Here is a 144179-nt window from a genome sequence, read left to right on the forward strand (position 1 = left end):
GCAGTGCAGTACTGATTAAGAGGCAAATTAATTTTTCCTTGGTGTAGAAAAGGTATTTATATTCAAGTAATCTAAGCATAGAGATAACCTTTCTCTGTGTGTGTACATATGTATACACAGAGTAATAGTTACTGTGTTTGCATATTGCTATCATTGCTATTTCTTTGTCTTCTGTCTGAAAAATACAAAGGGAAGATCTATTGCTTCTGTAGAAAATGCCTCTCTCGTTCTCCTGAAAGAGATAAAGGTATGAGTGGCAGAAGTATTTTCTTTTTCACAGACGAAAAGGTTCACTAAAGAAGAGACAAGCACCCAACTCTAAAAGGATCCCCATGGTAAAGGTTCAAAGGGCAAAAAAGAAAAAAACTGAGGAGTCCTCCATTGCTCTCAAAGAAGATGACTGAGAAAGGAATAACTTGACTTATTTTCTCCTGTTCCCACTTAGTATGTAGCAAATTGACCTTTCCCAACCTTGTCAGCACTGGAAGCAAAGGGGTCTGCTGTATGAGCTCTTACATGTCATATGTCAAAACCTTGAAGCTGTTAGGGGAAAAGCATCCTAAAGGGGCAACAAAGAGGCCAACATCTGAAGCTCTGGTCAGGAATGCCTGTGCCAGTTCTGACATGAAGGTCTCCATAAGTGTAGGGTGGAAGAAAAAGAGGATTCAGTAAGACAAGGTATTAAAGGTCAGTAACTTCCTCTAAGAGTGCTCAGTTTCAGGTTCCTCCTTTGTCTTTTTCCCTTCATTCATTCAAGAGTCACCGAAAGACTTGAGTCTCAGTCCTTCTCATGATGCAATCATCTGTCTTTGTAAAGAAAAAAATAAATGCTTTGAAAGAACAGGTGTCTTCTGATATAAAATGGGGGGAAGGAACAGAAGATGTCTACCTCCTTTTGAACCGTGAAATCTCTGGACAAAGTCAGGATCTACAAGAATATCAGACATGAAGGGGATACTCTCTGAAGGCTGTTGAGCAAGAATGAGGTTCCAAAACAAGACATTTCTTAACAGAAGTTGGGAAAGGACTTTCCTAACTGGGCATAAGCTGAGTATTTCTGAATGTATTCTATGAAACTGTAATTGTTTCAATGTGAGCTAAAGAACTTCAAAAGAATGCTCTAAGAATGTCTGGCTGAGTCAGACCAAAAGCCTTTCATTATATCTTTTTACACTGGCTTAAAATGAATGCTTAATACAAGAATGGGGCAAGTAGACAACAATATGTCCCCGGAGTATCCTCCAAAGTCAATTCCAAGTCAAGGATAAATGTGAAAGGACTTAGAGACAGAATTATGATTCTGTATTTTATAGCTTTCAAAATATTTTTTGTCAATTTGCATATTCCTTTGCTGAATAACTGAATGTCTGTATTATAATAGTTTGGTTTCAGCATATGTAGTAATTAATATCTTTCATTTATAGTTTTCTTGGACCTGTGGCAGTCAGAACCTGAAAGTGATGTATAAGGAGCTAAGCTTCCTGGTTTTCTTTCATTGCTAATTACAGAGCTATAGTCTCAAATATTGGTAGGTTTATTTTAAAATGATTGCATTGGGGTCTAAGAATGTTTCATTGTAGCTAGTCAATTTTTAGGCCTTTTTTTGTAAGGTAATAAATCCTTTCCTGTAATATAATTTTTTAAGCCCCAAAACCTGAGCTGGAATTTTATTTGTAGATGCAGCATATTATGTGGAGGCATTTTATAAAATACTTATTTTCATTCCTTAAAAAAAGCTCTGACACATGTTTGATGATGCATGTGTTTGTTCAGCAGTTTGGACTGTAATTTATATTTTCAGAAGTTGCTTTTTGAAGGGACTGTTTTGTAGATTTGCAATCCATGTTGCTGTAGATTAACCCAGGATTCCCATGAATTTAGTGTCACATTGAGATTGTAGGTATAGATGGACAAGTGTTCATATCATTAGCTGTGCCGCACTAGTTGTTTGGGAGGCTGCAAGTAAGTGTTATGTAGGAGTTGCATATTCTTACACTGGTCATCTGAGCAATAAATATTTGATATAAGACTCAGCAGGTGTGGTACATCTATGATACATCTGAAGACAGAGGCTTCAACTTTGTCTTCCCAGCATTTCTAACTGCTGGTTCGTGCTCACAAGCAACGCAGGTACCACAGTATGAAGCATGAATTCTGGGCTCAGAAATTGAAGGTATTTCATATTTTCATCTACATCTGTTTCTCATAAAGCCAATTCAGACTATTTCACTACAAAGGGTTAAATGAATGGATTCTCAGCATCAGATGAGTTGATAGTAACAAAGGACCATAACTGCAGATATACAGTGAAACACTGAAAATCTTATTTCAGATTGATTAAAAATGTTGGTATAATTATAAATGATATTCCAACATCAAAGAATAAAAAGGCCTGGTCACTTGAAACTGAGCGAAAAGGCAAACCAGAAAACCACAGATTCCCAGTCCTGTATTGGTTTCAGTGCCAAAAAAAAGGCAATCAAAAAATGAAGATATATCTTAAGCTTCTTTCAAAAAATATTTTTCTTGTATATACTGTAGTCATGTTATATATATATTAAACCATAATATCAACTGTTCCACCCAGCTATTAAACTGAGTATGACAGAGATTATAATCTCTGTATGTGCTCTATATAGTTGTTTTTCATAAAACAAAACCAAACAAGAGGTCCTGTCTAGAATGTATTTGGTGTTCCCATTAAATGGTTCTGAAAGATTATAGCATTTAGGAAATTAGAAGATGTTGCAAGGCTTCACGCTAAAAGGAAGAACTCCAGGCAGAAAGAAGAAAATATTGTGATCTGTTTCCTAGCTGATTAAAATTAAGAGATGTGTTTAGGAATGAAAAAAACCCTGTTGTATCCTTGCCATCAGTGACATTTTCTATCCCAACCTTTTCCATATATGAGGAATGAGAGGAAGGGAGGAAGAACAGAAGCATGTCTGGAACATGCCTATCATGATTTGAGCATTTAAGAGGAAATCAAAACGGGAACATAAGGACAGGAAGGCTGATGAATTTTTAGGAGGAAGCACTGGCCTATTTAGCAAGTTTTAATGCAATGTTTCAGGAAATAAACAAGGAATCTGGACAGTTATGTCATGAAAAAATCACTTAATGGCTACTACACTCATAATTCAGAGGAAATTGAGCACCTGGACCTGACCCTTGATGGGCTAGAGAAGAAAACAATTATCCTTGGAGATCTGTTGCATCAGCATGAAATATAGCTGTTCTCTGTTTTCCTTATACCATATAATACCAAGGCTGAAAGAGCAGAGTCTAGGCTCTATGTTTCTTTTAGTTTTCTGCTTTCCTCTTTCCTGCAGTGATATTAAGGATTCAAGTGAAGTTTATGTAAAGCCTCCAGCAGCTTGCAAAAAGGGACTTTTGGGAGTTATCAAGCAGAACTAGAATGAGGTAGAGTCAGATGGAAAAGAGAAGATGGTCTTAACACAATGGGCAGTAGAGCTGTGAAACTCATTGCCAGAAAATGTATTGTAGGTGGTGAAAGACTACCTGGACCCAGAAGTTACTGGACAAAAGCATGAAAGTTAAGGCCATTTAAGGTTACTAACTATGAATCGATACTGTGTATTTCATAGAAATACTAAATATACATTCTACTGAATAAAGGTACTCTATAGAAACTACCTGGAGCCTGGCAGAGCACATGAGTAAATGGGAAATGTCCTTCACTAGTTCTGGTTTTATTATTTTTTAATCATGTACTTGTGACCAGTGTTTGAGACAGAATACCAGGCTATCTAAACCTCTGTCTGATTTAGTAATTTCTTACCTTCTTTTGATTTTAACACACCAAATTAGATCTGTGGATGAGCATATAAAGATCTGTCGCTGCCTGCAATATTCTCAGCTGTGCAAAGATGATAATACAAGGCTTTTGTAGGCTCAAGTGAAATAAGAAGGACCCAGAGCCCTTATATTTGCAGCTAGCGTTCAAGTTTTTCAAGGTGGTGTTTTGTTTGGCTTGTTTTGTTTTGGTTTAGTTTGGTTTGTTTTTTTTCCAGAGGGGTGTTACTTGTGAATTCTGAAGAATAGGATGACAGCATGATCTTGTTGGTAACTTGCAGTTATTTTGTGTTTACTATAAAACTTGTAAAATACATAGAAATGAAAGAAGCTACTCATCAAGTATTCACAGAGCACAGTATGGCCTGTGGGAGAGTTGCATTTCTGATGAGGTATGTGAATTTACATTTGTATGTCCACTTTTGGAAAGTATTAATAACACTTCAGAGATGTGTATGCTAGCTCAATAAGAATGACTGAAAGAAAGATCTGCAGTATTGTTAGTTGTCTGTAAAATGTGGGAGCATCTCATGTATGTCTAAGTAGAAGTAGGAAGTGTCAACAGAGGATATTGATTAAAACACTTGCTTGGGTTGAGTAAACCCTGACAGCATGTATCTGCTGCCTCGATCCATGAAGATTGCTCAGGACTGGGAGCAGGGAAAAAAATGCAGAGCATCTTATCAGTATGAAAGGTGATGAATGTGATGCAGCAAAAATGTATTTTCAGAAACAAGGAGTTTGAATGACTCAGAGAGCAACCAGAGAGGGGGGAACTCAGAGGATGACACAGCCACTTAAAAAGACTCTTTGCAGATGTACTTATAAATGCAAGATTACTGGCAAAACTAGGACAGAGTACTTTCAGAAAATCAGAATGGACATAAGGCAATTATGTCTATGATTTTGAATCCCTATGAATGTGAACACAGCTGTGAAAGGCAGCCTCCCATTGATACCATGGAATATCACAGTACTGCAGTCTTTGCTAGTGAGCTTCCTAGATGCAAAGGGTTCCACTTCATAAAGAAATAGATATATATTCTTTTCTTCAAAATCTTGACTTCATGCAGAAGTGAAGAATGTAAGTCCAGTGTTTCTAGTGGTACACTGAATTTTATCTACAGCGTAGTGGATTTTCCAGTCAGCAAAGAGCAAGCATATTCCAAAGATCATATATTTAACGAAAAGGGCAAAAACACCCAGAGCTTTATAATAACACTCCCACTCAGAAAGCTAATGACTTTACCTACATGGGTACTGTGGGCTTCTAAGGAGCAGAAGCAGAGTGAGGACTGCAGATGCTTCACTGTATGTCCATGGACCTTGCATTATGGAGGGTTGATGAGAGAGAGAGTAAACCACATATGTCTTTTCTCAAACCTTATAGGAACACATCAGCATGTTCATGTATGGGTCCAAAGAGAGAGGAAAAGGACACATTAATGATGTGATCTTCACAGGGTCTGTTGCTCAGAGGCTTGCTGTGCTTCAATCTGATTGTGTGAAGGGTTTTGCCTTTGCATGTATCGCCACAACCACTTCTTTCTTTCACTTTACTAAACTGCCTTTGTTTTGGTCCACAAATTTTCTTGATTTTTCTCTTCCTCTTCTCTCCTCTGTCCTGCTGAAGGTAACAGGATAATAAGGAAGTAGCTGTGTGTGTGCCTAGTTGCTGACTGGGGTCAACCCACTGTGATACTGCAAAGTTATTTAGTATTATATGAATGAGCGCTGTAGCTAAATATATCTCTATGGCTATATATATTCAGGTGGAGACAGTATTCATGCCACAGATAATGCCAAGACTGTTAGATTTTAGCTTATTCTGTAATAGCTCCTGGCTGTTTTATTCTTAACACCCATCAAGGTTCATTTAAGTATCTTAAATTATTAAAATTAGGTTTAGAATAGAGTTAATACACCTTGAGACACATTAACAAAAACTACCCAGGATTTACCGTAATTCTTATGCTGAGTAAGATAAAGCACATTTCGTCCCATCTGGGAAATACAATGTTCTTCCCCTCTTACACCAGCCTAAGCATTTTTCTGTTCTCTTCCTTCAATAAGGCTAAAATATGTGGATTTCAACAGGAAAAGCTCCCACTGACTTACTTTTTTGTAAGTACAATCACAAGTAATGAAGTACAGCCTTAGCAGTGCTATAGAGGTGCTGTTTTAAAGGTCTATTAGTGCAGAATTTCCAGGGTACAGTCTTCTGCTAGAATTATTAGAATTGTCTAGTTCTTTTACAAATAATTACCTGAAAACTTGAATTTACAAGTTAATATGTTTACATATCTCTGTCCAAAGAAGAGACTGCATCTTAGCAATTTGTAGTACATTAAACAGTCCTTTATGTTTCTTTTTCCCCTGCTTTAAAAGGAACAGAAAAGTGAATTCCCGTCACTGTTTTCTTCAAAATACCACCAAAGTATGTAGCTGGGACTCTGGGTTTGAATCAGTGTAAGAAATAGCGAGGAATACTTAATTGCTTCTTTATCCATTAAAACAATGATATTATTTATTTTTCCCTTGATAAATACAGTTCCTCCTCTCTGTGACTGTATTTTTGCCAGTCCAAAGGATTTACCTAAAGAAATGGAAGTTTTAACATAGCACAGTGTATTACAGAACCTCCATATACTCTTTTAGGTCTAGCACACTTGTATCAATGCAGTGAACTGATATGAAATATACCAGTTACTCAGCTATCTCTTAGTGATTTTTAAAGGCTTTTTGAACTCAAGAATATTGTGTTGTCTGGCATACATACAGTTCAAAGGCAAAACATGTTCTTTTTTGCTTTAAAGGTTATATAATGAAGTGATAATTATTCTCTTTTCACCCACACTTCTAAGCAGCCTTTGCAAACATTAAAGAGCCTGGGAAAGTAATTAAACATTCTCTCTTCAATCCGTAGGCTTGTCAAGTTGTATGGCAAGAGATGAGGAAGGGTCACAGACAAAGGATGAAATAATCTCTTATTACAATTTTTAAACAGCCAAAACATTCCTAAAATAAATACAAAAAAATATAAAAAATAAAAAAAAAAAAACTTGCAATGTTACCTGTAAGTTTATACAGTGTTAAATGCTGGTTTAAAGAAAACATTCCTTTCACCTGAGATGAAATTCTTCCAAATTAATTTTCCTTTAATCTTTACATTGTCCACTTCAGCAAAACAAAAAAAAAAAAAAAGCTTTTTAATGTTTTGTTTTCCTTCTTTTTCCTTCTTTTTTTCACAGCTTACATTGACTAGCTGCAAAAATAAAAAAAATGGTTCTGTGTTTGACAGAAGTTGTTTTTTTTCTTTTCTTTCCTATTTTGCCCCACTTATGTCCTCAACTCAGGTATGGTAGAAAAATGAAGACAAACCACAGTTTACTTTGTGGTTCTGTGGGCCCATTTGGTATTTTAGTTCTCTGTTTTAACCTATTTTAAAGCCTTCTTAAATCAAAGTTTTCAAGATGAGGTCTGGTAATTTGATCAGCCTCAAGGAGGACATGGCCAGAAAAACAGGCATACAGTCACTTAAAAAGTTTTTGCACAATTACTAAGATGAACACCTGTTGTAATATATTTGGTTTTGAAGTGCGTTTAAAGAATAAAGCTATATGCAGAATGAAAAAGAGAGTCTGAGTATATGTTACAGTGACACATCTCAATTGTATTCACTAGTGCATTTAATTAGACAGGGTATATTCTGCAAGCAGTAAGTAGGTAGCTAAGAGATCTTTAAAAGCAGAAATATCATTAAACAAAACTGCAAACATGCCTGCATAACAGTTTACTTGACTCTTAAGTTATTCCAGTTTTCCATTGCTTTTAGGTGTGAACTAATGCAAATTTTTAAGTCTCCTAAGACTCAGTGCTTATCCAATAAACACTGTTTATAGAAATTTTGAAAGCTCTTCAGGTCTTCAGGTTCTTAAGGATCATCTGCACTGGTAATCAGAACAGAAGTTTAGACCCACCTGCAGAAAATAATGAAGAAAGATATTAACTTCTCTCTGCCTCTGGAGATGACAGATGAAGCCCAGCAATTTGCCTGGAGATGAAGCTCCTCTGGCAGTCAGGGAATTGAATGTCTGCTGTAAACCAGCTGTATAGGTTGCAATGAGGGGAAGTCAACAAGCACTCCTGTATGTTCATACTAGAGAGTGGAACAGGTGAAATGTAGGGTTTACCTCTCTTAATAGACTGGCAGTTATAGGCAACCAGGTTAGATCTGGTGCCTGGCTTGGTGCCTACCTACAGGTAGCTAGAGTCCACACGAACTTCAAACCTCTCCTGCTAGTCCTCTGCTACAACAGTGTCATAGTGCAGTGCCTGTGCATTATTTCCTTGCTCTCTATTTAAAGAACCGTAATTTACTGGAAAATATATTCCTGAATATTACTGTAATAACCCTCTTGAGTCACTTATATCACTGGCCGCAATCGAAAGGGCAGATCTTAAGCTACTGTAAATCACACTAGCTCCATTGATTTCAGTAGAGCTATATTGATTTACTGCTGTAGAGGATCTGCTCTGAAATATTTCTGTGGTATTGTGTGCATTTAGAGTTATAAGATTTATGGGTTGCATAACAAAACTAAGAAGCCTCAGTATAACCATTCTCAATGGGCAATGTATTTCTTTGTGTTAGAAAGTATGTAAACAATTAACTTTACTAGCCCTAGAGGTATAAAGGAGAAAAATTAATATCTGGAATAGTGCATTGATACTTTCTGCTATGAAACATCTTAATCAATACTAATAGGAAAATATTTCTTAATTTATGTGTATTATATTGACATATTCAGGATTAGGGTCATATTGCAACTGCCTGGGACAGTTGGAAGTGTGTTGGAAGGAAATACACTTCAGTCACATGACTTCTAAACAACTGTATTTTATACAGTTTTTTTGCACTTCAGAGTAAATGCTTTTAATGATAATTAGCAAAGTTCTTTGTGAAAAAAAAAAAAAAAGAAAAACCAGATGCAGTGAGAGGAATTAAGGAATTTAAGTGTTGATAACTAGTTCACCAGCAATTTTCAAAGGTCATTTCAAGTCCCATCATGAATTCTTCTTAAAGGCTTGTTTGAGTGTGTCCTTTTCTCTTTCTCTGAAGATGGAAAGAATGACAGTCATTGTTATAGGGAACAGCAGTGCACCAGACTATTTTATCACTACTTTAAAATAATCTGAGTGCAGATGAAGTGGTGTTAGTCACAGCTGCCTAAAACTACAGGTAAGTATCTTATGAAAGTAACTAAATTTTAGATAGATCAAATAGTTGCAATTTCCATTGGCTTTGCTCAGATAAGATCTTCATAACTTCTAGATGTATAATGTAGGGTAGTGAAACAAGAAGACCTTTGCTAGTGTAAAATCCCATGTTCAGAACTGGTGATACTGTGCTGCACCCTCTTTTTTCCTTCCTGATACTGACCAAACAGTCTTCATGTCTTTCCCCCTTTTTCATGGATCCTTTATGTGTCTGGAGTACTTAAAATGCAAATAATTTTCTTCTGGCTCAGTCACAGTGTCATAAGAATGGAAGAAGTAGTTAAAATATGTGGGAAAAGGTGACAAAGCTAGGAAAAGAAGCAAGACTCACTTTCTTTAGCAGAAATTAACTGCCAGCTAAGATCAGTTGTTTTTATCTAAATGTGGCATCCTTATGCAGTATATCCTAAACATCCTAGACTGAACACTAAAGAAGCAATATTGTTTGTGTCTCTGAGAATGCACATATTTAAATACTTAGCAATGTTCTTGTTGGCTTAGAGTATGTTATTAGTTGTAGAAATGTATTTAAAATAATTAGCACTAAAAAAAATAAATTGTCAGAACTGTAATTCATGTTATTCCATATGCTGTGTTCCACAGGAACATGGGAAACTTCTGTATATCAGCAAACAATATTATCATGGATAATGAAGATCCTCACCAGCTGTTGTAACACAGGAGTGCAAACAGAATGGTTTCATGTTTTCTTCTTATGTTCATAAAAATTTGGAACTTGAATAGTTCGTTTTAATTTTATTATTGTTAGCTCAAATGTGATCAAGTCTTATGTTTTATCACCTGAAATGATCTCTGCTGATCCCACTTGCTCATTAGAATTCAGCTAGCTATCTTCTGCAATTTAATTACTTTAGATTGGCCTTCTGTACAAAGCATGCCATCAAATATAGCTACCTGTTGGAGAGAGGACAAAGAAAAAAATGCAAAATTAATCTGATCGTAAGGAGGAAAAGCAGAAATTTGCTAGGAGGTCGTCAGCTAATCCTTGTCAAAATATAAAAGAAAATTACAGTACATGTTCTCAAATCATGATACCTTTGAACAGATGAACCATCTAAATAGCTGAGGAAAGTCAGATAATCTTGCCCTTAATCTACACAAAAAACCAATTGTAACTTCCTAGATACTTAGACTGCTGCCTGTAATGTTGTGTAGTGTATTGTCATTTTAACTGTAATATGGGAAAGAATTCAGATGCAATAATTGTTCTGGGTTTATTTATTAGAACAATAGATGTATAGTTGTTCATAAGTTGAATAATAATGTTCATATGAAATATAGAATCATAGAATCATAGAATAGTTAGGGTTGGAAAGGACCTTAAGATAATCAAGTTCCAACCCCACTGCCATGGGCAGGGTCACCTCACACTAAACCATATCACCCAAGGCTTCATCCAACCTGGCCTTGAACACCACTAGGGATGGAGCATTCACAACCTCCCTGGGCAACCCATTCCAGTTGTACTGTACATTCCAGTTTCCTAACAGGAAAGAATTTCTTCCTTATATCCAGTCTAAACTTTCCCTGTTTAAGTTTTAACCCATTGCCCCTTGTCCTATCACTACAGTCCCTAATGAAGAGTCCCTCCCCAGCATCCCTATAGTCCCCCTTCAGGTACTGGAAGGCTGCTATGAGGTCTCCATGCAGCCTTCTTTTCTCCAGGCTGAACAGCCCCAATTTTCTCGGCCTATCTTCATATGGGAAGTGCTCCAGTCCCCTGATGATCCTCGTGGCCCTCCTCTGGACTTGTTCCAACAGTTCCATGTCCTTTTTATGTTGAGGACACCAGAACTGCACACAATACTCCCAACTGAGGTCTCACGAGAGCAGAGTAAAGGGGCAGGATCACCTCTTTCAACCTGCTGTTTTTCTTGATAATGTTTATGTAAAAAATGTTGTAATGACTGATGTCTTAATTTAAACATTTTAGGATTTGGGTAAAGCATGTTACTTTGTGTCTTGTGTCTTGTGTCTTGTCAATAGAAATCTAGTTGCATAGCAATATGCAGTAAGCAATACGAGTGCAATGAGTACTGCTGATTATACCATTTCCTTGCTTGCTACTGCAGGAAGATGGAAGAATCTGTACACATACTCCTCTGACCTAAACTCTTTTTACCTGTGAGCTCAGTTTGTCTATGGCACTGCAATTTTGTTGTTAGACAGTGCTGGGTCACCTGTTCGGTGTCTAAATCTTTATTAGTGATCACAGTGTGCATCAAATTTAGAAAGTTGATGTGTTGTGTTTTTTTTTTCTCTCAGGGAATAAATGAATATATATATATGCCTCCACATAAATATCACGCAGTGTCATTGGTTTTGTCCATTTTAAACAAATAAATAACTTCCAAAACTCTTAAATGCATTTGCATTTTTCTAGTCAATGCTGAAGCAGGACAAAAAATGAGATTTTTGCATTGAACATGAATGTAATCATTGTGCCATACAGTTACATCTTTTACCAGCACCTTTGCGTAGTGAGTCAGCACTACCAACATGTGCTCGTCCTAATCCTACAACACTGAAGACAACAGAACTTAACTGAGGCCTGAAAGAAGATAAAAAAAACATTTGGAAAATTTCATTGTGAAGCTACCATTAAGATTGCTCTCCTTTTTTCATTATAATGTTAGCTTAAATTCACTGTGGGCTTTTCTTTTTACTTCTAAATTGCTTTCCAGCACAGTGATTATCAGACTTTGATCTTTCTGATTCACACTGCCATGGAAAGTGGCCTAGCTGGCTCATGAAGTTTAAAAGGAAAATTTGCAAACTGTCAGTCTCACAGCCCATGTTGATCTTACAAGAAAGATGGGTCCTTCAAAATTCTGTGATTGGGAAGCCTGTGAGCTGCTACATTAAAAGGCAGGAATAAGAAAAATGTGTAGAGTAACAGGTTAAAAATTTCAATATACCAAGCAATCCTTTCATTTCTTACTCAAAACCAACAACTGGTCAAGAACCTCCTAGTGCCTGTAATAACATTCCTGATTACACTGCTGGGTATCTTAAGAATAAAAATCATTGATGTCTTTTTGCAGGGAGAGAAGTGGGGATGAGAAGGAGGAGGGAGAACTGCTGTGTAACCTAACAGCAATTTTTTCTATCTCAAAATATTTTTTTCTTTCTTCAATTCTGCACCTCAGAAATGGCATTTTATCATTTCAGCATGTCATATTGTTAGATTGCGCAATGTTGTTATGCATTGAAATGTCAGTTTCACGAAAAATTGAAAGTTATGCTGCACACAGATTTTCAACTAATAAGATGGCTATTAGTTCCTACAGCAGATTTCCAATGCAATATGAAGAGATGAGCTTGTCTGAGTACTATTATATATTATTCACCTATCTCAAAATACACCCAGTTTGCCTTCATAAGTTTGCTGTTTGTTGAAGTTGCCTTCAACGCTTACTAGATTAAAAATTTTTAGTCTTTTTTTTCATTAAAAATACAGATGTAATATGAGTTTGTTTACTTAATCTATTAAAAATATTTTGTCTTTGTTCAGAATAAACGAGGGTGATTTTTCCATGGTTGAGTTGTTCTATATTCCATAGCCTATTAAACAGGAATAAGCATTGCTCCTTAATATTTATTTCCTGGAGCTGCTTAATAAATGTAGAAGGTGACATTGTGTGATTGTGTGTCATTCGTTTCTGTGTATGCTGGAAATGAGACCTGAACATGGAAAATCCTTTCCCTGGCAGCCTCTTTCATCCTTTTTCCTTTCGCTGGGGCTAAGCTGTGCAAAGGCACATCAGGAATTGGGGCAGCCCTGACTATTTATTACTCTAATGTTCAGAGTCAAGGATTAAATAAATCTGTGGCAGTTCTGTTAAAAAGGAGTATGTAAAGCATGAAGGTTTCAGCTGTATTTCTTCATTTTCTTAACACTTTCTAAATTCATACAGAGAACATGACTAATAAAACTGCACCACCACTCATAGTTAGACTCAGTGCAAAGAATCTAATTTGGTCTAGGCTTTTGAATAAATTGTAAGGTTTTCTAATGCCTATGAAAATTACTGTGCAACTTGTAAAAATTACTTTGGTTATGAGTACTGGAAAACTAAACCAATCCCAGAATCTCAAAAATTTATCTTTCAGTGCTGCAATACAGAGAGAAGGGAGAGAGGATGGAGATTGTAATACAGCCTAAACCATGGATAAAAAGCTATATATCTTCCCTTCTGCAAGGTGATTGAAGCCTTGCATTTTCACCTTGTCTTTGTAACTTGGCTTTCACTGTCCTTCTTTTCCCTAAGTACTGTACTCTTTTGTTTCATAGAGAAAATTAATTAATTTCCTCAGGATAGTAGAAGTGAATTGAAATAGGATGGTTTGGTGTATCTGAGTTCCTTTAGCAATAGAAGGTGTCTTGGTTTTCGTCTTATATCAGAGAAAACAGTTTCGTTTTGTTTTTTTTTTTTCACAAACTTTCACCACTTCTTTTTGAGGGTGGCAGCAGTGGGAGTGGGTTCAGTGAGAAAGAACATAAGAACTACTAATTACACGGGGTGTATCTTAGTGTTTTAGAATGCTGTGTTGCAGAAACACAAATCTATTCTGTTCTGGTTTGATTTTATTTTTGCCTGGAAGGAGACATGCATGATGAAAGGTTAAATACACATACTACCAATACAGTTGGATCTCTTCACTCTTGTAGAGAGCAACCCAGGCAGATCAGTCAGTAGAACTGGCACCTTCCGGTGAGGATATTTTCAAAATTGTATACATAATGCATATATATTTTTTGACTGAGGCCACTTAAAACTGTGTTTGTTTGAAAATACAGGTAAGATTCTGAAGGTTAGATTTGGAAAAAGATTTTCTATACAAATGTCAGAACCCCTTTTATATTGCATTACCTTTCCATGTATGTTTTGTCTGAAACTTTTGGATGGATAAATGCTTTAATTTTTTTTTTTTTTTAACATGGAAGTGGCAGTCTCCACTCACAACTCACAGGTTATTCAGTATTGTTCATCAGTTTTGCACATTGCAACCCTGTACAGAGATGCAAAATATAGACTTTCATAAATTATTTTCTTACACCTGAGTTTCAAATTATTGTGTTATTTTATCGGAAAGAAGGCTGTACTGAGCTTTGCATGGAGTGGGATAATACTGAAAATGAACAAAGGACCGCAGTTTATTTCTGTGTTGCTTAGTCTTCAGTCAGAGCTCATGGGGGGAAGAAAAGCAATTGCTCATTTACAGGCTATCTATGGAAGCTTTGGTTTGTTTTACATTGGAATGAAATGTCAGCAGTCTGGAATCTCTGGTAAAGGCAAATGGTCTGTTTTGGCCCATCTGTCTGAAGGAAATCCCAAGCACCAGATGGGTGCCTGGGCATCCAGGGAGCTGGAGCACAAGCTCAAGTCACTCTACCTGCCGGCAGGGCAGTCGGAGCACAGACCAGTGGCAAATCAAACAACCAGTAGAAGTATAAAGCATCTGGCCGGGAGAGAATAGTAGAGGTTTTCAGGAAGCTGGGAGCAGGAAAGCAGGCAAGCTGGGTAGGAGCCAGTCTTGCTTTTGGCCAGCTGGCCAGAATCCCTGCTTACTGGCTTGGTATCTCACCAGATGATTGCTTGTCATCCCACTAAAAATCATGAGGCTATCCTTGCAGTTTAGGAAAATTGGGGGCAAAAAAGGTCTTAATATGGTTGATTTATTGTTCCTGAAGGGCTGAACAGGGTATTTTCTAGCTTTTTCTCACTACTACAAAATTTGGCTATTTGCTAACTTTTTAAAAATGGCAATTAAGAGAGTGATGTAGGACCATAGCCACAACTTTAAGGAACTGTCTGCGTTTTAAGACCTGTAGAACTGGGCAGCTGTAAATAAATTCTAGATAAGTCACTTCATTTTGCGGATCCAACTGCAAAATAGCTTGCAAAATACAGCCACAGATAATGGCTTAAAATCACCTGTCTTTACAAGTACTTTCTGCTTGTAAATTCTGAATGTGGACTGAATGTAAATTTGTATTTCTGGAATGGAAACAAAAAATAGAAACTTTCTTAAAAATTGATACAATATTTTCATATTTCTGTTCTTTCTTTGGACAATTTTGTTTTCTGAAAATACCTAAAATTACTGTTTGGCCATTATTTGTGAGTGGTAGCTTTTTTAATTAGACCTAATGGATAGAGTGAGGAAAAAAAAGCTTAAAATCCCTCCTTGAGATCTAAAATGAAACCAGTAACCTTCAGAGGTAAATAAATACAATTTTAAATCCATTATGCAGCATGATTCAGGATAAGCATGTATTGACTAGTCAGCAGTCCATATTCAGCTGCTTGAACATTTATGGAGAACACACTCAAAAGGCTGCTGTCATGTTTTAAGCCCAGCTGGTAGTTCAGAACCCCATAGTCGCTTGCTCACTCCCCCCACCAATTCGTCCCCCAGCTTCCAGAGTGATGGGGAGGAGAATCGAAAGAATGTAACTCCCACAGGTTGAGATAAGAACAGTCCAGTAACTAAGGTATAACACAAATCACTGCTGCTACCACCAATAATAATAATGATAAGGGAAATAGCAAGGGAAGAGAATACAACCGCTCACCACATGCTGACAGATACTCAGCCCGATCCAAGCAGCTATCTAGCCCTTCTGGGTAGCTGCCCCCAGTTTTACATCCTGGGCATGATGTACTGTGGTATGGAATACCACTTTGGCTAGTTTGGGTCAGGTTTCCTGTCTCTGATTCCTCCCAGCTTTCCCTCCTCCTTGGCAGAGCATGAGGCTCAGAAAGTCCTTAGTCAGAGTAAACATGACTTAGCAACAACTAAAAACATTGGTGTTATCAACACTGTTCCCAGGCTGAAAGTCAAAACCACAGCATGCACCCGCTACTAAGAAGGAGAAAAATGACTGCTGCTCCTGAACCCAGGACACCCCTTATTCCATACCATTCACGTCATGTTCAGATCCTACATTTTTCAATATACTGTCAGTCTTGTCTCAGATATATATATATATACATATATATATATATATATATATAACTCCACACACACACACAGAGATCATTCCTTAGTGCATGGACCAATCCCTATAAAACTGCTGAGTCCAGCCATTCCATGATGTTGGGCTCCATCTCTTGTAACAGTCTTCCAGAGCAAGAGGGATGGTGTGCAGTGTCAGATTTTTGCAGTATTGGATTGTTGCCTGCTGATGACACTGTAGAACTAGTCTGGTCACTGCTGAGCTCGTCTGCTTTCATCAAAGTTCATTCTTTGTTGGGATGATGGTCAGAGGGAAGTCAGGGCTAGTCACAATAGGATTCTTTTGCCGCTTCCTCCCAGTCGGGCTGATTCCAGCCTCCAGTACAGTCAACTCTTGGGATCCTCCTGTCACTCTAGAAATATAAATGGATTCCACCCCTTGACAGCTTGATGACATCAGGGTACCCTCTGCACCGCTATCTACTAGAGCCTTATACTGTGGGACTGATGTTCCAGGCCATCTGATCCACACAGTCCAGTAAAACTTATTGTCCCCTACCTCCACTTGGCTGGAGGCCGGGCCCTTCTAATAGTGATCACAACATTGGTCACTTACATCTTGTAGACAGGGATTAGTCTTCTTTATCACAGGAGCTGGAGTAAAATCAGTTCTTCCACTCCATCTGGGAGCCTGCTCACCAGAGACTGAAGCTATAGCTTTCACGGGATGACCATCCTTGACCTTTGTTTTCATCTTCAATTCACGGACCCTTTTCTCCAGAGCTGAGGTAGATTTTCTATTCCACTTTCTCATGTCTTCTCCATGATCCCACAGGTAAAACCATAGGGTGGCCCATGGTGTGTACCTCCTATATCTTCTCTCTCGAGCAGTAGGATGACTTTTGTTAATAGCTGAGATGTGGGTTGGTGCGTGTGAGATGCTGGATAGATCAGATAGTTGTCTCAATTGTCTGAACACTTGGGACAGTTTTTCCACAGGTGAGATGGTGGAAGGGGTGAGATTGTCTTCGAACACTTGGAGCTGATGAATCATTTCATCCACTGTTAGTGGTACTATGTCATTCCAGGTTATTGCTGCCATTGAGTGAGCATATGATGATGGTGCACTCCGTGTAAATTTCCACTACATGGGTTGTGTACATTTGCCTTCATCTGGATCTATGGCTGCATCCCCAACGTCTGGCTTGAGATCATCTTTACAGTGGCTGATTCCCTCGGAGAGCGGATGCCTTTCTCTAGTGTGGTCTGCTTGGCCAAACGACTCATAACATCGTCCTTGTATGGAAACCTTTCTTTCACAGCTGCCAAGAGCCGCCTCCAAAGGCTGAGCGACTGTTTCTCTTTTGCAATTGTTTTGTCAATTTCCCCTTCCTTAGCAAGTGACCCCAGCTCCTTGGCTTCCATACCTTCTAGTTCGTGACTGTCAGCCCCATTGTCCCAGTATCGGAGCAATCAGGTGATGATGTGCTCCCCTGGTTGACGGGTAAAGTCTTGTCGCATATTCAGTAGCTTGGCTGAGATCCAGCATCGAGAAGTCCCCTCTTCCTCTTCCTCTGATCCTTGTAATAATAACTCTTGATCAGATGCTGTTCTGTGTAGTAAGTGCATTGGTTCTTCATCTTTTTTCACTGTACAAGTTGCTTTTTGTGACTCTTTTTTGTTTTTCCCCTTGCATACAGGGTCAACTGATATTGGCACAAATTGATCCTCTGGTTTAGCTGCAGTGATTATTAATATAGTTGGAATGGCTGCAGTGTCTGTTGTTGGGGTTGGTGCAGCCGCTGTGCTTGGGGTTTGAGTAGCACCAGCAGCTGTGCTGTCTGTTGCTGTCAGGATATGGGTAGCTGCTGGACTTGTTGCTGTGGTTGGTGTAGTTCCTGCATTTGGAATGGATTAGCTGTGTTGCCTGTTGTAGTCAGAGTTTGAGTAGCTGCTGTACTTGTCACTAGGGTTGGTGTAGCTGCTGTATTTGGAGTTGGAGTAGCTGCATTGCCTGTTGCTTTGCCATCAGATCCAGAGACATTTTTTTCCCTTTTAAGGTGCTTGATAGTGTTGAATAGGGCTCTGTAACTATAGGCCGAGCCCCAGCACATTGCCATGATTTGTCCCTCTCTGGTATGACCAGGATGACAATACACCTCATTTAAGTGTTTTACTAATTTTTCTGAATTTTGCACTTGTTCAGTGGTGAAGTTCCAAAACACTGAAGCAGCCCACTTGCCTAGATACTTGCCCATACTATTCCTCACACCCTGCCACTCATGACTGTCCAGCCTCAGGGAAAATCTCTTGGTCCTCCTACATTGTCATCTAACCCTAGACAAGAGCCAAACCCAACTCTGCTTAATTTTCTAAATCAGACAAAATGGTTGTGGGTAAAACACTCTGTATGTGTGCTAACATGGTGATCCCCAGCACAATCAGCAGTCAGGTCTCAAGGGTATCCAAAGGCCATTCAAAACCTTCAGAACTTTCAAATGATGCTGTAAATAGCCTGATAGGGGACCTGGGAACGTAAGGAAATGTCTTCTTCATAGATTGACCACCAGAGGAGGAAATAAAAGATATGTAATAGCTAAACACTTCCATTATATCGCTCCCAAAGTATAGAGGTGGTGACCACATGGGGAACACAAGTCAGATCAGTTTCAAGATCAATGATTCTATTGTATTTACCATAAAGTACAGCAAAACAAGAAACTTACCCAAGCCCCCTAGACAATAAACGCTAAAGCAGCAAATACTGGCTGTAGGTAAAGTACAACATGCTGAAACTGTGAGGTCAAACGCAACAACTTTGAGAGCCAATAAACCAGCATTGTGACAAGTAACTATTAATCTGAAACAATGAATGCTTATCACAAATACGATTAAACACACTCCAGTCAGATCTGTTGTTATCTCAACTCTTCGTGTCCCATGTTGGGCACCAAAAAGAGCTGTTGTGGTTTAAGCCCAGCTGGTAGTTCCAAATCATGCAGCTGCTGGCTCGCTCCCCCCAGCTCCTCCCCCCTCTCCCGGAGGGATGGGGAGGAGAATCGAAAGAATGTAACTCCCACAGGTTGAGAAAAGAACAGTCCAGTAACTAAGGTGTAACAGAAAACCACTACTGCTACCATCAATAATAATAGTGATAAGGAAAATAAAAAGGGAAGAGAATACAACTGCTCACCACCTGCCGACTGATACCCTGCCTGACCCGAGCAACAGTCTAGCCCTTCCGGGTAACTGCCCCTAGTTTATATATTGGGCATGACGTGCTGTGGTATTGAATAACCCTTCTGTCAGTTTGGGGCAGGTGTCCTGTCTCTGCTTCCTCCCGACTTCCCTTCCTCCCTGGCAGAACACGAGACTCAGAAAGTCCTTGGTTAGTGTAAACATGACTTAGCAACAACTAAAAACATCGATGGTATCAGCATTGGTCCTAGGCTGAAAGTCAAAATCACAGCACTGCACCAGCTACAAAGAGGGAGAAAAATTACTACTCCTGCTGAGCACAAGATAGCTGCAAACTCAGCTTTGTGAATTTACATCCACTTCCTATCTGCAAAATGGTTTTGGTAGTACTTGGCAAATTCTGTTTGTTTTCTTATAACATTAGATTCAAATTCAGCCTCATGCCTGGACACTGCAGCTACAGCTCTTCCTTGATCAGGTAGAGTGAGGCAGATGGAGATTTCTTTTGAGTGTAGAACCCAAATCTTAGACAGCTTTGGCAAGTTTAATCACTCTGTATCCTACTTCATAACTAATACTTATGGCTTTAGAATAACTGCTTTCCTTTATCCCTGCTGCAGAACGGAATATAAAGTTATGTGGTGGTTCATTCTTCACATGAAACAGGAAAAAATCTAATCCCGTTAAAATCTGGAGCCCTGCAAGGTCAGTCACTTGCAGCTGACTATTCAAAACAAGTCCACTGCTCCAGCATGGATGATGTTAATCTTTGTGTCCAGTTTGGTAAATATTCTAGTCTGACCAGAGCCATCTGCCAGAACGATTGGCGCGGGCAGCAAAACAGCCTTGCTTGCTTTGTCTCTGCCAGAGCCTTGGAAGCTTAACTTCCTTGGTGCCAAGGGAAGCTGTGGGAGAAGTAGATATTATTTAACTGACAAGGGGAAATGTCCCAGTCATAGTTTGTGTGCAGGACCAGCAGTCAGGAACAGAAGTGGCTTCCCAGGGCTTACATTTTGACTTTTCCTTCACCTTCTTTTCCAGCTGACCTCTTATCTTCAGGATGGTTATGTTCTGCTTTGAGTTCAGTCGTGAAAAAAACAGGTGATTGTCATATGAATAATTGTTACATAGTTGAGTTACACTGTTGAGTATATGACTGAGTTAGTTTTGTCCATACGACTCCATTAGGACAGAAATGATTGCCACGTATTTGACCTGTTAGGTTGCTAATGGCAGTGCTGTAATAGTTGAGAAATTACAGTGTGTTTTATTCACCTTATGTATATTTTAGACTAATATAGTAAGAAATAACATCTACTGTTGCAGGTAGAAGAGGTATCCTGGATAAATGTTCTTTTAAATCTTTGAAAACATCTTGATTCTAATCATTTTCTTGATTATATTAACTGTGCTGGAAATAGTTTATGGCTTATTAACATGCAAATGAAATATATTAGCCTTCCCTTTGCTATTAGCATAAATGGTATACTGATTTTAGTTACAAAGAAGTGGCACAGCAATGCTGAAAATTTTATAGGATGTTTTAAATAACTTGTTGAACGCAAAATGCAGCATATATAAGTATATTGTATCAGGAGAGGTATTTCTGCTAAATCTCTTTTCTTGGGATCCTTTAATTTTGCAATTCTTTTCTTTATTGAACTCCACATAACCCCAAATTCCTGAGTCACCAGTGTAGCTGTGCAGCCAGAATGCTACTAATGAAGAGTTTGTGTTCCATATGCTTGCTTCCCTCTTACGTATATAGATTTCGCATTGAATAGTCTATGACGACTTAGCAGCCAGCTATGGCAGAGTATTCCATCTGTACTCAAGTGCATGCCTCCATACCATGGATACTGTGCAACTGCTCTATACAATAATTAATTCATGTAACAGTAATCATACAATCATAGGCTGATTTCAGTTGAAAGGGTTATTTATATGGCTGTTTTCCTACAAAAGAAATGTGTCTGTCCTGATGGAATATACAATCATTTAAGGCTTACTAGAACAAATTTGATGTTGTAAATTCAGACTGTTCAAGCAAATTAATTAGAGACTTTAAAACGCTTATGTGTCCTGGGTTCAGCAGTAGCAGTCATTTTTTCTCCTTCTTCGTAGCTGGTGCAGCACTGTGTTTTTGATTTTCAACCTGGGAACGGTGCTGATAGCACAAATGTTTTTAGTTACTGCTCAAATGTTTGGTCTGGCCAAGGACTTTGTCAGCCTCATGCTCTGCCAGGGAGGAGGGGAAGCCAGGAGAAAGCAGGGACAGGACACCTGACCCAAACTAGCCAAAGAGGTATTCCATACCACAGCATGTCATGCCCAGTATATAAACTGGGGGCAGTTACCTGGAAGGGCTAGATTGTTGCTTGGGTCTGGCAGGGTATCAGTCAGTGGGTGGTGAGTGGTTGTATTCTCTTCCCTTGCTATTTCCCTTATCATTATTATTATTGGTGGTAGCAGCAGTGATTTGTGTTATACCTTAGTTACTGGACTGTTCTTTTCTCAACCTGTGGGAGTTACATTCTTTCGATTCTCCTCCCCATCCCTCTGGGAGTGGGGTGGAGGAGGAAGAGGGGGAGTGAGAGAACAGCTGCGTGGTTTTCTGAGTTACAGCTGTGCTTAAACCACTATGATGTGAATGATACTAGTCATTCTGAAATATGCATCAAAATGGAGAAAAAAACCCATAGTTAGTATGTAAAGCTGAAGTCACCAAAACTGCAAAGTCTGTGATCTTTGCATCATTAACTGTGAAAGTTTTATAATCTTGGGGTTATTTTTGACATAAACCTTGTGTGTGGGGCTATTGAATTTTTTTTGACATGATTAAAGAACGTGTTTTCAAGATATGTTCTTCAAGTTGTTTGTAATCAGGTTATTTGCTTGTTGTGGTGACACAAGCAGCAGTTTGACTAAAACATTTTTATTGACTTTGTTCATCTGTGAATTCCTTTCAGTAGTGTACATGCCTTATTTAATAATCAGAAAGCACTTAGTTTTACAATGCTCTGATTAATTCATCAAGGCCAGTAACCCATAATGGAGTAATCCCTAATGAAACACAGAGAACCCGGTTTTGCACAGCATATGGGTAACTTGAGCAGAAATCATGAACATCCATCAGTTCTAAGTATCTGATCGTTAGAGAACACCTCATGATTTCGAGGGTATCACATCTTCCTCTCTCCATTGCATTTTTTTGGTGTTATTGCATGTAAAGAGAATCTATTTTATAGAAAACTATAAATCAAGACCCATTCTTTTCTTCAGTATGACAGGAACATTACTGTATGGCTGATTATATGATGGGGTGCAACATACAGGCCGAGGTTTCTTAAAGAGAAGGTTTCTGCTTCCATATGATGGTATGCTGCAATAGCTTCTCATGTGCTTCCTGAATGTGGGAATGCCAAAGCGGGAATGCCAAAGCAGGAATGCTAATTTAGCACAAGAAAAGGTGCTGCAGGGGCAGTACAAAGTATTCTGTGGCACAAGACTCAGAGAAAGGAAAGTTAAGAAGCTGAAAGGACACCTCACTTAGTTGTTCTTCTTGATAAGGAAACAAAAATATGAAGGCCAGTACAAAGTCAAGTATATGTATACACATGTGGAGTTTATACTGTGCAGATTATTTTAATCTATCAAGTATCTGTCTTAAGGTAAAAAGGGGAAAAAAACCCATCATTGCAGATGTAGTTTATACTTCTGCAGAGACATTACAAGACATGCACATCACCTATAAATCTGAGTGACACTTATGCCTTAAAGTTCTTTGTATATTGAAAGACATATAAAAAAAAAAAAAAAAGCATAAAGTTGAAACTGGAATTTGGCCAGGAACACAAGTCAATGATACTTCTGAAATATGATGCATTTTTGCTGTCATTTGGTTTTAATGCAGATATAGAACTACCTGCAGGATTTCTAAACTTTAGTTTAAGCTCCTTTTTCAGCTGAAGTACAGTATTTCTAAAAGCAGCTACTAGATTTAATTGTGTTCATTAAAGTAAGATTCAGAACTATAATTCTAAGAGTTATTATGAAATTCTTCAACTTTTTTACGTTTGGTTTTATGACACAATTAAGCATTAGCTGTGAAGTTTATTGTTATCCCATGTAATGTTTTAGTCATTTTCAAAACAAGCTTATAATTAATGTGCAAAGTAAAGACATATGAAGTAGATGAACAAAAATGCAACACAGTGCCTATAAATCTGAAGGTGTTTACCATCTACAAGCATATCTGTGCTATTTCTCTTGTTAGATGTATATTATATGTGTTGGTTTTAGGATATATTGAACACAATTACTCTCTTATATAATGTACAAAATAGCACAGTATCTGTAGCTGTAAAAAACCCATGTTTCCAAAGAAGATTTCATGACTATTAATATTTTAAGACACGGTAGTGTAGGTGTTTGCATGTTTTTACATATTAAATGTGTTTTTTTTTTTTAATTATTATTAACTTAGCTTGTAAATAGTTATGACCGTAAGAACTTACAAAGCTAGGTTTAGTGTTACTACCTTGTGCAGATATTCTCTCCTGTTAAATAATTTTGTTGGGCTTGGGCTACAGTGTGGTTTTTTCTTTGGGGAATTGTGGGGAGTGAAGGTGATAAGATTTGCATGAAGAATTGTTTGGGAATCAGCTCTGAGGCCTTGGTGCTTGACAAGCCCTGGGGCGGTGAGTTGGGACACTGAAGGACAGGGAAGGTTGAAAAACAATCCTTGGGGGCTGCTCCAGGATGTTGTTGTGGCAGGAATTTCAGTTGGAACCAGACTATGTGGGGGTTGCCAGAGGGTCTGAGACAGCAGGGTGAAGTTGTCGCCGTCTGGACAACGTGTGCTCAGCATTGTGATTGGATTATTTACCTGGAGGTTTTTACAGGGGTCGATGAGATTGAACGTGGCATGTTTGTGCAGGCTGGGAAAGAACTGAACAATGGGATAAAAAGGCCTTGGTTGTAATAAAGTTGGATTTGAGTTTCGTCATCAACTTGAGTCCCTGTTGTGAAATGCCACAGGGTATCTGCTTGACTACCTGGGTTTTGTGTTGCTTTTTGTTTGGTTGGTTGGTTTGTTTTGGGTTTTTTAATCATTTTTTTGGTTGAGGTTTTTTTTGTTTTGTTTTGTTTTTGTTTTCCTGGTGCTAGCAAGGACTTTTAAAGCTCTAGCCTGATATCAACTTAGCTAAAATTGCCCAACAAAGTTGCAAGTTAAAGGAGAAATTGATGACAGGCCAATGATCAATATGACTACCCACACTTCTGTTTTCCTCAGTGCATAGCAGAGGCGTTAGTGATAGCTTTCACATTTCTAGAGCTGCCTCATCCAATCCTCCTTTGCTTGCATATCAGTGTGACAATGGTTAGCATAGGGGGATGCTTTTAACTCCACTGAAACTCATGTGGCTTAGTATGAGGACCTGTCTATATACAGCTTACTGCAGACCTGTCTTTCCGTTCTTTCAAGTACTCACTGATTTAAGTTTCATCTTTTTTTTTTTTCTTCCTGTTGCATTCACAGATTATCACCTCATTCAGTTATTGATCTCTTCTGTACTACAAATTCAATCAACAGTGCCATCCCTGCCTTAAAACATTTCCATGGGGGAATCCTGAATCAATTGCTTTGAACTTAATGGATTTTTAAATTTAATTTAAAAGAAGGAATAAAGTTCCATTTCTATTCTAACTGTTTGGGTCTTCTGAGCTAAGAGGAGAAAGATAATTTATGTTGTCAAAAACAGTCAAGCATGATGCTGAATGTACACAGACTGTGTTGTCAAGTGCATATATTATATTTTAGAGTTTCTTCATCCTGATGTTGTTCTGCCACTACCTGTTCAAAGGTACAATATGCTTAGGAAATTTAGTAGCTTCTTTATTGAATTCTCAGCTATTGCGTCACAGTTCTGTTCAGAAGGTTGCACTGTATGTCAGAAGTTTTACAGCATGTGGCATGAGTATTTTCCCTCTTGGCCACAGTGGAGTTTCTCAGTACAGGTACCTTCTCTTAGGCTTTCCCAAAGGTAAAATCCCAGAGCACTGGACATTTAAGTGAGCTGGCCACTGGGGCACAGCAGGAAGCTTTCCAGTCTGTTTGTCCTTTAAATTCTGTTGAAAATAATCCTGCTCATTATTCTTGTTAGCTTCTCATTTTCTGACATTCAGAAGAACTGTTTGTACTTCAGGCATATTCTGTTTTAACATGAGAGATGCGCATTTAAAGTGGCTGTCCAATGGGCTGAGATGTCATCTGCCAATGATATCTTTTAAGAACCTTACTGAAAGCCACTAGACATTTTGGCTGTTAGCCATACTCAGCTTGGTTGTACAAAGGACCATCTAGTCTTTCAAGTTGAGGCATTTGCTCTTCATAAAAACAACTGTAAACATCAGTTGTTGATCACAAATTACACCTTGGTTTCTGTGGAGAAGGAAGACTCTGAGAGTTGGGGTTCTTCAGCCCGAAAAAAAAAAGAGAGAGCTCCAGGGAGACATTAGAGCAGCTTCCAGTGCCTAAAAGGGGCCACCAAGAAAGCTGGAGAGAGACGTTTCACAAGGGCATGCAGTGACAGGACAAGGGGTAATCTTTTTTAACTGGAAGAGAGTAGATTCTGGTTAGATATTAGAAAGAAGTTCTTCATTGTGATGGTGGTGAGACACTGGAACAGGTTGCCTAGAGAAGTTCTGGCTGCCCCATCCCTGGCAGGGGCCAGGGTGGATGGGGCTTTGGGCAACCTGTCTAGTGGAAGGTGCTCTGCCCATGACTGGGGAGTTGGAACTAAATATTCTTTAAGGTCCCTTCCAGCCCAAACAATCTATGATTCTGTGATTCTATATGACTCTATTTAATTACAGCAAATAACTATGTGGCAAAATTGTATTTATATAGCAACTGCTGTTTTAGGAGGCCAAAACACTTCCTTCTTTTTAATATTTCTTTTCACTGCCTTTAGCATTTCTATGGAATGGATACCTGAAAGGGTATGTTCTGGACTGGAGTGTGGAAGTGGCAGTAGCTTCTACAGCAATGGAAATCTTGTGTTAGAATTCACCTGATTACCTTCTGATGGTCACATTTATTGGTCTGCTTTGCTGGGGGCTAAGCCTGAGTTTTTTTGTCTTTTACTTGCGGTATGTGGAAATCTGTAGGCTGTGTTCAAAAGTTGTCAGTGGTATGAAATTTTCAAAACTAGATACCACAGTTGTCTTGCAAAACATTTAGAGGTCTGTAAGATGAAGAAGGCTGAAAATCATTGCTTCACAAATGCAACTGCATGGTATGAGGAGAAACCATTTTTGAGTGGAGGGCACTGTGACTGATTTCCTTTTTTCCTGACAGAATTATTTAGGTTGGAAAAGTCCCTCAAAATCAAGTCCAGTTATTATCCTAACACTGCCAAGCCCACCACTAAACCATGTGCCTAAGCACCACATCTACAGTCTGTTAAATACCTTCAGGGATCATGATTCAACCACTTCCCTGTGCAGCCTGTTTCAATGCTTGATAACTCTTTCAGTAAAGAAATTTTTCCTAATATCCAACCTAAATCTGCTGTGGTGCAATTTGGAGCCATTTCCTGTTCTCCTATCACTTGTTATGTGGGAGAAGAGACCAATACCCACCTCAGTACAACTTCTTTCAGGTATCTGTACTCTACCAATAAGGTCTCCTCTGAGCCTCCTTTTCTTCAGGCTGAACAACCCCAGCAACCCTAGCCACTCCTCATAAGACTTGTTCTGAACAAAGAGTACTTTATTCTGTGTGCCACAGCATACCTTAACATATTTTATGTATCCTGCATTTTACCTGTAAACAGAAATGTAATCAATATATTAATTCCAGTATAATAGTGAATAGTAGATGAAGGGGAGAGATGCAATAAAATGCAGGTTTTTTTTCATCTTGACCTTTATCTTGAATTGATTGGCATCAATAAATACAGACAGAACGGTGATAATAAAATTTGAGATGCGTCTACCAGAATAAACAATCACAGTAGTAGTGTAGTATGAACTGAAAGTAATCAAACACAGCATCTATAAAGTTTATGTGGTCCTATCCCTGACAACGCAAAAGAAAAAGGTTACTAAAAATTAAAGACAGATTTTTTTTTCTGTACTTTGTTTTGCCAATAAGTGGCAATATCAGAAAAGTTAGCTGAGAAATTTTTTATTCATAAGTTATGTCTGACAGTTATTTTTTTGCAGTGTCTGATCACGTGGTGAGACAATTCATTAAATAGTGAGCTTTAAGTAAATTATTGTAGACCCCACAGAAGTGGAGAATTAATTCTTGGATATTCAGAGTTATTATTAGGACGATATAGGTATAAAACCTCCCAATGATATAACAATCTATTTAATATAGTGAAGTCAGAAAAAAAAGAATTCTCTAGTAAAACTGGCAGAAAAATGGAGGGTATGAAAAGAAGTTGTAAGATATACCAGGAGTGGCATCAGGTGTACTTCACTGGAGTAAGTACAGATTTAGATCTAAGGCTTTTTATGGCATTGCTGATGCTTGCTGGAGAGGCACACCTCTATAGAATTAAGAGATGAGAAGGAATTGCTGTTCTTTTCATAATCTACCCATGTCTTAATTATTTAGTCTTCAGATTTCTCCCTTATTCCTCTTTATTCTTGCCTCTAAGTTCCTTTCTTTGCTTCAGAAAACTCACCAGGCTCATGAGACAATCATGCACCATTTGCTTGCATCATCAGTAAGTGCACTGGAAGCCAAAGATAGATGAGAAGTGAAGAGAGCATCTATAATTGAATATAAGCTTTTAGATACAGCATTGAATAAACATCCAGTTGCTCATGGTCCAAAAACCTTCGTAGTTTTCTCAAAACTGTTATTTTTAAGGCAGCTAAACTCTGTAGAAAATAATATGGTAAACATCAACACTACTTTTCTTCACCCAGTTTTTTCCTGCCCTTCAATATACCCCTCTCTCCTCTCCTACCTCCCATCTGAAGATGTGGGGAACAAAGCCAACTTCCTGGTACTCTCATGAGGTGCAAGAAGATCGTTGGGAGGCAACTGCTACCTCCAGGGTTTAAAAGGACGGGGGGAAAGCTGCAGAATGAAGAACACTGCAGAATGGAGCATTTGCTGCTCTTCTTGTTTATGCTGCCCTTCTTTTTTTTTTTTTTTTCTTCCCATTATTTCTCTGATTATTTGCAAAAGATGGTTTTTATGAAAACAGGTACTTATTCTGGGGTTTTTGTTTTCCAGTTATAGCTCTGGAACTCCTGATTAGCCAAAATCTTCCTAGCCACTCCTAGTAATTCATTCTGTTGTTCATGTTTAAAGTTATTTTAATTGTCTAATTGACATTTAATCACCTAAACTTTAATCTTGTGTTCTGGGTTTTCATGGGTTGTGTATACTCAGTTTTGCTCTCCCTTTCCTTTTGGTCTTTCTTTTCCCCATGTGTAGGCTGAGAAAGCACATTTTAATGTGCTGAAAAATTGTGTTTCCTTTTAAAACCATTGAAGTATCTTCAGCTACTAACTGAACTAATTTCTTTTAATAATATTTTTTTAAGCACATCATACCTGAAAGTCAGATTGTTAATGGAGTAATTACATAATATTAGTAGTTTGGTCATTATTAAGTAACATATAGTTTGGTTATAGGTGAATAAAAAAGAAAGGGAAATGCTGGAAAGAATTATCTTTCCATCGCCAACTGATAAGAATAACAAGCTTTGCTCGTAGGAGGCTGCCTGAGGAAGAGTAGCTTGCCACAAAGCATGTCTATATTTCCTAGTTATACATTTCAGCCTAATAGTTCTGGTAACATATTGTGTGTGCATCCCGTTTGGATAAAAACAATTCATAAGCTTTTCTTGATTGTAGACAAATGAATATCAGGAAAAGAAAGACATCATAAACCCAAGCAAATGTTGTTTATTGAAATAGTGTATTTTAATTTCCTGGAGAGTTTTTACTGCTCTTGTTCCAGATTATACATCAAAGCAGTAATCAAGCTGGTGGAACACAGCAGTCCACTGATCAGCTGTGCAGAGATAACTGTAGGGAAAAGTCAGGCTGTGGCTGGAGCCCATGCTGGTGCTGAGAACCACTGTCCATTTACCAAGCTCACATGCTTACATGTTGTCATCACTTCTTCATTATGCCCCTGAGACTCAAAAGACTTTTAGCACCACTGAAGGAAGGTTTGCAAAAGCCGCCTTCTGTATGAGCTGAGGAGTGGTGCTGCTTACAGTCCTGTGCCAGCTAACGCCAATTTTGCTATTGTGTTCCTCTCCTCTGCTGCTTCAGAGCTAGATAAGCTAATTCTTTGATTTAGAGTGAGGTATTTGGTTTTAGACTAAAAGTGCATAGAGAAGGAAGCTTACCCAATTGATGTTACTCTTGGCTAGGAGGCAGTAGTACCAGTCCATGGCATGTCCGTCCCTCCCTCCTGCTGATAGCCTGCCTTTGTCTGGTCTGGCACTGCACAGGGAGAATGTTACTAGCCCGAAGATCAAACTGGTCATTGCACATTGAACTTAGATCACATCTATGTTGCCATGACCATTCTTTGACACAAGGGGTATTTGCTATCATAAAAAAAAAAAAAAGTAATAACCATAAGGGTCTCAGAGCATTGATTTTTAGTTGAATGAATTAGTGGAAGGTGGAATAATAATGGTGTATCTAGTGAAATATACTGAAAGCTGTCATGTAGTGGTTAAGGTCACTGTCATTTCACTACCTATAATAGCAACTGCAGTCCGTTATCATTATCTCAGAAGAATAATTCACTTGTTACTCAGTCTAATTTTTTATTGGTCATAAACTTTACCATAAGCTAGCACGCTAAAAGCATCTAGGAGAAAGATATTGTTGACAGTTGCTGAGCAACTTACTATTAAATTCAAATAACCAGTGAAAGCAAGAAAGGAATGATAAAGTATGTTTACTAAATGAGAGTAAGAAAGGTGCTTATTAAAGGCTATGACTATCATACTTGATAAAATTTTCTTAGGAACAGCCTGCCTTAGTCATTCCAAAGTGAATCAACTAAAGTAAAAAGAGTAATTTTGTATTGAAATTAGTGCAAGGATTTCATTCTTCAATGTTTACCTGTTAATACTTCTACCACTGCACCTGTTCACATATTGTCTAGAATCCCTTTTCCCATTTTTGTGATTTTTAAATATATGGAAAATAAAAAAAGTGACATTTGTCCTGTAGTCCAGAACACGTTTCAGATTCTACTGCTTATAATGATTTTAAAGAGATGAGCTAATCAGAATATACTGAGTTTTAAAAGCAGTAGGTGAAAATAAGAAGAGTAGAATGAGTGCATTGCAGCATCCTATCATGGGCATCCATATGCAAATCTAGAGTTGCTAAATAGAATAATGTATTGGTATCAAAATGGAGGTAGAAAGAAGTATTCTTACCTTCTAGAGCTGATTGTAGAAAGAGAAGGTTTCTTTAATACAGATGAAGGTATTCAAATGAATCTTTCAATATATTTAATCTTAATACAGAAACTTGATTTCAACACAGCATTTGGTACTTAATCATCTCTCATAGTGATTTGGAGCTCAGCAGCAAGATGCATTTTATACAAATTCCAAGTTTCATTTTACATTATTAAAGATGACAATATTTTTTTTCTTTGATGTTGGCAAAGCTTTCCCCTGCAGGACCCTTTCTAGGGTTCTGCTTGTTTTTGTTTTGTTTTGGGGTGTTTTTTTTTAGTTTTAAGCTGCTTCGTGAATGTACAAGATATCTGTGTTAGAGCAGAATTCAAATACTGTCTCTAGCTTTACATCTGTAGGAATCCTTTTAATCTACAGATCCACTGTATTGCACCTTTCCTGGTACTAGAAACACTGTCACTCACTTATATTCTGTGACTAAAATCGGTTCCAAAAGTCTTAGTATCTGATAGGCAGTCTGGTTTTGATTTATGCCAAAATTTATGGCATGATGTAAGCCTGGGGTTTGTGTAAGTTCAAATGTAGAGGTCACAAAGGTCTGAAATTCAGATACTATCTTGGGGCTTGGAGGGGAGGAGGATGGGAACTCCAGAAATACAAGAACAAAATGCCTATATATGTATTTCTGTTGTAAAAGCATATTGTGTTTGACCACTCTGTGGGCCATGGAGTCTTCTAAGGCTCTTGCAGTTCTACTTCACATTTCTACTTCACATTTTTTCTTCTAAGTCTTTCAGCCACTTCTGAACACAGCTGCTTTGTTTTTTTGGGGTTTTTTTTTTCTTTTTTTTCTGTATGTGTTTAAATAACGACTAGAGGTACAAGGAGTACCTTTGATCCTGAGTATGTTTTGTTCCTTTGAGTCCCTTGAGCATTCATATTCTGTCACTACTATTTGATGTCTTTGCCCTGTTTTTGGCAAAAGTCAATTTCATCAAATCCCTGTGAAGCAGTAAGAGGAAACTGGTTTTATTCATTTTGTTGCCTTTTTGCTTCTATTACGTGCTGGGGAGGTATAGTCAAAGACTGATGGATTTTATCTTATTTCTTGATAGTCTATGCATATATTTATAAACATTTGCACCACTTCCCTCTCACTTTATTAAAAGAAACTTAGAGAGAGCAGAGTAATAACAGAAGTTAAAAAATGACAAACCAGTATATCTAAACTGTAAATATCTTAAAAGAATATACAATGAAGATTTGAATATCATATATCATAGTTCAGTGTCATAAAGCTTTTTTTCCGCATTGCCCTTCCCCCATCAAGTTGAAGAACAGCTTATTAGAAGGGAAGTAACATCTATAAAACTCAGTAATACAGTCAAATGTCAGTGCATGAGCAGGATGAAGAGAACAGCCCCATTGAGTATACTTGCAAGTAAATTAAAAAAGGAACATTGTGCAATTTTAACCAGAATAGTTATTTTAGATGCCTCAGATGTGTGAAAATTGCAATGGGAGGTAATACCACTCCAAATCATGTCATCTTTCATTCAGAATGTACTGTTAATTATAGCAGCACCTGTTAGTTCTTACTTATTGTTATGTCAGCATTTCACATGAGCATGTTCTGCTTAAATTATTTCATGGCTGAATACTACAGCCTGACCGTACTTTTAGTGTTTTTTTTTGACACCAATATTTTGGCTATTACTGTTTGTTGAACCAAAATACACACTTTTTATGAACTCATTACATTCAAGGCCAGAAGGGCCTTTTGGATCATACAGCGTAGCGTTGTGGTTTCTCACCCAAATGTTTTTATGTTTAATCTGTAACTTGTGGTTATATCTCCTGGAAAAAGTTTTAAAAAGCATAAGGAATTCATCCAGAGGGTAACCTTAAAGATTACTCAAAAACAGAAAAGAAGATTTCTTACCACAGAAGTATTTAACAGACAGTAGATGCACTTAGGAACACAGCTTAAAGGTGGACTTGGCAGTGTTGCATTAACTGTTAGACTTGATGATCTAAAAGGTCTTTTCCAAACTAAATGATTTTATAAGCTGTTGTAGTACATGTATTTGCCAATGTAACAGTTTCTGAAAGAACCATTCCTTGATGAATTACCATGTAAACAACCTTCTTACCTCTGTTCCACATTAATTTTACATATATCAAGGATTATAATTTTGAAAACGATAAAAAGATTTAGGTAGATTTTTAATCTTTAATTATGGGAAAATAGAAGAATTCATTGCTGCTTTTAAGGTGTGAATGCATCACCTGATCTCTTATAACAAAAATGTTTATTGAATACTACACTCTTAACCCCTAATAGTTTTACATTTCTCTGGTAAGCCTGTGACATTAATAAAGCAAAGATGACTCAGTGTAGGAATGTATTTTCAGAATTTCACTTTGTCAATCAGCTCCTTATTCCACAGTGCTGAAGACTCTGTAGATGTTACAAACCAAGATGTGAAATGTTGTAATTGGATTTCTTTTATCTTGAAATATCTAAAAGTAACTTGAGGTACGATACTATAATAAAAAACATTATTAAACTCGTATTAAGCTTTTGTGAAGTAAAATATGTTTTGAGACTTAAGGCAAATCATTCTAATGTCTCAGAAAAAAGATATAGGTCTTATGAAACAGAAATTTTTAACAGAACTTATGAAAGAAGGATAGATTTCAGTTGCAGTTTTGAAACTCCACTGTAATGTTTACTGAACACACCAGATGATTATCTAGTACTAGATCTATTTAGCTTGGCACCATAATTAAAGGTTGTGTCCCATTGACCACAAATTTGCAAGAAATCAGGTTAATTTATGGACCCACACAAAGATGACAAAACAAAGCACCTAAATGAGCAAAGTACCGTTTGTTGTTGCTGTCTTTTTAGCTTTGCCAGCCCTCAAATCCAGGACTTCTGTTGTATGAGTTCAGGCTCCAAAAGCACTGCACAAGTTCTGTCATTTTGTTTAGCATTTACTGAGGAGAATGATTCTGTTACCCAATGGCTGACCAGAGGGAGTTTTCTGGAAGATCACCAAGATGATACTTCTTTACTTGCCTGTTCCTGCAAGGAATTTGTCTGTCGCATAATGGAATCTATACTCCAGAGTTATCATCTGTGGAAATGGACTGGAGTCACCCCTCAGTATCTGCATGTACTTGTTACTGCTTACAGGTACTTGCCTCTTAAGGGACATTGTTGTGACTAAATGAGCACAAGGGAGGTCAGAAATTCTAAGTCATTAGCACTTAATTTATATAAGAGTACGCTTGACATTAAAATAAAATTTTAGGGACAAATACTGGCTGAATATAAAACAACATCGAAGCCATTTAGTTGTATAGTTCAAGAATTTATTTAGGAGTATCATCTTCTGATCAAGCAATTATTTCAGCTCACAGGCTTCTCCAGAGCACCCCCTCTCTTGAACATCTCTTGTGTGGATCAGGGTCAGTCCAGAGGTTTGAGTGGTAGCAGTCTGCTTTTGACTGCCACTGCAAGACTGCCTGTGGTTTTGTGTGTTGTCGAGTCGCTGAAGTAACTGTGGAGTGTGAAACATCTTAACCCCATTTGAGTGTTGGTCCCACATATGTTCCTTCTCTTACTCTGTCTTGGCTGTATGTCATTAACCTTGTTTCCCGTAGTACAGCTTGGTTCTGTGTTCAGTTGGTTGTCTGCTGTAATCTCCAGATTTTCTTCAGAATTATGTGTTTCCAGGAAACAACCAGTTCTCCTGTTCCTAAGTGTAGTGTGGCTTCCTTGTTTGCAGATGCATGATACTGCTTATGTTGCATCAATTATTAAATAGATAAAAATGTCATCAGTCCTGTAAGAAGACTGCTAAAATCCCCACATTTAGTTATGATTACTTACTGCTGATACCATTTTGAAAAATCTGCCGATTTTAATAATCTTATGTATCATAGCAATTCCTAAAGGGGTAAACGAAGAACGAGTTCCCCTTTCTGTTAGATAGTGTAGAGACACAGATTGGCAGTTTTCTTCAAAGAATTTATTGCAGAAATATAGTTACATGAATGGATGGAATATCACAACAAAAAACATTAGTGAATATGAGTGAGAAGATTATAGATTATATTATTACTACAGAGTATAATTTGGAAAAATGAGATTTTAATGGAAAAATGTTCAATGGAGTCCAGATAGAGGAGAGAAAATAATGTGACACAGATTTATATTTCTTAAAGTTTTTTGGAATTTCCTGGAATTTTAATATTTAAATTAAAATTACCTTCAATGAACTATACATTTTAAGGAATTTGTGAGGATTTATTTTCTATTACTAATAAGTATATTAATCTGATCTGATAAGATTACTGATACCCTAGCTCATTAATTTTCCACATCTAGACTGTCACCATCAAGTTAACAAAGTATCTCCTAAATAATATGTATCATTTTCTGGCACCTTGATTAGACTCCCCAAACCCTCTACTTTTTGCAGGTTCCTAGAAAAAAAAGACCCATCTGTATACATGTAGGTAGTTTATATATCATCTGTGTGCTATCATTCTCTCTTCTGTTAGTGTAAATTCAAAAGCAGAGTGCTGAAAGTTGTAGATTATTCAACATTCCTTGTCACTTGGTAGGAAGCTGAGAGAAGTGCTAATGATAGCATTTTTATCTTAGACAGTATACAGATCAGTTATATTGTAATTCTTATATCTAACTGAGAAGGGAGAAGTTCAGTGTACTTAAGTTGCTGAAAAATATCTAAATTATTATTGTCTGTGCTAATAGGTCTGTAAAAAAAGTGCACTGAAATAAAAGTCTATTTAAATCATTATGGCTTCCTGGACTGAAATGACAAACTGAAAGGGATTTCAAGCTGAGAGTGACTTCTGGGTCTGCCCAATGCATTTAGAGTGCCTAAGACTTAACTTGATATTTCTGCAGTTTGCAAACACATTCTCAGATGATGTTTATTTAATTCTGAAGACCAGAAAGATTGAATAAAAGGATCCTAAGATCTTTCCACAATGCTTATCTTTTGTTTCTACCTTGCCTTCTATGGGTATGTAAATATATGCAAGAAAATAGTTCTTGTGCTATGGAGGAAATGAATTTAAAGTAGTAATATAGGTCAAAATATTTCTAGACTTTTCAGGCACTAATGCAAGTTTTTATTTAAACAGAATCTATATCTCAGTGTTGTTAAGAAACAGGTTAAAATATTGAACTATTTTACATAGTAATAGAGTGATGCACAGCAATTTTCATATTTTTTTCTGGTAATATTTCAGTATTTTTTTCACAAAGTAAAGAGTATTATTAAGATATACTTTGACAGAAAGTCGTCACTACTGAACAGTGGGTATTTCTGATACTTTTTAGTCTGAACTGAATTATGAGCTGTTATGGTGCTGGGAAATGTTTTAAGGAAATGTGCTATAGAAGATCCACACAGAATACCTGCATTTTATGTCAGATACTCTATTGCTTGCAGTTTTTAAAGCCACGTGGACATTTAGGACAGCTTTTACAGTGTTTATTTCAGACAAAGAGTTTAGTTGCGCAGATAAAGATGTATATATTTTTCTGCAGTCAGTGAGAAATAATAGACATTTCCAACCTGTGGATCAGTGGTAGTCTGGAAGCTATTGGAGGTGGTTTGTGAAGCATGTGTGTGTGTAAAACTTTTACTGGAGATTGTAGTTGATAAATACAGACAGTTGCAGTTGCGTCAGTACAGCATTAAGCATAAAAAAGAAGCAAGATTAGGAGGTAACATGACTGTAAACCCTTTAATCTTTAACTTGAATAAAATGTATATATCAGAATCACTAGTAATTATAATTTTCTTGATTGATCACTTCAAATTCCTGTGTTGCCATTAAAACATGTAAGTATTGCAAGGTAACTGTAAATCACAGCAAAATACATGTTAACAATTTTCTTTCCTTTAATTTATGTTCATTATTTCCATGAGAGATTTCAAATGGAAGTTGCATACTGCTGAAGCAGAATGATGTAAAACTGTTTCTCATGTCAGACAGGATAATGGCAAAGTATCCAAAGGTCAAGAAGGCTGCTGACTACATTAATATAAAAATGTAGCCATAACCTAAGCCATTACCCAAGCATTGTCCAAGTGATGAGAGAATATTCCACTTTGAATGAGGCACAATCTGTAAGCCTCCAAAGGGCAGATATAATCGTGAAAGTTTAGGTCTGGAAAGGACCTCAGCAGGTCACGTAGTTCTTAACTCTTCTTTGAAAAAAAAACCTAACTTTTTTGAAACCCTCTGCAGAACTGCTGATCTTATCCATTCTTAAAATAGATATAAAGACAAGAAGGCCAATGGCATCCTGGGGTGTATTAGAAGGGGGGTGATTAGTAGGTCGAGAGAGGTCCTCCTTCCCCTCTACTCTGCCCTGGTGAGACCTCATCTGGAATATTGTGTCCAGTTCTGGGCCCCTCAGTTTAAGAAGGACAGGGACCTGCTGGAGAGAGTCCAGCACAGGGCAACTAAGATGATTAAGGGAGTGGAGCATCTTCCTTATGAGGAAAGACTGAGGGAGCTGGGTCTCTATAGTTTGGAGAAGAGGAGATTGAGGGGTGACCTTATTAGTGTATATAAATATATAAAGGGGGAGTGTCACAAGGATGGAGCCAGGCTCTTCTCAGTGGCAAACAATGAAAGGACAAGGGGCAATGGGTACAAACTGGAACACAAGAGGTTCCACTTAAACTTGAGAAGAAACTTCTTCTCAGTGAGGGTGACAGAACACTGGAACAGGCTGCCCAGGGAGGTTGTGGAGTCTCCTTCTCTGGAGACATTCAAAACCCACCTGGACACGTTCCTGTGTAACCTTATCTAGGTGTTCCTGCTCCGGCAGGGGGATTGGACTAGATGATCTTTTGAGGTCCCTTCCAATCTCTAACATACTGTGATACTGTGATAACAGTATTGTATTATTACCAGATGCTGTGTGTAGAAAGTGGTAATTGGAATGCCTTGCTGTTGCCAAGCCTGCTGCTTCTCTGTATCTCACAGAAATAGTTTCTCACAGGAAAAAGACAATGACCTGTTAGAGACCAGTGTAGGGAAGAGGGACCTGGGGGTCCTAGTGGACGACAGGATGACCATGAGCCGACACTGTGCCCTTGTGGCCAAGAAGGCCAATGGCATCCTGGGGTGTATTAGAAGGGGGGTGGTTAGTAGGTCGAGAGAGGTCCTCCTTCCCCTCTACTCTGCCCTAGTGAGACCTCATCTGGAATATTGTGTCCAGTTCTGGGCCCCTCAGTTCAAGAAGGACAGGGACCTGCTGGAGAGAGTCCAGCGCAGGGCAACTAAGATGATTAAGGGAGTGGAGCATCTCCCTTATGAGGAAAGACTGAGGGAGCTGGGTCTCTATAGTTTGGAGAAGAGGAGATTGAGGGGTGACCTTATTAGTGCATATAAATATATAAAGGGAGAGTGTCACAAGGATGGAGCCAGGCTCTTCTCAGTGGCAAACAATGATAGGACAAGGGGAAATGGGTATAAATTGGAACACAAGAGGTTCCACTTAAACCTGAGAAGAACCTTCTTCTCAGTGAGGGTGACGGAACACTGGAACAGGCTGCCCAGGGAGGTTGTGGAGTCTCCTTCTCTGGAGACATTCAAAACCCACCTGGACACGTTCCTGTGTAACCTTATCTAGGTGTTCCTGCTCCGGCAGGGGGATTGGACTAGATGGTCTCTTGAGGTCCCTTCCAATCTCTAGCATACTGTGATACTGTGACAAGAGCTGCCTATAAGGACAATATGTTACAGACAATAATAACCTGCAAAAGAAAATCAAAGTAAGAAGTAAGTATGTTCTAATCTAGCCAAGTTTCTGCTTTTATGAGTAAGAGAAGAATGGGGAATAGGGCCAGGGACTCTGTGTTGAATTGTTATTTCATCATATTCTGATGCTTGATTAACTCCATAATCCTTTGCTCAGTTTCTTATAGAAAGACCAATTTTCTTTACTAGCTATATTTTCTGCTATAGTCTTTTCCTGGTGATCAACTAATTCCAGGCTTACTTCTGAAGTCTTCCAGACAAATATTTCAGGGGATTTTTTTTAATTTTAAAGCCAATGAGATATGATTATGATATACTTGATATACTTGTGGAAACAGTTTTATTTGTAATCCAGAATTTGGACTGTTTCCCTAATAGACACATATAGATTGTAGTTAAATTTGTTATTCCTATTCCCGTTTTAATAATTGGTACCTCAAAAAAGGTATTTAACCTGGGTAAGAGTTTTATCTGAGATTTATATTCAGACAGTTAAAATTATAATCTTGCACTGCACAATTTATGAATCCTTGGCATACCTAGTGCTCACCTCTCTTGCCCCGTTTAAGTGGGAGATATGAGTAGGTGGTGAGGACTAGGGTACAGCTGCTGAGATACTTCCAGAGTGTTGTTAGCCTGTCTTTTACTTAGCTGATTCTAGGTTGCAGGAAGAGAGGAGGAAGATGATGGGGCCCCTGCTACCCCTGACCAAGATGGCCTCTTTGACCAGTCCAGGTCAAATAAATGGATCCTCTTGCTATATTCAATTATATGTATCTCCCCCGGCTGTGCTGGTATTTCTTCCCAACATTACAAAGAGAAAAAATGTCATGATCAAGAAAAACATCAAGGACACGATTTGGTATTTGACTGTTCTGTTCAACCTCTTCTCTCCTTTGTGTGAAAAGTAGAATAAGACTTAAGCAGCTTTAGAAGCTACAGCCGTACCCTTTGACTACTTTTTCTCATTTGCTCAAATGCTGTACCACTTCTAAAGATCTTAACATTTTTCAAATTATAATCATTGCATAGGCATAAAGGTGCAAACCTTCTGAGCCTTGTTTAACAGTTCACTATTATATAGTGATAAGACCTTGTTACCAAGATCAGGCAGATCTATTTTATCATGGTTACTATCATGAAGGTTTTTGAAGATGTAGCACACATTTTAATTGAAGATTTTGAAGTGATTTTGCATCCTTACAGAAACACTGCTTTTCCAGGAAGCTTTTCAGTTTTACATTGCTGAAGAGTATTCTAGGGGAAATATTCAGTATACTTGTTCCAATTTTATATCCTTCACTAGTTATTCGCTATAGGCTAATACCAGACGTAGATGTAGCTAGATGGATCTTTGTCAATGCAGTATGGCTTTGTTTATTTATCTTTGAAGAGGTTTTACTTTCTTAACTATTGAATGTCCTATAGTTCATAACCCCATTCCACTTTTCCAAACTCCTAAAGAGTGTCATGATTGTTCTTTAAAAAAAAACAATCCTGAGAAACAAGTAAATGTATTTACATGATTTTTTGTGGTACTTCAGCTAATCTGCTGCTGTATACAGTTTCTTTTTGTTTAGAGTTAACTGCCTCTGTCCCTCTTTGTAGTACTTATTATGCGTCACATGTATTATAAATATAATCTACCTGTACTCAGAAATTTTCAGTACGACTTGCACTTAAAAAGGATTATAAGCTTCTCGATAACTGAATAATGTCTAAACTTGAAAGACACTTTAAACATGAATATTAATTTTCATAATATATTATTTATCTTTCCACAAGAAGGCTGCTTCAAAGGAAGTGATTACCTGCAATTGATGCTAAATTTCTTTTTAAAAATGTTTGGGCTTCCTTTTTTTTTAGTTACAATTCTATTTACAAAATACTCCTGAAGAATAAAGGATTTTGTTTTGTCACCCCACTTCTACGCTGTGAAATCTAAAATGAATAATAAAATAAATAAATAAACCAAATCATGACATTTATCCCAAATAAATGTTTGTTTCCCCAGTGGTTTATTTAAAAAATCACTTTTAGCACAAATTAACTAGGAGTTATCTGTAATGTCGTTGTGTTTCAAACAGTTGTCCCAAAAGGACTGATAATAGTCCATGAAATTTTCTTTTGAAAGAACTTTTTTACAGTTTTTTCTTACTTAGAGGTGAACACCAAAGTTTTTGTTGTTACATTAATAAAAATAAGTAAAAGAACAAAGCTGTATCTATGGACACTTGCAGCGATATTATTTTCATATATTTAAAAAACCCACATCAGAAAAACATTTTTTTATTTTGAAACAAAATAATAAACACAAACTAGTCAATTCACTGTAGCAGAGTATGATCTGGGGTGTCAAAAAGTGTATGTCTTAACAGAATAGGTAAATGCCATTTCTACTGTGTGAAGTAGGAGTTAATGTTATGCCAGTTTCCCAAACAACCCAAACTCCCCCCCCTCAATTTTACTATGCAAATTGAAAGCCATGCCTTTGTTAATCTTCCTTAGGTAACACTAGTTATCCCGACACCCACCTGTTACATATTTGTAAACACTGATGAGGTCACCCCTCAGTCTCCTCCAAGCTGAAGAGACCCAGCTCCTTCAGCCTCTCCTCATAAGGGAGGTGTTCCACTCCCTTAATCATCTTTGTATTTATGTGTAAATATTACATAGTTATGTGTAAATATCACCTTTACTTTCAATTTTAATATTTTCTTTATTCCACCATTTCCTAGATCTTCTTTTGAATATAGCAGAATGAACGGGTTTTTTTCTAGGGCTTTTAGGATACTCATTCCTCTTTATCACATGGCCTCAGAAACTCCCCTGGACTGGAGTCAACATGTCATGAATAACACTGTGATCTTAGTAAGACTTACTCCCATGCTTAAAGACACTGAGTTCAGTGTGGCAACTGATGCATTTGAAATTAAGCATGTGAACAGGCCTTTGCAGCAGTAAACTTTCAAACCAGGACAGAATGCAGAAATAAAGGAGAACAGAGAATGAGATTTGTAATCTTGTTTAATTTCAAGAAAGATAAAACTCAGTATTTTCTTCTCCAGATTAATAATTGTACAAAGAATGATTTCACTATTGGTCTTCCTGTGTTTGTTTGCATTGTGTACCTTCATCATTACCATGCTACACACTAATAAATCATAAAAATTGCTTAGTCTAAATATATATGAAACTTTGCAGACTCATGTTGGAATAACAGTTTAGACGCACAAACACAAAAAGAAAATCCTAGTGCTGTTTATTTGGAATTGGGTCTTGAATGCTTGGGAGCTTCTTATAACCATAAAAAATTACACTGATACTCACTAGGGAAGCTTTATGAAAGGTGATCATGTAAGATAATTTTTGCACAAGGAAATACTGAAAGAAGTTTATAGAAAAGAGCAATAGACTGCAATATGTACTTCTTTTAAGCAGTAATAAATTGCTCATATAGAATTAATGATCTCCAGACATTTCTTTTAAAAGACTTGAAAAGAACTAATTAATGTAGCACATTTCAAGCTAAGAAAATTGCAATGATAAATAGGATTACTGGAAGCTATAAATGCAATTCGTTACTGAAGGAAAAGAGCAAAACATCACTCAGAACATTAAGGAATGCAATTAAGCAAAGCATTTGGAAGTACTTAATTACATCTGCAGAGGATAGTTAAGTGAGATCTGGTGCCTTGCATTAGCAGCAATATCAGACCTTCAGAAGATTCCTTAAATATTGGACAAGTAGACCATTTGCTGTCAGAATACTATGTGATTTGACATTCAAGGAAAATATTCCTTTATTGATAAATTGTTCAAACATCTGCAAAATAAACAAATTCTTAACAATGATGAAGTTTGAATTACAGGAAGAAAAGACAGACAGGTAGGTAGCAATTACATGCTTTATTGTTGGCCCAAATGTCTTGTGTTGTAATGAATGTATGCCAAAATAAAAAAGATGTAAGAAAATGGGGTGGACTGTAAATCAACTAAAACTTAATTTTGCAAATTGCAAAACTATATGGTCCTAATTAAGCAAAACTCTTACAAACTTGTGTGTTTCCATCAATTTAACTTCTCCCATTATAACATTTTTCATTGGAGCTTGAACTGAGGTTATTGATCTAACAGATTAAACTCCTAAAGGCAGGTGTTAAATCACACACTCTTTCATAGAAAAGTCAAAGCTGCCTTTGTGAAAGCACCAGTGAGCGAACAAGGCTCTGGAATGGCTGGTATGGACTGGCTCATGTTCATGCTTATCAGGACAAACATCCTCTAGAACAGAAAGGCAGGGTTGATCATGCATATCAAGTGGGAGAGCTCTGTTTTCTTTTGTAGCTCTGTTGCTTGTGTGGAGTGGGACTTGGAGAGATCCATCCATTCAGCCACACTTATATTGCCTTCTCTAAGGAGGTATTTTGATCTCCCTGTACCAGAGCTCAGGAGTGAAGTAGAAAGTATCTGAAAGACAAAGCAAGGCCAAAATGTAGCTAGATTCTCCTTGCCTGCATTAAGCTTATTCTTAATGAATATGCTGGCTATAGGACCTTGTTCCCTGCTCCACTTCTCAATCTGTTTTCTGGTAGTTGTCATGATTTCAGCAATGAGATGCTTCTAGCTGAGGTCTTGTGGTTGGGGGTGTGATGACTTAGGTATTACCAGACATCTATAGAATCACAAGTCTAGATTCACTACTCAGAAACAAGATTGTAAAATACAAGGACCAAAACCAGTGATTTTTGTTGCTTCAACTCTCTAAACTAGTAAAGCTTCACTTAAAAGTGATGCTTATTAAAAAATCTGTTGACACATTTTAAATATCAAATATATATGTGTGTATTTTACAGCTTTCTTCTGGTTTCTAATGATTTAGGTGGAATATTACTGAAAATAAATAAAATCATAGATAAGGGTGCTCCCTTTCCTTGCAATCCCCAAATTTATCTGTAATTGTTTTTTATTGCACTACCAACCAAGGTGGGCAGTTACCAGTGAGTGTTTTAATATATGATGTGTATATAGCTTTCAATGCACAGTTTTCCTAGTATCTTTTGGTGAATATCTGGCATAACTGCTTTAATGAGAATGTTCCACTGATCATATGGGTAACATTACTGTTTTCAGTGTTGATGTTAGGACAAAGCATTGCTAAATAAGTGATGAAGTCTTTATTTAATGTAATGTATAAATATGTTTTTATTTAATTTTAATTCTTTTTCATGGAAATCGTCATGACCTGTGCTTATATTGCATTTTATACTCTGCTCCAAATGCTAAAATGAGTAAAATAAAAAGGAAACAAATTGAAAAATAGGGATATCTCAGAAGTACAGCTGGTAAAATAGTATTGTAAAACTAAAGAGTATTTTAAAGTGTGATAAATGCTACAGGGAAAAAAAATCGAAGATTACATGAATAGTAGAAACTTATTTTCAAGTTGAGAATATTAGTGTTTGATTAGAACAGTTCAGGGTGGAAAAAATGTCTCTATTTCTTATCTGTGTATGTGTAGGTTTTCCTGCTCTCAACTCAAAGACAACTTGCACAAAGGAGTTTGTTAGGAATGACTAAAGCTGTGTAAAATGAGACTTTTGTTGTTACAGTACAATAATTTTTTAAGGAGTTTGAATGAGATTTTGTAATCTAAAAATGAAAGGAAAAAGCAGCTTGGCTGTTTTCCTGACCAAGTGCATAATCCTTCTTCGTGATTGCTGTGTAACTACCCTTGGATGCCATGTAAATGTGTCAATGCTCTGATCTGCTTTGTTGTGATCCTTTTCTTCCTCCTGACTCCTTTGATCTTAAATTTTTCAGATCAGTTCTCACTGCAACAGCCCCTTATTGATGAAGGCTTAAGATATTGCAGCACCTTGTAGCATTGCCTATTCTGTCTACTATACTTCAGCATTTCAGCTGCACTGTACTGGATAACTGACCTGGACCACACAGAAGTAAAAGACCACACTTTTCTTTAGGGTAATTTTAAACCTGTCCAATTTCCCGCTCTAGTTTGAAGTGTGGCAGGCTAGTCTGTGGCTTGTAGGGAGCAGAGAAAAAGAAGTGCTTTACAGTATCTCCCTTGACTAATCTTGACTGGGCTTTCAGGGGCTTTGCAGCTCTGGCCCCTGTGGCTCTCATTTGAGGCTCTTTTACAGGAAGACGTGATAAGGTCCACCAAGAAGTTCGTCTAGCAGTATTGGTTGTTAGAGAAAGTTTTCTAGACAGAGGTCGATACAAGACTTTTTGTATCAGTGGCAACGAAATGCTGGGTTTTACTCAAAAAAAAAAAAAAAAACCCCATACAAAACCAAAAACAAACTATAAAAACTCATCCCATTCCGAAAAAAAAAAAAGGAGCAAGTATTGATTTTAGTAGCTCTTTTTGCTAGATTGGAAAGGCATATGATTTTGTAGAACCCTGCCTAAACTGCATCAAGTTACAATGCCCTTCCTCCCACAAATGTAGTGACCGGTTTAACAGCAGAGGAACATTCCTCACTTCTGCTGCAAGGTGACAGATTTAGACAAGAAAAAACAAAGCCAGTCAAAACTGTAGGCTGTTTTCTATACAGACTTCCAGATGTTAAAATCTCTATGCTAGGAGCAATGTTGGTAACAAATGAGATTAATATGCATTTTTTCCCTTGTTTTTTCTTTTTAGTAAAACTATTTGAAATTCTATACATGATTTTCTCTCCTGTTTGCTAACATGTACCTCTTTAGGTTGACTTGAAGTTTACCCCCAAAAAACCAACCTAGCATGCAAGGGTTTGGCTGCTTCCAGGAACTGAAGGCAAGAGATCTCAGAAATATGATGTTGACAGTGACAAGTCTCAACTGTAATGAGATGATCAAGGGAACAACCAGTTGGCTGCATGTTTAGAAGCTCGGAGAGTTTTTGTAAGAATTGATTACAATTTTGAGTTGTTTACACATTAAAGATCATGTGTCCTAATTTTAAAGGAGATTCTGGATGAAGTGCATGGGATCAAACTGGGACAGTTTGTAATTACACTCAGACAGGGTGTAATGTAGGACTAGTTAGGTATCCCTGACCTAATTAAGAGAAAGTGGGATCTTTATAAACATAAGTAACTCAGGTACAGAGTTTAGCAAAACTTCCATGTTAATCAGTCGTGCCCAAAATGACATTTGTTTTACTCTGCTGTAATGACTTAGGTTTTCCTTACCCTTCGTAGTCCGGGGTATTGACAAGCTTGTACTTTTTTTTTTTCTTTTTAATTTTTAAAAAGGGTGGTGGAAAAATGTTGTGTAAACTTTCAAAGACTTCTGACACAAGCTGCAAAACCCAGATAATCAGGGCTTTTCCTAATGCTGTATCATTAGGTTAAGTTCAAAATGCTACTATGGTGCTACTGTTACAGCAGATATCACAGTAATTAAGACGCTTGAATGAGTACTTCTGTGAATGCATTTCATAGGGCCCACGAAGTGCTAAATGCACACCAGCAACTGTTTATAAAAGCGATGCATTAGCTTTTGTCTGGCTCAGTATAGGGCTCTCTGGACTTATTTGGAACTGGAGAAAAACGTATGGCAGATTTGTGCTTTTTATTTCAATCTGTGTAATGAAAGCATCAAGTTGGTGATTCGTTTTAATGATTTAGTTGGCTAATTTGTCCCAGATTTGCTCATCCCTTTAACTTTTGTTCATGGTTTGAAGAACCTGCAAGTATTTTCCCTTTGTGCAATAAAGAATACAGGAAGCGGTAGTTGGGTCTGCCTGGTATTTTTCTTAATTTTGTCTTTAATACCAGCTGTCACTAGCAGATAATTCATTCTTTCCTGTAGTCACATTTATAGAACTGGAGTTTAGCTGTCTGCTTTGTCTAATTGGCATTATAATTCACAGCCAGTCAGCATATTAGTTTTTCACTTTCCCATTTAAAACCATGGCAAAACACACATAACTATAATGGGCTGAAATGTTTATGTTTCAACAATTATATTTTGTAATGCCTAACTAACAGTGATTATTCTCTCAAAAGAGATCATTGACATGGAAAGAAATTGTCAATATTAAGTCAGATATTTCTCCATAAGGGAAAGAGACCTTTGGAATTTATCCTTTCATCCAAAGCCTCAAACTGGTATGCTGCCCAGCTGTCCTTTGTGGCCACCTCTTTCTTCCTCACTGTATTCTGTTTTCTTACTCTCTGTTCATTCAGTTAAAAAGTAGCTGTTAGCCTTTCCTTTCTTTTGCTTTCCCTCTCATTGCCCCTTTCTGCTGTCCCTATCCTTCACCGTCTAGTCCAAGCTGCTACTTCTCAATCAATCAGACTGTATGTAACTCTGTTCTGGTCTCTATCTCTGATGGATACTCAGCTCTCCTGCTCTCCAATTACATGTGTTCTTCTCTTTCTTCAGTCAGTGTAAGATCTACATTTTCTTGAGCAAGTAGCACTGTGTATTGTGGAGTACTTGAGTCCAACCTGATTTTAAAGAAAGTGCTGAAGCCTTCCCTATTCCCTGACACATTGTTGTACAAAAAAGCCACTATCCAGTCAACGTATTGACTTTTTTCCCCTGTTTGTTCTTTCTTCATCATATCAGAAGTTAAAGCCTTTGGGAAAGGAGCCTCTTCTCTTGAGACTCCTTTCTTAGCACTCTCTGCGTTTGCCATCCTCTAGAAAGGAATGGGTGTATAGCTAAACATGAAGCTTATCTTTTCAGAATTAATCAGTATTGTCAAGCACTGTACACAGGAGGAAAAGTATAAAGATATACATGTTTCAAGCTGCAATATGCTTCATCATTAAGGGAAAATGTGTTCTACTTGATTCTTAACGTGCAGGTAAACTGTTATGAATTTGAGTACACACTTGTCTTTCCATTCAAAACCAAACACAAGGAAACTTGTCAAGCTGAAGTATATGACCTGTAAAACAAAGACAAATATCAATAACCATTTATTTAAACATTATTTAGTCCATGTGAAACGTATCAGAGTGACAGATGGAAAGTGAAATTTTTCTGCCTATGTCTTTGGTCTAGCACGAGCAGGTGGTTAATTCTTTGGCAAGAAATTGTGATGGCTATTAGACATCTATTCCCTGTGCTAAGAAGAATAAAGTTTTAACAGTTATGTGTCTGCCCACTCAGTAGGAAATCTGAGGCAACCACATAATCACCAGTTAAATCTGTAAGCAGTTTTGGTTTTAAACACAAAGGTGTGATAAAGAACCACTTTCACTGTACTCAGCAGACAAGCCATAACAAAATAACAACGATTATATTTTTTCTCTATAGCACATGTTCTAGCAGTTTGTATTGATACCCAATGACGTATTCAGGGTGTCAAAAGCTGTGCCTAGAGCTTCCAGGAAGAGGCTGAAGGTTATTTCTGCATGGTGTGATAGAATGCTTTTAAATTTTTCAAATCAGTGTCTTCCTAAAAATGAATCAGAATGGAAAAAAAAAAAAACCAACAAAAAAAGCAAAACAAAACAAACAAAAAAACCCCAACCCACAACTCATCCAAGAGCAAGAGTCAGATATTAATTACATTTTGCAGTAGTTTGTAAAGATGACTTTTTGTCTATGTTGAATGAAAAAAAAAAGAAAAGTATTTTTGCAATTACTTTCTGGTTTAGAATTCCCTTTCAGGAGCTCTGCATTTATTTCAAGTTAAAGCATTTCATACAGATGCTGTTAGTACAATTGATTATCATAAGCTTTTTTCCCTTAAGTGGTATAAGTCAGATCTTTGCCATTGTTATCTTGTTGTCAGCCTGGAATAATGAATTAAGTTCTTCTCACCTGCATGCGTATATGTCTCTGGAATATGTTGCAAATCTGATTTATTTTGGCTAATAAAACATTTCTTTGATATCTCTTATGCACAATTTCTTTCCTCTTTCATTCCTTCCTTTCTTCTTTCCTTTTGTCATTTTCTTGAAAAAAAAAAAAACACCAAAAACCTGTGCTGAGTCACTTGGTTGTTTTTGTCTTTCTAGTAGTCGGTTCCTGCTCTTATTAAAGTAATTGGAAAATCAGCAATTAATTTCAGATGCACAGGATGTGAAGGTGATGCTGAGCTTACTTGTCCTGAAGGTTATCTGACTCCCTGTCTGCTACCTACAGGGCTGAGTCTAACTAAACAGGGGGAGTTAAGGTTAGAAATAAGGAAGAAATTCTTTACTGTGAGGGTGGTGAGGCACTGAAAAAAGTTGCCCAGAGAAGTTACTAATGCTCCATCCCTGGTGGTGTTCAAGGCCAGGTGTGACAGAGCCTTGGGCAACATTGTCTAGTGTGAGGTGTCCCTGCCCATGGCAGTGGGGGTTGGAGCTAGATTATCTTAACGCCCTTTCCAACCCAAACCATTCTATGATTCTGTGAAACTTTGAGAGGTGTCCCATCTCACGGGGAGAGTCACCTGATGTACAGTCTAGCTGCAGTTTAGAGACAGCTCAAATTGAGATGATGCTGATGGTGATATTTACGTAATGAAGTAGCTGGCTGTTAGTCAACAGTGTAGACAAGACAGATATCTTCATTTTAGCTCTGGTGCCTTGATCTTCAGCTTGATCTTCTGTCAGCACTTTAGCTAGCTTGTATTTTGGGGCTTTCAAACCACCTTTCAAAATATTTTTCCAAGGCACGTTCACTTTCCAGCTTTCAGGTTCAAAGCCTGCTGCTTCTTAGTCAGCCTGAGTCAAGGTATGGCTGTCAAATCTATCCACCACAAACTCTCCCACCATGCATGGCCTAAAGAAGATGGTTAAACACTGGATTGCCTTGGTGTCTCATAGGTCATGCCACTGTTCTCATCATGGCAAAAATCAACAGGAAGAATAAAACCAAAAGAAACAGTGATTAGCTGAGCAATATTACACTAACAAATGGGTGCTGGTACACTTGGTTAGTTATTCAGTACCTGCTAGAGTTCTACTCTAAAATTATGAGCTTCAGGCTTGAAGAATATTTCTGTGGTTTGTGCAGTTACTGCCATGACTGTTCAGTGGCTTGTTCAGGAAAACAGAGATGAAACCTGCTTTCTTAGTATTCTGAGATATACCTTTTTCACAGTCACAGTCCTAAGTCAGAAAATGTGTTGTTAATTTTTATAAGTTGTCCTGGGTTCAGCAGTAGCAGTCACCGGTGCTGTGGTTTTGATTTTAGCCTGAGAACAACCCTGATAACAATGATTGGTTTAGTTGTTGTTAAGTAATGTTTACTCTGATCAAGGACTTTTTTTCAGTCTCATGCTCTGCCAGTGAGGAGGGGTATGGGAAGCTGGGAGGAAGCAGAGACAGGACACCTGACCCAAACTAACCAAAGGGATGTTCCATACCACAGCACATCATGCCCAGTGTATAAACTGGAGGGAGTTACCTGGAAGGCTCAGATCTCTGCTCAGGTCAGGCTGGGTATCAGTTGGCAGGTGGTGAGCAGTTGTTATTTCTTCCCTTGTTATTTCCCTTATTATCATTATTATTATTGGTGGTACCAGTAGTGGGTTTATGTTATACCTTAGTTACTGGACTGTTCTTATCTCAACCTGTGGGTGTTAAATTCTTTTGGTTCTCCTCCCCATCACTCAGGGAGAGGGGGGGAAGAGGAAAGGAGTGAGAGAGTGGCTGTGCAGTTGGGCTTAAACCATGACACTTGCAATATTCTGTTTGCTTTCTGTTTGCTAAATACACTTTTTCTCATGTAGGACATATCATACCACTAGTATTTTCAAGTTAGCAACAAAGTTGACACTCATATTTCCGTTGGCATTTTAGACTGAAGTTAATTAACATTTTTATAGGAGCAATAATTAACATTTTATGAGCTGGATTCCCTTATCCCTTGAACCTACTTTGGCTTCACTTCATACTGGAGCATATAAGTGGGTAATGCTACAAAATACTAATGTTCAACTTGTGTTTAAGGGCAAAATGAACTTCATAAACACTGCTGAATTGCACTGATACTACAGAGCTCCATTTGAACAAAAACAAATGGCAGGAAGCCTTTAACAAGTGTCCAAGTTGATAAGCTAACAATGAATAATTATTATTCTATAAATGTTATTCTGATTGCTGTTATGTTAGCTAATATTGTGTTAGTGAGATGATAGTCTCTCAACTATCTGTATCTGTGTTGTTTTATATTTAGATTGCAAGCAAATAGGGGCAGGCCTCTTTGGTCTAGTGTACTCCTAGCAAAATTAGGTTTGGAATATCAGGCTGAAGTGCTATCCCAGGTGAAAATTTTAATTGTAATCATTGATCCATCAGTAACCCTCCAAAGTCTAATTTCTTTTTTACCTTCAATAGCACTTTTGACAACTGCAGACACAGGGACACGGATTTCCAGCAATAATAGCAACATGTGTATTAGTGCCTTTTTAGACAGTATTTTTCATTATATGGAAACTGCACTAAAGTAGAAATCTGGTGTATCTAGTTCAGTTTTGCAGTGTCTACTCTCTGCATGAGTGTTTTTGCATGTAAGATGTCCCATTAATTTAAAAGGAACGATTATTGTCCTTAGTTCTGTTATTAAAAAATGGTGCTGAGAGGGCACCATTATTGGCTCCCTGTAGCAAAATAAGGAGAAACAAGAATGTGAAATCATGCTGTTCTTAATGTTTTTATGACCAAAATAACATATTTTTTTAAGATTTCAGCTCATGTATAGTTATTATGTGTACAGCTATATTCTCTTAAACATTCTTTATTAATACAGTATTTCAGTGCCAGTTCTTTCACCTCCCTGGATCTTGGTCTTCTTGTGATGAATGGTCTGATGTTGTGCAATATATCTTAGCTTTTCTTACCACACTTGAAAGAAGTATCTCATTAAGGAAAAAATCTTATTTTTTCAAATTTGACATTTTAAAAATAATTTAACTTAAGCTAAACTCATGCAGAATTAAACAACAACAAAAAAAAAACCCACAACTGTTCAAGGTTTACCTACTTAATACTTAAGTCCTTCTTAAATTCTGAAGAAACAGAAGTACTGGAGGTTTGCTCAGCTACATTGGGCTTTGGAGCAAATGTCTCTTGCAATTTGTTTTACCTGCCTCCTGATACTGTTTGAAGAATCATGAAGCCTAGTGCACAGAAAGAATGGAGACTGAAAAACAGTGTAATCTGTATTATCTCCTGGAGCGATCACATAGACTAGAGCATTAAGCCTTTTAATGTGCATGTGTTTAAGGCACTTTCTTGGCTCCAGCTGGCTAGGACAAATGTTCTCCTTCACAGTCCCTTACTTAAGAAACCCCAGGGGGTTAGACTAGATACCAAAGGAAGACAAATGCAATATATGACCGTGTTTCTAGTCAAAATGTGGTAACTAAAAATCAATGTAATTTCTGCAGCATTGCTTCATGTGTAAACTTCAGATAATTTATTAGCTGAAAGGAAAAGAAGTAATAGGTTTGATTGTTGATGATACTGGGGTGAATTGCTGATTTACAGACATGGATAAGCAGTTGAAAATTTCAAAAGCCAAGCTCTTTAATCTTTTTCACCTGAGTTGTAATGCTGTCTTAAAATGCAACTTTTTAATGCTAGACCTTTGACAGAAAAAATGATGTCAAGTAAATACATCAATGCCAATGAGGAACAGCATGAATTTTGAAAAGAAAGTTAAACCTTTTGGACAATAAAAAGAAAATACTATGAGCCACAAACAATTAAAAAACAAAACAAAACAAACAAACAAAAACAACAACAAACAAACAAACAAAAACAACAAAAACCAAACAAGTTCAAGGAGGAAAAATACACCTTTTTCTATGGTCTGATGATGATTAATGAATTCCCTATATGGCTATTTGCAGCTTAGAATAACAATCTTGATTACTTGTCATGATGTAAATAGAAATTTAGTAGTTTTTCAACAGATTCTCATGACAGAAAAGAGAGGTAAAGCTGTGTTTACATAGTATGAAGTTATTAAAACACACCTATTTCAAAATCAAGAATTGTAAATTGAGGAACAATAGAAAAGATGCAGTCTATGTAGTTTCTTGTTTTGATTTAATCTCTTAGCACCTTTATAATGCCTAGCACAAACAAAATAATTTCATTTATCAATAACACCTTTACAGAATTTGTCAGGGAAGGTAACTGTTCTCTCAGTAGAGTAAACACTGGTACCAGAGCTGGACTAATTGGCCATTGTTGTTATAGTTGTTCACAGTCTGTCAGTTATTATCTTTCTCAAAAAAAAAAAACAACTTTTCTGAAAATTGCTCAATAGATTCCCTAAAGCATGAATAAAAAAAATATTTCAGCATTTTGGCAGGGCAAATAATCATTCTCCTCTTCCATCCCCAGCTTGTTGTTATAGTTTGAGAATTTTCTATATATACTGAAGCATGATGAAGGGATTTTTATGAGATCACCCCTTCCACATACATCTCTGTGCCGATATAATGCTGGTACAAGATTGTGCTCTTGTCAGTTGCCATTGTGACAGGTATACAGGCTGGCCAAGTTCAAATGGACTAGAGGACATAGCCTAAGAGTGTTGCGATAAGTGGCTGTACTAATACAAGGATCTGAAAGTGCACTATCCATGTCAAATCAGTCGTGTTGCCATTCATTACAGAGTGAGATTAGATCTTGAATACCTGACAACAGAAGAAGCCTAACACAAGCCATCCCCAGGCAGAAGGTCTGGAGGCATTACTGAAGGTATAAATTAGGTAAAAAATCCATAATGAACATGGGCCTTATTCTCTTATCTCCCACATTTGATGTTAGAGCTTCTCCATGGAGTGCAGAACAGAAGTCTTGTCATTGTTCTCATTGCTCTGTGAATTCATTGCAAATGACAGCATAGTGGGAGCTGTAAATTCATTAATAATGTTCCTTTCAGTCAATAGAAGAATAAAGTCCACTGGAAGAAGTGTATATCCTGCCAAGTTTATTCCTGTGTTTTCAGTCTGTCTGAAAAGATCAAGAATATGGTCATCACACAGTCACAGAAGTCAGAAAGGTCCTCTATAGGTCATCTGGTCCAAACTCCTTCTTAGTTTTCCAACAGCAGGTCAGATCAGATGTGGCTTCTTCCTTTCAAGTGTTGAAAATCCCCAAGATAGGCATTCTTCACCTCTGCGCCTGGTTCAGTGCTACATTATGCCACCATTAGAGAAGCTTTTGCCCATCTTAATATCCCAATGTACTGTTTGTGACTATTGCTACCTACATACTGGACTGGAAAAGAAGGCTGTCATGACCACACTCTGGTGGATATATTTTCCATAATCTGTGGTTTGTAGACTGTCAATTCAGAATCTCTACCCTAGGTCAGGAAGGATGCTGTGCTGAGCAGAAGCTCAAGTTGCAACATCCGAAACAGCTGGTTTATCATTCATCAAAATGATGGTAAGGTCTGGAAAAGCTCTTTGGGAATATAGGCTGCCTGGTTAGTAGTGTATTTCCTTACAATGTGTCCTGTTGGCCCTAGTGACATTTCTGAAGTGCAATGTAAAGATCAGATAGGAATATGATTTTCTTTCAAACCAAAGGATGAATCATGAATTTTCTTCAAACCATGTTTTCATATCTATAATGCGCCAATTCTTAATCTAGGAGAAACAATGCAAGGCACAAATACAATGTGGATACCTGGCTGGGACTTAGAATCAGTGTTGTGATTACATCTTTGCACAGACAGATTTAGGTTTGATATTCATAGGGGTTGGTATGAAGTCTGTTGGACACCTGTGCTGTGTTTCAGGACTCAGGTGCTTAAGAGATTCCTAGAATCAATGGGCGAGACAAAGTGTTTGTTTCTAATTGCCATGTGCTTATTTTATGGGGTAAGAGTTAGATTAGATTGTATGATAAAGCCATGCAAACTTCAAAAAAAGAATCTGCAGTTTTTGGTATGTATGAGTGAAAATACATGCACACACATGTGGACGTACAGAGAGTCAGCAGTTATTGTTAACCAATCTTAATTTTCCAGATTTATTATACATGACTGGCATTTACTTAAGAAACATATATATATATATGTATGTATTTGCAATATGTTTCTTCATCTATGAATCAGACCATCTGTCTGTCACTGTAATATTCTGTCATTTGATAAGATTAACTGGTAATAGCAGTGTCTTTTTAGTTCTTCTCCATGGTAAACCTTTAAACTGAATGCCCTTTAATCTAAAATTTACTTGGAAAGTTTAGGTGAGAAACCACATCACCTTGGGTTTATAGATCTATTTTTGACTGTGTCCAGGACTTAGTATTCTTATAAATGGAGTGTGGTGTTCACTAAGTGCATGTTTATTATGTAGTGGGCTATTACCTTAGCAGCTAAGGAAGCTTTGCCTTTTGTCCCTTTATGGGAGCTAGAGCAATACCAGAAACACTTTTTCTCACTTCATTAAATTTAGATACAACTTAACGGTTTTTAAAGCCATGCCCCTAGTAATACTAATATTATTGCAGTGCATTTGGTACCTTGTTGCTAGTTAACTGTAGAATGAACCTACTGCTGTTATCTCAATGTGCAATTATGTGTCTTAATTTGTACATAGTTTTAGCTTTTTAATAAATTCCCTGTTAAAATTAAATAATTTATAATAAATAATATCAGAAGCAGACAAAACAGATCAGCCTACTGGCAATAATGTGATTTGGGGATTTCTTTTTCTTGGATTCTTCCTCAGAAAAAGAGTTGAGAGAGAGCATACTGGTTTTGCTAAAACTGTTGTGAATTTTGTGAATACCAAAAGGATAATATTAATAGGAAAAAAGCCCTGTATTAAGTTATTTTCTGATTAAAAAAGAAAAAAAATAACGTTATTAGCTGTTTGTTTTTAAACAGAAAAACTCACTTTTCCTTTTTCTATTTTGCTATTCATCTATGCTGATTTTTACAAAATTGCCAAGCAATCACTATTAGAAAAGCTTTTCTTTAGCTTTCTTCATTCCATCAAATCAGTTGTTTCTTAGGTTTTGAAGTTGAAGAATATCAAAAGAGTGCACGGGTTATATAAGTATTGCATAGTATCCATATCACACACACAAAATCTGCTTTGAACCCCATGGATTAAGAGGAAATAATGAATGCATTCTGTCTAGAACAAATGCCTTTCAAGAGGGTATTGCAGGTCTATTGAAAGGACTATTGTCATATAAAGGTCTAGTAGCATAACTACAGAGTCTTGCTTATCAATATCTCTGATTTGCATAAATTAACTAATTCTGTAAGACATGAAAACTTGAGTCACAGAACATAGCATTAGGAAGCTTATTTTTGTGATAATATATGTTTAACTGTACTTCAAAGGAAACCATTATTTCAAGGGTGAGAACTGCCTTACATAATCAATGAAATGATTGCTGAAAACAAGGAGTGATTCTAACTGACACTGAAAAATTGACTTGATAATTTAAATATATATGGAGGTGATTCCATGAACTAAGAAATGAATTGTTATGACTGACACAAAAACCTTGCTATGCAATTATTTGGTTTTATTGATTGCTCATTTAAATAAAAGAAATCTCTCTTTTTGCAAACTACATTTTTATCAATGTGACCCATGGATACAAATTCCTGGCTTTTTGCCCTGAAAGCCCCTTTCATATTAAGCGTTCTGCCTGCTGTCCTAAAGCAAGTTGATGGTTACTGATGTTATTTCAAAAAAAAGTGTTAGATTTGTTTATATTGCTTCAAAAATTTTGAAGCTTCAAAAATTTCAGAAAATTGAATAGTAATTGTAGAATAAACAAATCTTTACAATACATTAATGGATACCAGTGACATGCCTTTGTTTAATCCCTGAAGCCTTCTGTCTTGAGATGTATTTAACATGCTGTTATCTACTGCTGTTTGCCAATGTAGTGCTCTTTTTAACTTCATTTCCTGCTCTGACTTAATGCTTTTTTTCACCATTTGAAATTTATAAGCCATTAAAAATGTTGTTTGATGTAGGTGCAGCATGGAACAGAGTAACTACTGCTGTAAAACACAGGTTTTGGCAGTGTCAATCAAATTATGCTTTCTTCATAGTAATGTGAGTTTTAATGGTATCTGTGGGAAATTGTTTAACTCATTACCCCTGTGAATGCCAAATAACCCTGTAACTAAAATTCAGGTAGTTGTGCTGAAAAATCAGAACCTCCATTCTCAACAACTGTCAAGAAATAGGCTGTGAAATACCTGTGTAAGTTATGCTACTGTCGTGGTTTAACCCACCCAGACAGCTTGTCCACTCACTCCCCCCGCCCCTTCTTGCCCTCCCCTATTCTCGGAGGGATGGAGAGGAGAATCAAAAAGAATGCAACTCCCACGGGTTGAGATAAGAACAGTTTAGTAACTAAGGTATAACACAATAACAAGGAAAGAGAATACAACACCTCATCACCAGGTGACCGATAACTTGTCCCCCCAGCCCAACCAAGCACCGACCGATCCCTCCTCCAACCCTGCAGTCCCCCTGCCCTTCTTCCGTGTCACTCCCCATTACCCCCTGGGCATGACGTGCTGTGGTATGGAATACCTCTTTGGTCAGTTTGGGTCAGGTGTCCTGTCGCTGCTTCCTCCTGGCTTCCCTCCTCCCTGGCAGAGCATGAGGCCCACAAAGTCCTTGGCCAAACCAAAACATCATTGTTATCAGCTTTGTTCCCAGCTGAATATCAAAACACAGCACTGCACCAGCTACCAAGAAGGAGAAAAATGACTGCTACTGCTAAACTCAGGACAGCTACTCTAATGAAAAAACTCTAGTGTTTTCAAACTCTAGGTATTGTCTTGATCCTGACAAATGTCAGAGCTTGCAATTATCAGAGGATTTTCTCTGTAATACTCAACAGCTACTCAACAAGATCATGACCATTTGCTACCAAAAAATAGTTTTTAATAAGACACTCTCTCAGTCCCAGGGTGGTGTTTTGACAGAAGAAAGAATGGAATAGAAAAGCAGAAGTAGACAATCACCTTGTAGGAATTACCTTGCCTGCATCTGTTTTCTAACAGATGAGGTAACTCACCCCTACATCAACTAATGCTTAAGTAACCATTTGCTGATCTAGGCTTGGATTATTTCTTTTTCACCAATGTTTTTGAAAAACCCTGGGTTTCACCAAACATGTCTATGTAAAAATTTAGGTTCAGTGAGCAATAGTCAGAGGTAGTCAGGTTAAATCAGATACTGCAGGGACTGCTGTGCACTTACCCACATTTTCATCAATGACATTACCATTTTATTTAAAATATCTTTTTCTTGTATTCTGATGTATCGTACTCATCAGGTGTCTCTTCTTCTTAAAAATAAAAATAAAAATTTGAACATATGTAATCACAAAATTATAAGAGTTTTTGATTTTCGGAGAAGTAAGAAGGGGGGGTCAACAGAACTACCACTTTGGACTTCTGGAAGGCGAACTTTGGCCTATTTAGGAGTCTGGTTGTTAGAGTCCTTTGGGGCATAGTCCTGAAGGGCAAAGGAGTCTAGTAAGGCTGGTGGGCATGCTTCGAGAAGGAAATCTTCAAGGCACATGAGCAGGCTTCCTTTTGTGCAGAAAGATAAGCCAGTGGCGAAGAAGACCAGCCTGGCTGGTCAAAGAGCTTTGGCTGGAGCTCAGGAAAAGAGGAGAGTTTATGACCTTTGGAATAACGGGCAAACAAATCAGGAGGATTACAAGGATGTCATGAGGTTATGCAAGGGGGAAATGAGAAGGGCTAGAGCCCTTTTAGATCTTAATTTGGCTACTGCCATAGAAGACAATGAAAATATATAAATACATTACCAAGAAAAGGAGGGCTAGGGAGAATCTCCATCCTTTACTGGATGTGGGGGTAAACATAGTGGCAAGGAATAAGGAAAAGCCTGAGGTACTTAATGTGGTCTTTGACTCAGTTGTTAATGGTAAGACCAGTATTCTCAGAGTATCCAGCCTCCTGAGCTGGAAGACGGCAACAGGCCTGTCAGCCTAACTTTGGTGGTGCTGGTCTCTTTTCCCATGTGAAAAAGTGATTGGATGAAAGGAAACAACCTTAAGTTATACCAGGGGAGGTTTAGATTGGATATTAAGGAAAATTTCTTCACTGAAAGGGTTACTGGGCACTGGACCAGGCTGCCTAGGGAAATGGATGAGTCCCCATCCCTGGAGGTATTTAACAGACAGCAGATGTCACATGTAGGGACATGGTTTAGTGACACTTGGCAGTGCTAGGTCAATGGTTAGACTTGATGATCTTAAAGATTTCTTCCAACCTAAACAATTCCATGATTCTTTGATTCTATAATTCATAACTAATGTGTCAGGTTTTTAAATATAGGCTTTTGGGAAGGGAAGGCCCCTAGGTTTCAATCAAGATGAAAAACTTTTCACTTTCTTAATGCATATGTTATGACACACCGTTAAAAAATGTGTAAAGAGATTCAGATTAAAACCTGTTTGTGCCACTCCAGTCCCATCTATGCAGAAATTACTAGCAATAAAAATATTTCTTAAGAAGGAGCTCTTAATATTTCTTTTTTATGCCCTCTTAAAGTGTAGATACTTTCATCATGCCACCTGAGAATACAATAAATATCCTTAGGTTACTCTGTGTGACCCATTCCTCCTTTACATATTACTTTTTAAAAAATTGCATCTCTGGTGATAATAGGAAAAAACAAACCAAACAATCCTCCACAATACTAAGTGGTCCCTGAATAGGCCACAGCAAAAAATTCCTTTATTCACTGTCCCATGAAGATCATAGCATATCTGAAGCAAACGTAAAAAGCTAAGTAGCTCCTTAAAATAGAGTTTCATCAGAGGATCAGTGGGAAAGCTGCCTACAGATATTCTGCCTAGATTCTGCAAGCTGTGCTCTCTCTAAACTAATCTCTTGGGTCAGTCCAGAGGTGATGTAGATTCCTGGCAGTATCTTTATACACTGACCACTCTTCTTCTAAAGCCCAGCTGAGATACCTGCATCAGATTAGAGAGCTGGGACTGCCTGACCCACCTGGCCTTGGTCGCTGCAAAGGAATGTGAAAGTCACAGCCGCTGTTGTATCAGATTAATGCAGCCAAGGCATTGTGCTGTTGCTGACAATGACCATTGCCATGACCAGCAGAGGGGAATGTTGTTAAAATATCATTCCACGTCTTTGTTCCACAAAGAAGTGAAGCATTCCTGCTCACAGGGAGATAGTGTTTCTCAACCCTTTTGGTAAGAGATTGAAAAGTGATATGTGGTCCTTTGAACTTGTTTTTTATTAAATGTTCTAATGATCTCTCTATGGTCCAACTTTTCTTCAAAATCCTTTTAGGCTTTTACATAACTTTTGCATTTGCTTATTTTCAGCTGCAGAGAGTATATTCTTTGCAATGGAAATATATCTCTCAAAATTCAAGTACATGCAGAGTCATGCATCAGCTGGTACATGAAGTGTGTGTTTTGTGCATGTTGAAGTCTTTGGCAAAGTGTTAATTTATTATTTATCGAAACAATAATGGCCAGCAGTTTTAAATAGACCTTTCATCTGCATTGCTTATTGTGACTTGGAAAGAAAAAAATCTTTGCCATTTGAATTTCTGTAATGCATTTTAAGCATCTTCTCCTATGTATTCTGTATTTCATGTGGGGAAAAAATGTTCAATGACTAATTCTGCATAATACCTATATATAAAATACAGTATATTGTAGTTCCCTTGATGATAGCCTAGTTCCTTTAAAATTGCTACAAAGATTCCATTCTAATTGATTTATTCTCAATAAACTTGATCTTTCTACTCGTTTTATATTTTCTGCACCTTAAGTATACTAATTATCTTTTTTCTGCTAATAGAAGTTGTTTCTTGTCTTGTTTTATGCTGTTTCATCATACTTACTTTTTTATTATTTTTGAGCAAACTAGCAGACACAGTTTGCCATCTGTTATGATATTTTCCTTACAAAAACATTTTTTCTTTACAATTTACTAAGTGCTCTTACTTTCTGCTAAGAAACTTCCATTGTTATATGAATCTGTTTCAAGTCTGAGAAAAAGGGCTTACCATGGATTTAAGCAACAACACAGCAGTGAATATCTGGCACAGTGAACCTGAGACTCTCTGCACACACTTACTACTTAGCTGTTTCTTAAAAATACAATCTAGAGGCATCAGAGGTGTTCATACTTATCACTGAGAAACCAAACCAAACACATGGATATTTTAATTCTTGTGGGAACATTCACAGCTATCAAAACTTTTTGAGCCTTCCTGGGAAACTGTCATGGAATAAGCATTTAATTTTAGTTTACTTCTGAGTGCTTGACATTATGTTTATCAAACACTTTGTTATTTAAATTTGATTGATGAGGCAGTTGATTCCTTGAGCATGGTTCTTAATAGAGACCAGAGCTAGAAAACTTTCTTCTCTGTGCCTCTCCTCTGTCCATGGGGGACCTTCTTCATGGAGGCAAACCTCCAGTGGGCAAATTATATTCCAACATGCAAGCACTAGGTGGCACGAGTCATTTTATGGGCACTTCAGCATTTCAGCTAACTCCATCTGTTCAGTACACTAATTACAAATTCAACCACAAAAACTGTTTAGAGGCACATCATAAAAAGTTAGCTGGAAGTGATTTGTATCTGTGTATACTGTATGTTCTTTATTCTGCACACCATGCAGCTGTTACATTTGGTAATTATTCCAGCCTCAAACTGAGGCAAAATAGCAATTTTCCTGATGCTTTTTATAGTAATAAGTGCCATATTCTGTGTGGTTGTACAAAGATACACGGTCTCCACTTTTGGGGTACTGTTTGGAGGACAGAACTGAAAAAGGTAATTGCATTACTAGCAACTAGCTTGAAAACATACGAGGCCTATATAATTCTAAAAAAAGAAACCTAAAAAGCTTGTAACAATTAGAAAATTTTCAGGAATAAGGTGTTTAATGATTTTGAAATGTGTAAATTAAGTAAATTAACAACAGTGTGGGTTTTTTCGATTTTAAGGATTACAGAGTTTGGTGATGTGAGGTAAACTTACTATTTGTAGACCGAGACGTAGGTGCAAATGTCTGCCCAAAGAAGCCCAATGGAAAGTATCTTTCCTTCCTCAAAAGCTATTTCTTTTCTTATCAATTAACTACTTGGAAAACACAGAAGCAATTATTTGAATGGGGCATATCTTCAACTCCTACCACTCCTAGACAATTTCTTTAAACAGTAGATAGGAGCATTTCACCTCTTCTTTCTATGTATCCCACTCAGCAAACAGGATCTTGACTGAACAGCTACAATACAAAGTATTTGATAATGTCAATTTCTTTACCTCTTCTTCTCCCCTACACATTTATACCTGTGTCCTTTAACAGCAGAAAGGTGCTGGCTGGAACTTTTGCCAATGAAATAATCTGGCCATTAAACCCCTAGGAAGGGGCACATTTTTGGTAGCCTGCATAAAGCACTTGAACCCTGTAGAGCAGCTGGATTTGTAAGGCATGCCTTGCTTATCAATATGTCTCTGTTGCTTGGCTCTAGCAGACTCCTATTTGGCTTTTCAGATGTTGTGGATCAGACCTCCTGTAGGCAATACAGAGGCTTTGGGTACTCAGTGCAAGATTGTGCTGTTTGGTACAGGTAATGAAAAGCTCGCACAAACTGTTTTTTATTCACTAGTGGATGTCTAAGCCAGCCCACTTTTACGTTTGAAAGTTCACGGGTATGGCAATATTTCCTTTCTCATGTACAAGTGATGTGGTATGGTCACTTTTCTTCTGCCTAACACTACACCAGGTTTTCTACTCCCATCTCTTAGGTGAAAGTCTCTATTCCTAATTCATGAGGTATTCCTCAAGAACAGATCTTGCTAGATGTCTCTTAAATTCCTCAGCTTGAAGAGATTCCCAGGCCCAGTAAGTATTGAAATGTTTCATGTCTAAACTAAAAATGTTAACTTCAGAGAGGAAAGGTGGTACAACCACTTCAAACATAGTGTTCAAAGTTACCAGGTGAGTCCATAGTTGAACTTGTCATTGCCTATTCCCTGCCTCACAAGTACTCAATCAGTAATGTGTCCTTTTTGAAAGCTGGAGGTTTTTAAGAGCATTAGACTTCAGTTCATGTTTCATCCCCTACTTTTTTTCCCAACTCTTGCTTCTAGGACATAGTATTTTATGACTCATTATTTACTCTGTTGCAAAACACATTACTATTTTAAATTCACAGTATCACTGCAAAGAATTTCAATTATCCATTTAAACATATGTTTGCAGTATTATGTGAACTTTTCTTTGCAGGTCTACAGGTTGATCAATTATATTGTCATCCAAGTGTGTAATAAGCACATTTTATTGTAAGGAATTAACCTTTATCTTGGAAAGATAAAGAAAGTAGTTATTTGACACATTGTATTTGAATGAGCTGAATTACCTAGTAGAAGAGTCCCAAATGTTAGAGCAGGTTTTCACATGAAATGGGAAGATTTCTCTTGGAAACTTAAAAAATTCTACCTATTTTCCCCTTAATCTTATTTATTATTGATTGAAAACAGCTCTGTACAAACTACCAGGAGTTGGTACACAAGGCAGCTTGATTTTGATCATGAGGACTTAACTGGAATTATATTCCAAAATGCAAAAGACCAAAAAAAAATAAATCTCAATTTAGAAATAACCTGAGAAATGCCTTTTTGTATGTCAAAAAAGTTTTATAGAGATTAAGAGAAAGAGAAATCAATTGAAAGAAGGCAAACTGAAATAGAGCTGCCAAATACAAAGTTAGTGTGTTAGAACTTCAGAGAAGTACATAATGACTTTTGGTTTTTTTTTTTTTTTTTTTTTTTTTTGCATTTTGTGCATTGGCACCCATATAACCGGAATGTACAAAGAGCCTGATAGTTTCAGCAGGAGGTACCTTCCTTCATCATTTTTTAGCCATCAGCTGCCTTCACACTTGAGGTTCATACAGAATTCCTCTACCTTCACCCTCTCAAAACCAGAAAATGGGGAAATGTTGAGAAGCAGAGGAAAAGGACAGATAACTTTCTGAACAATTCTTGACAAAACAAATTTTGCTTCATTTCTAGTATTCTCCAAATAGTTCACCAAGTCAGTCTACTTCCAAGGAACAAAACTCATTTTGCTTCTTTAACTTCTAAATCTTTGTTGTGGTTTAAGCCCAGCTGGTAACTCAGAACCATATAGCCGCTCCCTCACTCCCCCTCATCTTCCTCCTCCTACTCCCAAAGGGGTGGGGAGAAGAATTGAGAGAATATAGCTCACACAGGTTAAGGAGTCCAGTAACTAAGGTGTAACACAAACAACTACTGCTACCACCAATAATAATAATGATAAGGGAAATAACAAGGTGAAAGAATACAATTGCTCACCCCCCCCCCACCTACTGATACCCAGCCTGACCTGAGCAGCAATCTGGGCCTTCCAAGTAACTCCCTCAGTTTATATACTGAGCATAATGTGCTGTGGTATGCAATACCCCTTTGGCAAGTTTGGGTCAGATGTCCTGTGTCTGTTTCCTCCCAGCTTCCCATGCTCTTCCTCACTGGCAGAGCATGAGACTGAAACGTCCTTAATCGTAGTAAGCATTATTTAGCAACAACACAAAGATCGATGTTGTCAGAATTGTTCCCAGACTAAAGTCAAAAACACAGCACTGCACCAGCTACTAAGAAGGAGAAAAATGACTACTACTGCTGATCCCAGGACATTCTTAGATCTTATATTTGCATGTCAAAGGTGTTGAATCAAACATCAAATGGAGCAGATTCATCCCATCTAAGTGTAGACATTCATGCTTAACGGGCTGAAATTTCTAAATAAAGAGCAACAGTCATTTAGAGACTGGAAGTGGATTTGTACCCCAAATCCGTGTATTGTGGGAAAACCTGTGCAGTCTTTTATAATGGTAACACAGTGGAAGTACAGGTAACTGCGGTGTATCTAGCTATCAGGACTGAGCTTATGAACATATACAGTGTGCAATGTCATAAATTCCAGGTGTTTTCCAGCTATTAGCTGTGGGGAGTGAAGGCAGTAAGATTTGCATGAAAAAGAGTTCAGGAATGAACTCTGAGGCCTTGGTGCTTTGACAAGCCCTGGGGCAGTGAGTTGAGGCCCTGAAGGCCAGACAATGTGGGGGGCTGTGAGAGGGTCTGCAACATTGTGATTGGACTGCTTACCTGGAGAGTTTCACAGTGGCCAATGAGATTGGACATTGTATGTATGTGCAGGTTGGGAAAGCACCGAACAAGGGGGTAAAAAGGGCTTGGTGATAATAAAAGAGGATTTGAGTCTCTGCATCAACTTGAGTCCATGTTGTGAAATGCCACAGTTAGCTGTGCAGAAAACAATGGAGTGACTTGAGACAAGGTAATTGATTAATTTCCTGGCTGGCTTTTGGAGTTGTGACTAATTGTTACAGAATCACTTCAGATGGGAATTTCAAATAGTCCTGTAGATTCCCCCAGTCATCTCCTGCTCTCCGCAGGCCAAATGGAAGGCTTTTGTAGAGACTTCCCTAGGCAGTTCCTGCTGCAGAATTAACCAAATAGTCCACAGGAAAGTTGCGTGTTAATACTTTGCAGAAAAATCTCAGATGGAATGGTCTTTTGTACACAGAAAATTAGAATATTTTGTTTGTAGTTTAAGGTAATCGATAGAAATGCATCATGCATGCACTAGAGTGGTCGTGGACCACAGCTCAGCTGGTTTATAAGTATTTGCTAGAGCTAACAGTTCAGGCAATCTCTTCCTGTCTGGTTAAGGACCCTTAAAATGGACTCCCATCACCACCTGGACAGTCAGTGACTGGCTTGTTGGAAATTAGATTCCCCACACAAGTATGACCCTATGCAGAATATCCCAACAAAGTGGGGTTGTGTTCTTTAGTTGTTTGGAATTTTGTTTTTTGTTGTGGGTTTGTTTGGGTTGTTTGTTTATTTTTGCTTGGTTTGCTTTCGGTTTGGTTTAGTTTTGGTTTTTTGGTTTTTTGGTTTGTTTGTTTGTTTTAAACAGTCTGTCCACAATTGTCTGTGCAACAGTATGCTCCCCTGACCACCTTCCAAATTCTTTCTTGGATAAAACAGTCATGTACCTTCTCCTTTGACTGTGCTTTGATTTCTGGAAGGAAGAAACCTGAACTTGAAGCTGTAAGAAGTCAAGCTGCTCTTCAATGAGTATTGTCGTGTAGGTAACCAAGAAAGAGAATGCTGAGGTATACTGCAGAACATAATTGTCTTCACAACATCAACTCTCTCTAGAGGTAGGTTTAATGTACATGGAGAGAGAAAGATGAGACATCTGCATAGGGTGGCTCAGATAAATGGATATACAGCTTGCTTAAGAAGATCAACACAGACTGACTCCTACTGCTAAAGCAATAACATGTTTGGGATGGGTTTGGAATAGGGATGGGGATAGGGATGGGGATGGGGATGGGGGAGAAATGGTGACTCTTGTTGATTGTGGGTGGAAAATGCAAAAAAAAATTGTCCATCTCTCTGAGTCAGCAAAACTTGCTTTTGCTTACTGCCAATAGAGCATGAAGCATCGTCTGACAGTCTCTGAATCAAAGAACCTCATCAAACTTTCGAAAATTACGTGACTTGAACCAGTGCCTTATTTAATGCATGGTTATATCACATCCTGAGGCAAATGATCCTTCCTTCCCTTTCGATCTAACATTTTGTGGCAAGGAAACCTAAAGAGCCTACATGATGCAGATGATGCTGGGAGAAATGATCAAACCTCCATAGAGAACATTTTGTTTAGGAAAAGGCTAATCAAATTAAAATAAGTGCTTCACAATATTTTCTCACAGAAAAATGCAAATGTTTTGGATTTTATATATATATGTGTATCTATTGCTTTAGAATTATTAAAAATTTGAGAATTTCAAAGTGAAAAGTCATGTAATAAGAAACCCATTTGGAGATGTGCTTGTATATTTGTGGTTTAATTTGTCAGTCTGTCATCCTACTTTCAAATATTTCAAAATGTCAAGAAAGGAGAAAAACAATGTCATATGCTCAAAAGCAGTCAATAATGAACTGTCAAGGTTGACATTTAATAGACAATCATAAGATGGTATTTATATTAATAAACTGCTTTGAGGATATTTACTCATCATATATATCCGCAGAAGTCAGAACTGATTTATTAATCATACGCAAATAGAAGCTAAGATCTGCATTTACACTACAGTATAGTTTTACAAGATCTAAAATAAACAATGATTTCTAGGAGGTTTTGGGAGAGATATATTATGAAAACCAAGAAAGAAATATCTCGTAAAGTGCTTGATTTCTTGTAGGCTAAAGAAGAGTAAGGTTTCAGGTTAAATGTTGTACTAATGCCCAGTCTAGCCCCAGTGCCATAATAATAGTTATCAAACACTATTTATTTATAGTATGTCTCTTTTGTTCTAGTCTCATGCATACTAAATATTTACACTTCAGTCTGCAGTGTATAGATTCACATTGGTATCAGCTTTTTTAAATATTTAATAAGCTACTACACTTATCAGTTTATATATCATTTGGGAATAATTGCTGGCAAGTTATACCACCTCCTAGAGTGTTTCTTCATTCAAGAAGAAACCTGACTCTTATTCCTGTGGTCAGTTCAACAATCTTGTATGACATCTGAGATCACATAGAACCAAGTTATTCATAGCAGTGGATTCCAATTTTGAGATCATTATTCTGATACACTTGTGAATGGTATAGAAAATTGATATGTTTTTATTAGAAGGGATAAAACCCAGACTACACCTGAGCTTTAAAAAATCTTTAAAACAAGATTCAGGAGTATTTCAGTGTAGATTCTCTTGTTCTGTAGATTCTCTTGTTTTGTAGATTCTCTAGCTTTGTATGCAAAACCTTGAGTTTTGCAAAATTTAGAGATATTATTAATTGAGCAATTACAATAAGTTCGAACTAGAAGGAAGCACTTGCTAAACTCTTGAATCCTGGTAGATTGCTCACTCTTAATAATTTCTTTTCTAGGGCTGCAACATGGACTGAAACATGCAAAGGGACACAGCACCATACTCAGTAATCTAACAGTGTAAAGGCACCTGTCCTTTTTCTTATTGTGGGGAACAGATGAGTTGTAAGACAGGAAAATTCTCAGTACCAATTCTCAATGAGTTGTAAGACACTCAATTCTCAGTACCTGCTAGCTGGCTGAGCATTTGACTACTGGTCTACAGGAAGAGAAAAAAGGGGGTGGAGGAATAAGACTACACAGACAAGGCATGTGAAAATCAGCTGCAGCTGAAAGTAAAAATTATAATGCTTGTGCAGTATTAGCTCTAAAAAATTCTAACTGAGCTTTTGCAGCTGTGAGCTGCTTTTGCCCTGAAACCAATTCAAAATGCAATGTTTGTTTTGGAAAAGGGCAAATCACTGGAGAAAAATTCTGTCCTCTGCTTGCTTGGGAAGGGAGGGGCTGGAGCTGCAGATAATTTGTGTTTACCAGCAGTCTTGAAATGTAGAATAATAATAATAATGAAAAATAAATTTGTAGACTTTTAAAAAATATACAGGCTTGATTTAGCCGTTCTTACACATGTTGAAAGTATTTCTTTTTATTTGCATCTGAAAAATCATTCTGCTTCTGGCTCTTTTTAATAAATCATGTTGAATATCTAATAATGATTCTTAAAAATGTTCACATTAACTAAACATAATCCCCCTGTCTAGGGCAAGAAAAGAGAACACTTTCATTAATGACCAAGTGCTGGGGGAACCCTATTTTCCTTAAAGTACAGAACAAGTAAAGACATATATAGATCTGGTGGGAGATAATAAAAAGTGCCCGACTTGCATTAAAAGTTAACAGGAGTCCTCTTTGGACCTTTAAAAACTTTCTCTTTTGTCAAATAATGGGAGTGTACACAGGTTATGTCATTAAGTGCAGAGATAAAGGCATTTAGGAGGAAAAATCTATCCTGGAGTTTCATAAGCAAATGTTGACTTAGATGAATCATTTGCTGCTTCTCTAAAATGCCCCATCAACTGTCAACAATGTAATTTAAGATTGCTCCATTTGCATCTGAGGGTAGATTGCATGGCTAATTGCTTCTGCCTTTCTCAGCAATTTTATCTTCTTGCTCTGGTCTTTGTTCAAAACAACAGCTGGTATGTTTGAGGTGTGAGAGCTAGCAACCTGGTTCTTTGGGCCTTTCCTTCCACAAGGCACTCTGCTTCTCACCCTGTGTTTCTCCCACTTCTTTTTGCGCACCGCATAAAGAGGTTGAAGCAAGAAGCCTGGTTCCCCTATGACTATTGTCTATAGGCACTGGACAGAGTGAAAGGCCCTTCAGGGGACCATAGAGCCTACTGGGGAGTTGTATCATCTTTTGAGAAAGCTTGTCACTCTGGTTTTGTGATAGAGGACTCTACTGTGACTATGGCCATGAAGATAACTGAATTCAGTGTATAATGTGGGATGACTTTGGGAGTGCAGCTCCTCTCCTGAATGACTACAGTGAAAGGTAAGAAACACTGATTCATTTTTTCTGCAGAACTTTTGGCTTTTATACTTTGAAAGCAATTTTTGCAGGTAAATGCAAGACTTTAATGGAAATTAAAGAAAAACACAGCAACTCTGCTTCTTGCTAGAAAACAGTGACTGCATCTAATATTTTATTCGGGAGAATAACAGTGGAAAAGTTAGCGAGTTTTTTATTTTTTTTTCTCATAAAAACCTGTTTATTTTTCTGTTTATCCCATATAAAGTATTTTTAACTCATTGCATTTATGATTTTGAAGATAGCTAGATGCAAATAATTGCAAATTACCTTTCCTTGCAATAATAATAATAATAAAAAAATCTTATTCTTCAATATTGATAACTTTTAAGATTGAAGATAACTTACAGGAATTCCAGTGTGATTTCTAAATGCTTGTGAAACTACCAAAATATATCAAAAGTCTATAAAAAGACCACAGGCACAGGTATGGTCAAGAATATTTGAACTGTCTCATAACAACTTTGTTGGTGAGCACAGCAAAAAACATATATAAAAAAATTTAAGGATTTCTCTTCATCTTTATGAAGCTGGCGAGGTCTATAAACTCATTAATGCACAAGTTCGACAGCCTCTTTTGGCTACAGTGCAGTGAATGGTAATTTAGTGGGGCAGAAACTTTTCTTTAGGAGATATAAAAAAGGTTTTCAGTTTTTCTCCCATCCAGAGAACAGATGTTTTCAGGCAGGAACAGAATGTTGAGTTTCATTAGAGACCCATACAGTAACTAAGCTGTTTCAAAGAAGTAATTCTTAGCCAAATTGACCATGTGTCTCTTGTCTTGGCAATGCGACATTTGGGGGTATGGTTTCAAAAGCATCTTTAAAAAAAGGAAAAAAAATATTAGAAGGATATGCTTTCATTTTGTCAGGACAATTAATCCCTTTCTAATAGCTCATTTTCAATGAACTATGGGTCTACTTTTCTGACTAAGAGATTGATTCAAAACTTTGTGAAAGGAGATTCCTGTAAATGAGGAGAAAATTTCCAGGGGAATGGGCAAATATTTTTCATAAGCGTGAAATTTCAGAGCCAAATCTGAAAATTATTTACTATCTGCATTCAAGCAATTGTGCTCAGCTCATTACACACACGTTTTATGTCCTCCATATTCTTTTTCTCATAGAAAACATGCTGATTTTTGTTTATCCTTTATGAAACATTTTTACTCATTGCATTAATTATTTTGAATATAGATGTAAATTATTAAAATTCTCTTTTCTTACAATAATGTCCTGGGTTTAGCAGTGGCAGTCATTTTTCTCTTTCTTGGTAGCTGGTGCAGCGCTGTGTTTTGATTTTCAGCTGGGAACAGAGCTGAAAAACAATGATGTTTTGGTTTGGCCAAGGACTTTGTGGGCCTCATGCTCTGCCAGGGAGGAGGGGAGCCGGGAGGAAGCAGAGGCAGGACACCTGACCCAAACTGACCAAAGAGGTATTCCATACCACAGCACGTCATGCCCAGGAGGGAACGGGGAGAGAGTGGACTGCAGGGTTGGAGGAGGTATCGGTCGGTGCTTGGTCAGGCTGGGGGGGGGAGTTATCGGTCGGCTGGTGATGAGGTGTTGTATTCTCTTCCCTTGTTATTTCCTTTATCATTACTATTATTGGTGGTAGCAGTAGTGATTTGTGTTATACCTTAGTTACTAAACTGTTCTTATCTCAACCCGTGGGAGTTGCATTTCTTTTTGATTCTCCTCTCCGTTCCCCCAGGAGTAGGGGGAGGGCAAGAAGGGGGGGAGTGGGTAACAAGCTGTCTGGCTGTGGGTTAAACCACGACAGTTCTTTTTGGCGCCCAACGTGGGGCACGAGGGGTTGAGATAACGACAGATCTGACCATCACAATGCTGATTTATTGGATCTCAGAGTTGTTCCTCTTGATCTCACAGTTTCAGAATGTTGTAACTTACTTAGAGCCGGTATTTGCTGTATTAGTGTTTATCAAGTGTGGGGCTTGGGCTAAGGTTCTTGTCTCACTGTACTTTATGGCAATGACTTGTAATACGGGCGAGCTCCAGCAGCAGGGTGGGACGGACGTGGCCGTGGACTGGTACCTGGCCCTCCGGCTGCTCTTCACCGTCCGTTTTTTCTTGAAAAAATGATAATTATACTTAGTACTTTAATGCTCTGTGTTTGAATGAGTTAAAAAAATGCAATATGGTACTTGGTTTTCATTTTTATCCGATAAATCAGCTTACACTTACTCAAACTATCATAATGCTAGCCATCATCCATGGAATTCAGCGTTCCCTTTAAAAATGCCTGTCTGAATCAGAATTTCCTTCCTTTTCCCCACTCTTTTCTATTTCTTTGAAGAGAATAGGAATATAATTATGTATGTAGCTTGAATGATATGAAACTGCAAAACCTGTAAGAGAAGCTCTGGTGAACAGACCAACAACTCATTAATTTTCTTTGGTTTCTCGCCTCTGACAGTGTCCATAAAAGGATGCTTAAGAAAGAGTAATGAAGAGGAAAAGAATATAGAATAAATATATTTAATAATAAAAATTTTCTAAATGCTTCCTGTGCCTCCTTCTACATGTCTCAAGATTGTTGTGTCTTTAATAATTCCCAATAGCTTTCATTTCTCTGAATCTACCCATCTCCTGCTACCTCCCTGATACCCATGCACAATTTTAGCAACTCCTATATGAGTGGCAAGAGTACCAGGTTCATTTCACATTAAGTTATAAATGTTTTGCAGGTGTGTTCAGCCCTTCCCTGTAGACAGTTTGTAACTTCTTTCTCAAGGACAACCAGACAGTAGATCACATTTTGGAAGGTCTTATAATGTGCAGAAAACATTTCCTTTAAAAAATAGCCAGAGTTTATGTGAAGAGACTATGTTAAGATATTCTGATGTAAATAATAACAGGGTGTTTTGCTGAAATGTAATGGGTTTAGAATTTGGTAACCGTATTAGTGCATTAATACAACTTACAAATTCAGTTACTAGCTTTCTGTTAATTTAGAGGCCTTAAGTATATTTTCATCCATTCCGTTTATTAACATTTAAAAGAATATATATGGAAATTGCCAATGTACAAAGTACTGCAAATTCAACCAGATGAGGTATAATGTAATTACATAATTTGCCTGCTGCTTTTTTGTTCTGTTGTGTCCCTTTACCTACTCTTCTAATCTTCAGGTTAGAAATTAAACACATTTTGACTTTAATACACTGGACCAAGTTAAAAAATGGGATGTAACATATTGATAAATTTAGGCAAATGAGAGGAAAAATAGAGTAAGGTCACCTGGGGAAATCTAAAGAGTATAATAGGAGTTTAGATTAGTGCAATATGCTTATTAATGAGTCAGAATAAGGTATCCATTTATATAATTCCAACATCTTCAGTCCATTTCTGAAGTTGGTCACTGGTGAGAAGGCATAATTTAAAACATAGAAATGCTCTCCAAATTCCTGAACTCAAAAAAAGTACAATTAACATCACTTGCCAAATGAGGCCACTGCTTTTTTCTGAGACTATCAGCAGAAGCACAGGTGCTTATGCTGAATCTGTGAGAGGAGACCACACTGGAAAGGGCCCTATTTCTCTTTGCTACCACAGTTCTCAGCTATAGGTGATGCTTAGTAGCCAGCAATTCTTATATGTAAACTAGGAAGCACATTAAATACTTTTTTTATAGTCAAACAAAAACCCCTACACCAAAATATTGAGTGATGACTACTGTCATTCTAAAATAAACGCCCACAATATAACCAGTAGTGTTGCCATAGTTATTTCCTAGGCTGAGGATGGATGAAAAGGCTGTGAGGTTATGTCCCTGTTTAAATATAACTATTGGCAAATGTTGACATTTGAATACTGACTTCTCTTACTACATTATCAAGACTTTGCATTTCAATTAGAAACATAATTTCTCATACGGAGAAATGAATAATGGAGTAAGTTTTTCATCTTTCTGTTCCCACTTTCAACCAAATTCATAATCTTACTGATTAAAAGTAAGTTTGTGCTGAGATTTGAATGCCCTGCATAAATGAAGTTTTAGCTTATTTAAAGCTGGTGAAAATAACTTATAATGTTTTTCTTACTTTTAATCACTTGTATATTGTTTGTTTTTCCAGAACTTGTCTGCCAAAATGTTTTGCTGACTTGAATTGAGGAAGGTCAGTTGTTATTCAGAGCATATTTTTGCATATGAAGTTTAATCTAACTGCAGATGAGAGCAAGCCTTTTTTTACTATGTGATACAAGTAGTTTCTCTTCAGTTTACCTGTGATTTCAGTAATTTGATCAAGTAGCAGAAATAATGCTCTTATTTGGTAGCTGGTTACCCAGGTTTGGATATCTCCAGTTAGTTTGGCCATCTATTATGTAATACCTCCATGGCAGCTGTTTCTCTTCAATTTATTTTGCAGAGGGAAGAAAGATGTATTCACTTTTAGCAGTGATACCATCTTGAGGTCAAGGTAAGATACGCACTAACTCCTGATGGCTGCCTAAGTATAATAACTAGCTATCTGTATAGACCTACATTTATTCATCCTAGTCGTATTATTAGGCATTATTGAAATGAGTAGTTTGTAATGTTTGCTAGACTTAAATCTTATTTGCATGATATGTTTAAAGTTATACTCAGTTATTGCAGAGGTCAATATTTGTTGCAGAATAATTTGCACAAACGAAATTAGATTAAATTAAATTGATTAAAATGGTTATTATCATATCACATAAAGCATCTGCACACCCCCAGCAATATCATTTGAACTGGAAATGATCAAGAATCTCCGAAGAGCTATGAAGGACAGTATAGATACAGATTAAATCTTACCCTGCTTTCGGTAGCAGTGATTCCTTTTCTTCAGGCTTAATGCATACTGGAGGATTAAGTGGGTTTGCAAACTGTCTTTGCATTAATTATGTTGATGTCCTTCATGTCATTATGAGTCATCATGTAACTTTTCTGTACAATGTAATCTCTTAAATCCTCTTGTGTTGAGTAATGTTTCAAACTTTAGCTTGTTTTTAATTTTTTTACTTAGATTGCCACCTGTGTCATGTTTTGGGTGAGAAAAGTCTTTCTGTCCCCATCACTTTATATTGAAATCTGTCTTCCATTTTGTATTTGGCTCACTTCACGGCAATAATTGTAAGTAACTTTTTTGTAAATGTGGTTGTTTATTTCCACCAACCAGAATACTTAAATAAATTAAACAGCTCAGTTGAACTGATTTTTTTCTTCCATTTCTATGCTCAAAGAACCAGATTCATTGAGGATTGACCCAAATCATCAACTGTTAATGTATTGTAGTCTAAAGTATGTGGCATAGCTATGTTACTAGAAACACATGTCTTTAGGCTGTATTTTGAGTGATTATATTTTCGGAAGGAGAATACTAAGTTTTACATTTTTAGCTTACTATTAGATTACCCTCTAAATGTCAATCCTATTTTCCTGCCATGTTCTTATGATTCTCATGTTATTAAAATCCTATTCTTCCTTACATTAGACTAGTGTAACAGGACTCATGTAATTACTTTTCCATAATAACTTTGTGCATTAAAAATGTGTTGCTCTCTTCCACTGTGTCTGTCTCCTCAAAAAGTTGGTGCATATCTGTATTTATAGTAAGGAAATTTTTATTAAAAATAATAGAGAAAAAAATCACTGCATTTACAGTAACATTGTTTTCTTGGGAAAATGTTTTAGGATTCCTTGATCCAGCTTCTATGTTTTCACTGGTATTGTGTGGCTTTGGCAATGTCTTGAAAACAGCCTTTACTTCAGCTCAGACACCTGCCCACTAATAGAGGAAGTCCTTTTTTCACAGGTTCCAATACATGACACAGAGACAAGACACGCTGTGGGCAATGTGGAGTGCTGTGGCTTCTCCCATGGTTTTGTGGCCTGTGGACACAGCAGGCATATGTGTACCAAGCAGGCAACAGAGAAGCTGTGGCACTCTCTGGAAGGGATGCTCCTGACCTCGGAGGTCTGCAAAAATGAAGGCCAGCTCCGTGAGCCAAATGCTCAAGCTGTGAGGCTGGGCAGTTCTGCCTGGCTTGGCATGAATTACAAGTTCTTCATTTGTAAAACAGTGACAGTCTCTTTTACTACATTGCTCTAAATACTACCATGGTTAAAAATTGTTTTCAAACAGGAGTTCATCTTAGGTATTTTTCTGCTGTTTCTTGTTCATTTCTTGTTTGAGGAATAAGTAAGTATTGTTTGTCTGAATTTAAATTAATATAGCAGTAAGTTGTCAAAACACACTGAAGGCATTTAGAAATAGGTCCTTTCGTTATGAAGCCCACACACTCACTACAAAGCTGCTTTGAGAAGCTTCTGATAAGTTGGTTGGGTGTTGGCACAGGGGTGTGAAGTATGATTTAAAGTATGACACATCTAACAAGGTTCTTTGTACTGAAAGGAATGATGGCTAAGCTTAAAAATACAGCGCGACAATAATGTTTGTGACAGTAACTCTCAGTGAAAATCAGTTGTATGCTTCTTCTGACTGAGTGGTCTGCAAACAAGGACTGAGTCTGCTGGCAATGCTGCAGTGCGATGAAGCTATAACCTTACTAGACTTTGGTCTTTGATAAGCCAACTCATGCCCTTGAAACAGTCTTGCCATGTTATAATAACTTGCCCTGTGCTGCTTAGTCCTGCTCAGAAGTGGAGTTTATTAGACTGGACAGAGCATGGTCACTGCTTCCAAGACCTCATTTACCTATTTCAGCTTTATCTGAAGTGTGACAAATACACATACAGCTATCCAACTCTATGAGAAAACTGGCCCCATCCTTAAGAGGAAATTTAAATATACTTAGTGTGCAATTTAATTTTGGAAAACACCCTAAAATATGTGCATATGAACCACAGCTCGTTGAAGGTAATTTAGGGTTTCATTTTGAAAATATTGATTTATCAGATTGATCTGGTTAGGGGTAAAGAAGTGGAAATTAAATGGCTTCCATATTTTTCTCAGTTATTCTGGGAGCTTGTTTCCTACTGCTACATAGCTTAAAAGCCCTATTGCCATTGATCCCTCAAAGATTTCAGGGAGTTTTATATTTATTATTGTCACTGCATTACTGCTGAGAATGTGGAGCTAAGATCCAGGCTTTCCAGTGTTGATCATTGCTTCAGGGATTTTTGGCTTTTCTTTATCAGCAAGGCAAAAATGAAGTGGAAGCCCTAGAAGATAGGGCTGCCATATCTGAATTTAGTGCCTCAGACCTTGGGCTTAACTGTGTAGAGTTGTTAGGTGCCTTTCATAAGGGTGAGAAGAAATGTCTACTGAATGTCACTGGGAAATACTGCATTTCAGTAAACATTACATGTGAGTAATGCAGAAGCACTCTAAGAACCCTATAGACTAAACCATTTACTGAGCCATTAACCATATAATAGATGAAAAATTATGTGATACCTGAAAATGAAAGTGAAATTTCTGAATCATAGAATGGTTAGGGTTGGAAAAGACATCAAGATCATCTAGTTCCAAACCCCCTACCATGGGCAGGGACACCTTCCACTAGACCATGTCACTCAAGGTGACATAGTCTTGTCAAACCTGGCCTTGAACCCTGCCAGGGTTGAAGCATTAAAAACTTCCTTAGACAGCCTATTCCAGGGTCACAGAAAATTATTTCTTCCTTATATATAACCTAAGTATCCCTGTTTAAGTTTGAATCCAATTCCCCTTTTCCTACCACTTCCAACCCTATCCATTCTATGATTCTATGACTGTTAATGTGTTCACATTATTTCTTCCATCCACCATTATCTTCTCTAGCTTCCCAGGATAAGTGGTTAGCAGAAGCTCAGTCCTATAACTCAAAATCACAAAAAATTCACATGAGCTACTTCATAATCCAATCTACCTAACAGTCCACAATGATGTGCACATCTCTGTCTAAACAAGTAACAAAAAAAGTAACTACTCTGTAGACAGTGAATTTCAGATTACTAATATGAGATAATAAGAGAGTTTTTAATAGCATCATATCTTTACAGGTTTTCTTCTCATGATGATTTGCACGCCCAATGGGTACATTTATATATAATTATTAGTAATTATTTATATTCTCTTTTTATTTTTAAAATACTACCTGAATATCTTCTATCAGCTACACTGCTAAGAGTTCTTAAACTGATTCATCTTGATGCAATCCTGAGTTATAATGAGGTAAAACTATTACCTGCCTTCACTTAGGACTGAGTAACATACTGGAATATTTGAATATATTCTTGATGTCCCTTTTATAGCACCTAATTTTGTAACTTTAAGCATGATGTGCCAATAATTTCAGGTTTTGCTGTAGAGGATATTTTAGGGTAGGGTGTTACTAAGTAACATTTTACTAAAGGGGGAAAAAATCTAAACTTTTAAACTCTTTTTAGATACACAAATGTAACAAACCAAAATATTCAGTTGTTTCAACTTCAGTTAAATACATTTTTTGGGGAAAAGAATCTGTCTGTTTTCAACCATGCACAAATTTTGCAAATGAAGAAACAATTTTTGCAAGTTAATTTTTCAATATGTGAACAATGGCCCAATTATTACTTACAGCTTTGAGTCACACTGGTACTGTATTAATAAGTCATCTAGTTGACTAATGCATGTTAATTCTTCATTGATAGTTTCATTAAAAAAATAAAATAAATAAAAAAGCAACCCCAAATTAAGGAATTAAAAGTTATCATTTTGGGTGCTCATAAATCTATTTAACCAAATCAGAAATAATAATAGTGTATTAAATGGCACAGTGTGTCAAAAGGAATAGAGAAAGCTAAAATAGGTAAATAAATAGTTCCACTTTTAATGTAGAATAGTTAGACTCATGTTGTGAAAAGCTGAATATATTCTCAAGCTTTAATAAGTATTAGAAAATGGCAAATAAGAAAATATTCTTGCCACAGAATTTCCAAGTGGAGCACCGGTTTTCAGTTAGGTAAGTACAATTAAAATCTGGTTATTACAACTCCTTTTTTTTCGCTTTTGTTAGATTCAGTGAGGTTAGCAAACCTTTGAGCTTCATCTAGCAGAAGGGCATAAGAATTTGAAGTACAGGTATTGCAACTGCACAAATGGTGATTTATAAGCAAAATGCATTGTTTTATCACAGCATGGTAATGCTGTGGATAACCTGAGGTGATGCTATATTCATAGGTGTCATGCTTTAAGCCCAGCTGGTAGCTCAGAACCATTCAGCCGTTCCCTCACCTTCTCTTTCCTCCCACTTCAGGCAGCATGGGGAAGAGAATTGAAAGAATGTAAATCCTGTGGATTGAGATAAGAAGAGTGCAATATCTAAAGTATAATGTAAAATTTCTACTACTAATAATAATAATGACAATGGAAATAACAAGAGGAGGGAATATAAAACTATAAGGGGAAAAGGAAAAGAAGCAATAAGCACAAGTGATGCACAGTGCAATTGCTCACCCCCCCTGCTGACTGATACCCAGCCTGACCTGAACAGCGATCTGGGCCTTCTGGGTAACTCCCCTCAGTTTATATACCGGGCATGATATGCTGTGGTATGGAATACCCTTTTGGCTAGTTTGGGTCAGGAATCCTTGCCCTCAGTGAGATAGATACCACCCTAACTGCCCTCTAGATACTCACAATCATGTTCCCTTACTTTGCCATGAAGTTATTATTTGTAATTTAGTTTCAAGACATCCCTTAACCTATTCGAATGACATGAGCCAGACATGGGCTGCTCTTCAATATATTCACATAGAACTAAATGGTTAGGAAATTCAAAACGGGTCAGATGTGATGGTAGCGTAGGTCAGGGAACTCTATGCATGTTAAAGGTTTTTGCTGTAGTGTTTCTCTCCCTACAGACCATTTTACCCTGACCCTACAAATGTCCTAAATAAAGAAGATATGAGAAGAGAATGGTGCAGAGGTATGCAAGAAAGATCTGTCATGCAGAAAAGTAATTGCACGTGGAAAACTTGGTAAAACTTCACAGAGAGAAAGCAGGCAAGCAGTTGGAGAAGGAGGTATGACCTTTTCTTATTGCTTCAGCCAGTTTACAGGTTAGCCAACACAGGGTTATGCTCAGCTGCACTCTAAATTGCATCACTGTATGTGGGATAGTTTAGGTCATCACAAAACTAAATTAATCCAAGCCTCATATGCAGTGAAGATTACCTTCTGACAGTGGCACCATCAGGTTACTGTATTATGTTTTTAGCTTTTCTTTTTTTTTTTTTTGCAGTATCATTTTGTAGGTTCTTGACCAAACTGGGGTCCTAAGATATATTGTTCAAGGACTGGCCAACTGTGTAATCAGCATAGCTCCCAAGTGACCAGTCTTGATGTAATATTGCAATAAAATCAAAGGTCCAGATGAGTCTTTAAACAGATGAACTTTAATACCCAACATTGCTAACTGACTGAAAACTCTTATAACTGCTTCTTTCATTTATGTACATCCTCTTTTTACCACTGCACACTTTTTCTAAAAAGGGGAGATATTACAGAGTGCAAGTTCTTCAAATATATTATAGTCTTGAAAATTGAATGAAAAATTAGCATACCTGTGAATGTTGAGAAACTGAAGGCGTAATCTTTTCCTCTCTCTGTTACCATCTGGATAATTCAGGTGATTTCTCATAAGTTCTTAAGAAAAGTATGCACAGTGTGAAAGATGAACTATAAGACCTACTGTCAACTCATCCCTGCAAATATCAGAAGTGGTTTCCAGGTTAATAGTAATTTGTTTCATTAATTAGAGTAAATCTTTAAGCTCACAGAATACCAAAATGCTGAGCTGACAGGAGATTTATAAAGTCAGCTTGATAATACATGTCTAAGTCCTTGAGCTGCCTCCCTGCATAAGATAGTACACAGGCAATATGCAAGGAGCTTCTAAAATGAACTGAGGCAAAACTGCTAAAACTGTGGCTGCAGTGTAGATGGATGCCTTGTCTTTACCAAGAGAAATTAAATTATTTATTTTGGGTTTCTGGCAGACAAACCACAGAATGCTACTGCACCATTTCTAGCAGAGCACTTGATGATGCATGCAAATAAAGTCTGTTTTAATGAGCTGCTGGTCAAGAGGAGGCAGCAGAATTTAATCTTAAGATTTATAACCTCTTGAACATACGGTGCTAAACAAGAGTCTTTCACAGCCCAGCTAGTAATGAGAACTAATCTGAATTAGGCTAGCAGTAATATGCAACAGACCAAACAAGAGAATCATATTTCTTATATTCAGTGGAACAATATTTCTTATTTTAATTGCATTTTTTTAAAGTAAGTTATTAACATAGAAATTAATTTCAAGAGGTGGATATGACCAAATGAAATGTCAAGTCTGTGCTGTGTTGTAAAAAAAGAAAGAACCAGGAGGTATCATGCAGTAGAAGGTTTTGGCATAATAAACATTATCATAATACTTTTGTTTGTATAATACTTCACATGTGCTTATCCATATCATGACCACTGCAGCATAATAAAAAATCTATTTCTAATATATTTTGGAAGCCCTCACAACACTTTTGCATCTTGCATATAGCATCCTGTTGAGACTCAAATGGGGAGACTTAATGGAATGGTATCAGATAATATCACAGTTCTTAGATGAATATTTAAAACACTTGCACATATAGAGAGAAAGGAATAATGAAGGAAATGAAGACATGAGGGAGGAAGGAAAAGAAGAATTAATTGGTATATACACTAAAATCAAGCAAATTCCACATCCTTGAAGCTTTTTCAAAAAAGACGGAGTGCTTGACATTTAAATTGCACCGATACAGTATTTTACCCAAGTTTTGTTTGTAAGCACAAATACTTGTCAAAACATTGTTCAAAGAGAAGATCTGGAATATGGTCAAAATTTATACTCTAAAGGACTGGAAAATTAAGTAAAAAAATATTGACATTAAATCAAGTATTTTTTAGACAGCTAGTGTAAAATACTAAATATTTGCATGGAACATATGCCTGATAATTGTGTTTCAGTTGCAGACCAGATGTGATACTTTCTCTACTGACTGCAAATAGCAGCTAAGTGTTGAAAGCCCTACTCTTCAAGTGTTTAATTTTGGTGGTTATGAGGAATAGAAGTATTTCTGCTATGACTAGGTTGCAAGAACATCATAAAACAAATAAAGGCATACCTATGCAAACTGCAGAGGTGACAACATTCATACAAAAGCACAATGACATTGAGTATGTGTTGGCATAGCAAACATCTAGTATCTTGGGTAAGGGGAAAAAATGCAAAAGCACATATATATTTTATATATATACACCACCTTTTTGTCCGAATAGGTTCCACTCTGTAAAATTTCTGTCTTCCTACTTGAAATCAGATCACCTCTATATGAATTTCTGGGCATGATCAAGCTTATTTCCAGTGTTTATTCTTTACATCCTTAAAAGACTTTAAAAAAAAAGAAGAATAGTTTTGTTTTTCCTGTATTTGCATGACTAAAAGGGAAAAGTATTCCAACAGCTTGCTTTCTAAGATGCAAGAACAACTGTGCAATTTTTGTGGCAATTTCATGCTGCTGAGATAAAATAAAAAAAAATAAGGAAACAGCAGTGGTGCTGGATGTTAAGTCAAAACTGAAGGGATGACAGAAAAAGGGATGAACTAGATACAAATTATTACCATATTATCCTTCTATCCATAGAAATTTTATGTGCTTTCTGTTTAAAATGAACACCAAGCTGTGTGGTTCAGTTGATACGCTGGAGGGAAGGAATGCCATCCAGAGGGACCTTGACACGCTTGTGAGGTGGGCTGATGCCAACCTCATGAAGTTTAACCATGACAAGTGCAAGGTCCTACAGCTGGGTCGGAACAATCCCAGACACAGCTACAGGTCAGGAAGAGAAGAGATTCAGAGCAGCCCTGTGGAGAAGGACTTGGGAGTGCTGGTCGACGAGAAAATGAACATGAGCCGGCTTCAGTGTGTGCTCACAGCCCAGAAAGCCAACCGTATCCTGGGCTGCATCAAAAGGAGTGTGACCAGCAGGTCGAAGGAGGTGATTCTGTCCCTTTATTCTGCTCTTGTGAGACCTCATTTGGAGTATTGTGTGCAGTTCTGATGTCCTCAACGTAAAAAGGACATGGATCTGCTGGAACAAGTCCAGAGGAGGGCCATGAGGATGATCAGGGGACTGGAGCACCTCCCATATGTAGACAGGCTGAGAAAGTTGGGACTGTTCAGCCTGGAGAAGAGAAGGCTGCGTGGAGACCTCATAGCAGCCTTCCAGTATCTGAAAGGGGCCTATAGGGATGCTGGGGATGGACTCTTCATTAGGGACTGTAGTGATAGGACAAGGTGTAATGGGTTAAAACTTAAACAGGGGAAGTTTAGATTGTATATAAGGAGGAAATTCTTTCCTGTTAGGGTGGTGAGGCACTGGAATGGGCTGCCCAGGGAGGCTGTGAATGTTCCATCCCTGGCAGTGTTCAAGGCCATGTTGGACGAGGCCTTGGGTAATATGGTTTAGAGCGAGGTGTCCCTGTCTATGGCAGGGGGGTTGGAACTTGATGATCTTAAGGTTCTTTCCAACCCTAACTATTCTATGATTCTATGAAATATGATCAACTCAGTTAGAAATCCGTAAGCCTAGGAGACACGCATTAGAAAACAGCATTTTTTTACTACACTCTTTTGGCATTGCAATCTGTAATCATCTTTTTGTAAGTTTATTTTTACATTGAAATGTATTTACAGGTAAGTGCATGTAAATGTTGTGAAGCTGTTACACATATTTATTTCTAAATAAGTGCAGGGAAGGAAAATGGGGTGCATGTATGTGCACATTTGTAAATACCATTTTTATTCTTTTAGTGCTAACAATGTAGAATGATAGAATTATTTAGGTTGGAAAAGACTGTTAAGATCATCAAGCCCAGCTGTTAACCTAACACTGCCAAGGCCACCACAAACTATGTCCCTAAGCACCATGTCTACATTTTTTTTAAATACTTCCAGGGATAGTGACTGCACTGCTTCCTTGGGCAGCCTATTCCAATTCTTGAAAACCCTTTACATGAAGATATTTTCCCTGATATCCAATCTAAATTTCCCGTGGTGCAACATGAGGCCTTTTCTTCTCGTCCTGTTGTTTCTTATGTGGGAAAAGAGACTGACACTCACCTAACTACAACCTCCATTTAGGTAGCTGTAGACAGCAATAAGATCTCCCCTCAGCCTCCTTTTTTCCAGGATAAACAGCCCCAGTTCCCTCAGTCACCACAATGTCTTTCTTGTAGTGAGGAACCCAAAACTGAACACAATATTCGAGGTGTAGTATACTGAGGTACAGTTTAGTGCTAAGCAACATTATCTTGTTCCAATGGGACCAGATCCTGTGACCTTATCTAAATAACACAGGGACCATGCTGATTGTCCCTTGAAGGACTCTTTATATCATTTTCATCCAGGCAAACATATTTTAATTTGGATATATTCCAGGAAGGCAATTAAAGAAGTGCATAACTTTTGGTGTGTTTTAATTTGTTCTTCAAAGCAGCACTTGCTGATGTGGACTAATCAACTTTTATGTGCCAGTGAAAGCACAGAACATGATGACAGATGGTAAGCCAGAAAAATTCTTGTATCTAAGTACCCACTGTCACTGTTAACCTAGAGAATGACAACTTTGGTGTCATTTTGTACAGTATGTGAGAGTTTTGTTTTAGCTATTGTTAAGTGCTCAAAATATCATGGACTGCCTGTAGCATGGTGTATTTGAACATGAAAACATTGAACTGACATATCAGTGATAAGTCCCAGTAAATGCTGCAAGTTCAGTTAGGCGAGACATATCCGTGGCAATGTACTGTGCAATGTCTAATTTTTTAGTCAGTGCATCTATCTTTTCTTATCCTAATGTCCATCAGTAGCCAGTTAATCAGATGAAACCTGTGGGGAAATAGCTGCCTAATTAACAGTGTGGGGGGGGGGAAACCCAACCAAATTCTGCTGATATTTCTGCTCAGTATTTTATTAGATGTACAGTAGACGTGCTATTTCAACTAAGAAATATTTACCTAAGAATCCTTTCAAACAATCAAGCTTCTAGGAACAGCAACGGAGAAATGCATTTCAAATGCCCATGACAAGGAAGGGTGGACTAGATTGTAGAATCCTAGAATCGTAGGGTGGTTCGGGTTGTAAGGGACCTTAAAAATCATCTAATCACAACCCCCTACCATTGGCAGGAGCACCTTCCACTGCCAAACAGCTTGGTGTTGTCAGCATACTGTGATACTGTGATACTGTGAGGGTACACTCAATCCCACTGTCCATGTCACTGACAAAGATGCTTCCTTGCCTCAACCCACCAGAGACAAAAAGCTCCCCAAAGAAATCACATATGTATACAAGTTATTTAAATATATGAACAGCTTGTCATTGTTCTGAGGTGAAAAGATTCAATGAAAAATATTCGTATGTGTTTTAATATCTTTGAAATAAAAAAATAGTGAAGTGCAGTCTTGACACATTGATTTAGTCTATATTGAGGAAAACAGAATGCAGACTTTTTCACCTTAATCTGCGCAGTTTATGAAAGTAGAAGCAAGAGCAACATCAGCTAAAATCCCCTGTCATTAATCCCAAGTGGTTTTCCGATCTTCCCATTAACTGATTTCTGTGCAGCAAGCTAGGGGAAGCATGCTTCATATGTCCTTCTTAATTTCAAAATTGATGCTAATGAGGAAAAGAGAAAGGAAGCATATTGTAGGCTTTGCTTATAAACTCTGCTCTTCCAGTTTAAGTTTCCATCCAGAATAAGGTGTCCCTCATTTTCATATGCAAAATATCCTTCTACATGCTTCATGAAGATACTCTCAGTATGGCTTGAATTTTCTCATCCCTTTCATAGGACTCAGATGACAACCCTGTATTCAGCCCTTTCATTTCAGAAATTTTCCTGGTTGGAGGATTTCCATCACTTGCATGTTGACCTAAGAACAACTGATATATCTCTACCACCTAGATTACACTATATCTTTTTATTAAGCTCCAGCTGAGTGCTGTACTTCTGCACATTTAGCATTACATATTAGCAGTTCTAATTTTCACATTCAGGACTGGATGCTGAGGTTCTCCTGATCCTTAGACAGTACTGGATTGCTACAGCACTTTTTATGCTTTGCTTAATGCATGCTTTGTTTAATGCATGCTTTGCTTGTTTGTTTTTAAATATGTGCAATTTCCTGGAGGGTTCTATTTTACAGTTCATAGTGGAGTTCACATACTGTTCAGGCACATAAACCCAATGCAGCCAGGTGACAATAAGGCAAGCTACAAGATGCTAGGTAATAGCAAATAAAATATAACAAGGGATTCCAAAACATTACAGAGTGTCTGAGCGTACAAAATAGAATCCTCTAACTCTTCTTCGTTCTGCCATATATTACAGGCCAATCTAAAATACTGTTTTGGACGGGAAAGAAAAGCTATCCAAAGATGTGTACAAATGTCACACTGAGCAATTTCATTCTACCCCTTTAAGGATCTTCCTGCTTTCCTGATAAAATGATACATCAGTCCCAAATAATGCCCTATGTATAGTATGTATCTCCAAAATTACAGGCTTGCGTGAAGGAAAAAGTACAGAAATCTCAGCAGAAGAGAGTCTGTAATGAGCAGAGCTGAAGGGAAAGCAGTAGAGAAGCAATATAGACAGTGTTTGGCAAACGAAAACTGATTCGGTACTTTAAACAAGATCTGGAACTGAACATTTTGTCATGTGTTTAGTGGCAAGTTTACCAATATGCTATTTTCTGAGGTGGCTAATATCCAGGCTTGCATCTTGACAACCTGATGGCTCTTAGAAGCAGCAGCCCAGTAACATTGCCAATAGTTTCTCTGAGAAGCTTGGTAACATGATCTGGATGATTATGGGTACTTGACACTAATGAGTGTGAGATTTTATTACATGAGATTATCCTACTGTTTATTCTTGTTTCTCATCAAGATTCTAGATTGTACATCAGTTCCTTGAATCCATGTGCCTGACCTCTGTGTCCTGATCCTCACTTCCTCCTCCCTCTCCCCTCAATTAAGTTTACCTCCTCCTGAGCTTAGATCCTTTAGCACAGTGCAGGATTCTTGACCATCAGTCCAAGTACAACTTCATAGTGGCTTTGATTTTGCAGCTAATACGATTCTCAGCTTCTTCACTTTCATCTCAAACTGTTACTCTAAATTGCTGTCTTTACTATCCACATTTCTCTGTCTGAATTTACCTTCTACAGTCATATAATACAAAATAGATCCCTGAAAAACTGGTCTGCTCACTTCAGAGAGTTGTGTTAATATTTCCACATTTGAAAATTTCAACTGGGTTTCATAAAAATCTTGAAAATTATGTAAGGTTTCGTATATGAAATATATACTTTGCCTCACAAATGATTTCAGAATTCAGAATTCTGTAACTTTAAGAAGCAGAAAGTGAGGGAATCCAAAGAACACCAGTTATGACAGACAAAAAATTTCAGGTGTCTAATATTATTGTGAAAATTATAAAGCAGTAATGTGATAGTTTAGAGGATTAATCCAAGATTATTTGTCTAAGCTCACCATAAAACTGGAGAAAAATGTTCATGGTTTTCATTTCTCCCTTCATTCTGATGGTAATCACCTTCTGATGCTTCTAAAATCATCTCTGCTCGAGGTGGACCTTTAAAGTAAAAAACCACGTGCTTTAAGAACATCCTACTGGAGGTGACTTTCTGAATTATCTGGCCACATTCCCATGATATTGCAAGCTAATAGAAATAATTTTCATACAAAAGTAAAAGAAGATCAGCAAAGCATCTTGCTCCCTGGGATTACTGAGAACTCAGTTTTCCCTTTGGTTTGGAAGGAAAAAGGAAGAATTGAGCATATGAAAGGAATATCAGAAACATCAGAACAAATGATTCTTCTCAAGAACCAATTTTAATAATGATTTTAATTATGCATTGAACATATGTGTAGCATTTCCACACAAAATAAAATTGGCAGACAGTTGCCTTTTTTTTTTTTTTTTTAACAGAAACTGATAACTTTGGATTCAGCCAATCTTTTTGCATGTGTTTTGTACAGTCCAGGGAAATGTGCTCTATCAACTACTAGCATTCTAGCTCTTAAAACAAGGCAATAAGTATACTTGTTTCTGAAGAAATGTTTGCCTCTTAATCATTCAAAAATAACAACTTGGAATGGAAGACATGAAGGCATTTGATTTGGACCTTTTTCCTTCCTGATGACTTTTGGTTTTTGCAGGTTACTTAATCTGCTACAACCTGAAAAATCAATATCTTCATATTTTACCTTAGCTATCCAGTGCTTGCCTCTATATATCTTCATATCAGATAGAAGGCTGAGGCTGTGATAAAGAATTTTGAACTTGGATTACTACACTTCATATTATAGATGTGTTATTTAAAAAAATACACACTGGGTCAATCAGTATCCTATTGAGAAGTGAACTGAACTTAATTTTGAATTTGGCAAGATCTTGAGCTGACCAGTGTGGTGAAAGAACCTAGCCCATTTTCACGTTTTTGTATTTCAATGAAAAAAGATGACAAAAAATAAGATAACATTGTTTATGGATTTCACTGCTAGATTTATATTTTAGATAATTGAACAGAGATTCAAAAGTAATGGGAAAACTAATTATCACAATATATGAACTGGCTCATATGATTGTATAAGAATTTCCTGCATCTTTCCCTCCATCCTCTTACATTACAAAAGCAGTAACAATGGCCATTGGAGAGAAAACATGTCAAAACTTCTTCTCATATTACTCTATGTTTTATATACAGTTTTTATCTGTGCCTGATAGCCTAACAATACTCTGTGTATATTTTGAAAATACAAGTAGCTTGTTGCAGGGGATATATATGATTGCCACAATCTCAGTATCAACAAAATGAGACCTGAATGCTTAAACTTACTCAGTTTCAAGAATCTATAAATCCAGCTGTAATTTTAAGGGATGAGAGAATACGTGTTCAATGTTAGCACACAAAATAATAGTGGATATGGGTATCTGAGAAATGTTCTAGATTATATTACTGTAGTTACTATATCTATGTTACTATAAAACATATTAAGGACAGAAAATACTTTGTAGAAAGTTATTTAGGCTCACCTCCTATTATTTAGCTCAGCAGTGTTCTAGGTAGGGATTGAATATAAATCCAAACTATTTGCTTGTTACTTACTTTGCCAGTTTGTATAGAACCTACTAGTAGGACTGGTAAGTTATTTCCACAGAGGATTTTTCTTTCAGTGAATTTTATTTTTGTTCTTATCACTGCAGTAAGTCTTCCCTTGTTTTGAATAGCAATCCATAATCTGATCCAAACCATTTTTCATTAATGTGAGAACTTTTTCATATTATTGTTATGTTTCTCTTGGCCTCTGTGATTTAGTAAATACACATCTCTTCTTAGCAAATTAAGCACTTCTGAATAGTCAGTTTCGATCATCAAAGTCACCATTTCTTCATGGACATATACATCTTATACCCAGTTCTCTTTTACTGTAAAAGCCTGAAGTAAAGACCACAGATAATACAGAATTTAAGACATTGATGCTTGGTTATCGTAGGCTTAATATTCACTGAAAGTTTTATTAATGTTCAGCCCTTCTAAAGCTGGTAATTTATATTAATTGCCTGACTATTGAATAGTTTATCATAAATTTAATATAGATTTTATATGAGCAAGCACACTCCCCTTCCTACCAAACCACCATCAGGTGCTACTGTGGAAATGCAGCCAAATGAGATACCTGTTGTTTAAAGATAGTTTTACAGACGTATTGCGCCTTTTCATGGCACAAGCAATTCATCTAAATGACATTTTTGTAGCTGTTTATTTTGATTCTACGTTTATATTTTCATGCACTTAAATTTTGTCCATATTTTGTTTTTCTGTTTCAATTATAAATGATTATAATTTTAAATAACTTAAGACAGAAATATATTAAATTCTTAACACCTTCTATCTAATAATCTCAAATTGTTTTGTATATATCAATGAACGATACTTCACTGCATTTTTTGGTATGGAAAATCCTTGTCATTTCAAAGCATTTAATAGACTGGAAAATAGATATACAGTAAGATTAAGTAACTTGCCCAGGATTGAACAATGAGTCTCAAAGCTACTTTTGTGGAATTGGGAGGAGTACAGCTAGATATAGTTCCTCTGTGTGTGCGAAGCTAGCAATTTATGCTTCAGATGAGTAAAGGATTGGCAGATAGTGTGGTTTATTTTGTCTGTAGTCTTTAACGCATATCTACAAACCACAGGTGGTTGGTAGACTGTAACCTGACATCCATGAACTCAGGTTATGTTTGCACCACAGACAGTGGAATAACTGAATCTTGGATTTGCAGATATAAATGTGAATTACCTGTCTAGGACACTAAACAGTAGTATAGCCATGGCAACAGGAGCTCAGCATCCTGGCTGTGCAGATGCTGATCAGCTGGTCAGGTTTATAGGTGGTGCTAAGCTGTGGTGTATAAACACCTGGAAATATGAAGTTGTGACAGAAACTATTGAATGTATATCTACATAGGGAGCAGCCATTTCTCGGTCCAGAAGAGAAGCTGGACCCTTGGGGACTGTGCTCCAGATCTTAGACCTCCTGCCCTGGAATGTCACAGAATCCGTGCCCTTCTGAAACTCCCAGCTGGCTACAGTGAACTGCAGCAAGACACAAAGTGTTGTGGTTTATTAGTACAATTTACCCCCTTCCTTTATATATATAGAAATTACCATGGGCAATGTTATAAATATACCACAGTGAACAAGAGCTAAATATACCGGCACTAAGTCAGAAAATGACCTTGTGATCCATAAGCATTGATGCAAGATATTTTTTTGATCTTTTTGTTTTTTCTTTCCACATGTAAATTTTTCTCTTTGAGATCCCAGCCATAATGGCAAAAACAATCCTCTTTTGGTTTCATGAGTATTTAAATCAAATCTAAAGCTAAGTGAGAATAACTATAATTGTTGTTTCAACAAATGCACTGAGATACAAATGAAGCATGTGGATGGATGGACATCTATGGCTTTCTTTAGCTCTTATGATGACATCTGATGTCTGTCAAATTGTAATTATCGAGTACACACTAATTATTTTGATAAGAGGAATTATCTTGTTTCTGTTTATGTTATACACCTTTCCAGAGGTCCATTGTCCCCTGGAGTTTTTTGTCATTCAATTTTACCATTGTTCGGAGGAGAGAAACATAACAAAGTAACAAATGTGTTTATTCATAAAGACTTTAATGAAGATGCAGATCATTAGGAAATACTGCCTGTGACTCAATACATAATCATGATGCTGTCCTACAGAAATGGATGGTGGTGGATTTTCCTGCCTCTAAAATTTGTGGCTGCTGACACAGGGAAAAAAAAAAATTTTTTTTGCAAAAGAATCTTTCTTTTTAGCAACATCTGATTACTGATTCTGACTTTCACTCCTTAATGTCACATAGGCTACTCTCAGTACTTCATCAACAGCAGCTACAGCAGGTATCAATAGATTAAAGTGTATATAAGAATATTTTTCTCTAAGGTTTTCATTATTACCTTTGTCTTAATTTTTGTGTGGTTTTACAGCATTGTTAGCATATTTATCTGTGAGAGACTGCAAGTCAAGTCAATAAAGTGGTTGAACAACAGTTTAAAACCTAGAGGTTTTCTCAAAAGTTGAATTATTTCTGCCTTCCAGTGCTGTAAATGGGGTGCCTAGGACTGAAAGGATGGATTACTAGGCGCAGACATTGCAGTGGACAGAATCCATTATGCAAACCGGGGAGGCTTTGCTCCAGAAAGGTAAGAATTCATGGCATATTGCCATAACCCCCTTGAGCATTATGCATTGGTAGTGCAGTGAGTGTAGAGCTATGAAAATAAGTTATTTTTTTATCTATAAATCATAAGCATATTCTTATGCTACTCTAAAGGACTGCATAAATGTTGCACATTTCTTAAACATACAATGTATATTATATGAGTTGCTGAGTTAATTAAAAACAGACAAAACTGCTTCAGGCTTTAATATAAATTCTGTTTAAAACTTAAGCCTTAGATGCAGTCAATCTAACCTTACATATTAAGTGAAGTACTTCACAAAGGACCCTCATCACCCTAGGCTATCCCTCTAATCAGTGCCCTTCCACATGATGAGTGTGATGGCCTAAATTACCTGGAGGAAGTGCTTTCTTCTCTCCACTGACTCCGGAGAGACCTTGTGGAAGCCAGGCATCTCAATTAAATGCCTACAGTTATATGAGAGCAACTGAAACTTGAATGCACCAAAAAATTTGCATATGTCTTGAATGCTCAGTTTATAACTGACTTCCACATCCTCTTCAGGCATCTTTTTAAAATGGGAACAGGGTAGACTTCCCATACTTTTATATACAGCAAAACTAGATGCCCCCTCAGTTTTCGCAACAATAATCTATTTTTGTCCTGAAGCCAGTCAATTATCAGGTAATGAAATTCTAAATGGTGAAGGCAGATGCCTTTTCCAATTTCATGATATGATTTAGTACTAATTAAAACTCTGTTACACACACCTTTTGATGAACACCTTCACATGACAATATTTCTGCATTTTGTATTTCTCAAGCTTTGCAATTCCAAAATTTTATTTCCAATTTTACTTGCAATTCAGATTTTACTTGCATTTCCTTGAGGAGAGGATCTGAAATCTACTTCTGCCATCAGTCTTTTTCACTCTGCTAGGTAGTTTCTGGCTTTTTCTTCAAGATGTCAAAACCAGATCCACCTATGTCTTATTCGAGGAAGACTTATTCAATTTTTGATAGTTCCTTGCTGGACTGTTAGCCAGCGCCTGTAGTAATTTTTTGTTTGTTTGTTTTATTATCTAATTTCATCACTTTGAGCTCTAGTTCAACCCTAAGCTTAGCAATTTGAGGGGCAAGATTTTAGTTCAGAAACTAATACATATATATTAATTTGGCCCTAGTTAATTTCCAAAATTTGACAAAGCTTCAGGTTTCTCTCTATTTTAGCTGAAATAATTCAGTCTTTCTTGTATTCTAGTGTCAAAACCTTTTCCTAATTCTACTTGCTAAACAGTGTATGTGTGTTTGTGTGTGTGTGCCCATGTGAACAGCTCTGTTCCCCTACAGCCAAGAATCTCCAGCATTGTTTTCCACATGATCTTCCCCATTTCTTTGGTCATTAGTATCAGGCTTCACTCTCCTTCTGTTGGAAGCACTCTTGAACAGACATGCACGTGCACTGAAAGCACTGCCAAAAACCCCACTCAGAATTGACTAAGAACAAGAGGCAAGCAAAGATGGGGTGCATATTTGCACAGTTACAGTAAGTTCCTGTTTAAATAATTGTTAGAGATCAAGTTCCATCCTGTCTTCCAGACACCACTAGAGGCATAAAGGAGCAAAAAGCACTACTTTTGAATAAACAATTATTTTCAGAATGCAGAATAACTGTGAAGGCTAGTCCTGGAAATAACTAAGCAATATGGAAAGTCAAATAAAATGATACCAAGTCTCAGAGGAGACGGAGAACTTCTCTTGCTTACTACAGTTAAGTGTCCAGATAGTATGATGCTAGATATAAAATATAAACTATAAACATAAGCAGTTTGAATATACACGTAATATCATTAAAATTTAATGGATCTAGTAAATAATATAACATATACTCCATTCATTTTTAATTATATAGTAAAAATCTGAATAAAATTTGAATAAAACATACTATTTTGGCTCTGTGATTAACCAGTGTACTCAGTGTTGTGTATTTGGTGAAAATGATGTTGGTACAATTTTTACAGCCAAAATAAAATCAAACGTCTTTGGATCCATTGTTTTGCTTATGTATACAATAGCAGAAAGCTCATACAAGCAGGAAGGCAACTGATTTTAGAGAATAACTTGATGCCTTTCAAAGGAAATTAATTGCCATGTTTTGGAGGAATATAGTGATCAATGTAGAAACACGGAATAAGGAAAGATCTTCATTTACATTTCTATGTAAAGATTTGGACCATTTGCCAGGACCTGGTTCTCAGGAGCTAAACACTTTCCCAAAGCTTCTCTAGCAAAAAAATAAGGAAGACTTCTAAAAGGAGTGGAAATGGGGGTCTGAGCACCCGGTGCTAGACAGCAGTTTATGTCTGAAAGGAGCTAGTCTCTGAAAATGCTGTTTACTGAATGCCTTGAGGTCTACTTAGCCTGTATTCCTTCATACTTCTGGTACCACTAAAGGAGTTAAAGTGTACACCAACAGGAAGATAAGTTTCTTGTCTTTTAGTAAAGGAAGAACTGGATGTGGCCCAGTAAGGAAAAAGTCTCTGTTGTGATTGCCTGTTCCGTTATGTATCTCCCTGGTGTGATTAAGCAGCCTAGTTACATTATCGAAGTCAGATAAGCCACGAGCTGACAGGTTACCTGCATCAGTTGTTAATGTTGAAACTAATCACCATGTAAGCATCATATTTATTTTGTGATTTGGTCAATGATTAAGAGTATTGGTGGTATTTGAATGATTTGTCAATGGCTCAGAGTTTAAGAACTGAATGGGTCTGTTCTTTGGCTCTAAACTGATATTACAAAGGAGAAGACTTGAAAACCAGAAGCATTTTCCTGAGCATTCCTGGAGCAATTAGCAGGTATAGATCTTACTACATTTTACAAAAGAAAAAAATTCTAAGACCTCAGCCTGATTGCTTTCTAGTGAAGTCTTTTTCCTTACAAAAAGAAGGAAGTAATTTCACCAAAAAAAACCAAAGAGGGAGAAAGAAGGGAAAAAACTCCACAACCATGCACTATATATTGATCTTATTGAATTACTTTGGGCATTTATTCTGTCCAGTCACAATGTTTCTTCCGGGTTTTGCTTTGTTTATAATGAAGGAAAATTTTTAATAGATACACTAAATAATTTTTGAATCTTTCTGAAATAGAAATATTTTTTATCAAGGTGACAGGATCTCTAGTTCTTTAATTTTTAATTGTTACTAGTTACTAGGAACAGAAAAATACTGTTTAGTAATAACATAAAATGATATTCCTATTTTTGATTGATAGTTTCTGTGTTTCTTTGCATGAAACAAACATGTACACAACCCTGGTAAGTATTAATATTACATTTAAATACTAAATCTTTAAATAATATTTAATATTTAATATGCATATTAGATTTAAAGTTAAGTTCAGTAAGAATCAGAGAGGTGATATATCCTAAGTTATACCAATAGAAAAGACAAAACATAGCCTTTGGTCTTGTGACTTCTCCCTATTTCTATCCTGTTACAGTAAAATATGAAGGTAATGATGAAAGTGGAATGAAGACAGAGCAATAATATTTAGGAGAGCCACTACTGGACAGTTTGTTTTCCAGTTGCATGTTAATTCTTTCAAGAGCTACCTTAACTAAGTTAAAATAAAATATAAGAAGTTAAGTCCCAACAATGAATGATTTTTTAATCTGTATCCTATGTAATAACACTATGGGACCATGGAGATATCATATGTTTTTGCTCAGACATTCTTCTGTAGTTTTTTCTGTGGAAATTACACTTTCAAAGTTCTTAAATGCTTACAGTGTTTTAAAAATATATATTTTGTCTTCATCGTATTTGCACATACATTAAGGAATAGTGTAACTACTACAGACTGGCCTATAACTAGAATAAACTAGAGTTGACTAGAAATGATGGTTTACTTCATGTGTTTGGCAACAGAGACACATCCTGATCACATTAGATTATAATTACATCCTCAATTCTTAGGTTGCTTGAAATAGCTTGAAGATGTCTGCATTTGGAAGGACTAAGCCAAGAAGTATCAATAATTACAACTGCATTTGATAGAGGAATCCTGTTTTTTAATATGAAAAATAACAGTGTAGAGAGAAAGACGAGGAAGAAAAAAGAAGAAAACAGAGGAAGGACAATTTTAAAATAGTCCCTCAAATTTTATCTTTTCCAGAGTATCAGAATATTTTCTGATTTTAAAGAGACAATTTTAGTTTTTGCAACGGAGAGAAATAAAGGCTCTGTACTTTTTTTGTGTGAACATCACTCAAAGCTTTTTCCCAGTCACATAACAAGGTAGTGTGTTGACCCTTTTTTGCATTACCAAGGGACCACCATCCCTTCAGACTTATTTAGTTTAAAGTTGAAATTTATGTTTTCACACTTAAATGAATTAGTTGGATTACTTCAAGATTTCCTAATTAGAAAAAAGACCTTGGAATCTTTTCTTTTTAAGCTGCTTCCTTAGATAATGCTTGGATACCTCTTCAAAGAACCTGTTAGACTTTAAAGAAGAAAAAAAAAAGGGATTGGGAGAATAAGAGCTCTGAAAGTGTTTATTCAAAGCAATAGGTGAACTCCTGAATCAATTCAAGGCACAGACAATGGGAATAGCATGAAACATGCTGGGGAGCACTGATGCTAATCATCTACTTACCTAGTATCACAATGAGCCCAGGCTGCTTGAAGAGAATGGAGAAAAATAACTGAACCATTGGCCATTTCATAGAAGAAAACAAAAATTACATGATACCTGAAAGTGAAAGTGAAAATTCTGAATGTTGGCTTGCTCAAAATGTCAGAAAAGAGAGAAAATATTTCTCTGGAAGTCTACAGTTTGCATGGCAGGGGGGTTGGAACTTGATGATCTTAAGGTCCTTTCCAACCCTAAGTATTCTATGATGATATGATTCTATAGTATGATCCTATTTCCCTGCAAAGTCACCTCATAGAGGATTTTCTCCAGATGGATTTGGTTTGTTGATCCAGCCCTCCTTAAGACCATATAGTCACTATACAGAGTCCTTTAGGAACATGGACATTTACAGTCTATGTTTTGTTAACAAGGTAAATGCTGTCAAGTTTTCTTTGCCTATTTTAGCAACTCCGGGAAATTTTATTAATCCTGAGGATTTTTTCACCATTCTGGGAGAGGACAGGGGTCAAGTTTCTTTATTAGTTTAATACAGATAAACAGAAAACACAGACTCTGATTTCACCAAAGCAAACCTGTCACATTTGGTGCCAATGGCCCTTGCAGTGAAAATGGCCTATGGGGTATCCAGTTCCACTAGTTCAGAAAAGGTAGGTGAGAATCAAGAATGTGTTTCTATCAATAAAATCTGTATGAGTGACCATGGATAATGGCAGTTACCTGGCACTTGATTAAAGGCATGCACTGAAGTACTGAAGGAGATATTCAGGTTTTATTCAGGTGAAGTCTGTTTTGGTCTCCATGCAGAGAAGGTATACCACACCTTTTCTATAGACACATTTAAACTTTTGAGACTTGAGTTAAGATAACAGAATCTATTTCTGAATATATACCATCCTACATATTAACTGAATATAATGCCTCCCATTTTGGTGATGTTAACATATAGATAAAGAATTAGGAAAAGCACCAGTAAAGTGAGGTTTACACAGACATTCAAATTCCAAAAAACTCTGTTGATTGAGAAATCACTTCTCATCAGATCTTTGCTGTGTCCTTTTTGCTGGAATAACATGTCCGAGGTGGATGTTCTTCAGACCTTTCCAGAAATGTCTGCTGGACTAATTTACAAGGCAATGAAAACTGTTGTAAATTAACCCAGCTGAAATAGGTTATGAAAGATGCAGAGCATCCCCTGTGGTTACTGCCTTTTGTTACGTAGTGAAAAGATACTGGGGGCAGAGCATCCTCTGACAGCAGTAGCTATAAAGATCTTTTTCTGCATCCTTCATTTCTGAGTAGTCACTGATGCATCTCAGACCTGATCAAATGTTCCACTGTCACCAAAAGAAACCAGAAGAAAAAAAAAAAAAAAAAAAGAAAGCTAAAATATCATACGGTTTATAAAAAAAACAGTGAGTTTCTGCACAGTAGAAAGTTGCTGCCTGAAGTATTTGCTTACCTAAACATAAGTGGCTAGCCCTGTTTTAAAGAGATGTGAGGTATATGATCTACCTGTTGCTCCAAAGTGCACAGCATTGCAAGTTCTTTACCTTATCTGTTGTGCCCATACAAATACTTCTGACACCTTAGGACATCTCAGATGACACCAGATGTTAAGAAATTGAATCCCACCTCATTGTAGTTTTTTCTGTTGAATGCATTTATCAGTCCAATTATTTAACCTTGAATGAAGCAACCTTTTCAACTCTAAGTTGTTTTTTTTCCATAATCAATATTTTGTATCGGAAATACTTCATCTATTAATAGAACAGGTAATGCAGAAATGTTTATGAAATCTATGAACAGACTGATTAATACAGTTAACATGTTTACAAAAAGCTGATGAGAAGAAAAGAAGATAATAAATGTCTGATGAAAATGCTTAGCTCCAACAATCAGTGTGATTATTTAAACTTCATTAGATTATTGCTTTTCTTCATATGCTTAGTACTTGAATACCTGAATAATTAAAGTGCAAATTTTGTTTCTGATTAACAAGGGAAATATTTAAAATATCTTAAATTATATGCTTTGTTTGCCTCTTGTGAAAGGAGGGAAGAAATAAAGGTCATCTGAAAGAACAATTTTTTCTTTTGGAGAAACTTATGGTGACACATATGAGATTTGAGAGAAAAAAGGGAGCTGAAAACTGCTGGGACAGCAAAAATAATTGTACACTGTGTGAACTGTGTAGAAAATTAATATCTGAACTCAATATCTTTGCCATTAGCAGCGCAGCTCTACCTGTACATGGATCACTTAGCTGGATTTTGCCTAATAAGTTCTACTGTGGTAAAAGAGCTTTAGAAAATAACGTGTATTTGACCTATACTGAACATTCTTCTTTTTTATTAGCTAAACAGTCTTAAGGCCATCAAGGTTTGTTTTGCAGCTGTAGGTACCTGTATTTTTGTTTGTGTTCATGGTCTCATTAAAGTCAAAGCATAATTTATCTTCAGAACAGTCACTGAAATGTGGTGATGTTACACCTTAAATTGTTATGGTTGCAGTCTAATATAAACTCACAGAAAACAACAGGGATTATAGCTTTCATTTTCTAATCAAAGACATTTGACACATCTGGTGCTGATTATTATATCAGCAAATATAATTATATTTTCTTAAAGTTAAGTGAAAAACAGTAGCAGAATTCTAATGCCATAGTCATAAAAATGTACTTTTCCATTTTCTTAATGAAAGTCACCTTCTACTGGATAAGTATAGAAATAAACTGCCAATTGACACTTTGAGTTGTTTCTACTAAAAAGAGCCTCATTATGTAAAATCATCTGCTGGGAATTGTATAATACAGTGGCTGCACTTAAAATGTTACTCCTGAACTGAAAGGTTTTACTGTTTTGAGAAATATTTACTCAATTCTCTGAACTTGCCAAGGCCCAAATGTAGAGCAGAATGTGTAATAAAAAGTGAAAATTAGAGGTATAAAACAATTGCAAGCACAAGAAACATAAAACACAGAGAATTGTTAGTTTTGTACAAATAACTCATTCTTATCACCTCAGTTTCATGAACTTTAGCTTCTGTCGTGAAGAATTCCTTACAGTGAATATTAAGGGACAACAAATTGGCCAAGGCCAGAATAATTTTGAAAATGCAGTGAGGGGTGTAGTGTATGTGAGACCTTTAAAAAACTCAACCAACCAACCAAGCAAACAAACAAGAAAAAAACCACCCCACCAAAAAACCCTCCAAATGGTTAGACCAGGAAAAAAAAAAATCTCCCGTTTTCCTCAGATTTGTTCCAAAGACATGACAGTCTAACTTCCTTTTATGGCTAAATAACAGAAATGTCAGGAGCTTATAAAAGACTCCACTGTTCGAAGACAAAACCCAGTCTAAATAACACACTACCATGTATCAGCCACAGAAAATTCTTTGATTTGACATATAACTTTGAAGATAAAGATTATTCATAATTTCTGGAGTTTTCTGGAGTTTTCTGGAGTTCCTGGAGTTTTCTCCGAATCATGCATGTGCCCACATTCTTAGCTCTGAAAGGTGATCAGATTGCTACAAATAAAAGGTATCTGACTAGAAAGTTCAATTTAATACAAACATATCTAAAAAGTTATCAAAGAATCAGTCTGTGGAGGCTGTGAAACATATTCCAGTCTAATTAGGCTTGCCAGATATTCAAGGTTGGGTCAGCCAGTTTGAAAGTATTGTCAAGTGTCCAGACTAGAAGCAACTCAGAGCCATGCAAGCCAGGTGGGAGTCAGCATCAAGCAGCTGCAGCATGGTTGACATGCAAGCAGGATGCTCAGATATACTAACAGTATTGGACCACAGGGCCTGGTTGCTTTTTAATTCCTTCCCAATCAGGTGAGAAGGCACATGTGCTATACTGCAGACACCTACTCCTTTGCAGGAAACAATCTTTGTGCATCAACATTTCATCCATTGTAGGACAGGACTAATGCTGGTTGAGTTTTAGTCCAGGCAGAACTGATAAACCTAACTTTGCCAGATCTGAGGAGAGATTGCTGTCCTCAAGATGTCTCCACAGAGGCAGTAATTATTCTAGTTCAGAAATATGTTGCTAAAGACCAAAAAACAGTCTTACTCTTATAAAGTTTTCCTTGACTTTGAAACGGTGTTGAAGGAACAGGGAAATTAATTCTTTCAGTAGGAAATGAAGCATGCATTTATCAATAGTTGATCACTCCATTATAGGAAAGGGAAATTATTTTACTCAAGGAAATAAGGTGCTCTTGTCATGAAAATTTGTGTTTTCAATAACTATTTCACTCATCTAAAAGAAGAGCACTAGACCGTGTACCCTGAGTTACTGTGCCTATTGTGTGAAGTAAATGCATCCTCACTGGATGTAAGGCTGTAAATGTATTAAAGAATAGAAACGGAGAAGAAAATATCTTCAACTTTATATGCATGAGAGATCCCAATTTGGATGTTCAAGATAAGGGTTTATGAAGCCTAAAAAGCTAAGTGAGTATAGAAATAATATGGCACAGCTGCATGAACACCTCAAATAACTTGCAGGAAATGTCCTTAATTACCAGTGTGAAGAGAGACAGTTATAAGCCAAGGATTCTGGCCTTCTTTCATGTCAATGTAGAACAATTTTTGCTTTTGGCATATTTTGCCATGATTTTATCCTATATTTGTGGGCTCAGAATTTTATTTTTTTTTCATGGTAATAAGGCCTGTTTTAGATGTCCAAAGTATTTTTGAACAGTCCTGCTCTCTTCACTCTATGGTAATAAATATATAAGCATATACTTTCATATGCATATACGTATACAGATAAGTTTGCTCATACATACACACATATACTTTTTTTTCTGGAACACAGATGTTGCATAAAACTTGGAAAGTGCATTTGTATTATAACAAAGAAAAAAAACTTCCAAGTTGATTGATGTTTAGGGTATAAAGAAAATAGCAGAACATGTTGTGAGTAGGCACAGTGTATCCTTGGACATATATTTAGGCAAACAGTAAATACCAGAACAGCTTGCAATAACTGTACAAAAAACTCAATACTTCAAATCCTAAACTTTGTTCATGTGTAGCCTTTTAATGTGCTCTGTGCATGTGTTGTAACTTTAACCTCCAATAATATATTTTTAACCTGTAAAATACATGGAAGTTCAATACTGGGTTTCCTGGCAGAATTTCCTGCATTGTTCATGACTTTAAATTTTACTGTGAGCCATAATGTATCTGGTGCTTCTCCAGATTTGTCAGCCATATCATTAAGTGAATTCTGCCAGTAAAATCAACATCTTCATCTCCTCCATAAAATGTAAGTTTCTGGACGTGTTGCCTAAATATGTGGCAATGCCAACCAACTAATAAACCCAAAAGAATGTATTCCCTTTTCCACAGACTTTTTTTGTCAATAAGTGTGTGTATTTTCTGACCGTTGCAGATTACAGAAAACCACTAATAATCATGCCTATAAAGCTGTCCCTGTATGCCAGACAGCTTTAATGATATGATTCGAAGACATCTTCTAGTACCTTCTCTGGCATTCAGTTTCTTATCAGAACCTCAAGAATAAACTCTGCCAACTGGGAGTCTACATTGCTATAGAGAATCTACCTGCATGTACCTTGGTGCAGTATCTCAGTTTGAGATCCATGTGTATCTCATCTACTTGTGCATGTACTTCAGTGTGTGTACACACCTTTGCTCTTCTGCAGGTATTACCTACACAAAAATAAGTATTGGGAAGGTTTGAACCAAGAGTCAACAAAACTAATAAGAGATGCCATTTAGTTTTAATTATATGCTTTATGTTATGTATTCATAATTATTATATATTCGATAATTGGAGACCATTTTCACTTGTTAAACAGCAAAGAATTCTAGAGAACTGAAATACTTCAGATTATGGAGTTTGTTGATGTTTAGTCAATGGAGTCTTATAAGCCTTTTATGCACCAAAGACTGCTGTTCATGCTGTTCAGGTTTCTTATGACAGATTATCATTACAGTGATTTGCAGAAAATCAGTTTGCCAAGTCCTCCATCCATATGCAGCTGTTTGTTCAGCTTTAATGTATCCTTCCACACCCTTTTGGGGGATTTGTATCCTGTATCATCGTTATAGATTCCTCACTTGGGCTTCTAATATGATATAAAATTATATTTTATGTTGATTTATCAGTAAGAAATACTGACATATTTTTTTTTTATTTTCATCATTTCATGAAAGATAAAAGGATGATGTCCTTATTTTCTTTACATCTACCTCCTTAACATCAAAACACCTGACCAAAGGATCTGGAATAGGAAAGAGTGTAGAAAAGCTTTTAGTTCTTAATGCCTTAAAGGGAGTGGATTAAGGGAGTTTTCCCTTGCCACCTCATTATCATCACAACTCTTTTTATGCTCCATCTGTCAGCTACTTATGATGTGTATAGGTTGTCCTATGCTGGAGCCAGTCCTTATCTTCTAACATAACATTAGGTTTAATTTTATCAGGTGTTTGGGATTTCAGATCTCTCTTTGATCTCTAAAACAACTTTTTTTGAAGAGGCGATAAAACTAATGAATTGCAAATCACCTTTGATAGTTCTTAGATTTTAGTACAAGTATTAGGACGGGTAACACAATACTCCACAGGAAGTTGAAGCTTTTTGAAAACCACTGTAAAGCTGCTTATTAAGAATAAGGTTCCCAGAGAAGGCCTAATTGCCTGGGAAACTAGAGTTTGCATTAAGTTGCTCTTGGAAATTGTATGAAGAGAGTTATTTCTAACATCACATTGTTTCTATCATGAATGTGTACTTCTGGGCCCTGAAGGGATGGCAGGACCTGATGTCCCTGTCCTCCAGAGTTCCCCAAATCTGGCACAAGATCACATCAGTCCCTGCCTCAGTGATGCTGCAGCAGGGCTGGGCTCCAGCTTCCCACATCCCTGCCCTGCCTGGCCATGGACCCCACTGAGCCAGGCCCACTCATGGCCCATGTCCTAGCTTAGCCTTGGTCCACCCCTATCCCCAGGGAGGTGCCCAGTGCCCAGGGCTGCAGCTACCCCATGCCACCTGGCTCCCTTGCTTCAGTCTAGGCTGGTGCACTGGGACCCAGCTGTTGTGGCACCTTGACTGTATATTTTCATTGGCTTTAAAATTTGTCAGTCAACTTTTTAAATGAACAACAGAAAAGGCTATGAAAAATATGGAAAATCAGAGGTAACGTGCCCAAGGGGAGAGGAGAAGACATTTCTAATTCTTCTACTGTCACAAGACCTACAAAAACAGTTTGGAAAAACAAAGATTAAAACCTAAAGTTTCTGCAAGGAGGGGACACTGTGCAGCAATGGAGGGGGCTCTGCAGATACCTTTTGGAAGGAAATCAGCTGTTCTGTTGTACAGGAGGTGACATTAGCACAGAAATGTTTGAGACCTGTTAACACAGCATTTTACTGATCCACAGTGTACTGTCTCTATAGGCTACTTTATGAATTATCTTTTCTTTACAGTGTTTTTTTCAGTTCATCTGAGCTTTTCCCTCAGTTATTGAGTGCCATCAGTAAAGCCTGGACTGATTGTATTGATGCTTGTCTTAATGAAACTTAAGATAGTCCCAGAGTGTCTCTTTTCTTTTTTTTTTTTTTTTGTTCATGCCTTTGTCATTATTTTGAAAAATATCCAAATCATCTACATAGAATACAGAACAACACCGGAACAGATTTGACATTTCCTGGTTTTGCTGTTCAAGATTTCAATTTGGTTTTTTTTGTATTTTGTTTGAATTTCACACGACATTTTGTATTAACCCAATGTTTCAGTCTGCTATATTTCTATTTGCAGTTTCTAATTATATATGCTCTAGGTCAGTCTGAGCATTGTTAAGATTAATCTTTACAAATAAATTTGGTTTGTTAGCACTTTTAGCTTCCAATTTTCATTATTTTTTTCTTAGAATAAGAGTAGATTTTGTGTAATTAAGCCTGTCTTTAATCCGTAAGAAACAGGTAAAATATTCTTAGAGCTCATCAAAAACAATACAGAGACGCACCTGGCTTTTTAGAGGCCTTTGATTTTAGTCTTGTGTTCCTCTACCCTTAAAAACATTTAGACTCACAGGCATAGGTCTCAAATACCATTTCATTCTCACAGATCAGTGATATTCAAAGTCAAACTAACAAAAGGCGAACATCTTTTTAAGGTGAACATCTGTCTATGCAGACTTGTGTTGTTAATCTCCCTGACATCTCTTGTGTTCCTAGGGCATCAGGCACCCCTCAGGCAGAGCTCAAAGGGAGCCTGTGATCAACATTTTTCAGTCAACTTGGCTGTTACAATTTAATTTGCTTCTTCTAAGGATTCCAGATCTCCTAGCAGTACCTGTTGGCATTGGGAAAGTGGAAACTGTAAGCAGGAGGCTTGATGACTAGATTGAACAACTCGACCAGAGTTGAACAACTCCATCACAGTGAGTGCTTTACAAATCTACATAGCAAAGTCAGTGGTGCTGCAGAGCTCTACAGGAAAACGACATCTACCTTGAGAGAATAGAGCAGTGTCCAGAGATTTCTAATGAGCATGTATATGATTACTCACTTGATAGAAGATCACTCTCTTATTCAGTGATCCTGTAGCCTCTGCAGTTTTAACTCTGCAATTCAGAGGTGCAAAAATATCTCTTAAAAAACTCTGATTTGTCTTGCAAAAGCAGAAACAATAAAGAGAGTTCTACAGTCGACACAGCTTCAGGGGATTCAGGAAACTTGTGACTCACAGGGAAGAACTAGCCTCTTAAAGAAGACAGCCTCCTCTACAGGGCTAATGGTAAATCCTGTCTAACAGTCATCATCTGTTTCCCCTGACTACAAAAAGGGTCTGGGTCACAGTAGTGAACAGTATCTATTTTATGTTCTGTTTCCTCCCTTGTATGCTGTTTCTTAAAGAAAAACAGGTAAGGTATACTGCTGTAGACAGAGGCAGAGATTGCTTATTCCAGCCAAGCATGCAAAGGGAAAAGAGCATTTCAGGGTTTGTCTAGAGGAGATGCACTCCTTTTACCAAGGGATTTTGTGGGATTTGGAGCACCTGGAAGCAAGGACATGCCTTAATTAACACAGTGAATTGGTTATAAAATATTCTTACTTCTATTCCATATGACATAGTAATTTTGGAATTTTTGTGTTTAAAAGGTTTAATGTTCTACTTATATTTCAATCAGTTCAGTCTTTTTTTCTTAAGTTTAAAAGCCTCTTGCTTTTTTGTAGTTTTTTGGGGTTTGGGTATTTATTTTTTTTTTCTGAAAAGTCCTAGAAATACCTACCTCAAAGCTTTGACTTACTAAAAATCCTGTCAAAGTTACCAAGGCAGAAAAGGAACTGTGACCTTAGTACAAGACTACTGGGAATGAACCTGACCGATTTTTGCCCTTTTCTTTGAAATGGTAGTAGGCACAGGAGGGAACAGCTTGCACTGGATCAGAATCAAAGAATAGGTGCTCCCCACTTCTTAACACATTCCTCCCAGAGAAATTTCCAGAGCACAAAGGACCTTAAAAACAAAACGAAACAAAACAAAATCCCATTTTTACACCATTTTTTTTCCATGGCTTTTCTATATTTTGTAATATGTTCTTTGTTTTGATCTGATATTGCCCATTAGTTTTGTACTTCAGAAGCCACTGCATGTGTCACTTCTTTCTTAAGTGTACGAATAGCTATTCAGCATCTCCTGCCTCTGGTGAGCCTATGGTGCCAGTGGGCTATTTCTTCTCATATATCTACATCTTATAGTCTTGCGAAAACTAGGTCTTAGGACTGTTTGTAGTCAGTTATCCCTATTGACTATTGCTGTCTCATTGGTGAACGTCCCAGTAGGAATCCTCACTTTCACTAATGTTTGCTTCTTCTTACTGCCTACGTGCTTGCACCTTTTTCTTTTTTGGATCATAGAGAATGGTAGATTTTAAAAGAGTATGTATTTTGGAAAATGTGGAAGCAGAACAGAGTTTCCAGGAGATATCCTAGAAGGTTCTCAGACTGAAAGGTTCTGCTATCTTAAGTTTGAGATTTCCAGAGGCCTGACATCTTAGAGATACCTGCAGAACTCTAGATCTGTTCATGGAATATATACGTAATGAACTGATAAGTCAAATAATTAATTTAACTATAACTAGATTCTATAATGTCCTTAGGCATTGAGAGTATTTTCTCCAACTGGTACAGGGTCTCTGGGTAATTAATGGATTTAAAAATGGAAAAAAGGAATGTATTTACAAGGAAAAACATGACACAGCTGACTTTATTTTTTTTCCCTTGAGACTCCGAAGGTGTCTAACCTCCACCTCTTTCACAAATTAAACAAATGAAGAGATAACCAATTTGTAGTCCTACCAAAAAGTACGTGCAAGTTCTCTTAAGCTTGGTTCTAATGTACATCTATCCAAAGTCCAGTTTGTTTGTTTGCTTGTTTGTTTACTTTTTTTTTTTTTAAAGAGAGAAATAAAAGCGACAAAAGCAAGCAGTTAAACTTATGTCACTGGGTAGGTTTTGATTCCTTTTGTTTCCTTTAGGTTTTCTTAGCTGAGCCAAACTGGTTGAATAATTTCACTAAATAGTATTTTGTTAATACCAAATTGTTATGCAATATTCTTCCTCACTAATGAGTTTAAAACACAGTATATTCTGCAGTTTAATGTTATAAGCTAATCTCTCCAGCCATGTCCCTGCATCCTTTATTCAACAATAACTCCTAACCTTTAAAGTCAGGAGATCATGCAGTGAGTGGAAGTTCCTTTGTTCTCCCCAGTGTAAACAATTTGTCTCTAATTCTGGTTATCACAATATCTTGGTGCTAGATTCAGACATGTTGTCATGAGCTTCCTACACTCTCATTTAAGACAAATGACTCTTGTTGGTCATAGAATTTTTCTAGTCTCACCAAACCAGCATACTGAGACTATGACCAATGCATCACACATATCTCATTAGAACCTCAAAGAGACAATGTACATTGTCTGCAAACAAAGCTGCTTATAACTACCAAACTGTCAAAGTGCCAAAACTCTCTCCATCTCCTGTTAAACTAAGTCTGTATTTTAGATTTGTCAGTAGTGGCTTATCTGCAAACACAGTCTGTATCTAGAGATTTTGCCCACTCAGACAGAAGTAATTATATTTAGTGGAAGGAATAATGTTTGGAACAGCACTCTTTGTAAGTGCTTTATTTTCATACATTTCAGCTCTCTGATCTTATTGTTTAGTCCTTGAAATCAAACAATGAGAAGCTGAAGATGCCAAGCCAAAACAAATAGGTGATGACAGAATATTAGTGCTTGTCAGTGTACACAGGTGAGATGGAAAATAGGAAAGCTCTTACTTGAAGAGACAAGTAAAGTCTATGGAATAAAGGGCACTTTTAGAGGCTACTGACACTATCTTTAGAAAGTTGTGTAGATTTGGTTCATTACCAGTTTGGAAATGAGAGGAAAAACAAGCTGTCAATGTTTTCCTATTTAATAAACAATGAATGTGTTAGGCACAAATGAGTTACATTGCTATGCAAAGGGCTACATAGTTCAGCTTTTTGCTAAAATTTTTGTGACCATAATTTTACACTCAGAAGATTTGCAATATATTTTCTCTTGTCCTTCCATCTGTTTCATTGCTTATCCACTATTTTGCTTAGTTTTGCCATGTGTGTCTTGCAGTTATTTCACAATGTCTAATGTAATGTTTTATATATCTATTGAGATAGAGTTCTGTCTCTTGCCTTTAAAAGGATGATTTAGTGAAATAAGGGAATCTCCTATGTAGCCAGTTGCCTTAGCTTTTTCTATTCAAACCCCATTTGTATTGCACTAGTGTGAATCAGTTTCTGTTGGGGTTCACTACTTTACCCAGGGAAGTGAGATTATGACTCCTCAAATATAAGGCAGAAATTTAAACTATTGATGACCTAACTGCTTAGTTTTCAGCATACAATTTCAGCATGAAAATAACATCTGAATTGATTTTAAATAAAGATCTTGTGTACATATTGGCAACCTTAAAAAATAAATGTAGTATTTGAAGTGTATCAGCTGATGGGGCTTGACTATGGCTGTGTTATGCAACAAAACACCAAATATGCAATGCACATATAATTTTCTGATAGTCTGTAACAAAACATCATTCTTTTTGTGAACTTAAAAAAATATATTGCAAAAATACATTACCATCTATCATAGGACTTCAAAAACCAATTTATCTGGAGGATATATTTGACTGTAGAGTAAGGAAGAGCAGATATGGTAAAATAAACAAGCCTTGTCACATTACATTTTCCACAAATACATCACAGTAATGAAGGCTTGTCTTTCCCATTCTCACACCCAGGAAAAGGTTCAGTTGGAGAGGTATTTATCAACAGTGAATACCTAAATCAATACGTAAATACATAAACATTTTCTTTTTGATCTGTGTAAGATCAAGGAGGATTTCCCATACCTTCTGTAGCTACTTTCACTGATAATAAAACTCTCTCTGACTCACTGTTGTGGCTGAGAGAGTAAATGTTCAGGACACAATTTCAACTCATAGGCTGAGAAAGTGTTTTATTTCTCCGATAAAATAGAGGTGGGTGATGCTACACATTTCGTACTTATGCAACAGTAGGTAAACTACAAAAGTTGGTAAAATACCTTTGCTCTAAGCTGACAGATCTGAGTTTTATGGTTGCATCTTTTCCCCTGTTTAAAACATACTGTGCACTAAGACATTAATACGACTTGTGTTGTATTCCTTTTAACTGGAAAACTGTTTGTGTTTTCTTTGAAAAGCTAATTTTCAGGGTGCAGTTTAGCCACAAATGTACTTCATTTGGCCTACTTTTGCTCTTGCTCACACTAATGTTACCTATTAAAAAAAATAAAAATCTGTATTTTGTTTTTTCTTCAATAATGTTTCTATTCATGAAGGTCAGTGCATGTTATATCTGATCAACTAGAATCCATTAAATAACATTTCTCCTTATTTTCTGTAAAACACAATTTAAACATGCTTCTAGTTTTTTAAAAGCATCTCTAAATTCAGATGAGATAGGAACATCTCACATGATTTACTGTATAAGTGTGCTAATCCTGGACAATTAATCTAATTTCTCTGTCATACACAATACAAATAGAAGCAGCTGGCCCCCATCTTCCAGCCATGAGTGCAACCCAAAGAGGTGAGAGTCAAATTTAAGGGAGACATGCTGGACTGGAGTGGCTTCGGGGAAATTAAAAAAAGTGTAAGGTAATTCCCCATATGAATAAACATGTATGGATCAATGGCTTTTCTGAACTTATTCTCTCTGAACTCTTTTTGGATCTAAAAAAAGAAAAAAATAAAAAAAAGGAATTAAAAAATGTAGTACTATTGATTCTTCTATTGTACTCATTTCCTCAATTTGGCCTAATCAGGACGAGAATAAGTGTATGTCTCATTTTTGCATGTTGCTAAAATGAAGTGCAGTGGTAGATATCAGAAGAACGACATAGAATCATAGAATCATAGAATAGTTAGGGCTGGAAAGGACCTTAAGATCATCAAGTTCCAACCCCCCTGCCATGGGCAGGGACACCTTGCTCTAAACCATATTACCCAAGGCCTCGTCTAACCTAGCCTTGAACACTGCCAGGGATGAAGCATTCACAACCTCCTTGGGCAACCTATTCCAGTGCCTCACTACCCTAACAGGAAAGAATTTCCTCCTTATATCCAATCTAAACTTCCCCTATTTGAAGTTGTCAAAAGTACCCTTTTTTTGTCCTTTTGTTTTTAATTTTGAGGTGGATTATGCTCTTTGTAAGGTTATTTAAATGGAAGAAGACGGAGCTGAATTATTTACTTAATTGAAAGTATAACTTCTTGAGTACTTGATATCATTTGGTCAACATTACTTATGCCTTGAACAGACCTCTGGAAACTAAGAACCTGTAAATATGTTCTGATTTCTGTTTCTATCTATATTATAGTATTATCTGTACTAATGATCAGAATCCTGGATAATGGTTTAAAAATAGGCATCTTCATGGCTTGTACAGATGCTAGTTTATTCAAGATTTGAAGAAGTGACCTTAAATTCAAATGGAAACCATCTACTTTACTAGGAGAGCTAGAGACATCAGTACATAACAGCGCATCAATATACAAGTCACAGATCTGTATTCTTCAAGAGGAAGGACCATGAAAGTTAGCAGCAAAAGTGTAATAAGTTAGATCTAAGTAAAGCAATTGCACTCTGTGAAAGTTACAGAACTTTCAGAGCTATTCTGTATGTTGTCAGGTGCAGCAACAGCATGGGAGGTACTCTGCCACTGCTGCTGATACAGCATCTCAGCAACAACACATTGCTTTCTTCAGTTTCCAACTATGTTTATGGGAGAGCCCTGGAAGTCACATGATTTCTAATTCAGTGTTTCTGTAGTGATAATAATATTCTCATATTTACAGAAGAGATTTACTTATGTTTCCCCAGTGACACCTACAGAGTTTGGCAGTCTATTAGATCAGCTATTCATTTTATCCAACATACTTCAACTTATGCTGAACCAGTGACAAGATAACTGATAGATGGAGAAAGGTACTTGCTAAAAGAGTCAAGAAAAAGATGATTTCAGAGCAAGGGTAAGGACTTGTAATGCAGTAGCATACAGAAGTGAAAAAGCAACAGCAGTAGGTGAACTGTTCATTATAAGAATACCTCACGTAAGCACTGTGGAAAATAGAAATACATGGAAGAATAGAAGAGAAATAATTATAATCATCCATTAAATACAGAAACTGTGGCCAGCACTACAAAAAAACAGAACTGGGAGGATTTGGGGAATTTAATTACTTTCTGTTATTAATCCTGGATTGTTGAAGACTGCTGATGAAAAGATCAAAGTATTAGCTGTGGACAGCACACAGAAAGTGTGAAATTATTGACTTCAAATAAAATTCCACTTAAATATTATTCTTTAAAAAAGGTTTGTCAAATACATAGCTATTGCCATTGCTTCAATGAAAATCATACATCAGAATAATTAAATTTTGATTAAAATAGTTACAGTAAAGACAGTCATTCCACTTTGGAAGAATAGTTAACATTACAGTTGTTAAAATCCTAATGTTGCTGTATGCAGGAAAAATAATCTGCACTGAGTTACTGGATTTATCATAGTTTATGTAGGCAATATAGCCTCTTAGTGCTAGGCCAACAACAGCTTTATGATGATTTATATCACTTTTGAAGGAAGAATCTTTTCTTGCCTCATACTGCTTTCAGTCCCATTTTAAATTACAAGATTTCTGAAGATTGTGCTTTTCCTTTTGTGCTTAAGGAAGAAAGAGAGAGAAAGTAACAGAAATTAAAGGTGGCCTTCTGGACAGAGAAAAACATTGATTTCTGTTTTTTCCTTTTTAATCCATATCAGAATGAGAACAGAACTTGAAGCCTCAACAGTGGTGTAAGTTGAAACTTTTTTTGGCCAGCTTTTGTGATAACCAAATAGAAACAGGGCAAACATACTACAGCTTTAGGAACAAGTGATGAAAACGCCTCAGCATTTAAAAAGTGTAATATTTTTATTAAATCCTAGGTAACACATCAAAAATATGAATTCATATTACATTAGATTATTGAGAAGGGGAAACAGAAATATGGAAAAATGAAAGAAATGAAGAAAAAAGAAGAAATTTCTACCTGAAATGTAATTGTGCTTTTGAATGCGTAGACGACAGAATAGATTCAGCCAAGGTATACATTAATTCTCAGCTCTGGTTTCTCATTAAACACAGAAAGTAGTGCTATCCTTCTACACTGCTTGTGCTAAAATTCTTTATTGGTCATCACCTTAGGTGTTCTCTCACAAGAGGGCATAAGCTGTAGGGAACTTTGCACCAGTACAGCTCAAACTGCAGCAGTGATAGTCTTCAGCCACCTTTGACTGTATGTGTTAGCAGCTTTTTATAAGCATAACGTCTATATCAGTAAACATTAACTTCCTAACCTATTCCTCAGCCAAAGATATTCTGGTAATGTCTGTGATGGTCTTTTGGCATTACCCTGATGCAAGCACTCTATTTGAGGAAGGTGGAAGAAATTTTCCCTTCTTTTTGTCTTGAGAGAGACACAGTCTCATGTTTAATATTCCTATTCTAAATCTTATCCATAGTTATGTATCCTTCTGGTGACTGCCCATATGATTCAACAGTTCTTTTCTTCCCTGGTACTCACTTCAGAAGACATTTGTAGTTAGGAATGGTTCTTTCAGCTTTCCTCTAATTTAAAAAATCCAAATCTGGTCTCTTCTTATGAGTATCAATGAATAATACATATAAGTTCATATGTCTTATAGAAATAAGTAGGGATGCTTGAGCCCTATTTAGGTTTGAAAATCGTAATTGAGTTGATTTTAATATTTCTCTGTTTCGGAATATAAAAAATATTTAATTTGTGCTCTTTTTCTACTTTTTAATTAAATATTTTCTTCTTTTTTTTTTTTCTTTTTTTTTTTTTTTTCCCAAGGGGTTCAATGTCCTTTTCCCTGGGAATTCAGGCAACATTAAAAGCCAAATAAACAAAACTATTTTTTCAAAAAGATTGAAATTCAAATAAATGCACATGGATGATTTCTGTTGGAGCAGAGGAAAAGAATTTGCTATGCATGAGTTACCAAGCTAGTGAAGAAGACTTTTTCCTAGTATTTGGATATATTATGGCTTACAAATTGTTTGTTTCTTTTCTTTTCAAATGCATGTAATAAAAATTATCCTGAATTTTGCTTGGGACTTTTGTATTCCTTGGTACAGGGCTTGTCCAGCTGGAACGGTAATAAAAAGAAAAGCCTATTAGTGTTTTTCTTGCAATTGAAGATCAATTGTTAATTACTAAAGATTATGCTATCATCAGCCTTAATTGCCTTATTGATTTTTTTGAAAGATACTTAATAAGAGATATAAACATTATCGAAAAAAAATGCTTGCACTCCCAAACTAGCAATTCCCAGATGTTAGTGGATAATAATTGCAAACATTAATCTAGATTGTCTGTGAAATCAACACAATAATAAGATTAATTTTAACTGTCTCAGAAAAGATGGAGGCAATACAACAGTACAGTCAAAATTACTCTTATTCCTAATATTTGAAAGTATTTTTATTTTTAGTTCTGTAAATGTAGTATCTGTTACTGACTCTATTTGTAAAGTTGCACACTGGATTGGAAATATATAATGCTTGATAAAAGTAGGACAACACCTGTGTTCTTCCATATTATTTGATTTGTTTGTTATCTGTGGAGCAGGGTAGCTCAGTCAAACCATAGCAGTCTGTTTTCAAATATAGGATTCAGATTAAGACATTTTTACTTTACCTTGATAAAGGAATATTCATGGTTTGGAAGTAGCATTTCTCTTCTAACATGTTGGTAGAAAAGTATTTACATTGGAAAGTGATCCTTTCAAATTCTTATTTGAAGAGAAGGTAATCCTAAAGGCCCTAATTGTAGTGTCCCAGAGAACTGTCACCATATGGTCTGTTACATATTTGTATCCTTAAAAAAAAAAATCTGTCTCTACAGAGTCTCAGTGCTTCCAGTGGGTGTTCAATAAAATGGTCAACAGCAATAAGAAGTGTATGATCAAAATCCAATAATTCTAGTGACTCAGCTGAATACTGAATTACACTGGTTCCATTGCTATTGCAAGATTAGTAGATAAACCTGAAAATGTATTTAAAGTTGTACTTTTTCTTTTGTCTGATTCTAAAATAGTTATTTTTCAGTTAAAAATTCTCTTCCATACTATATCAATAAAATCCCTAAATCATTAGTAACCATCATATTGGAATATAACAAATATAATTAATCTAAAAAATGATGCAAACACAACAGATTTGGGTGACTGTGGCTTTCATACAACATTTTTTGCTTTGGAGACAGAGAGTTTCATTTTGTTAGCCTTTTTTGTATTACTGCATAGGAAAAAAATTGCAAGAATGAATATTTCTGTATTCTCTTTGTGATTTATTATTTCTGTAATATGAATTTAAAGAACTACCCAAATACTTTGAGCCTAAGATATACATAAAAGCACACATAGGTATAAAAAATTAAGTAAGACCCCACTTTTTTCCCAATAGCCCTTTTCTGAAAGATACATTGCCTGATCATATACTGCAAAGTGTTAATAACATAAGCAAGATGCACAAAAATAAAGAGAATGTTTGCATATCCCTTGGTAACTAACACCAGTCAGAATGCAGTCCCTTGCCAATGATGTGTCAAGAAGTTTGGATGCTCATTAAATCATGTAAATAACAGAGTAGGTTGGAAAACATTTTTCTTGCATTGTAGAAACAAACAAAAAGGAACTTTTTCTTTTTTGTTGTGCAAAGATTTCAAGCATCTGTGGAAGTACTTGGATTTTTATGTGTCATTATAGCATGCCTCTGGGAGCTATAGTTTATGTATCTTCTTGTGCAATTTTCTCATATAGATTTGGTTTTCCATGAGTGTATTTTCTGTGCTGTACCATAGCACTTCTCTCCATGAAATGAGGCAGCAATTTCAAAAGCCATGGCATGTCATGAAAAATAGCGAACCAGTGCAAAGTATGGCAATATGGTCTGTGTGGTTCCCATGAAGTATGAAAATGAGTACTACAGAATATCTGCAAGTTTAAGATTCCAGAGTAATGTCAACTTTTTCCATGGAAAGAAGACAGTGATCCACACCAGCAGAAGCAATTGTTAGAAAGCCAGCTTTTGTGTGGAGGAACAAAACACCAAGCAAACCCCAAAATACCCAGAGAAGACTCATGAAAAACTTAAATGCTAAAAAACAAGACATTTGACCATTTACTGTTTTCTGTGAATAAAAAACTGTTCATTGTCTCATTTCTATGTTGGGCAGTTTGTTTAACATGGCATAAAAATGTCAAACCAAAAGCAGGACATTTACAGGAAACATGCTCTAAGCTGTGATTGATGCACTCTAAAAGAAGGTACTATACCTCTGCAGCAGGCCCAGAGCAACCTTAGGGGTGTGGAAGGGGTATCGGGGGGGAAGGAGAGCACTTGCTGCAGAAAATGCAGTCATTCAGGTATAGGGAGCAACAGAAAGTCAATGGAAACAAAAAAGATGCTTTTGATTTACTGTATATATGTGATTTAGTTCTCACATTTGTTTAGGTAAGATTCCATTTCTATAAGATTTATGAAAGAGTTGAACATGAGTTATAATTTACCAGAAAGGTAAAGACTATTTGCAGCTTCTAGTGCTTCAAAGTCAGATTAAGAGACTTCTTTCTGTTCTAGCAATATATTCAGCAGAAGACACAAACAATTAAATGGGATTCTTCTTACTTATACTTAGATAAAACTCTCAAGTTTGACTATAGCTAATAAAGCAAAATTCCCAACATAACTGCCCATCTGTCAGACTTACTGAGCCAGTGAATAGTGTGCTTTACACTGTAAAAACATGTATTTGAGAAAATACATAAAAAGCAAACAGTTCTCATTTTCTGTATTGATCAAGTTGTATAACCTAGTGATATAACACCAAACCTGTGATTTTTTTTGCATTTCTTTTTTCTAGTAATTCAAAATTATTTCCTGCCTTCCATGGGAGTTCAAAATGCCTCTTGCAAGAACAGAATTCTCCCACCTCCTGCAGAAGTTGAAAGAACTCAGCTTCCTATGAAATAACCAGAATCACATTTTATATTGGAGTCTTACCTGGGACTGAAACATATCTTGAGCCTGCTATCGCTAAAGTAAATACCTTTTTATGTTGTTTTTAATAACCTTAAAGAAAAATGTCCATCATATTTGAAAAATTCTGGCAGTCAGGTGAAGTTCCCAGTGACTGGAAAAAGGGAAATATAACCCCCATTTTCAAGAAGGGGAGATTGGGTGACCCAGGGAATTACAGACCAGTCAGTCTCACCTCTGTGCCTGGCAAAATCTTGGAGAAGTTTCTCCTGGAAGGCATGCTAAGGCACATGGAAAACAACAAGGTGCTTGGTGACAGCCAGCATGGCTTCACTAAGGGGAAATCCTGCCTGACCAATTTGGTAGCCTTCTATGATGGGGCTATGGAACTGATGGACAAGAGTAGAGCAGTTGACGTCATCCACCTGGACTTGTGCAAAGCGTTCAACATTGTCAGACACAACATCCTTGTTTCTAAATTGGAGAGACATCAATTTGATGGATGGACCACTCGGTGGATAAGGAACTGGCTGGATGGCTGCATGCAAATTGCTGTGGTTAATGGCTCAATGTCTGGCTGGAGACCACTAATAAGTGGAGTCCCTCAGGGATCGATGTTGGGACTGGTCTTGTTCAACATCTTTGTAAGTGACATGGACAGTGGAATTGAGTGCACCCTCAGCAAGTATGCAGATGACACCAGGCTGTGTGGTTTGGTTGATACGCTGGAGGGATGGAATGCCATCCAGAGGGACCTTGACACGCTTGTGAGGTGGGCTGGTGTCAACCTTATGAAATTTAACAGTGACAAGTTCTACGCTTGGGTCGGAGCAATCCGAGGAACAGCTACAGGTTGGGCAGAGAAGAGATTCAGAGCAGCCCTGCAGAGAAGGACTTGGGGGTGTTGGTCGATGAGAAAATGAACATGAGCCGGCTTCAGTGTGCACTTGCAGCCCAGAAAGCCAACCGTATCCTGGGCTGCATCAAAAGAAGCGTGACCAGCAGGTCAAAGGAGGTGATCCTGTCCCTCTACTCTGCTCTCCTGAGACTTCATTTGGAGAATCGTGTACAGTTCTGATGTCCTCAACATAAGAAGGACACGGAACTGTTGAAACAAGTCCAGAGGAGGGCCACAAGAATGATCAGGGGACAGGAGCACCTCCCATATGAAGATAGGCTGAGAAAGTTGGGACTGTTCAGCCTGGAGAAGAGAAGCAGCCTTCCAGTATCTGAAGGGTGCCTATAGGGATGCTGGGGATGGACTCTTCATTAGGGACTGTAGTGACAGGACAAGGGGTAACGGGTTAAAACTTAAACAGGGAAATTTTAGATTGGATATAAGGAAGAAATTCTCTCCTGTTAGGGTGGTGAGGCACTGGAATGGGTTGCCCAGGGAGGTTGTGAATGCTCCATCCCTGACTGTGTTCAAGGCCAGGTTGGATGAAGCCTTGGGTGACATGGTTTAGTGTGAGGTGCCCCTGCCCGTGGCAGGAGGGTTGGAGCTATATGATCTTAAGGTCCTTTCCAACCCTAAGTATTCTATGATTCTAAAACCAGATTCTTCTACTGAACTGCAAAATCCCATTTTTTTTTGTATAGCAGGCCTGTCGTGGCTCTGTCTCAGTTCCCTCTTCCTTTCTGTTTAATGGCTGGTATGAGTTTTGCTTCTTAGAAATATGATCTCTGTCCAGTCAAGCATGAGAACAGAAGAGCTTCTCTATGCAATCCACAAATTATCAAAGTTACTTTTAAGGGAAGGATAAATAACGTCTTGCCTGGCTTTCATAATCCATGATCAAACAATGATATAACTAACTTAATTTTTAAGCTCCTTAAAAGAAGAAACCTAGCTCCCACTTGATGTAGTCAAGGTTTCGTGAATATACACATCAGCATTTTGGACTGGCTAGGGAGCGCTCTGGAGGTGCAGTAGAGGAATTTTGGTCATGCTGAAAATGGTAGGTGATGTAACAGAGCAATAATATTTGCAGGGAATTGCAATATACTGTAACTATATTATAGTTATAATAGTGTAACTAACATATCCAATATAGTTATAATAATGTAACTAACATATCCAATATATTTTAACAAGATCTGCAGTGTGCTGAACTAAATCTTGCATACCAAATAGTGGGCTTCTCCTTGCCTTAAAGTGTCTGGGACAAACAAAATCCTTTCTAAAAACATGTTTGAACAGTCTATGTAAAACAATGACAACCAAAACAAATAATTGAAGTCTAAAAAGAAGAGTATGTGTTCATGTTTGTTTCCCTGTCTTCATGAAAAGTATATTTTGTGTTAACAACTTATTTACATAGAAAAGTGAGGTGTTATGATCTAGCTTAGCTGTACAGGAGTGTACAAAATTTCAAGTAAGTCTATTTATAACTCATTGTGCCATATGTGCATTTTTCGGAATAGGAAATAACACTCATTGATAAGCCTTTTTTTTTTTTTATTTACTTATTTTGCTTTTTTCAATGTTGAAACTAGATTCTGGAGACTATCCTCCACCACATATAAAAAATTAGATCAACAACTGCTTTTATAGACAAAAAGAGCTCACTAGCTTATCCCCTTGTGTGAAAGACTGAAAATATGATTGCAAGCTAGACTTAAAGTAAAGTAGCTTTAAAAACTGACTACACTTACTAAAGGGAATAAAGCACTTATTGTGGGCAGCAGCTTCACAGAAAGGTTCTGCTTTTCCAGTAACATCTTAACTATCGGATAATATCTGTGTAATTCTTGGATGATAACCATGTAATTCTTGAATGATATCTGGGAAAAGGTAGAAAAGGTCCTGGAGATTGGAACCCCATGCTGTCTTCATGGCAGGGGTGCTGTGAAGCTGCAGTAGGTCCTTACTGTGATACAGGCATTGGTCCTATTAAAACATTATTGAAATGTTTTAGAAACTGAACCAATAGCAAATGTTGATATTTAGTTTTAAAAGGAGAATTCCAGAATTACCAGCTTGAAAGGTTTTCTAAATTTAAGTTTTGTGTTAGCTGTGCAATGACAACGTGAAAAACAGTACATGTGTATTCTATCCTACATTTTATTGCTGATTCCAAGGTGGCAATTCAGCATCACTAACATTTCTTCTGGCCTTCTACACACTTTATCTGAATTGATAGAAGTGCTTTTGAATTCATTTATGGCTATTTTTGAGAGTGAATTAATCACCTTGATAGCATTAAATTTATTTGGATATTCAGTAGAAAAGGTGCTTAAAATTAATATCCCTTGAATAATTTGCAAAGGCAAGTCTTATAATGATATAGCATATCAGATGTCATAGATAGTATCTTTGCTTTTTCTTTATGATGTGTGCAAACTAGAAGTGTGTCAAATGACTTGCAAGAGAGTAGAGATAATTTCTCCATGAGACTTCCTAAGGACACCTAGGTAGTTAAGTTGTCATATCCCTTATTTATTGGTAAGTTTGGCAATGACTCCAGCAAGAATTAAACATATTTTGTGAAATCTTTGTGACCCCTATCTTATTCCAACAAAAGAACAGCTCAGACTCCACTGAAAATCATAGCTCATTGAATTGGCCATCCCCCTTTGTAAAGCTCCCTTGGGATCTCTAGATTTTCTAGACTTTCCATATAAAGAATGATGTGATGTGGTGTCAGACATCTAAGCTCTATTATATGAGTGTCTGATCTTCAGAATATTTACTAGGCAGATACAGCCTTGACCAAAAGAGGGGCATTAACTTACCAGCACTGTTCACAGCAATGCCTAACTTCCAGGGCCCAAAATCAAAAACAGTACACTAGAAACAAACCTGTATACAGTTGGTCTAACAAAGTCTTTTTCACTTGCTGAGGCACAGTCTCATCATAGCATAGCTCTGAGACCTCAGAAGGTAGTTTGTGGATTTCCTGATTATGTTCTATTTGAAAATAAAAAACTCTTTTGGGAATGACCTAGTGTGTAAGCTGAGCACTAAAAATCAGAAACAGTTTCCCTGGAGAGAAAAAGGGGAAGAAGACATCAACCAATACAGTGGTTGAAAAATCTTATAAGTTTCAAATTTCTTTTACTGAATATGACATATTTTTTGTCCAACATCTGAAAATATAATAGATTTTACATGCTAAAGGCATCTGGAATTAATAAAACAGAGAGCAAAATCCACCGTATATTGCATTTCTGTCAAAAGTTCCTCACCAAGAAGATGGCAGTATGCAAAAAAGCATGAAAGACATTTTCAGTAAGAATATATTACGTCTAGTCAGTGTGTTCAGTTCACCAAACCATGTTTTTATTCCTTTATAAAATCAAGGTGTCTTTTGCTGTCAGACCAACCCCACTTCTACCCTCTATGCAGACTGTTTTTTACATGAGTTAAACCAAGTATGTTCTTTGCTTGTAACAACAAACAAGGGTGTTATGCTGGATGGATAAGAAGCTGCTGACATTTATCTCCCTTTCTTTTGTTTCCTGCAGTTTCTCAGTGCATTTCCAGTATATGTCTACATCCACAGGGAAGCATTTCTGCCTTGTATTTGGCTTTGACATTTTACCTCCAGCAGAAAAACAAGGCAGAATGAGGCTAATAATAATGCATATTTTAAATGAAAAGTTCTAAGCACCATGAGTTAGGTGACAACTTCAGACATCATCTGCTAGAGATCTTCACTGAACAGAGACAATATTATCTATTTTATATTGAAATGGTACCCATCTTTTCTTTTTCTCTTCTCCCTCCCCTTTACCCCTTCACCTTTTGCCTTTCTTCTTTTCTTTCAGTGTATTTTACAGAGAAATATAAGCAAACGAGGGGAGTCATGATGAGTCCTTCTAATAGCAGTCCTTTCACAAAAAAAAAAAATTATTTGGTTCTATGTGACAAGAAACTCATGTCCAAATTTCTTCAAGTTCTACCATGGTTACTGAATCACTGAAGAGAATGCTGCAATATGAGTACACAGTTTCAGCTAAATTAATTTTAAAGCCAAATCTGGTTTTAGCAAGTAAGGACAAAAAAGTTTTGGAAAAGAATAAGACTGAATGTCAAAATTTCCTAGGATAAAAAGAAATAAGGTTATCATGCTAATGGTCAGCTTCTGTCATTCTGCACTTATACTCCCATAACTGTGCAGGTGTGCTTACTTACCTACCCTTTACTTACCTATCCCTTGCTCTAAAAGGGTCAGGGATGATGGTATAAGGTTTGTTACACTTGTCACTGGTCCAGCTGCTTCACTCGTTTCATTCCTGAGCTGCAGGAGTAAGAAGGCGCTGAGGTACCATAAATTGTGAAGATGACTTCTGGAATAGCTCCAAGCCCAGATGCTATCCACTTTTCAGCTGCTGGAATAATTTGGGGATTTGGTAAAATTTGGATATTTTGTTACATAGCAAGCGTGAACAGTGAGTTTCAGCCTAATGGCTACAGTGAAGAGTAAGGCAGAACAGAAGATTTAATCACATAATGTGCCTTTTTTTCCAGTTGTGCAAATCCACTGCAAAATGAGCAAGAAGCAAAAGCTTACATATTATTTGGAACAGAAAAGGGTTTTGGTGACAGAATATTCACAAACCTTGTCACACGCTGGCCAGGCTGTACAACAATAATAGGCTTACAGGCACCGAAGATTGGTCACCCGTTACTAGCAGATTGAGGGTTAGCTTCCTTTTGCTTAACCCTGATTTTTTTTTAGAGCGTTCAACATTATCATCTCAGTGATACTGTGGTCCCATTTGGGAGAAGTGCTGAATTTCCAGATGTGGACCCTAAACTGTTAAAGTTATCCACACAAAAATACACTCACAAGTAATGGTAGGAAATCATCTCTCTCACTAGGACCTTTGCTTAAGAACGCTTAAAAGCATCTGTTGTCACACTAGCCCTACCAACATCTTTGTTTGGTGATTGAAGAAACTGGTGATATTGCAAGGATTATATGTGAACAGTATATGAATGACCTCATCTGTATATTACTGCCAAAAGGATTGATTGCTCAAGCAAGATTAGTGCCTGGATGAAGAACATCAAGATGAATATTAGGTCAATACTGAGTCCAAGAAGGATACAGCTCATGAGCATGAAGAAGAGCTTCATGCTCATGAGCTGAGGTAGGTCCTTTAGGGGCTACTTTGAATGATGGCAACCTGAACAAATACAAGAAAAAGAAAAAGAAAAAGAAAAAGACACGCTGTCCAAAGCACAGAGTTGTTTATTTTTATTTAAGCCTTTAACATCTATTTCTGGGGGATTTAAAGGTTACACCTGTATACATTTATGTATAAAAAAAACAACACCAAACAACCCCCAAACCAAAAAAAAAAAAACAACAAAAAAGCCCTGAAAAAACAAAACAAAACAAGCAAAAGAAAACCAACAAAAAATAAACTTGAGCAAAGGAATGCAGAGTGAGAATCACTTATAACAAATCTTAGATCACTTAGTTAATACCTTTATAGTTCTCGTATGCTGTAGCAAAAATCAATAGAAGTACCAAAATAGAAATGAAAGATGTTGACAGGTAATCTTTTTTTAAAAGACTGGATAATTCTGTGGTTAAGAGCATTTACAGTAATTCAAGCAAGGAAAGTAAATCTACTAAATATAATAGGAAAAAACTTCACTAGTTCCGTGTTTCATTTCTTTTTACAGTTTCATCAGAATCTAAATGCTGTTTGGTTTTGTTGTTTTGTTTTGTTTTTATTTTGAAACTTTTTATTACTTTCTTATTTGTTTAAATATATCATTTAATACAAATATAGATAAGCCAAAATCAAAATGCAATACCTAGACATGCGCACTTCACGAGTCAGTGAACCAGCTAATTGAATCTGAAAATGAAAATTAAGGTCTTCTGTAATAGATGTTATTGCTGTCCTGAAGATGAGACACTTTGTATTACCATTTTCTAAGCTTATCTGGAGAAATACAAATAAACCAAAGCATCTTAGAGTCTTTTGTAGTACTATTATTTATATGCATATTTGTGATCTAAGACATTGTTTTCTTTAATTTTAGAGTGTATTGGTAAGAGCAAACTAATAACACCAATACAAAGTTGGTCACACTAATGACTAATTATCAGTGTAGAAATGAAAGTATGTGTGAATTAGAGGGCACAGATATACTGCAACGTTTGTGAAATACCATCAAACAAACTTTAGTAAAGAAAGAATGTGACTCAGTTGAAACTTCTAGAATAGATCCTGCCACTGGTGATGTTTCTCTCCTCCTTCCCCACATAGGTTACGGTGGAACATGGCGTGGTGGACAGGCTGGACTCATACCACTCCAGGAACAGACCCAGAAATGAGCTGCAATTGCAAAAGCTTCCCCTTACCCTGACATGGGAGGGGATAAACCCCAGTTCTGTTAAAGTGAAGTGCTACACAGTTGATACTGATTTCAGTGAAAGTTAAGAAAGTACTTTTCAGGACTGCCTCATTTTATTTTGATCTTCTTCACACCTTTGTTATCTTCGTTAATACACGTGGCAGTAGAAAAATCACAGAATCATATTCTATGATTCTATGATTGCATGCGCGAATATACATGCAGAGAAAAAAAGCCAGAACACCTTAAATTTGTATTCTCCTGTCCTCCATACCCTCACATTTAATCTCAGCTCAGAACACTGTTCAGTTTTACTTCCACCTGTCTCCATGCCTGAGTTCATGCAATAGCCTCACCTCTCACATGTCTCCATGTAGGCTATCTTTTTACGTTATTACTGAGGGTGAAGCTAGAGAATTTTATAAATTTTTTCTTTTTTTTTTTTTTACTAGGGACATTAAAAATATGAAAACAGTATTTCTTATTGCAATTTTATATTATATATATACATATACTTGTTGGGTTAAAGAGTAATGAAACCTCTGTTTGGTGGCAGGAAGATTAAAAAAAAAAAGAGTAAGAAATGGCACCACCTTAGTGCAACTGTATCTTAATAAAAGCAGTTATTTCTCAGACAAAATGTAATACACTGTAAAAAAGAATAATGTCAAGATGGGACATGCCCATTTTAAGAAGTGCTGTTATTTTTAGCTCTGACACCAGCCATTCATTTTACAGCAAGTGTCTGAACTCAGCTGAGTGAAGAAAGTTATAAACACTTTGCTTTCAGAAGGAGCTTAAATAGATGTATTACCTCTACTTGCTGTTGTCAGATGTAGCTGAGGAGCATGAGCAGTAACAGGCATTAAAAGAAGGCAAAGGAGACAAGAAGGTAAGAGCACAGGGTCTGCCCTCAGCACAACCAGTGGCATGATGATGCTGAAGTGGTTTGGTTTTTTTATTTGCATCAAAGCCATCAGGATAGGGAGGAAAAAGGCTAGAAACAGGAAAACACCACAGTAATGCAGATGTGGAGAAATTAAAAAAGACAGCATGGACAGATAAATGAAAAGTAATTCCACAGTCTTAATGGTACATTCTGCACAGTGCTTTACAGATCTCCAAATGACCACAACCTCATTTGTAGCAAGTTCTGTCAGAGAGTGATAACCTTGTGTAACTGAGATAGATGGTTTCTTTCAAACACCAGTGATGGACGCAGAGGGGGGGCAGCAGGGTTAGCCCAGAACCTGGACCACCAGGCAGATGTAGGATAATGAGATACATCCCACATCAGGCCAGGAACATGGGTAAGGATCAGGTGGCCTCAGACTTAACAATCACTCCTTGAATGAGTTTTGAAGTATACTCTTGCAGTATGCTTTTAAAGACCTCTTATAAAAAAAATCTCAAACCTTAATTTTTAATCTCAAAATACTGAGTTTCAGTGCCAGCTCTTAAGATCTGAAGACTACTTCATTTTTTTCCCCATGTTAGAGTAGGAAAAAAAAAGAAACAGCCAAATAAATCCCTTGAAGTTCTAGTGTTTGGGTTGGAACTGCATCAGGTTGATTCAGTCTTTAAAACTCTTTAGGGAAACTAAAACTATCAGTCATAGAATCATAGAATAGATAGGGTTGGAAAGGACCTTAAGATCATCAAGTTCCAACCCACCTGCTATGGGCAGGGACACCTCGCTCTAAACCATATTACCCAAGGCTTCGTCCAACATGGCCTTGAACGCTGCCAGGGATGGAGCATTCACAACCTCCCTGGACAACCTATTCCAGTGCCTCATCACCCTAACAGGAAAGAATTTCCTCCTTATATCCAATCTAAACTTCCCCTGTTTAAGTTTTAACCCATTACCCCTTGTCCTGTCACTACAGTCCCTAATGAAGAGTCCATCCCCAGCATCCCTATAGGCCCCCCTTCAGATACTGGAAGGCTGCTATGAGGTCCCCACGCAGCCTTCTCTTCTCCAGGCAGAACAGCCCCAACTTTTTCAGCCGATCTTCATAGGGTAGGTGCTCCTGTCCCCTGATCATTCTCGTGGCCCTCCTCTGGACTTGTTCCAACAGATCCATGTTCTTTTTATGTTGAGGACACCAGAACTATACACAATACTCCAAGTGAGGTCTCACAAGAGCAGAGTAAATTTCTTCCTACATATAGAACTGAGTACTTTTCAGTCAAAAGGAATACAAAATAACACAGCAAGCCTATTTCCTGTTCAACAAGCTGTTTAATGGTCAATTTGACTGGCAATTAAACATCACTCCTAATCTATTGAGGTAGAAATGAAAAAAAAAAGTTTAAGTAACTTAAATAATTTTCTAAAATACTTTACAAATCAAAAGTTACTCTATAGTCTGTGTTCCAGAGAGGAATTTCCTTGATTTGCTTAGATTTGTTCACAAATTACAGGTTTTTGTTGTTCAGAAACCTGAAAGAAATATTAGCAATTATAAACATTAATTATTTTTCCATTGAACTCCTTTTTTCAGAATACAGAATACATTTCCAGACTTTTCTGACAGAATAGGATAAAGGGGAATAAAATCTCTCAATTTCATTGTGAAACCAATTCAGCAAAGAATTTCAGCACACAGGTCCAGAGAGATTTCAACTGCATGCCTGAAGCTAGACATTTACTAAAAATCTCGTTCAAGCCAGCATGCTCTGATTTCCAAGTACTTATCCCATTGTGCTTCTCTGAGTTCATAGGAATCATGCATATTGCACAGAGGGCAGAATATGTCAACAGATGTTCCCCCTTTATGCTGGAAGGATGTAAAATGGTCAGAAATGTTTCCCAATTTGAGTCTATCTTTGTTTATGGAGATATTCCTCTATTTGGGACAATAAGTTCCCAACACAATGCATTCAGGGAGGTAATAAAGGGAGACGGCAAAATAATCCTTCAAATTAGTTTAATCCTGTAACTTTTACCAGCAGAAAGAGGCAGGCTCCCAAAATCATGGTCAAAGAGAGTTCAAGAGGGCAAGAAAATAAAGAACTGAATATTTAACAAAAAAGGTTGTCTTTCATTGAGATTCGTCCTCACTGGGAGACTCAGAAATCACGTCCAGAGCTACTGATGTGATAAACAGCATTAGAGAAGCAATAAGTTACTGCAAGCAAGACCCCCTCTTGTTTGTCCACCTGGAGTTCCTAGGCATGCAGCAGTCTCTTTGGGGCAGCTGGACTGTTGTGCGGAGTTCTGCACCAGCACAGCACCAGAGCGCACACGCAGCTTGTGTACTCTATGTATATAGTGGGACCATGTGTGACCTTATTAGTGTATATAAATATATAAAGGGGGAGTGTCACGAGGATGGAGCCAGGCTCTTCTCAGTGGCAAACAATGAAAGGACAAGGGGTAATGGGTACAAATTGGAGCACAAGAGGTTCCACTTAAACCTGAGAAGAAACTTCTTCTCAGTGAGGGTGACGGAACACTGGAACAGGCTGCCCAGGGAGGTTGTGGAATCTCCTTCTTTGGAGACATTCAAAACCCGCCTGGACACGTTCCTGTGTAACCTTATCTAGGTGTTCCTGCTCCGGCAGGGGGATTGGACTAGATGATCTTTTGAGGTCCCTTCCAATCTCTAACATACTGTGATACTGTGATGTGTTAGCTTGACTTCTGCTTACCTCATCAGTGTTCTGTATGTTCTGATGTAGTTCAGTCACATAAACTTAATTCTACTGGAGAGTATATAAGAGACCTATAAGGAGCAGTAGTTGAACATGAATGACTTTCACTGCAAATGACTACATTAACTTTTTCTGTAGAATCTAAAGACTGGAAAAAATCCAATACCATGATCTTTAGGAGGCAGAAAAATAAGAGCTAGACGTTTACTGCTTGCTCCTTCATATTGACTGACACAAATAACCATTGTCATCATCAATGTCCTCCAGTTTCCACAAATCCAAAAATGTTTTGCCAGAAAACAGCACATAATATGAGCTGCATAGTTCATAGAACATGGACCATACTGCAAAGGAAATAGTATCCATAAGTATGCTGTGGTTGATATGGTCTCAAAACTAAATTCTATAATGCTTGCTTGGGGAATAGTCCCATGTTCAGTGGGATTGAGTGCGCCCTCAGCAAGTTTGCCAATGACACAAAGCTGTATGGTTCGGTTGATACGCTGGAGGGAAGGAATGCCATCCAGAGGGACCTTGACATGCTTGTGAGGTGGGCTGATGCCAACCTCATGAAGTTTAACCATGACAAGTGCAAGGTCCTACAGCTGGGTCGGAACAATCCCAGACACAGCTACAGGTCAGGAAGAGAAGAGATTCAGAGCAGCCCTGCGGAGAAGGACTTGGGGGTGCTGGTCGATGAGAAAATGAACATGAGCTATCAGTGTGCACTTGCATCCCAGAAAGCCAACCGTATCCTGGGCTGCATCAAAAGAAGCATGACCAGCAGGTCGAAGGAGGTGATCCTGTCCCTCTACTCTGCTCTCATGAGACCTCACTTGGAATATTGTGTACAGTTCTGGTGTCCTCAACATAAAAAGAACATGGACCTGTTGGAACAGGTCCAGAGGACGGCCACGAGGATGATCAAGGGACTGGAGCGCCTCCCATATGAAGACAGGCTGAGAAAGTTGGGGCCGTTCAGCCCGGAGAAGAGAAGGCTGCGTGGAGACCTCATAGCAGCCTTCCAGTATCTGAAGGGGGGCCTACAGGAATGCTGGGGATGGACTCTTCATTAGGGATTGTAGTGGTAGGACAAGGGGTAATGGGTAAAACTTAAACAGGGGAAGTTTAGATTGGATATAAGGAGGAAATTCTTTCCTGTTAGGGTGGTGAGGCACTGGAATAGGCTGCCCAGGGAGGCTGTGAATGCTTCATCCCTGGCAGTGTTCAAGGCCATGTTGGACGAGGCCTTGGGTAATATGGTTTAGAGCGAGGTGTCCCTGCTCATGACAGGGGGGTTGGAACTTGATGATCTTAAGGTTGTTTCCAACCCTAAGTATTCTATGATTCTATGATTCTATGTTTTTGCTAGTGAGACTTTTTCCTGAGGATGGCTTTCATAATTGGGTCCTACTTGTTTATTTATGATCACTGTGTTTGAGAGACTTCTAGTCAATGAAGCAATTGACCTTTGCAATTCCTCTGTGAGGCAATTTCAAGAATTAGCGGATCAAGTGATGGGTTTTTATAGCTGAAGTTCAAACATCTGGTATAGGGGTGACATTGGGTGTTCAGTGAATCAAAATTATTTCTTCAAGAAAGTAAATAAACCTGTAATCCATTTGTTTGCATATTTAGATGTGTTAACCTGGAAAAGCAACCTTGAAATTTTACCCAGTCACATATTAAATTCATTCCCTGTTAGACTATAAGTCACTGTGGTAGGTTTGGGATATCCAAGAGCAGAGTGAGATTAAGTTAAAGGAGCAAAAAATCACTTGGAAAAATTGTTTGCCTTTGTGGAGCTTTTTTTTGATCACAGATAGCACTAAAAATGGAGATTTTCACCCTTAGCAAGAGATGAGTTAATAAGGAGTGTGCTTATTCTCGGTATTTGTGGACGCATTTCATCCTTCATTCAAGCACTTTTCATTGCACTTTATTCGTGTCACCAAAGAACTATTTTGATGCAAAGGGCTAACCACTCGTAGAAAAAGAGCTGGCTGGATGGCTGCATGCAAATTGTTGTGGTCAATGGCTCAATGTCCAGCTGGAGACCAGGAACAAGTGGTATCCCTCAGGGATTGGTGTTGGGACCAGTCTTGTTAAACATCTTTGTTGGTGACAGGTAGAGTGGGATTGAGTGCACCCTCAGCAAGTTTGCTGATGACACCAAGCTGTGTGGTTTGGTTGATATGCTGGAGGGAAGGAATGCCATCCAGAAGGACCTTGACACGCTTGTGAGGTGGGCTGATGCCAACCTCATGAAGTTTAACAATGCCAAGAGCAAGGTCCTACATCTGGGTTCGGGCAACCCCAGGCACAGATGCAGGTTGGGCAGAGAGGAGATTCAGAGCAGCCCTGCAGAAAAGGACTTGGGGGTGCTGGTCAATGAGAAAATGAACATAAGCTGGTAGCGTGCGCTTGCAGCCCAGAAAGCCAACCGTATCCTGGGCTGCATTAAAAGGTTTGTGACCAGCAGGTCAAAGGAGGTGATCCTGCCCCTTTACTCTGCTCTTGTGAGACCTCACCTGGAGTATTGTGTGCAGTTCTGGTGTTCTCAATATAAAAAAGACATGGATCTGTTGGAACAAGTCCAGAGGAGGGCCATGAGAATGATCAAGGGACTGGAGCACCTCCCATATGAAGATCTGCTATGAAAGATGGGACTGTTCAGCCTGGAGAAGAGAAGGCTGCGTGGAGACCTCATAGCAGCCTTCCAGTATCTCAAGGGGAGCTACAGGGATGCTGGGGAGGAACTCTTCGTTAGGGACTGTAGTGATAGGACAAGGGGTAATGGGTTAAAACTTAAACAGGAGAAGTTTAGATTGGATATAAGGAGGAAATTCTTTCCTGTTAGGGTGGTGAGGCAGTGGAATGGGTTGTCCAGGGAGGTTGTGAATGCTCCATCCCGGGCGGTGTTCAAGGCCAATTTGGATTTAGCCTTGGTTGGCATGGTTTAGTGTGAGGTGTCCCTGCCTGTGGCAGGAGGGTTGGAACTTGATGATCTTAAGGTCATTTCCAACCCTAAGTATTCTATGATTCTATGAATACGTCAAACACCAAAAACCCAGACGGTGAAAGAAGTATGGGTAGTGTAGATTGTGGATCTACAATTGTGGACTAATTGTTAAGCCTCTATATGCACTAATTGTAAAAGACAGCAAGAATTTTCAGAGGACAAAAGAAGCCACTCAAGCCTTCCACCAGCTGAAGAATGCTCTCATGTCAGCTCCAGCTCTAGGACTTCCAGACGTTAGTAAACCATTCTTTCTATCCTCCCATGAGAAAGAAGGGATTGCCCTGGGGATACTGGCACAGAACTTGGCTCCATACCAACAAGCAGTTAGACGCAGTGGCCAAAGGGTGGCCTGGATGCCTTAGAGCCGTTGTAGCAGTCGTGCTGAATATCCAAGAAGAACTCAAATTTACCTTGGGCCAGAAAATGCCAATGCTAGTGTTCTATACAGTGTCTGCAGTGCTGGAAGTGAATGGCAGACGTTCCTGAAATATCAAGCCATCATAGTGGAACAAGATGATATAAAGATAGTGATAACTAACACTGTCAACCCAGCTTCTTTCCTCAATGGAAATGAAGGAGAACCGATACACCACAATTGCCTGGAAACCATTGAGACTGCATACTCCAGCCATCCAGACCTGAAGGATACCCCTTTGGATGACGCAGAAACCTGGTTTACTGATGGGAGCAGCTATGCCATCAGTGGAAAACGACAGGCTGGATATGCAGTTACCACCTGCAGAGAGGTAATAGAATCTTAACCTTTGCCAATAAACACCTCTGCACAAAAAGCGGAACTGATTGCTTTGACTAGAGCCTTGAAAAAAAGCAAAAGGAAAAATATAAACAGCTATACAGACTCAAGATGTGCATTTGGGGTCGTACATGTACACAGAGCAATTTGGAAGGAAAGAGGACTATTGAACTCACAAGGGAAAAAACATCAAACATGCACAAGAAATAGTGCAACTGTTGGAAGAAGTCCAAGTGCCTGAGAAGGTAGCAATTATACACATCAAGGCACACCAGAAGGTGAGCTCAGAATTGGAGGAGGAAAATGAACTGGTGGTCAGAGAGGCAAAAGAAGCTGCAAAGGTGTGGTAACAACTGAAGGGGCCTTAATTCCTGATGAGAAAATTTCCCTGAGAGGTAAAACAAATTATAATAAGGAAGATCAGAAATTAATCACAAACCAAGGCGGAACGTTCAATGAGGAAGGGTGGGCTAACACAGCGCAGGGAAAAATAATTGTCCCCTCCTCTTTTTTATGGTCCCTAATAAGAAGGGATGAACATCAAAAATGCACTGGGGGTGTGGATCCCCTACTTAAATATCTAATATTTGTTGATATCAATGGATACCTTTTCAGGTTGGCCAGAAGCCTTTCCAACTAGAACTGTGAAAGCTTGAGAAGAAACAAAATTGATGCTAAGGTCATATGCCTCAATACAGAACAAGGCATCTGTAATTCTTAAGTCCATCCAGACAACACTCAAAGAAACTATACTCGTATATACTGGCCAGGGCTGAATTTGTTTCAGAACTGCTTGTGTTTCTGTGAAGATAGATGATAATGAGGAAATTATAACTATTGAAAATTATTCCAATCTTTATATTTGTAACTTTATTAAAATTATCAGGTGTAACTTTGAATTCTCACCCACACCCATTACAGTTAATAAAACACCCTGATCTAATTGACATTTTAGAAGTACAGGAAAATGGAAAGGAAACCTTAACTACTACCCATCACTATATGGAAGAAATAAATAGGGTCTTACAAAAAATAAGACAAAATAAAAATCATCACTGGTGGGATGACTTTTTTCATGACTTTTGGGTGGTCACCTACTGCAACTGGTATTCTAAATACACTTCTTCACCGTATCATTGTTCTTCTAATATTAATTGGTATAAGCTTCATACTCTTTATTGTGTTATTTGTTTAAAATTGGAGAATGTTGCAAGGAGTGGCAGTTTAACTTCTTTGTCAAAGGCACATGATTAAAAGCTAAAAGATACCTTTAATAAGAGGTCATTAAAAGAAAAACCTATGTATTATTAAAAGAATTTACTAACTTTATAGAAAAGAGGGGACTGATGCAAAGTGTTAACCAATGTACAGGGGGGTTAGGGTTAAGCCCCTTGCCTGACAATGTTACTGCTCATTTATGCTTACCATACTCACCGTCTATGCTAGAACAAGATGTAAGGACATGGCTATTGTTAAGAAGTAGGGACCGTGATGACTTGATTCTAGTCCTGTGGAGGCCTAGGATGGCTGAAATTGGCTCTGTGCTTTGGACAATGACCAAGCCTCCAGGGAGCATGGAGGGTGACTAAGGGTGGAAAGTTCAGGCTTGAGGAAGACTCATTTACTTCATCTTGAGATCCTAGCCCACAACCACTAGGAGGCACTGCGCAGGCGCAAAGGACTTCTTAGTTCATTATAACAAGAAGTGAGGATAGGACATAAATAAGTATAGGCATGTTGTGCAACCTCATGCATATGTATAACTTTAGAAGATAAATGTAAAGGGGAAACAATGCTGAGGTGTGCATGCCTTTGGAGGAGCTATCCCCCATGTGCCTCAGCGCTGAATAAAGCATACCTACTTTACAACTTTAATGAGTTGTGGAGTCTTTCCGCGTATGAATTTAAGGTCAGGGGTTTCAGACAGAGATTTTGGAGCTAAGGGGAGATTGTTCAGACTCTTGCTGCAACTACAGTCATTTATAGGATCAGTGCCACTTAGTGCCATGGCACTGGTGGCTTGGACACTCAAATGCAAAGAGATTTTCACATTATTTCTCACAAAAGCTGTTGCTCCCCCTCCTTTTTTCCAGAGCATCTTTAGTCTAATGACCTGAAAATCAACAGATTCTATTGTAAAATCTGTGAAGTGAATTTCTGAACTGTTAAGTTACTTAGTGAGCATCCTACTTAATTTCTGTTTTGTGTTGGATTGATGCCTTACTTCTAAACAGTTCCAACTATTTTAAACCAAAAGTTTTGTTGAGACAAGCTTTACCAGGCAAGTTCTGCCTAGCACAATTTGTTGTGGTTTACCTTTCACAGTATAAAGATCTGTATAATCTAGGGAATCATCATACAGCCAATGCTAATATGTCCTGGCTTTGTGTTATTAACTGATTACTGTACCTCTTCTTTCTGCTCAGAAAACTACACTAACATTTTTAATTTTGACATAAACTTCCAGACTCAGCAAGCATTGAAACTACAATGAACTGCACATCCCTTCTTTAGGCATATCAGTGTTTTCTACATATTAAGAAAACTATTTTATTGTGTTGTACTTCCATTCTAATACATATGTTCATAACTATACAAGGTAAAAACATGCTTTAAAAATACATAGAGGCTGGCTTCATACACTGCTTAGCTGCCACATTTTCTCTCTTACTCTTATAGCACCATGTCCTGGGTTTAGCAGTGGCAGTCATTTTTCTTGGTAGCTGGTGCAGTGCTGTGTTTTGACTTTCAGCTGGGAACAGAGCTAAAAAACAATGATGTTTTGGTTTGGCCAAGGACTCTGTGAGTCTCATGCTCTGCCAGGGAGGAGGGGAGGCCGGGAGGAAGCAGAGACAGGACACCTGACCCAAACTGACCAAAGAGGTATTCCATACCACAGCACGTCATGCCCAGGATGTAACTGGGAGTTAGCCGGAAGGACTAGGTGGACTGCAGGGTTGGAGGAGGTATGGGTCGGTGCTTGGTCGGACTGGGGGGGCAAGTTATCGGTCGCCTGGTGATGGGGTGTTGTATGCTCTTCCCTTGTTATCTCCTTTATCATTACTATTATTGGTGGTAGCAGTAGTGATTTGTGTTATACCTTAGTTACTAAACTGTTCTTATCTCAACCCGTGGGAGTTGCATTCTTTTTGATTCTCCTCTCCGTTCCCCCAGGAGTAGGGGGAGGGCAAGTAGGGGGGGAGTGGGTAACAAGCTGTCTGGCTGTGGGTTAAACCACGACACACCATTAATTTACAATGCTTTGTGAAAGTTCTCTGACACAGAAGAAGAAAGAATAAAAAAGAGATCAGTTTGATCTGGTGGATAATGCAGCCATGATATTCTACGTAGTGCAATGCCCCCAGTCTGGGAGTTATAGACAACATGGGAAAAATTGCAAAAAACAAGGATTTTTAAAGCTGTAATATAATCAAATGGGAAGTTGAATGCTGCATATGTTTTGCTAGAGATTGGACAAATGCTAACACAGGAGATTGTATATTTTTTTAAGTCTCAATTTTCTTAAAAAAAATAAGTACCGTTCTGCAGAATTCAGGACACCAAGGCATCTGGTTGCTAATCTTTCTGAGGCAAATTAAACATAATGGATTTAATAACTTTCTTGCTATGGTCTTTCTTTGATCCTTTTTCTTATGACATACCTAAGTATTAAAGAACACTATTTACTAAAGACCTAAGTCTGTATGGCCCAAACATATATGCTGATGATTTGAATTCTTCCAGGCAAGAGGTCACTTCAATACAAACACAGAGTAGGACAGATGATGCTTTTAAACTTGAGAAAGAATTATATTTAGCAATGGGACTGAGTTTTTTTCTTTTCCTGCTGCCAGTCAACAGAGGTCAGGCAAATGCTTTCTGACTCTTAGCCTGACTCAAACTGCAGATAAAGTTTACAGACATCTGCGAGTAGGCAAACACTTGGCCTTCTCCTGCTTATGTGGCTATCCTGATCCCTGATTCTGTCAGAATCAGTTTAACAGCCTGACAGCTGGCTGAAATTTTCATTTATTTCGTCAGCTTGGGAAATAACTGATTGCCTCCGTTGTGTGACAAAGACAACAGCTTGTCTTGGTATTTTTATGCAACCATGTCATATATTCATTTTTAGCAACTTAATCCTAAACTTCACTGCAGTTGAAAGTTGTCAGACCCTTGTACTTCCCTGTAAGACAAAAGAAAAAAAAAAGGCGAAGGAACACTAAAAACAGGTGCCACAAATGGATATTTAAGCAAGCCAACATATTCAGTTATGCAGTATAGAGAATGACATTCATCAGCACAAATGTTCTTGAAAACAAAATGTAATTATTTTACTAGTATATTCATGAAAGTCTGTTATTTTGAAACAACTTTGCAGTTGTCATCCTCCATACATGTATTTCGCTTATTTTTAATTCATTTTTAATCAATTGGGCATCTGGCTGCAGGATCTTTAAGTTGTTTGCCTTTTCTGTTGAGAGCCCACTGTTCATAAATGCATAGAAAAGTCTTTGAAGCCCAGTGTAGGGAACACATCATGACAGTTTAATGATGGAAACATCATTAAACAGTATCCTTCAGAAATGCTGGTCTTTGTCATCTACCTGCATGAGTTCCAGCATCTCAACCCACAATGTGTAACAACAGTTCTTCGTGCCTGTTAGAGTGCAGCTCCCAGTGCTTTGGATAGAGACAGCAAGCTTTGGCAGTGCTTTGGTGGAAAACCCTTGCAGAAAGTTAAACATTACGTAGAAAGCAATTAAGTTCAGTCTGTTTGTTTATGGTTGAGACAAGTGCCACGAAGATATGCTCAGGTAAAACCGAAGAGTCACAAAGACCTGTGGGAAAAAAAATAATTCAAAAATAGAGAGAAAACCGTAACGCAGAAAAGGTCCCTGGCTTTGCTGCACTTTATCATTTGGCCTGTAAAGTAAGCCTTAATACTCATGGAAATTTCATCCACTCTACTCGTGCTGGTGAAATGAGTCCTCTTGCAAGTTGCAGTTTCAACCTAGGAACTGCCAAGCATACGTATCCTGTGAGCCCACCTGCTGGCTGGCAATTAATGTTGAGAAAGCATTGATGATGTTGACACCCACACAGTCTCTCAGAACTTTATAATACCCAACCATCAGAAATTAGAAAGAAATTTTAATCTTGATTAAATTTTGATTAATATGTGCATTCTGATGGGGGAATATTTTGTCTGAATGTTACTGACCAACTCTAAGTTTTAATCAGCCAGTTAAATTAAAAGCGGAAATCCGTAAGACTTTAAAGCTGGGTTATACAAGTTAGACTTGCCTCAGAAGGTTATAACTCAATTTTAACCAATAGAGTAAGAAGTAAATTACTATAGCCAAAACTACAGACCCATGCCTTAAGCTGAACTCAAACACCTCAAGTCTGTAGCTGACCTTATGGCTGAGCACACATTAAATTTGTCCAGTGCTTTAATAAGTACATTTTGGTTTTGTTTCCTTTTTTTTTTTTTTTTTTTTTTGTTTTAAGAGCACACTGAAGAGAAATCTCTTAAAAGGAGATGTTCTGAAGCATATGCTGCAGATATTTTAAAATAGTACAACCTCAAAGGAAGGAAAACAATAAAAGGAACAAAGGTTGCAAACCTTAGATTCAATTGAGGCAATTTTGTGTTATCTTCAAACAGCTTCTTTCACAGCTGTGCCCAGCCCTCTGGTAGAGTGCTTGTGAAAAAACAAGTGACACCAGCTTTTTGTTTGTTTGTTCCCAATTGGTTTTCATAATTTGTGATTTAAATTTTGGTAACTTGTAGATCCATATGGACCCTGACTTTGAGTGGTGGCCTGCTATTCTGGGAAAAGTCAAAGGTTGGACACTATGTTTAAGTTCTGTGAGAACTAGAATTTATTTTATGTGGGAACACAAGCTATTTTAATGCTTTTTTCTAAGGTCAAGAATGGCTTAAATGAGTGGAATTAATTCATATGTCAACGTTTAGGGCTATGAGACTGAGACATACAACACCTGCCATACTGGATGAGACCAAAATATCATCTAGTTCAGCAACTCATCTCTGGTAGAAGCCAGTGGCAGCTGCTTAGGGCAAGAGTAGAAGCATCAGGCATGTGAAGAGCAATCTATTCTTTGGTTATGTATTCCCAACTTTTGGCAGTCATCTATTTAGGGACTTCCTCAGACAGAGATTACGCGCATACCAGAAAGCTTAATAGCCATGCATGGACCTGTTTTCCATCCAGTTGCTTAATCCTTTTTAATCCCATTTACACTTTCAGCTTCCAAAGTCTGCTCATGCAATGAGTTCTGTGATTAGTGTGTTATTAAATGTACTTCTCTTTTGCTTCAATTTAAATCTTTTGCCTGATGATTTTACTGGTTTCTAATGGTACTTGTGCTGGTAGGAAGGGCAAATACTATATCTTTGTATGATAGTTATTCCTTCTTTACCTCTGCATAAGATTCATGATTTTGTAGACCTCTATCACATTTGTCTTCTTTTAACTTTTCTAAGCTTAAAACCTAAGTCTAAGGCATATTAATGGACATTGTTTTATATAGCTAAATATCCCCTCTTACCTTCTCCTGACTTGGTTAATTTGTTCTTTTCTAATTGGCAGAAAGGTTGAGAAATACATAGTGAATAAGTGATATAGGCTTACCACATACTTACTCATCAGAATTATATTCTATTTCTGTTTAGTTCCTTTCAAAATAATTCCATTACCATTTTGGCTGTCACTGGTCCAATGAATTAAAAAACCTCTCCTCAGATGAATCTAAGGGTTGTTTTCTTGGTTTTATATTCTGTTCATTCAAAGCATTGAGTAAATTTCAGTCTTCAGGGTCATGTACACAGCTTATATCCAGTGACAAATACAAATTTTACTCTAATTTTGGTATCAGTAAATGTGTCTCAAATATATATAATCTTTTCTAGAGGCAAAATTTTGGCAAGGATATGAAATATAAAACATGTTTATGGGAGAATTGAATTAATAAACTGCAAATTAATTTTTTATGCTGCAAGTGCCTTATTTGGAAAGTGCTATAAGTATATGCCCCAAACAGCATAGAGTGTTTAGCACAAAGATCTTTCAAAAGCTATCTTCTGAAACAGGCTTTTCATTGGCTCCCATTAAGACTGTTTCACTGCTATGAAATAGCTTCTAAAACCTTTTAGTATTGCTCAGTATAATGAAATGCTATCTATGTGCTGAATATATTACTTCAATGTACTTTTCAGTAGTGTCACAGTAACATATTCTGAAATATAAAGTCAAGTTGAGAGGATTTTACAGGGCCAAGGAAGCAGTAGTTGTGTGTCTTCATTACAGGAATTTGCTAAATAGTTTTACAGTTCTCAAAAAAATCTCTAATAATTCACATTCAGAAGGATGAAGTGCAGCAAACTACTAATATATCCTTTGAAAAAAGGAAAGAGGCAGTAAAAAATACAACAGATAAGGTGGCATCATTAAATAGGCTGCACACAAACAGACCACGACTCATAAATCCCCTTGAGCTTACTGATGTGCATCATACTTAACTGCAATATGGAGATCCCTTATGAAATTGAGGGCTGGGAAGGGCTTGGAAAAGCACAGTCTGAGTTTGGGCTGCAGCTTGTCCAAGAAGAATATGTTCTGAGAGGTATTTTGTGATTTAACACTAATATGCTGATTTAGTCCAGAATGAGTACACTGAAGAGACTGAGAATGCTTCCCTGCAGCTGTTGTTTCATCCAATTAGGTGTGCTATGCAACAGACACATATGAGAGTACTTTCTGTGCTTTAAATTATAGATGACTTAATAGATAATTCACAAACTGGCAGTTTTAAATTTATCCAAGATTGTGCAAAAAAAAAAAAAAAATTATAAAATGATTGGTGTTAATTCAGAATACTTTGCCATACTAATGTGTTTATGTTGAAGTCTTCATGTTTTCCTTCCTCATGATTTCACTAAGAAACTTAATGAAAAATATTTACATTCTTGTTGAGAAAAATAACTTTATGTTCTGGAATCAGGCTGTTGCACTGAAAAGTTAGGAGTTAAAACATAGTTTTCTGTGAATAGTAAGAGATAAAGAAAGAAGAGTAAAATACCAAATTTATTTTGATATGAAGGGAAATAAGTGATGCTTTTGAATTAACACATGTTAAAGTATCTTTACTCTCCAAAACAATAAAATGTAAGAAAATCCATTGATCGGTTATCTTTTAAGGGTGGGTAACCTTCCCCAAAACTCTGATTGAAATGTTAAAGAAAGACACTGAATAGTTCAGTCTTGAGAAAGGATGACAAGAGAGCCCAGATGAGTGAGTTAAGGACTAAGGGGATGGAAAATTAAATGGACTCTTCGGTGAGAAAGAACAAATGGATGCTGCTGAATTGGGGGAGTGAGTGTTGGGGAATGTAAACTTTTGAAAGAGTTAAGCCTGCATGAGCTGATCCTGTGGAAAGAAACAAGGTAAATAGCTAAACCCTGGTTGTTACTCACAGAAGGATAGATGGACTGGCATGTGGGACAGAACAGATAGCTGTTGGGTTACGGCTGCAAATGGAATGCCATAGAATCTTAGAATGGTTTGGGTTGGAAGAGATGTTAAAAATCATCTAGTTCCAAACCCCTTGATATGGGCAGGGACACCTTCCACTAGACCAGGTTTTTTGAAGCACTATCCAACCTGGCCTTGAACACTTCCACAGACGGGACATCCACAGCTTCTCTGGGTAACCTGTCTCAGTGCCACACCACTCTCACAGTAAATAATTTATTCCTAATATATAACCTAAATCTACCCTCATTCATTTGAAATCATTACCCCTTGTTCTATCATTCCATGTCCTTGTAAAAAGTCCTTCTCGAGCTTTCTTGTAGACCTGCTTTAAATACATGGAAGGTTACTCTGAGGTCTCCCTGGAACCTTCTCCAGGGTGAAAAAGCCCAACTCTCTCAGCCTGTCTTCACAGGGGAGGCGCTCTAGCCTTCTGTTGATATTTGTTGTCCTCCGCTGGACTTGCTCCAACAGGTCCATTTTCTTCTTATGTTTCTGACCCCATAGCTGGATGCGGTACTGTAGATGGGGTGTCACAAGAACGGAGTAGCCAGGGAGAATAACCTCCCTTGACCTGCAGGCCACAATCTTTTGATGCAGTCCAACCTTCAGTATTACCCAGCTTTCTTGGGCCTCTCCTTCCAGGGTCTTATGGTACTCGACCAAGCAGATCCCTGAAGACATCAAAGTCTGCTCTCCTGAAGTCCAAGGTAGGGAGCTTGCTGTGACCCCTGCTCTCCACCCTAAGGATCTCAAACTCCATCATTTCAAGGTCACTGTAGCTAAGGCTGCTCTCCAGCTTCAGATTTCCTGCCAGCACCTCCTTGTTGGTGAGAGCAAGGTCCAGCATAACACCTCTCCTTGTTATCTGCTTTATCACCTGGAGAAGGAAGTTATCGTGGAGCCATTGCAGGAACCGCCTGTATTTCCCATGCCCTGCTGTGTTGTCTCTCCAACAGAAGTTGGGGTGGTTGAAGTCCTCCATGAAGACCAGTGCTTGTGAATGTGAGGCCATACCTACCTGTCTATAGAAGGTCTCTTCTGCTTGGTTTTCCTGGTTAGGTGACCCCACCCTGACTACAATGTCCCCTGTTCCTGTCCATGCGTTAATCCTGACCCACAAGCTCTCAGTCATCTCCTCACACATCCCAGGTGGAGCTCCATGCATTCCAGCTGGTCATTGACATAGAGGGTGACACCTCAGCTTGTCTACTCAGCTCATCCTTCCTGAAGAGCCTGTATCGCTCCATTCCAACACTCCAGTTATAGATGCATCCCACCATGTCTCCATGATGCCAGTAAGATCATGGATCTGTAGGTGTGTGCACATCTCTAACTCCTCTTGTTTATTGCTCACATTACATGTGTTTGAATTTAAGTCAGGAGCTTGATGAAGCCAACTTACCGCTTGGAGTGTCTTTGTGCTGCTCTTCAAGTGCTCTCCTGCTGACTTACAGTTCCTTTCTAGGCTCTGGGAACTGCTTGATGGCACTGGTGTCAAAGTGGATGGAGTGAGGTGGATGAAGATTCCCCTCCTCTCTTAACTTTAGTTGAAAACCCTCTTCACCAGCTTAGCAAGCCTATGGCTGAGGAATGAAGGCATGAACATAAGCTTGGAAGAGGGGAGGGAAAGTTGGTATTTTAATGTTTATCTTTGATTCTTACCACCCAGACCTATTTTAATTTGCAATAAATTAAATTAATTTTCCCCAAGTCAAGTAAGTTTTTACTATGTCAATAACAGGTAAAAGACTTCTCTGCCTTTATTTCAACCCACAAAATTTGTTACCATATTTTCTCCTTCTGTCCTGCTGAGGAGGAGTGAGCAGCTAGCTGGGAGTTTTGCCTTTAGCCAAGGTTAACCCACCAAATATATGTACCAAGTATGTACTTACATATTCTAAGCTCCCCTTTAGGAACCAGGAAACTCATTAACTTATTGTGAATACTATATGAAGGCTTCAGCCACATCCATGTTCTTGACTTATCTTCCTGGAATACTCTTCCCCTAAAAAGTTTTTTACGCTTTTTGTCAAGAAAGAAATGAAAAAAGTTTATCAGTCCTGTTCCACAACAGTAAGAAACCTGATAACATCACTGTTTTTATCTGTTGGTTAGTCTAAGATCAATGGATTATTTCAGTTTAATTCAGTCTAAAATGTGTAAGCAGAGTTCCTTTGAACTGTATGGGGGTGTTTTTCTCAATATTGCCTAAAGTTACTTAAAAAAAAAAAAAAGTGTTTGATGTTCCTTTAGATTGGATCCACAGGGTGCTCTCTCTTTTAATGAAAGCATATTCTTGAGCAGCATATATTACCTTACTAAATACTTATTTCTAACACTTTGTATGAGTTACGGAAATGTTTTCCAGGAATAAAAAATAAAAAGAGAACTGTTCCCAGATTTATTTAGTTTAAAACATATACCATTAAAGAAAGCATAGCTGCACACATATAATGCTTATTTCTGTTATGAAACATGTCACGTATTTCTTGACAGAAAAGAGACATGCTATCTGTATTCCTGAAGTATGCTAATTTGAGAGAAGTTTGTCCCTGATTAACAACTAAATAGACTTTTATTTTAAGGTTCTCAAGTTTCCTTTGATTGTTCACTTAACATAGTTTTTGCTTTCCTTGAAGTTTATTAAAATCTCAAAATAAAAACCTGTATTAGTTGATGTTTAAGGTCACTGAACAATTCTATTATGATTTGCATTATGACATTCTTTCAGCAGTGAAAACTGTAAAAAAACTGAAATTTTATAGACGTAACTCGTATTTTATTCATAAATTTTGTTGTCATCTCATGAAATGGTTTATTTTGTCAGACACTCATGCTTTCTTGGTTCTAGCAAAGAGCTGAAGCAACATGAAAATTTTCTGTCAGTTGGGATACCTGGCCATTAAGATAATATGAACAAATATTTAAGAAACATATCTAAATACTACAGCAAAAGTTCCCATTTTAACAGTGGCAGATTTAGATTTCAGCAAAGCATCCCCAATCTGCCTTCCAATTTAAGAAAATAATTTTTTTCTTAAATTTAAAAATCATATGCAAGTTTTTATCAATTATAATTAATTTCCATTTGTGGACCACCTGGAGCACTTGCACAGACAAGAACAGTTCCAGTCTTTAAGACTGTGCTAGCCATTACAGTAACAGAACACAGTTAAATGAAGTACATATTTGTTAATATTTGAAATGAATATATGCATGCCTAATCTGCAAAATGTAGCACAGTTCAGGAGAAAAAATCATGCTTAGTACCTTATAGATCTTAATCCCAACTCATTTTTATTAAATAGGATTTAGATTCAACATTACTTACATGTTTTAGTTTACTAAATCTTCCTTTCTGTAGCTGCTTTATATCATAATTTTATTTAGCTTTTTTTAGTAACTATAATGAAAAAGGATATCTGTACATACAGTAATGCATTTTTATTATTTATCTAATGGACAAAGCTTTAAAAAAGTTCAGAGTGAAAATTTCACAGCCTTGTGAAGTTACTTATGATAGGTCTCATTTTGACCCCCTAAGCCTCACTAAAGCTCACTGAAGCTCTCCAGAAATTATTAAAGATGAAAGAAATTATAAGGTTGGAAAGTCATACCTGGGAGAATAATCTTTAAAGCATGGTTACAGGCACATGACTAGCAGGGGGGCAAAATACACAGTGAGGCTAACAAAGTAATAACTGTGTGGTTTGGTTGATATGCTGGAAGGAAGGAATGCCATGCAGAGGGACCTCGACATGCCTATGGGGTGGGCTGGTGCCAACCTTATGAAATTCGACCATGCCAAGTGCAAGGCCCTCCATCTGGGTCGGAACAATCCCAGGCACAGCTACAGGTCAGGAAGAGAAGAGATTAAGAGCAGTCATGCGGAGAAGGACTTGGGGGTGCTGGTCGATGAGAAAATGAACATGAGCTGGCAGTGTGCACTTGCAACCCAGAAAGCCAACCGTATCCTGGGCTGCATCAAAAGAAGCATGACCAGCAGGTCGAAGGAGGTGATCCTGCCCCTCTACTCTGATCTCGTGAGACCTCACTTAGAGTATTGTGTGCAGTTCTGGTGTCCTCGACAAAAAAAGGACATGGAACTGTCGGAACAAGTCCAGAGGACGGCCACGAGGATGATCAGGGGACTGGAGCACCTATCCTATGAAGATCGGCTGAGAAAGTTGGGGCTGTTCAGTCTGGAGAAGAGAAGGCTGCGTGGAGACCTCATAGCAGCCTTCCAGTATCTGAAGGGGAGCTACAGGGATGCTGGGGATGGACTCTTCATTAGGGACTGTAGTGATAGGACAAGGGATAATGGGTTAAAACTTAAACAGGGGAAGTTTAGATTGGATATAAGGAGGAAATTTTTTCCTGTTAGGGTGGTGAGGCAGTGGAATGGGTTGCCCAGGGAGGTTGTGAATGCTCCATCCCTAGTGATGTTCAAGGCCATGTTGGACGAAGCCTTGGGTGGCATGTTTTAGTGTGAGGTGTGCCTGCCCATGGCAGGGGGGTTGGAACTTGATGATCTTAAGGTCCTTTCCAGCCCTAACTGTTCTATGATTCTATGATATCTAGAGCTATATATGCCAAAGGCAGCAATATCCACACGGCTCATTGCTGCACTTTAATATTGAGGACATCAGTATCTAAATTTTACGTGACCCACTATCTTGTGGTACCCTCAAGCCTAGGTAAACAACAAATACTTACTATTCATAACATGGAAATAGTTATTAACAGACTATTCCAGACCTTCATTATTTGCATGATTTTTCTAGTTTTCTGTTCAGGTTTTCTTATAACAATGTTATCCTGTAGTAACGCACCCTCTTAGTTTCTCTGATATTTGGGTACTTAGAAAATGGTCTTGAACCTCTGTCTGTTATCTTAGGAAGGCTAGACTTCTTGATTACGTTTCCTAAACTGAAGCACAGAGACATCCAAAACTGTTCTAAATTTAAACCCGTATATCCCTCACATTAGGTCTAAATTAGAGCAGCTATACCTTTAACACAATTGACAAATTTCAAAGGTAAAACCAAAACATAAGCTCCTTTCACTTTTCCATTACTGTTTTATATTTGAATCAGTGGACTTCTAATTTCAGTGTGGTTTTAAACACTGGTTACTACTTTGACAGGATGTTGCGTCTGTTCTTTGTTCTTAATTCTTTGTTTCTTCAGCTGTGTTTTCTAATGTCTTTTCTTATATGTTTCATAATTCCTTTTCCAGTATTTTTTGTGCTCCTAGCAGCTTTTTTTTTCAACAACAATGTTAAATAAATGCAACAGTCAATATACAACAAATATTTAATAATTTTGCACTTTTATAGAAGTAAGAATTAAACACCCAGCTACTGGGTTGCTCATCTATTTGCCCTTCCACCTATCTTACTCTGTAAAGAGAAAAGCCAGCAAAAAAAGAAAACAGAAATAAAGATTACATTAGAGGTAAAATGGCTTCTGTTTCTGGAACTCAGATGTTGGATGAATTAAAAAAAAAAAAAAGAAAAAGTGACCCTATCCAGTGTGAAGAAAAAAAAACAAAACCACAAAAATCCAGTTCTACTCAGCTGACTCTTCTAACAGTATGTCAGCAAAAGAAAACTTAATTAAAACAAAAAATTTACATATTTGATGCTAGTATTACTAAATAAATCAATCAGACTTCAATTCTTATAGTCTCTGAGG

The sequence above is a fragment of the Neopsephotus bourkii genome, unplaced genomic scaffold (assembly GCF_033783945.1).
Source record: "Neopsephotus bourkii isolate Nb327-2 ecotype Australia unplaced genomic scaffold, CSIRO-AGI_Nbou_v1 NB_1508, whole genome shotgun sequence".
NCBI lineage: Eukaryota > Metazoa > Chordata > Aves > Psittaciformes > Psittacidae > Neopsephotus > Neopsephotus bourkii.